At 41.7% G+C, this 144,179-nt stretch overlaps 3 protein-coding genes across 9 annotated transcripts; 2 read left to right on the forward strand and 1 right to left on the reverse strand.

Annotated features, from left to right (window-relative positions):
- Positions 1 to 2,083: 2,083 nt before the first annotated feature.
- On the reverse strand, positions 2,084 to 24,269 carry C6H18orf54 (chromosome 6 C18orf54 homolog). Of its 4 annotated transcripts, XR_012904980.1 has the most exons (9): positions 24,001 to 24,269; positions 21,813 to 22,139; positions 20,033 to 20,806; positions 14,955 to 15,105; positions 13,318 to 13,426; positions 9,384 to 9,515; positions 8,249 to 8,335; positions 5,559 to 5,732; positions 2,345 to 2,478 (listed from the first exon to the last, which is right to left on the reverse strand). XR_012904980.1 is itself a non-coding variant. In XM_006136916.4 (8 exons), the coding sequence occupies exons 2-8, from the start codon at positions 22,087 to 22,089 to the stop codon at positions 2,340 to 2,342; spliced, it is 1,656 nt and encodes a 551-aa protein (XP_006136978.2). In that variant the 5' UTR covers positions 22,090 to 22,139; positions 24,001 to 24,268; the 3' UTR covers positions 2,084 to 2,339. The 4 variants fall into 4 exon arrangements, 2 of the variants coding, with proteins under 2 accessions (XP_006136978.2, XP_014435986.2); XM_006136916.4 differs by lacking the exons at positions 5,559 to 5,732; positions 8,249 to 8,335 and adding an exon at positions 8,394 to 8,467 and having other exon boundaries at positions 2,084 to 2,478; positions 24,001 to 24,268; XM_014580500.3 differs by lacking the exons at positions 5,559 to 5,732; positions 8,249 to 8,335 and adding an exon at positions 8,394 to 8,481 and having other exon boundaries at positions 2,340 to 2,478.
- A 1,216-nt stretch (positions 24,270 to 25,485) lies between these two features.
- On the forward strand, positions 25,486 to 45,134 carry POLI (DNA polymerase iota). Of its 4 annotated transcripts, XM_014580499.3 has the most exons (11): positions 25,487 to 25,754; positions 27,167 to 27,289; positions 28,637 to 28,801; positions 30,776 to 30,928; positions 32,740 to 32,976; positions 33,594 to 33,772; positions 35,658 to 35,749; positions 36,905 to 37,038; positions 40,464 to 40,657; positions 44,088 to 44,438; positions 44,526 to 45,134. In XM_014580499.3, exons 1-11 carry the CDS (start codon positions 25,649 to 25,651, stop codon positions 44,952 to 44,954), a joined length of 2,163 nt encoding a protein of 720 aa, XP_014435985.2. In that variant the 5' UTR covers positions 25,487 to 25,648; the 3' UTR covers positions 44,955 to 45,134. The 4 variants fall into 4 exon arrangements, with proteins under 4 accessions (XP_075788762.1, XP_075788764.1, XP_014435985.2 ...); XM_075932647.1 differs by having other exon boundaries at positions 25,486 to 25,754; positions 44,088 to 45,134; XM_075932649.1 differs by lacking the exon at positions 30,776 to 30,928 and having other exon boundaries at positions 25,486 to 25,754.
- Positions 45,135 to 53,592: 8,458 nt separating this feature from the next.
- MBD2 (methyl-CpG binding domain protein 2) lies at positions 53,593 to 107,581 on the forward strand. Its single transcript, XM_075932650.1, has 7 exons — positions 53,593 to 53,830; positions 61,263 to 61,422; positions 68,604 to 68,741; positions 86,543 to 86,633; positions 88,106 to 88,283; positions 102,168 to 102,309; positions 107,117 to 107,581. Exons 1-6 carry the CDS (start codon positions 53,718 to 53,720, stop codon positions 102,295 to 102,297), a joined length of 810 nt encoding a protein of 269 aa, XP_075788765.1. The 5' UTR covers positions 53,593 to 53,717; the 3' UTR covers positions 102,298 to 102,309; positions 107,117 to 107,581.
- Positions 107,582 to 144,179: the final 36,598 nt, after the last annotated feature.

Below are 144,179 nucleotides of genomic sequence, written 5' to 3' on the forward strand. Positions count from 1 at the left end.
GACTTGTAATCATTTAAAAAAAAAAGAAGTTTCTACATTTAGCATATTCAATAATCTGTAGGCATGGCTTCCCTGACTACTTTGACATATTATAGTAACACCCTCGCCTTCTACAGTCTGGCACCTGAGGCGTCCGCCTCACTGTAAGGCCAGACCTGATAGTAGATGTAATTTGTCCCAAACATATGTACCTCAATACAGATAAAAATCAATCAAGAATATCCCTTTGTCATGTAGCCTATAGTCTAAAGGGCCTAGTCCTGCAAACTTTTAATCATGCTTAAAAGGGTTTTTAGGATTTGGCCCTAAAGTTGTATAAAAGGAAAGTAAACTAACAGCAAATACACAGGGTGCAGAGAGAGCAGCAGCAAACCAAAAAAAGGGTTTATTTTGGCAAATTATAAAGTTTATCAGAAAGTGATGATTTCAGAACTTTTAGGTAATACTGACAGATTTACCTGGTATTGCTTAGGTTCTTGACACAGTTAATTTTTTTATATTTTGTAAAAAATTCTTTCTTTAAATGATTGTAGTTTTCAAATAGTTAATTTTTATCTTGGATTTCTTAAAGAGATAGGAAAAATTTAACAGTTTAATAATTTTGTAGTACATTTTAAAATGGGAATTCCATCAATTGTATTTTTTCTTCAGTCCCATAAACTCTTATTTTCTGTGTTTTAACAAAAACAGACTGTAGTCAATTTGATTTCTAACACCATTTTCTTCTAGTTTTCAAACGTTAAGCATTGATTTAGCTGTGCAGAAAAAAAGAGCACTACTCCAAATTTCTCAGGGTATGTCTATACTACCCTCCTAGTTCGAACTAGGAGGATAATGTAGGCATACCGCACTTGCAAATGAAGCCCGGGATTTGAATTTCCCGGGCTTCATTTGCATAAGCGGGGAGCCGCCATTTTTAAAACCCCGCTGGTTCGAACCCCGTGCAGCGCGGCTACACGGGGCTCAAACTAGGTCGTTCGAACTAGGATTCCTATTCCGAACTACCGGTACACCTCGTGGAACGAGGAACGTGGAACGAGGTGTACCAGTAGTTCGGAATAGGAATCCTAGTTCGAACTACCTAGTTCGAGCCCTGTGTAGCCGCGCTGCACGGGGTTCGAACCAGAGGGGTTTTAAAAATGGCGGCTCCCCGCTTATGCAAATGAAGCCCGGGAAATTCAAATCCCGGGCTTCATTTGCAAGTGCGGTATGCCTACATTACCCTCCTAGTTCGAACTAGCGGGGTAGTGTAGACATACCCTCAGTTTTATCTCTTTTCTGTAAGATTTATTGAGAAGCAAGCCTATTCCAAGTTCATCCAATTTTTCTGATTCATCTTGGTTCAGTCTCTTTCAACATTCATTTAGTTATGTAAATATTGAGGACTGTATTTGATTTGGTGATCCTGTCTGTTTTCTGTTTGGTTTTATGAGAAGCAATACCATTCTTAGCACATCCTGTTTTCCTGTCACAATCACACCCTTCTACTGCTTAAATTTTTGGTTAAGAGGAAGCTGTATGCCAAGTTTGGTGATCCTAGCTCTTAGCATTTACAAGTAGAGCTTGAACCTCTAATCCGGGACTCCCTGGTCTGGCAACATCCAACAGGACCAGAGTCCCGGTGGAGGGCTGGTGCCTATGTTCCCCGCAGTTGGGCTGCCCGGCGTGCCACAACTAGGCAGCCAGGCGCAACCCAACAGGGCTGCCCAGCATAGTGGGGAAGGAGGTGGGGATACTGGCAGGGAAGTGAGGCTGGAAACAAGGGGGAGCTTGCCAGGGGGCTGGTCCAAGGCTGGGGGGAGCCAGAAGCAGGTAGCCAGATATGACCTTCCATGGTCTGGCAAAATCCCTCATCCCAAGGGTGCCAGAGCAGGGAGGTCCAACCTGTAGTTCTTGATCAAACAAACAGCCAAACTCTAATACATAGTAGATTGTTACACAGCCTTCCTGTTTGGGTAACTTTTCTTATTTCTATCAATTTTGTAGCAGAATCTGGGGGATGTAATAGAGTCACTGAATGCAGAATAGCATTTTGAGTTCCTGAATTATGTTATTTATAGAACGCAGAACTTCTTCTTTGAAGGCTGCTCAAGTTTTTTTTAATAAAATAAATATTTTTATACTATGAATCTTGACAGATTATATTTTACATTTATTATTCATACACTTTGGAGTTTTCACCTGAATATTAAAAGAAATGTAGAAACGATGTATGGTACTTTTAAAATAATACATACTTCTCTCAAATTAAATACAAATTAAAAAATGACCTATGAAACAGCTCTTAAAAACGAAAGTTAACGGTTACTATACAGGTACTAATATTTTCATTACATAGACTACTCTGTTTCCAACAAAATATTTCTGATTTGTATACTGTTTTTTTCCTTTCTATCTTCTGGATGTTGAGATTTCTGATCTTGTTTGCTAGTGGTATCTTCAACTAGACCTTTGAGCCGGGACAAATGGTGTAAAGCCCTAAATTAAAAAACACAGAAAAGAGACTTATCAACCAAATATATATTATGATTTAAGTTATGTAAATTTAACAGATATGGAAGTATTTCCTTAATACAACTTACTAAGCTTTGAGGAATCTTTTCAAATTAATACATAAAACTGAAAAATTAAGTATCTTTTAAAGGCTGATATAAAGGAAATTTGAACTATAGACAACATTATACTGCATTTCTTCATTCTTTCTATAGATATCTATTTTTACTATTGAGAACTATTAAAAGTATGTGAGGATGATATTTTGGGTTGATTTATATAAAAAAACCTCAATCTCCTCTTGGCCAAGGATTTTGCCTGGCAAAACAATTAGTGCTTCAAATTGTATAACTCGGAATTGATATATTATGTCTTGATTTTATTTTCATTTTAATCAAGGAGTTTTAAAGGAGAAGACTGGTCCTTTGCTTTCATTACTTACTTGAGTGAGATAGTTTATTAAAAAAAGAATTGCAGGGTTTCACGTGACTCAAAACTAGTAAGTTTTGGTCTAAATTTGAGTCCTTCCACAACTTATACTTAGAGATTCTGGTTTGGACTTCAGGGCCAATGTTTCTATTTCTTCTCTTAGAATTAAAACAGTTTAGTCTTTTTGGTAACATATATGGAGCTTGCCAGCTCACCACTACACAGTAATTTCCCAGGAACTCTACTGGAAAACTCATTACATGAACATACCAGGAAATCCTTAAGGTACAGGTAAATGTCCATGTGCACATGACAAAATTAAGTCATTTCTTCACAATCTACTATACTGAACTAGAGATGCTCTCCTTCTCTATGCCCTCAAATTTTTATGCTTAAAATAAGAATACATTAATTTTATCAAATTTTACAATTGGGGCATGTCTGACTACAACCTTTCGCTGCAGCAAATTATTTTGGCATAAAGCTTTTGAAGTTAGATTTGCTTGTGCATACTGGGATCCTTAGGATGGCATTGCACATACTCACCAGGAGTACCTATTGCAACACACCATAGGTAAAAAGTCTCAGGAGTAGCCATGTTAATCTATAGCTGCAAAAACGAGGAGTCCTGTGGTATCTTAGAGACTAACAGATTTTGTTAGTCTCTAAGGTACCACACAGGACTCCTCATTTTTGCATCATGGATAGATATCCCAGAGGACAACTTGTCACCATGCAGTACACTGCCTTTGGAAAGTTTTATAATGCCTGGTGGGGCAGAAATGAGTTGTGCTGGGACAACTGGGATTGCAAGGTCAAGTTTCCATCATACATCCAAATCTAGTCCATCATTTTTGTGCCTATTTTGAAGACCCACAAACTTTTGACGACTTATTGTTGTCCATCTCTGACAGAAGCAGGGAGGGAGTCTACATAGCTTTGCACTGTCCTCGCAAGTGTTCCAAGCACAGGATGCATGATCCTCCAGTATCTGCAGAGCCACAAGAGCCCTGGGGAACGTGACAATTTTCTGGAAGTCAAATTGCTTTGGGAAACAGTGAGAACCAATTCAAAATTGTTAGTGGTGTTGACAGAACATGTGTCTGAGCCAGAGAAATAACCACTGAAAGATGGGCAGATTTGGGATAATGAGCAGCGCTGCAGAACTTTCAGATTTGAAAGGCCACATCTGCGGATCTCTATGCTGAACCCACCCCAATCCTCTTATATAGGCACTCCAGAATGAGAGCTGCATTGGCAGAGAAGAAGCATGTGGTAATTTCATCTATGACTAATACTGACATTGCACCTATAGGATGATGATTATTACAGTGTCATGGATACTATGAGTTCTGTCACCATGTACAACAAGAATGAAGTGGGCACTCTGAATACTGCCAGACATTCTGGAGCATATATATATACACACACACACACACACACACACACACAGGCAGTCCCCGACTTACGTGGATCCGACTTACGTCGGATCCCTAGATACGAACAGGGTGAGGCAACTCCCGCACATGCGCAGCAGCATTCCTGGGGCTCGCTCACCTGGGTCCTAGGATCCTCCTTCTCCTCGGGCTGGCTCTGACTGGGGTCCCGCAGAGCTGCCGGGCAGAGGAAAAGTTCCTCCCCACGCCCGCTGCCTCCCCCCACCCCCGTGCCAGCAACAGGCTGCCCCCTCCCCTGAGCAACAGGCTGCGGAACAGACAAAAGCAGCCTCTCTGCCCCTCCTCCCCTCTATACATGCCGGGCTCCCGGAGCGCAGCAGCGCCCCGGGGCTCGCTCACCTGGGTCCTAGAATCCACCTCCTCCTCCTCTTCGGCTGGCTCCAACTGGTCTCTGCCTGCAGCAGCTGGCCACAGGGACAGGGATCCTGCAGAGCTGCCGGGCAGAGGAAAAGTGCCTCCCCACGCCCGCTGCCCCCCCCCCCCCGCGGCCTCGCATCCTGCACGCCTCCCCCCTCCCGTCCTGCCAGCAACAGGCTGCCCCCTCCCCTGAGCAAGAGGCTGCCGAACAGCAGACAAAAGCAGCCTCTCCGCCCCTCCTCCCCCTATACATGCTGGGCTCCCTGGGCAAACAAAGACTCCACCAAAACAAACAAAGTGCTGGCCTCATTGTGTTAGCAAAAAAAGGACCCTCCTCCTAGAACCCTGGGTGGTGCGTGGAAATAAAGCTATTAGCTCAAAGCATGGTGCAGAGCTGTTTGGTATTTGATGAGTTACTCCTTTAGTCCTGAGTTTGTCACAGGGACAGAAATAGATGTGAAATCTTCTGAACAGGGGAACAGACAGCAAAACAAACATTAGAGGGGAGTTAACCTTTCCCTATGCTATCCAAAACTAAAAAAATGTTTGGCTAGAGTTTCCCCTACAATATGTACCAGTTCCGACTTACATACAAATTCAACTTAAGAACAAACCTACAGTCCCTATCTTGTACGTAACCCGGGGACTGCCTGTATGTGTGTATGTGTATATATATATATATATATATATATATATATATATTTTCTAAACAAATTTTATCAAGTAACAAAACAACATCAAAATTCTGCTCGATATAAATACATACATTAAAACCTTAATACGTTTATGGAACAGAGCTTAAGAAAGGGAAGGAATAGTAACCTTAATGTCTGTTTTAGCAACACATGTCTCATGGATCACTGCATGTGAAGCTATAGTTGTCCCGAATGTCTCCTGATGTGGAGTGAAAAGGGTAGAGATGGAGCAAGACTCCACAATTGCACATCCTCCATTCTCTTCTTCCTCCAATTTCACACCAAGGACCTGTGACTTGATCTACAACACATGGTGATGGGGGGAGGAGGGGTCGTCTCCATCAGATATGGCATGCAGCTCTTTATAAAAGTGGCAAATCTCTGTTTTGACACCGTATTGATTGTTGGTCTCCCTGGCCTTGTGACACATCTGCTGCCATTTCTTTGCTTTCTCATGGCACTGCTACTGATCTCTATTATGCTCCTTCTCTTACATTCCCTGTGCTATGTTACATTCCCTGTGCTGTCCAAACATGTATATGGCTGTGCCTGCACAGTTTCTTCTCACAAGCCCAGAAGATCTATCATCTCTGGTCTAATCCAAGTTGGAACATGGTCAGCTGGGCAGTTGCACAGCCAAGCCAAGCTGGATAATTAGGAAAAGGCATTTAAAAATATTGAGCTTAAAAGGTAGGGGACGGGGGTACTCTCCAGCTCTGTGACCCCTTGCATCTGATTCAGTTCATAACTGTGACCAACGTGGTCAGTGTCAGGCATTGAGAGAGAGTTGTTGGACTGTTAGGCTATGTCTAGACTGCAGGCTTCTTTCGAAAGAGGCTCTTTCGAAAGCATCTTTCGAAAGAGCCTCTTTCGAAAGCATCTTTCGAAAGAGCCTCTTTCGAAAGATCACGTCTAGACTGCAGGCGGATCTTTCGAAAGAGAAATCCGCTTTTTCGAAAGAGAGCACCCAGTGAGTCTGGATGCTCTCTTTCGAAGACAGCCTATTTACATTGAAGAACGCCTTCTTTCGAAAGAGGAACTTTCGAAAGAAGGCGTTCTTCCTCGTAAATTGAGGTTTACCGCCATCGAAAGAAAAGCCACGTTCTTTCGAATTAATTTCGAAAGAACGCGACTTGAGTCTGGACGCAGGGGAAGTTTTTCCGGGAAAAGGCTACTTTTCCCGAAAAAAACCCTGAGTCTGGACACGGCCTTAGTGTAATGCTGTGTCTATATCCGTACTGCATCAACCTCACTTATATAGCTCAGTGGCCAGTTAGAGAGACATCCTTACTATGTCAGCATAAAGGCGATCTTTCATCAGTGGGAGACAAATTTAAGTGTACACAAATGCACAAGGTCCATGGCAAGGAGGTTTACATTAGTCTAATTTTGTAGTATAGACTAAGCCTTGGTCTAGAAGTCAAATTAGTATGCTAAAATAGTGCATCACAGTGTTAGAAATGTGTCAGTACCTAAGAGTTGTATTATTTTAATTTTTTACATTTTACTTTAGTAGGGGGCTATACCCCCTGCTTGTTATACTCGCCAAACCCCCCTCCTCCGGTTGGGGAGGGCCCAGGACCAAGGCCACTCCAGCCCTGGCTCTTCCCCCTGCCCTGCTGCCGGCCACTAAGGAGGGAGACTAAGGCGAGGTCTGCCTGGCTCTCCCCTTCCCGGCTACTGGGGTATATGGGGTGGGCCGAGGCCATGGCCACCTCTCCCCACCTGGCTGCCAGGAGGAGCTGGGCCAAGGCTCTCCCTGCTTTGCCAGGGAGGGTCTGAGGCCACCCCATCCTTCTTCCCTGGTCTCAGTTGCTGGGGAGTGCCTGGCCCAAGGCTGCCCTGGCTTTTGCCCTCCCCCAGCTGCTGAGAGTGGGAGGGCTGGGTTGAAACCATGCTGGGCCACCTTCCCGTCCCCCGAATGCTGGGAAGGGCCGGGGAAAAGCCGCGGCTGCTATAGCTCTCCCCCTAGCTGCTGGGAAGAGGAGGGGAGTGCCAGGTTGCAGGCATCCCCAGCTTTCCAATGTGGACCCTGGCTGGGAGTGGGTGGGGCTTGACTCCTGTATACACAGAGTGATGTGATGTCATCTGTCCCACGTGAAATTTATTTACACACACACACACACACACACACACACAGATTTAACATAATACAATAAATAGTGAAGACTGGCAGTTTGTTGAAACAGAATTATATTCGAGTTATTCACTTAAAGTGATTCTATTATGAAATCTGGGGTTTTTTCCATTCTGTATTTTAGTTTTCAAGAGGTTTCCTACAAATTTATTTAAATGAGATTAATATTTATTTCATGTATGGAAAAAAGTTTCGCTCAAGTAAAAACTGTTCATTATGAAGTTAAAAAAACTAAAGGACATCAGCAATGAAGAATTCCCAAGCAGTAAATTCTTTTCTGGGGAAGGACCAACCCTCTGGTTACTCTTGAAGCAACAGTTATGCGTCTACACACACATACTCTCTATTAAATTACATGGGCTATTTTTGTTACCACATTGCATTACAAGTTCACATCTATTTTTTCTGCCCACTATTCTCTCCAAATTCCTTTCTTCCACCTATTGAAAATTATAATGTAACATGGTTATTACACTTTAAAAAAAAAATCTCTAGGTGGAATAATCTTTTTAAAATTTCTTGTCCCTTATTTCTAACCTCTCCAAGTCTTTATTATTTCAGTCATCACCTGCAAATTTTATAAGATTTCCAGAAGATATCATGTAAATGTTATGATAAATCCCTACAGCTTCTCACTAGATACTCCTTAGAAAGCTACGATATGTATTTTTATTATTCACCTTTAATACTGTTTTATTCTTCAGCTAGTTTCCAATCGATGTGGTAATTCTCATATCCACGATAACTTAATTTTTTTCCAAGTGAGACTGTGAGACAGAAGGAATGTTTAATTACATAGAGTAAGAGAATTAGCAGTGCACTTACCTCCGAAGGGACTTGGTAATAGGGATCATGTCATTGTCACATAGCTTTAATTCAGCAACTGCTTCTTCTGAAACCTTAAAAAAGAAATCTGTCAAATATAAACAAATGACTGACAGTGTCTGTCCCAACAGTGTGTGGGTGACCATATTTGAAATATTAATTTCAAAACATCTCTTTAAAAAAAAGATATATTGCTAAACCAAAGTTCACTAAAGAGGTAAGATGAAAAAGAAGAGACGGGGAAGAGCGACTGACTTCCATCCTAATATAGGAACATTCTTAAGATTATGCTTAAGTACATCCTAATTCAATAAAGCACTTAATAAGCATGTATTTAGTAGTAAGCAGATGCTTAAGTCCCTTTGGTTTCAATAGGTTTAAATGCTTTCCTGAATTGTGGTCTTTGTGGGTAAAAGTTAAAAGGAGACCACTAAATTATTTCAATTGTACGTGTGGCGCTCTTTGGAAATCTTATAGTCTGTGGACTCCAAAAGGTTTGCAAAACACAGGTTGAAAAGCATTGAAATAATATATAACAAGCCTAATTTATAACGTAAGAAGGACACGTTTATACTCTTCGGATATTTGTACCCTGTTAAAACCAAAGAGAATGATTTGGGATGGCCCAAAGTACTATGAGCAGTGGTTTGGTTTGAAATTAAGGGGGAACTGTAGGCTGAATCCTATTAGGAAAAAGCTTCCTAACATGGAGCTCCATTAGGCAGTGGAACTGCTTCCTCAACAGAACAGGTGCAAGTTCCACTACTTGTGACAGAGTTACAGTAAACTGGATAAAGCAGTAGAAAAGCTGCTTTAGGAAACAGTAGTGCATTGCTAAGAATATAGAGAAGATGACAAAATAGGTAATTAACTTTGACTGGAATGAATCAGAGTAACAATTTTTGTAATTTGGCTGGAATTCTAGCCCTTATAAGTACAGTCCTACAGAAAAATTATATAAAATATTAATATCAATAAGAAACTACTTACTTTTTTTAACTCATCATTTTGTTCAGCAGTTTTATTCTGGTTAAAGCTTTCATGAACTGCTTGCAGGTTGAACAACATTAGCTTTAAAGCTTCAACTGGACCATGATGGTTACCTCCAGAAAAAGTATTTTCCTAAAACAAAAAGCAGAAAGATTTTGATCCTGCAATGAGACAAGAGCTATAACATTTTTTCAATTAGAACTGCTACTTTTTTGGGTGACAATTTGCTAGTTGTGATCTATGTGAATTTTCTCTTTTTTCAATTTATATAGAAATAGCATATAGAGCCTCAAATCCCCACTATATTAATTTTATGACACTGTAACCCATGAAACCAATGTCAGTAGAGTGCAGTAGATCTTGAGTAATAGAGGACATGTATATACTGCAGTTAAACACCTGCAGATAGTGTGGGCTTGCAGGGGTTGGCCAAGGGTCTATTTATGGTGTAGATATTTGGATTTAGGCCCAGGCTCTGAGACCCAGCTCCCTTGTGGGGTCCCACAGTTAGAGTACCAGCCCAAGTCTGAATATTTACACTGTAATTCAACAGTCCCATAGCATGAACCCACTGACTTGGGCCAGGTGTGTAACTGAATTGTAGATATTCCTAAGGCACAATCAGGGCTAGAAATGGTAAAGGAAGTAGAAACTGCTCTGATAGCAAGCTGGTAAGAGCTCATACTTTTAGTATTCCTTAACTCCATTCGACAGATGTAAGTTACAGTAATGATGAACATAATCATGTACATGTAAAAATTTTTAATTGACAATTCCAAATACCAATTTTAAATAAATTGGTAAATCCAGAATCAAACTTAACCCCCCACATTCACCTATAACATACACCATATCCTCTCCAATACCTGAAAGGTAAACACCTTGGGAAAGAGTTGTTTAAAGAATGTGAACTGTGAATTTCCACATTTTCCAATTGTTTAACGTGTAATTTTAGAAGGCACATCAGTAGCTTAAGAACAAATATCACTTGTTTCCAAATCTGCCTACTTTTGTTAATAAATAACACTTCACATTGCTAATGTTAAAGATGAGAGGACTTTTTATAAACTGCTATTTATAGGGGAAAGTTATGAAACTAGACAGTTATTTCTTTGCAAGGATCTCTCACCTCCCCACCCCTCCACAACAGAGGTGATAAAACACAATATATAGAAATGACAAAGTAGGTTGCAAATGGCAAGGGAGTCAAACATAATAAAAAAGTCTTAAATGAATCAAATTGTACCATAGAATTTCTATGGGAAGAGTAATGGAAATACAGCAGTATTTCTAAAATATATCTAAAGGAAGCCTGCTAAAAAACCTGTGGGACCACTAGATAATCAAGATATAAAAGGAGCAATCAAGGACAATAAAGCCTTGAAAAACCTAAATGATTTCTTTGCTTCAGTCTTAACGGCTGAGGACGTTAGGGAGATTCCCAAATCTGCACAGTCTTTTGTGGGTGATGAATCTGAGGAACTGTCCCGGATTGAAGTATCATTAGAGGAGGTTTTGGAACAAATAGAAAAACTTAATGTTAACAAATCTCCGGGACCGGATGGCATTCATCCAAGGGTTCTAAAAGAACTCAAATGGGAAATTGCTGAACTATTATCTGTGGTTTGTAACCTATCCTTTAAATCGGCTTCCGTATCTATTGACTGGAAGGTAGCCAACGTGACACCAATATTTATAAAGGGCTCTCGAGGAGATCCTAGCAATTACAGACCGGTAAGTCTAACTTCAGTACCAGGCAAATTAGTCAAAACAATAGTAAAGAATAAAACTGTGAGGCATGTAGAAGAACATAATTTGTTGGACAAAAGTCAACATGGTTTCTGTAAAGGGAAATCATGTCTTACTAATCTATTAGAGTTCTTTGAAGGGGTTAACAAACATGCTGACAAGGGGGATCCAGTAGATATAGTATACTTAGATTTTCAGAAAGCCTTTGACAAGGTTTCCTCACCAAAGGCTCTTGTGTAAATTACATTGCCATGGGATAAGAGGAAAGGTCCTTTCTTGGATTGAGAACTGGTTAAAAGACAGGACACAAAGGGTAGGAATAAATGGTAAATTTTCAGAATGCAGAGGGGTAACTAGTGGTATCCCCCAACGGTCAGTCTTGGGACCAATCCTTTTCAACTTATTCATAAATGATCTGGAGGAAGGGGTAAGCAGTGAGGTGGTAAAGTTTGCGGATGATACTTAACTGTTTAGGATACTAAACTGTTCAAGACAGAAGCAGACTGTGAGGGACTCCAAAAAGATCTCACCAAACTGTGTGATTGGGCAACAAAATGGCAAATGAAATTTAATGTGGATAAGTGTAAAGTAATGCACATCAGGAAAAATAACCCCAACTAGACGTACAGTATGATGGGGGCTAATTTGGCTATAACAAATCAGGAAAGAGATCTTAAAGTTATTGTGGATAGTTCTCTGAAAACTTCCACACAGTGTGCAGCGGCGGTCAAAAAGGCAACTAGGATACTAGGAATTAAGAAAATAAGATACAGAATATCTTACTGTCCCTGTAGAAAACTATGGTACGCCCACATCTTGAGTGCTATGTACAGATGTGGTTTCCTCACCTCAAAAAGATATTTTGGCCTTGGAAAGGGTTCAGAAAAGGGCAACTAAAATGATTAGGGGTTTGGAACGGGTCCCAGATGGAGAAAGGTTAAAGGGACTGGGACTTTTCAGTTTAGAAAAGAGGAGACTGAAGGGGGATATGATGGAGATATATAAAATCATGAGTGGTGTGGAGAGGGCGAATAAAGAAAAGTTATTTATTAGTTCCCATAATAGAAGAACTAGAGGACACCCAATGAAATTAATGGGTAGCAGGTTTAAAACTAATAAAAGAAAGTTCTTCTTCACACAGTGTGTAGTCAACCTGTGGAACTCCTTGCCAGAGGAGGCTGTGAAGGCTAGAACTATAACAGAGTTTAAAGAGAAGCTAGATAATTTCAGAGAGGTTCGGTCCATAAAAGGCTATTAGCCAGGGGATAGAAGTGGTGTCCCTGGCCTCTGTTTGTCAGAGGCTGGAGAAGGATGGCAGGAGACAAATCGCTGATCATTGTCTTCGGTCCACCCTCTCTGGGGCACCTGGTGCTGGCCATTGTCGGCAGACAGGCTACTGGGCTAGATGGACCTTTGGTCTGACACAGTACAGCCATTCTTATGTACCATTTGAGAAGATTGCTGACAGTGACTAAAATATTCAGGGAGACTGGAGAGGCTACAAAAAAACCCAGAAAACCTATTAATAATGAGAGATTTCAACTATCCCCTTATTGACTGAGTAAGTCTCCACAGATCGGGACAGAGATAATATTTGTAGGCACCATAAATGCCTTTGAGACTATATTTTCCTGGAGCCTACAAAGAAACAGGCAATTCTTGATTTTGTTCTAAATGGTGCACAGGATCTGGTCTATCTGGTGGACTAAGCTATTCCGTTTAATTAAAAGACAAGAGTAAAACGAATACAAGAAGAAATGCAATACATAATTAACCTATGGATCTCAACTGACTGACAAAATTATCACTGAGATCAGATATTACATAAGGACAATGACATCATGTAATCCAAGTAATTACTGCCTCTTAGTAAAATATAATACACAAAATTCAAGCAAGCAATGAAACAATTAGTGTTAACTATGGATTTTAAATTGAGGTTTTTTGGGGTAAACATGGAACCTCTGAAACTTGTAGTGGTTACAAGTTTACATACAGGAGAGCAGGGGGAAGGCAACTTTGCATGGGGGGAGGGTGGGGCAGGATGGCAGGATCTAGTGCTCATGGGGGAGTTGGCTTAAAAGCTGGCTTCCCACAAGCACAGGCTCATGCCTGCTCCCCCACCACACTGCTGCCTCTGATACAGAAAGAAATATTACATGACAGACAATTTTACTTCACCTACCTGACTGTCATGATTTAAACAGTCTTCAAGGAATTCATTAACAATGTGAGCCTTGGGAGATTGTAGAGTGTTTTCCACTTCGTCACACTGTACAGGCACCGGGGGTTTGCTAAACAAAAAGACAGACATGTAATGGAAAGAATGAAACAGCTTTACAAACTCAAATTGCTATAAGGTACTTTATTATATCATTGGGAACTACTGTTTTATATGTTTATAAAATATGCAAACAACAGTAGTTGGCAGAGGGTGTAAAGAACAGGATTAGAATGATACTGATAAATTGGAGAAGTGTTCTGACACCAATAATATACAATTAAAGACAGACAAATATAACGAGGGAGACAAAAAATATCAATTTTAAAATATGAAGTAGGAAACAAATGCCTTCAGAAAAGAACTGCTGGGTTATAGCGGGTCACAATTTGAAATGTAGTCAACCGCATGATTCTATGGTGAAAAGGTAAATATTCTGTGGCATACTAACAAAGATATCATACGTAAGACGTGAAACTGTTCTGCTCTACCTGGATCTGGTGAGGCCTTCAGCTGCAATACTATGTCCAATTTTGGACACCGCAGTAAGAAAAACATGAACAGACTAAAGATAGTAGTACAAGAGAGTGTAACAAAAGTGATAAAATGTTTTGAAGACAATCTAAGAAAGGTTGGAAGAACTAGGCATGTTTAGTCTAGAGGAAAAGAGACTGGGGAGGTGAACATAAGATTTCTAATATATAAAATTATAGAAATGGCCACAATCAATTGTCTTGCCCTCAATATGCAAAAGGAATAGCAAATATGGCAGGCGACCTGACTGTTGAGCTCAAACACAAAAAGGAAGTTTACAAGAGGAAAAGCTCTAATGCATCTAAGTGTGCTGAGTGAGTTGGCTGATGTAATTACAGAGCCACTGGCCATTATCTTTAAAAACTCCTGGGCTATGTCTACACTGGCCCCTTTTCCGGAAGGGGCATGTAAATTTCACCAGTCGTCGTAGGGAAATCCGCGGGGGATTTAAATATCCCCCGCGGCATTTAAATAAAAATGTCCGCCGCTTTTTTCCGGCTTTTAAAAAAGCCGGAAAAGAGCGTCTACACTGGCCCCGATCCTCCGGAAAAAGTGCCCTTTTCCGGAGGGTCTTATTCCTACTTCAAAGTGCTACTTCAAAGTAGGAATAAGACCCTCCGGAAAAGGGCACTTTTTCCGGAGGATCGGGGCCAGTGTAAACGCTCTTTTCCGGCTTTTTTAAAAGCCGGAAAAAAGTGGCGGACATTATTATTTAAGTGCCGCGGGGGATATTTAAATCCCCCGCGGATTTCCCTACGACGACTGGTGAAATTTACATGCCCCTTCCGGAAAAGGGGCCAGTGTAGACGTAGCCCTGGTGATCGGGTAAGGTCCTGGATGATTGAGAAAAAAGGCAAGTGTAATGCCCATCTTTAAACAAGGGAAGAAAGGAGGATCTAGGGAACAGGCCAGTCAGCTTCACCTGTTCCTAGAAAAATCTTGGAGCAAGTCCCCAGGGAATCTATTTTGAAACACTTGGGCTATGTCTACACTGGCAGCTTCTTGTGCAAAAACTCTTCCAGAAGAGCAGGACTGCATTATGACTTTTAAAATGTTTATTTACTCACAAAGCAACTGGAACATTTTCCCACGATCTTTCTCCTTCCAATATATCTACGGTACAAGGGCTGTCATCATTTTTCAGAGCACTTGATAAATTCTCAACAGAAGACTCTAGAGTTCTCTTTGCCTTCAAAATAAGCAACTCAATCTGGTCATCTAAAAAAAAAAATATCACACCACCACCCATTACTATACACTAAGATTCTTCAAATGAACGATTTCACTTTCATTATTCAATTATTCCATTCAGACTTATTCTAAATGACTTGTAAGACACTGGAAATAGTCTGTCCTCTTTCAGATGTTACTGTCAAAATTATAAAATGTAGTGTTTAAAATTTTGCTTAAATATGGAATTAAGCATCTTCATATGGAACTATGGGTGTGTCTAGACTGCATGGCTCCCTCAAGGGAGCCATGCAAAGTAGTTTACCTGACATAGTCAGTGAAGCGGGGATTTAAATAATCCCTGCTACATTCAAATAAAAATGGCCGCTATGCTGTGCCAACAATCAGCTGATCCGGCACCGCGCGGCAGTCTAGATGCGGCGCAGTCAACAAGGGAAGCCTTACAGGAGTGGTTGACAAAAGCTTCCCTTGTCGACTGCGCCACATCTAGACTGCTGCGCTGTGCTGAATCAGCTGATTGTCGGTCGGCACAACGCGGTGACCATTTTTATTTGAATGAAGCGGGGATTATTTAAATCCCCGCTTCACTGACTATGTTGAGTAAGCTACTTGACATGGCTCCAACAACGGAGCCATGTAGTCTAGACACACCCTATGAGACTAATTCTAGGCACTATTTTTTAAAATCTTGGCAGATGATTTTATAAAACAAATAGGCCTCTATTCTAAGCTCTAAATTCTCAGAAAAATCTCAAATACAGAAAAATCTCTTCCCAACATAAAATACATCCCAAAAGATAAGATAAACCTTCAACACACCCTAACAATTGGGAGAAAAGATTTTTCTTGTACCACATCCTGAAGGTTAGTCTGGTAGAGTTAGGATAGGAGAATTCCAAAATGTGAGCATCCCTCCCAAAGAATGCCCTATTGAAAGCTGGTTCCTGCTTATAGTGGGGAGACCTCCAGCTTCAGTGCCTTTGCAGATCTTTATTTTGGCTGTAAGGCAATGGTCTCCAACCTTTTTACACCTAAGATCGCTTTTTAAATGGCAGAACAAGCCAAGATCTACCACCCTGCCCCTTCCTTGAAGCCCCGCCCTCTCTATTCTCCCCCTCTCCATCACTTGCTATCCCCAACCCTTATACTGCTGCTTTTCCCCCCAATTCTTCTGTAGGAAGAAGTTTTTCCAACATTTGGCCTGTCTAGACTGGACCAAATGTCAGAAAAACCCTTCTTTTGGAAGCCCGTTATTTCTCATGGAAAGAGGAATATAGGGGCGACCAAAAGATCATGTTTGCTCTTCCACGAAAAGAAGTGGAAGAACAAACGCATCCCTGGATGCAGAAACGTTTTTTCTGGGATATCTCTGGAATCCTGAAAAACTCCTGCTGTCTAGCCATACCCTCGCTGGGTTGAGACAGGATATGTAGGCTCCGGGGTGGGAATGAGGGGTTTGGGTGTGGGAAGAGGAGAGAGGTACAAGCTCTGGGAGGAAATCTGGATGCAGGAGGAGGTGGATAAGGGAACGCTGGCTAGGGAAGGGGACTCCAGGCTGTGCAGCGTTGGGGTCAGATGTAAGGTTAGGGTACTAAGCAAGCCACAGACTTCTGAATGTGAGGGTTCAGGAATTTGGGTTGGAGTATGTGAGGGGCTTAGGGCAGGGGGTTCCAGTGTATGATAGGCTCAGATGTCAGTTCTGGGGGAAAGGGGAATGCAGGAGTGTTATGATGCTGTGGCCAGTTGGGGGCTTGGCCCCAATTGGGGGTTTGTTGGCTAAGCTTCATTTAAAAAAAACTACTTTGTCAAACACAAAAAGTTTCTGCATTGTCTTTATTTTTGAGAAGGGCAGGGAACCTGCTTTGAGTCAGGGGTCACTGACTCACAGAAAAGTCAGTTGGTGCCACACAAGTGAGATGAAAAAAAAACCCTCCTCCAGCCCCCCTCCCTCCCAAGCTTCACTAATGTGGCCCCAACTGTGTTGGTGGGAGCAGGAGACATAGTACTGGGGAAGGGTGCTAGACAGCAGAGGACAGGGTGCCAGTGGGGACAGGTTTCTGAGGCTGGGGAGAGGGAACAGGGGACTGGGTAATGAGGAGAGGGGGCTGGGGAGAGGGAACAGGGTGCCGGGAGAGCTGGGGACAGAGTGCCAGTGGAGACAGGTTTCTGAGGCTGGGGAGAGGGGAGTGGGTGTCGGGAGGGCAGGGGATAGGGTGCCACTGGAGACAGGTTTCTGAGGCTGGGGACAGGATGCCACTGGGGACAGGTTTCTGAGGCTAGGGAGAGGGGGCAGAGAGTCCCTTGCACCCGCCTCCTCCCAGGACCTTCCCACCCCCCCCCTCCCCCCCGGGAAGCTGGCGCATGCCTCCTGCGGCGCAGCCAAACCCCTCTCCCGCAGCGCAGCCAAACCCCCATGCGTGCCTGCCCTGGGGCCAAACCCAACTCCCATGGCGCAGCCAAACCCCTGCGCATGCCTGCCCCTGGGCCAAACTCCGGGGCCGATCCCTGGCCCCCGACTCACCCCTCCTGTGGCGCAGGGAAGCCACCACACTCCTCCTCCAGGGCCGATACCCCCTCCCGCAATGTGCCCAGCATGCCACTACGCTGGAGGTAGGTAGTGGGGCTTCTCGGGGATGGGGGGAAAATGGGGGGTGGGGGGACCCGAATGCCTCGTGATTGACCAGTCGATCGTGATTGACTGGTTGGTGACCATGGCTGTAAGGCATATAACTGTTCAATTGTACATGCGAACTGAAAGGAAAATGAACAGATGCTCACAGCTACAATCTTTCCAGGCAGTCAGAGTTTTCCTTTCATAGCTCATGTATAGAATACAGCACTCAAGATTCCTTAACTTTTAAAGTATTTTGATATTCAAATCATTCAATCAAATCTACATTAATATTGAGGAATCTTAAATGGCTGGCAACAGGTGAATTTTCCCTGTTATTGTTATTTAATAGATGCTTCAAGCCCTCCAAATATGCTAGTACACACACCATACATAAAGTCCTGTGGCAACTATAGACTAACAGATTTATTGGAGCATAAGCTTTCGTGGGCAAAGACCTACTTCATCAGATGCATCTGATGAAGTAAGTCTTTGCCCACGAAAGCTTATGCTCCAATAAAACTGTTAATCTATAGCTGCCACAGGACTTTTTGTCACTTTTGCAGATTCAGACTAACATGGCTACCCCTCTGATACTTGACACCATATGTAATTACATATAACTGCGTTAGTTAGGTTGCAAAGTCAAGCACTCAAAAATGAATAAGTAGTGGATTTATGATTTCACATACAATCCTAAATCAGCAAACCTATCCAACCGTCCTCTGAACTGAGTGAGGTACATATATTTTTGGGAGAAAAAAGTCATGATCATAATTAAAAACAGCATTATAAAACAGACACATAAATGGGGGTAAACAAAAATTGTGGCAACATCCATAAATCTAACATTTCCTAAATTCAGAGGACTTGACTTTGCCATCTAAAATATTTTAAATTAGATTTTATATGAATTTCCTGTTTATTAAATAATTCCCATCCCAACTACACATTACCATCTATGTGAATGCTGAAGCCTGACCACTGCAGCACAGACTTCTACCCTTTAACGACTAACCACTTTAGTGAGCATTATCAAATACTCAATGGGATGCTTCCCATGAACAATTTACAGCTACATTTCGAGCAGCAGGAAAAAGCTGAAGTGGATGGGCCACTGGCACCACATGCTGGGGGATATATGAAAGGAGTCCAGCTCAACAAGCTGTTCCCTATCCTAAGAATTGAAAGAGCTCCTGCTCCACATCGTGCCCCCAGAGAGGACTGGAAACTGAGCACAAAGTAGTTGTGGGTCAAGCTTAGCTAAAGAGTTGGGGGAGCTACTGCCCCATGTTATGCCCTTGTAGGTATAAGGTATGACTCCTGTTCCCATTTAGAGGGTATGGGGATAAGCAATGTCCAGCTCACCTCTATTTTTTCCAGTTACAACTGATCACAGATATGCTCAATGCAGGGCCTGCTGCTGCTGTTCTGAGAGAAACTGGCAGAAGCTGGCCACAAAGGCAAACTGCTAGAAATGCGAAGTCAAGGTGCATAAGTTAAAATGTGTTAATTCTAGATGGGTACTCTCATTTAGAAGTAAAGTGCCCTTTGTTTATTCTAACTTAGGAGAGGTCAATATTATTGACGCTACAATGGCACAACTATAGTGTTGTAGCTGTGCTGCTGTAGCTGCAGAGTGTACACATATGCTAAACTTCCAGTTTTTTAAATCCACCTTCCAAGAGGCAGGAGCTAGATTGACTGAGCAATTCTTGTGTTGACCTAGTTGTGTCTATACCAGGACTCAAGTCAACTTATTTATGTCTTCCAGGGATATGAATTTTTCACACCACTGAATGGCAGTTAGGTTAACCTAAATTTTGGACGTAGAACAGCTGTAAATTGATGTGGTACCAAGGTCATTTTACTCCTGAACAACAGAATCCAGTAAGTGGGTGAGTAAGGTTAAATACGCTTTAATTTATGCATACTGACTTCAGACCCTTAGTTGGTTTACCTTAAATGTACTAAGGGTTTGTCTTCATGAACAACAATGCAGTGCTGCTGTAACAGTTTAGTGAAGATATTACAATGCTGACAGGAGAGCTTCACCATTCACCTCCCCGAGAAGCAGTAGCTATGCTGAGGCCAGAAGCTCTCTTACTGACACAGAGCTGTCTAAACTGGAGGTTAGATCAGAAGAACTATGTTACTCATGAATTTTTTACTATTAGATACATTTTTTACTATTCACCAATGGTGAATGATATGAACAGCCTTACTGTGCAGTGGTTCACTTTGCACAATATAGCAGGACCATGTTTTGTCACGTGTGACTAAAAGTTACATTTTTGCATTCTCAAAAAACATTCACGAACAAACCATGAATAATGTAGTTACCTCTGAATGGCTGTTTAGACTGTCTTGAGAGAACATTGCTAGGTTGGAAGTGTGCACTTGGTCTGTCATAGCTGCAATTTCCTGTTACTTCATGGTCATCTGTTGGATCCACATAACTATTTTGTTCAAAAGAATTACAGTTCAATTTATCCACAATGTGAGTTTTTTTCAGATTCTCACAATTTTTTGAAGAGGAAAATTCTTCTTGTATGTTAAGTGTTTGAATAAAGCTTTGATTAGCTGAATCAGATAAAAGGTTATTACTCTTTAGCCAGATTGGGTAATTGAAATCAGGAATGCTACTTATTCCAGAGACATTCAAGTCAGACTTATGGCTAGTAAGCCACCTTGGATAATTCTTGTCAGAAACAGGTATAGAGTGTTGTTGGAAACAGTGATCTCCTGAATTTTCTTTAGAAAATAAAGAATTATATTTGTGAGATTTATATACATTGTATTTCTCTTTGCCAATGTCTCTATTCTGATTTTGAGTATCCACAGCATTGTCTTGGAAACCAAAGTCTTTTTCAACATCAAATGAGGAATTCTGATATGGATAGAAGGCCGATTTTTTCAGTGACTTCCTAATCCACTTGCCACTTTGAAGCCCTAACCCAGAAGGAGTCCTGTAGATAAAAGGCAGTGATCCATCTGCTGGAAATGCTAATAGATCATCTGTGGTGAGACTAATTAAGTCCGGGTCACAAAGAGTTTGTCTTATAAAAGGTGAGGCAATTGAGTTTAGTTTCACTTGCTGGTTAAAGTCTTCCAAAGCTGAAAAAACAAAGAAACTGTTTTTTTACACATTTTTCTAAATTTTAAAAATGCATCAAAATTATGTATTCAAAAAACCTACGATGTATTTTGCACATTACATTTTTTTTTACAAAATTACAGTGTGAATATTTTGTACTGATGTTTCAAAGCATCAGTGTCAATTTTAACTCCACTTCTCTCTAAAATGAAAAAAATAAAATCATTTAAAACTTTTGTCTTACTCCCAATGATTCAAAACACTCATATTACCTCTGTAGAAATGTAGAGGGGATTGGTTATTAGGGAACTGAATGTGTAACTGTTTACAAGGTTCATCAGTTAGCATGCCTTGCTGTCAACGGCAGCAGCGCTGTGGAGGTGGGGGGGCAAGAGCTGGGGCATGTGAGGAGTTGGCTTTTAAGCTAGCTCCCTGTGCACACTGGGTCCCAGGGAGCCAACTGCCCCCTTCCTGCTTGTAACAACTGAATTTTCAGCAGTTACACATTTACTTTGATAAACACATTTTAACATCCCTAGTGGTTATGGAGGAGATCACAGATTCATAGAGTACTAGAACTGGAAAGAACATCTAGAGGTCACCAAGTGCAGTCCCCTACCCTCACGGCAGGACCAAGCACCATCCAAATCATCCCTGATAGATAGCTATCCAACCTGCTCTTAAATATCTCCAGTGATGGTGATTCTACAACCTCTGTATGCAAATTATTCTGGTATTTCACCATGCTGACAATTAGGAAGCTTTTCCTAATGTCCAACCTAAACCTCCCTTGCTGCAGTTTAAGCCTATTGCTTAATCTAGCATCTTCTGTTGTTCATCTAACCAAAACAGGGCACCATTCAGATAAGTGTTTTGATGTCAGTATAGGACTGTAAATGAAAGCATATTTCAAATTAGGGAAGTTAAATTTAGTTTAGTCAACTAGTCAATGGAATTTCCATTGACTAGTCGATAAGCAGGTGAGTGGGGGAACCATAATTTAAGCTTAATTTATAGGAAACGTACCATATTTTTGTACAGAACCACACTTTGCTGACTTATCTTTAGGAGTACTCTGACCTATGCAGATTTTTCCAGTGCTAACTTCTGAAGACATAAGACTTTGATTAAAATCTTCAATATAGGCCTCCAAAGCCCGAGATGCAGAGTCATACACCTTGTCTTTGTACTGAATTGAGCTGTTTGAGTGGGAATTACTATTGTTAAGGCTGCAGCTTGCTAGGAGAGAAGACACAGTCGATTCAGGTGAGAAAATGCTGTCTTTTTCAAATGAACATGCCATAGCTTTTATCCAAATGATTAGTAGAATCCCCTCTCATCTTTCTGAAGAGTCTGAATAAAGAAACAAAAATATAACCAATCGCTATAGCGATACAGATATTTGGAAATACAGAAGTATAATGTATGAGAGGATGTATTTAATTGTCATGCATCAACATGTTTATTAATTTCCAGTAAGACTTTTACCAATTTTGATAGCTTTTAAATCGGGGTGAAGAACCTCTGGCCTACAAACCGCATATGGTTGTTATGGCGCCAGATGGTTTGTTTACTTGAACGTCCACAGGCACAGATGATCGTAGATACCAGTGACTGTGGTTTGCCATTCCTGAGCAATGGGAGCTGCGGGAAGTGGCCAGGGCCAGAATGGGAAAGGCAAAACAGTCACTGATAGCTGCAGGGCTCTTGTGTCTATTGACACAAGAGCCCTGCTGAACTGTGTACAGCCCGCAGGCCTGACGTTCTCCACTCCTGTTTTAAATAGTGCAGCTAACAGATTCCATTCAGCATTTGAAAATTTGTATTTAAACTGTAATCCAGATAGTCAATCTAGCTACCGACTGCAGAGCTTTACAAATAAATAAATATATAAATGCATGCATACACCTATGAGTAGGCATTATCAGAAAAACAAAGGCAACAAAACAAAGACCACAGAACAAAAATAAGTCTGCATCTGGACAAAGAAAAGGGGAAAGAATCTGAATGTTCATATGCAAAAGGCACCCCATATTCTGTACTGGCCACATTGTTTTTCCAAACATTAAATACTGAAAGATCCTGGTTTAGCAAGAGGGGCATTTAGCAGATGAACAGATGAAAGTCTGCCAGACCACTGGATTCAGCTGGAACATCCTAGAAAGAAATCCTTCTATAACATCACTACTAGCACAGAAGACCCAAAAATTAATGAAGCAAACTTGAACAGACTAGTAAAAATGGCTTTAACATATAAGCAAGTCAGTCAATTGACAATACCAAGGTAGTAAATCGCTATCACTGCAGAAATGATTGGGAATGGAGTATTAAAGAACGTTGCCAACTACAGTTGTGGGGGGCATTTTACAGGCTGTAAGAGCTTCTTAAATCCTCTTATCTATGCAATTAAAGTTAATTTAAATTGGCTTGGCTATAATAATCTAATGGATTGAAAACTGACTGAAAATTCATAATTGTAGAATAGTGCTAAATTCTGAAGCTAGGATTTTCAAAAAGGCTTAAAAGTGTTAAATCCAATGGAAAATAGACACCTAGCTCCCTTAAAGCACCTTTGAAAATCAAAGCCTCATAAAATGAATCAACTAATTGAGGGCATCTCGAGGAGTACAGGACAAACTATCTAACTGGGACCCATATGGGAAAGATTTAGTATTTTTATTAAGAGGATACCACAAATTGTATTGATGTGTAAACTGTGACAGCACGAGGGAGGGAAGGAACTGGTTTGCCAAGGAAGAGCTGCCGTCTGGTGGAACTCCATGGTGTCAATACCAAAGGAGAAATGTTGATCCGCACGGTCCAGCAAATAATTGGAAGTTACACAATTTCTCTTAAAACGTTTTTACTGAAACGGCTACTCAAGGATTCAGGTGGGCGCCTCGGCACAGGACAAGGAAGCAGAGAGGATGACCATTAGCCAAACAGAGCAAGAGAAGGAGGTAATGTATTTTACTGGACCAACTCCTGTTAGCAAGTGAAGCTTTGGAGTCACAGTTAAAAAATTGTCTCTCACCCCCGAAGTGGGTCCAGTAAAAGATAATCTCACCCCCACTGTGTGTCTCTAATGCCCTGGAACCAACACAGCAACTACCCTGCAAACAGCCAGACGCAGTGGCAGGCGCAGCCACGCCTCCGACGTAGTGATGTCCCCGAGATGTACCGTGCCCGCTTTCTCCAGCTCCCCCAAACTTACCTCCCTCCCCGGCGCAAGCTGGTCACGTCACGATGCAGGGCTGTGCCAAGCCCTCCATCCCCAACGCCGCCCCTTTCTCCCCAGAGATCTTCCGGGCGTGGAGGCTGCAATTCTAAGTCGACGCCCCCGCAGCAGCGCTAAGGCGCACACGGAACACGCAGCGGCAACGACAGCTCTCCTCACCACACCGACTGTTACCGCCCGCTAGTTCAAAGCACGACACCCCCTCTTCCAAAATGGCGCTTGACTCACTGCGCAGGAGCACGCGGTCGCATGCCTTTCTGGGAGTTGTAGTTCGACTCCCTCGTCTGCGCACGCTGTGGACTACAACTCCCAGAATGCCCAGCAAGCCATTCCCACACGTCTCTGAAGACTGCTGGGATTCAAAGGGTACGGCTAGACTGCGGGTACGTCTAGTATCCCGGGAAAAAGCTGCAGTCTAGCCGTAGCCTAAGAGTGCAGGGGTGCTGCAGTTAGGGATGTGAAGACTAGTCGACCAGTAGCTTCACCCCCTTGCTGCCTCTATAAGAAGGGGGAGGGAAGATGGGGTGCTTGGAAGTGGCAGCTTAGTGTCGACTCCGGAGCCAGATGCTGGACTCCCATGTTGAAACGCTGCCTGGGGTCAACTGGGGACTCAGCTGCCCCCAGGCTCCATGCCACCCTGCTGCTTTTAAACTCTGTGGGGAGCATGGAATCAGCAGGGGACTGCTTGAGTCTGGCACTGGTACCATGCTACCTGCAACACTTTCCCCTCTGAAGTGTACAAAGAGCCCTGGGACTGTTGCTACACTTCAAAGGTGGAGGTGTCCTTATGGACTAATTGAATAGTTGATGCAAATTGCACTGATTATTCGATTAATCTAAATTTAACATCCCTAACTGCAGTACCCCCTGACTTGAAGTAGTTTCCATAATATACCAGTTTGCCTATCTGGTTCCACAGGTTCAGCACCCCTGCTTGTCTGCCAGCTTCCCCTCACTTCGATCTCGCCTAAAAACGTACATCTTCAGCGGTGCCTCCATGAGGACCTAATAACATTTGTGTGCCCATCCTTAAAACTGAGGCACAATAATGCCCGTATGCTTAAATCTCCAACTAGCTGCCCTGCGATAACCCGCCTCTCTTCATGCCGACTCCACGTCCCTGTTGCTGTCTATACAGGCTAGCCATGCATCTCTCCAGGTCCTTATGTGGCCTCCTCATATTAATAGTCGCAATAACATCGAGGCACCAGAGGACGCCTGCCAGGGGAGTGAAGGTGGCTTTCCTATGTCCGCCTGTACTAGGACCGCGCCAGCCAGACTTGGCTGAGTAAGCGGTGGTGCCGCAGGGCAGGGCGAGGCGTGTCACCCAGCCTGGCTGCTGTGGCTGAGAGCCCTAGTCTCCTGCCCCGCCCTTATGTGCCTGACGAGCGTTGTACCGCCCTGGTTTGCCCCCATCCCTGCACGGCTGGCGGGGAGGGGAGGGGGGCTGACGTCACTACGCACACCACGCAGTAGCCCATCCCAGCGGGTGTCGCTGGGCGGGTGGATTCATGGGGAAGGGAGCAGTGGCTCAGCTACGTCTACCGCCCTGCGGCGCCGGCCAGCCCCCCACTGCCGCGCGGGCACGTTCTCCCGCCAATGCCAGTGACCGCCCGGCGGCGGCATGGAGCCCCCTGAGGAGGAGGAGGAGGCAGAACCGGATTGGCTTTGCCCGCAGCCTGGCGGCCCCGGGATCCATGCGGGGCCCGGGAGAGGCTCCCGAGCACAATGTAAACACGGGCCGCGCGGCCTGCGACCCACCGGGAAGGGGTTGGCGGGCTGGAGCAGTTGTCGGCGGGGAGAGCCGGGAAGCCTCCGGGCCACAAAGTCAGACACATGCCGAGAGCTGGGTCTCTGGGATACGCGTGTTTGTCCCGCCCGGAACTGGGACATTCCCGCAGGGATCCGGCCCCCGGAGTCCTGTCCCGTCACCGCCCACCTTTCTCCCTCCTTCCCCCCCGCCGAGCGTTTCCCCATTTCCCCCAGTGCTCCCCCATTTCCCGCTCCCCCATTTCCCCCCATGACCCCACTCTTCCCAGCGTCTTCTGTTCCCTCCTCTCTCCCTTGTTTCCCCCCTCAAGGCCCATTGCCCCCCGCCTCACAATGCCTCTCCCAGTGTCCCCCGCTAAGACCCCCCCAAGAGAGGTTTGGGGATTAATTCAGTTATAGGTCTTGTTAGAACTCGACCCTTTTTATAATTTCATTGCTATTAGCTATGTTTATAAGCGTTTTTCCAGGTTTTAGCAATTTTTAATTTTTCACTTTTGTAGAAATTAGAGTGTGGGTTCAGACGGTGAGGGTGGTGACAGACAATTTGGAGAGAGTAGGGTGAGATGTGAACAGTTAAACCTTTATGATGGCTAAAACAAATGATCATAATCATAAACAGAATTTTTGTTACTTTGTACGTTTTAAGTTATCAATGGAAATATTTTTTGTTGGTGTGTGTGTGTGTGTATGGTGAAATCAATATTTTCCTATACAAATTTAATCCTTCCAAATCTATTTGTTTGGAAAGCATCACATCTGTGTGAAGTGCCATATAAATAGTATCTAGATAGAAAATGGTGCTGCTCAGTCCTATGTCACCCACCTGTTTTACAATAGGAACATGCAAAAAAAATCAATGGAATGAGAAACCTTGGATTGATGCAGATGTTGCACATTTCTACACATTTTCATATAAGTTACAGTGAATTTCGTTTAATCAAAAAACAAAACAGAAGGGGGGAAATCTGAAAAGCTTGAAATTGTAGTGATACTAGGTGGGTATGTTCTCAGAAAGGTGGTTTGATGTTACCACTTTTGTGATGCTTCTCAACAGCAGAAAAATCATTATACAGTTTCTATCAGTAATTCTATAACCTTATAAAATTATTCAATAAAAAAGAAGTGAGGTGGCAGTGGTAATCTAAAATAGATCTTCAAGATGTAGCCAGCAGTTCCTTTTACTGATACCAAACCACTGTGCTAAGTGGCTTCCAAATTCCAATGGAATTAATGTACAATTTATAAACTGTACTTCGCCCCACAGTGCTCGGTTTCCAAGCAGAGATTTCCTGTATGAGATCCTTTCCTGTATTATTGACAATAGTAAGAATGTTATTTTCTTTAAACTTAGTTGTATATTTCATTGCTGCAGGTCATGACAAGATTGTACCAGCAGGAAGTAAAGCACATAGGGTAATTGTGCACACTGACCTGGACTGCTTTTATGCTCAAGTAGAAATGATCCATAATCCAGAATTAAGAGACAAACCTTTAGGTACATTTATATTTTGCTATTTATTGCTGTTTGAGAAAGATAAAAGTACTTTTTTACTTTTGTACTCTGGCCTTTCATGGTTTACTCTCACTGCTTGAAAGGAACAGTTTTGAGTTCAAATGATGATATTGTTGCATGTGAATTTACTAATCAGTGGAAGAAAACAGTGAAGTAAATGTTTTTAATTAATTTATATGAAGCTACTACTAATGCAGATGTGCCTATGTGTAGATCAGGGTGCATAAGGGCCCAAAGTAGTGAGAATACCTTTTAATAAGTGAAAAAATCAACATGGCATTTCAGGAAAAATATTGCCATAAGATATTCTAAGAAGATGTACACTGGCCCTGACTTAAACCCCGACCCCTGGCTCCACTGCTGTCTCCACTCCCACTCTCAAGCACCTATCATCTTAGTTTTATGCAATAAAATCTATATACATATATTAGAGACTTGTATGTCTGTCTTGAGTCCATTTGCTCTAGAACTCCCCCTAAATGGTTAGAGCTAGGACCACTGATTTTGTATGCAGCTTAGTCTTATCCTAACTTAAAGCTAGGCCAGGGTTTGGTTGTGTCAGTAAAACGGGCTAGGAGTAGAATTTGATTGTTTTTCATCACATGGAAAGAGGAGGGGGGGAAGAGAAAAGGGACGCTATCCTCACAGTTACCACTGGGGACGCCAAGCACAGGGGAGAGCCACTGGGAGTAGCCATACCAGTCATCAGTGGGAGTAGTCATATCACTAATGCAGGGGCCATCTGGGGATGGGACTCTCCTTTCTTTCCTGACACTGATAAGTGGCTTCCCTGACTCAAACCCCGACCCCTGGCTCCACTGCTGTCTCCACTCCCACTCTCAAGCACCCACAGGAGCCAGCCCAGCCTTGGCCTCCCCCTCCCCCATCTGTACTCCTGGGCCACACAGCATGGCCGCTGTGGGCCAGCCTGCACAGCACCTCCCATCCCCAGAGCCATGAAGCGCCAGTCTGGCTTGTGCAGATCACTCTTCCCCCCCCCTCCCCTCCTTCTTCCCAACCAGGCTAGCTCCCAAATCCAAAGCCTTTCCCCGTCATATCCCTGGGCCAGCCCCCGCACCTCTGACTCTCAGCCAGCTTGGAGTGCATCAGTGTGAGTCCTGCATGGTTCTCCCCTTGCCCTCTGGACTGGACTTGCACCTCGCCAGATAAGTCTGCTAGTTAGGGTATGTTTTTAAATTTTTATTGATTGGGGAATGTGCATTATAGGCTCTCATGAAAAGTGCAAACAGCATGAAAGTATTGAAATATGCTTTGTAATGTCTAATAAGTGATTCCTTAAAATATGTTATTTTTTACCTTTGTTTCTAGGTGTTCAGCAGAAAAACTTGGTTGTTACCTGTAACTATGAAGCCAGGAAACTTGGAATTAAGAAACTTATGTCTATTAGAGATGCTAAAGAAAAATGCCCCCAGATGGTGCTAGTTAATGGAGAGGACTTAACACAATACAGAGAAATGTCATACAAAGTTACAGGTACAGGTTAACTGTTTTTAATAGTGGGAAATAAGTACTGTATATATTATAAGAATATTTTCCTACATAAATATTTCTGATTTTAAATGAGCTTTAGAAAGTTGCCATAAGGCTTATAAAGATGCCATCTAAATCTGTGATTGGATCAGTTTTCACAAACTAAGCAGTTGGGCTCAGCCATTATCTAAATTAAAGATGCATGCTGGATTAAAATTGTGCAGAATCTTTAGAATATTTTCAAATGTAAGGTAAGTTTCAAGCTGTCATGACTGCAGGAAGGACATTCTAAAAATGAACTGCCTGGAAACTCATGCCATGGCATCTGGCTGATTCTGGATGAGTAAGCGACTCAGAAGTATGAACTCCCCTGTCCCTTGTTATTCTTTTTCAAGGGGTTGATGATGAAGTCCACAGGATTGGGATTTATAGTTGCTGCAGGAAAATAACTACAGAAATTACAAACTTGAAGACTCACAAAGAAAAGAAGGAAAGAAGCAGAGAAAGGAAGTAAATCAGGGTAAAATAACAGTGGCCTAAAGGGAAGCACTAATTGCTGAAGAGACTATAAGATATTGACTAAATATATTTTAGTATTACCTTGAGGCTATGTTCTCCCTTTGAGTTCTGTGCAAATTTCTCACTTGGATCAGTGGGAAATCCACTGTAGAGTGTAGAGAATCCCAAGTTTACATTATTATACTATATGAAATAAGGGTGTTAAGGACTAGTTGAACCCTCCCCCTTTGGTGCCTCTATCAGATAGAAGCAGAAAAAGGGGGGGGGAAGGGGTACTTCAAAGTGGCAGCACTGCACGGAGCCCATACCCTCGGCTCCAAGCGACGCAGCCACTTTGAAACACTGCTGCAGCCCCAATGGGCTTCATGCTGCCTGCGCACTGCTGGTTGCCCACCACTGAGACACACTCTAGCTTTCGGCAGCCTTGGTTACTGCTTGCAGAGTGACCCTATGCACTCCTGGATTTTCCTCAGAAACTTGTGTTTTTTCAGTGCCGAGAACCTGGACAGTCCAGATGTTAGAGATCTGTTGCCACTGTAAGGGATCAGTGTATGGTACTTTAAGTGGAGTTACTAAGAAATTCAGTTTAAAGGCAACAGTGGATTAGTTTTGATTAAATAATAAACCAAGTATCAGAGGGTTAGCCGTGTTAGTCTGAATCTGCAAGAACATTGAGAAGTCCTGTGGCACCTTCAGCTTATGTTTATAATGTTATATATAATGTTGCTTCACATTTTTTCACTATAATATTATTGTCCAACAAGCTATTAGTTTTTAAGTGATACCTCACAAAGTGTATTTTATACAAAGATTAGTACAGTGCTGTATAGGATGTCAGTACAAGGATGCATTTGGTCATAAACACTTAGTCGGTTCCAGTCTTTAAAGTGCTTAAAAGAGGGTCTCCATCTTCAGAGCCCTGCATAGATACAAAATTGGTATACACATCTGTAAAAACGATCTGCAAACACAGTTACCTGCAGGTATAAAGCAGATTTGCAGGGCTCTGTTCATCTTGATTAAAGAGTCGTATCAGTTTGTTGGGTCTCAAGAATGGCTTGGTTTGAACTAGTATAATATGCAATTCATCATGGGATTGATACCTTTCTGAGTAAGAGTTTTTGTCCCAAGGTTTGCAGTAATTCTCGCACCCCACCCTGACTTTAGGTCCTGGGATGAAGCTCAGTAACATTCCACCCCTGCCAGCATACCCTCACTTACAGAAATATTGTTGAGACAAGATAGGTGAGGTAGTATCTCTTACTTGACCAGCTTCTGAGAAAGTTTTGCTTTTAAACAGAGCTTTTTTCCTCAGGTCACCTTTTCTCCTTAATGGGACAATCACAGCTACAGCAACACTGCATATAACAGAGCGACAGTTAACATGTATAAAGTAGTTACAGTAATCTAAAGATATGCCATATCTGTTCCAATTATGTACTTTGCGTTTTTCCATAGAGCTATTGGAAGAATTTAGTCCACTGGTAGAAAGACTTGGATTTGATGAAAATTTTGTGGATATCACAGAGCTGGTAGAGAAGAGACTAGTACAACTGCACAGAGATGGCTGTTCCAAAGTATCTGTATCTGGGCATGTGTATAATAATCAACGTAAGTGGATATTCCCTATTTTTCTAGAAGATTTTATTAAATTTTAGTAAAATTTAGTACAGAAAATATCTTGATAACTAAATTTATTTAACTTTCAAAACTGCATTATAACACATTTCCTATTCAATACAGTATTGCCTCAAAGTTTGATTTTTCCAGGTGGTTACACTGCCAGGAACTGACTTGTAACATACCATAATTTCACATCTGAGAGTCTCATTATTTTGAGAGTCATCTGTACTTTTCTATACTAATGTCAGTGGAATTTCAGTATACTCAGTGAGTTGAGAGGGTTTTTTTTGTTGTCTTCAATTTGAGCTTGAAGTAATACCTTCATGTTAGTTCTTGCAAAATATCATATCAGCTGTTGCTATAATTTTTAATACAGTTCTAAGAAATAACTGTCTTAATAAGATCTCATTCAGTTAATGTTCACGCTTGAGTAGCAGAGATGGATACCTTCCATTTATCTTAATTAAACCAATACCATATTGCTAAATCTTTAATTTGTTTACTTTTCCCTTTGGATATACTGAGGCAGGAGCCTGTTACATGATGGCATTTAAACATTATCTTTAATATGTATTAAACATTTGTAGAGTGCATTTATCCTTAAAGTACTTTCCAAACATTAAGTAATTCTTCCAATACTTCTATGATGCTAGAGTAGTGGTAACCAGTTCTTTGATCGGTATTAACTGGTAGATTCTAGAGCCTCTGCCAGTTAATTTTGATCTTCTGGTAGGCTGTCTCTGACTCCCTGACCCCATGTTGCTCCTGGAAGCAGCCAGCTGGCTGAGTGCAGGCACATCTCCTGAGATGCGAGAATGAGGTAACTGCATGCTGCTTTTGTCTCAGCACTGTCTAAAAACAGCTTCCATTGGCCAGGAATCATCCAATAGGGGTGGCACTTGTGGGCACAGGGAGCAGTGCAGCACATGGAGATACTCCCTCTACCCCCACCCCCGCCCACCCACCTGCAAGGGCTGCACTTAGCCAGCCAGTAGTTTCCAGGAGCGGTGTGGGGCCAGGCAGAGACAACTTTCCTGAGCCCCACTGTTCTGCTACCAGCCACAGCCTGCATCCCTACCCCCGTGCCAGAGCACAGTCTGCACCCATACTCCCTTCCAAAACTCACATCCCTCACCCTGTCTTGCACACAACACTCTTCTCCCTCCTACATCCCGAGTGTTGGGGTGCAGAGTGAGAGGTGCAAGTTCTGGGATGGAGTTTGGATTCAGGAGGGGGCTCCAGCCTGGGGCAAACTCTCTCCCGGAGTTTTCACATTTTGCTCCTACACCCCAGCTCTCTGTCCCATCCTGGAGCCACTTTCTGCATTAAACTTACTCCCAGAACCTTCACCCCCTCACTACCTCCTACATCCCTGTCCTTTGCCCCCACCTGATAAAAGTGAGGGAGGGAGAGGGAACGAGAATGGGGGGTGGAGTGGGTGGGGTTTTAGGGGAAAGGATGGAGACTCAGGTAAAGGGTAGAGTAAATCCTGCTCTTAAATTAAAAAAGTGATCTTGGGCATAAAAAGATTGGAGACCGCTGTGCTAGAGTATTATCCTTTTAATTTTGAGGTAAGCGATTAAATTACTTGTTTGAGGTTAAACACCGAGTCCATGGAAGCACCAGAAAGAGAACCCAAGAGTCCTTACATTCAGTCCCTTGATCTACCCAGTAGGCCACACTCTTTCCCGTAAAGCTTTTAATAGGCTATAAGCATATGTATCTTTTTATTCGTTAATGAACCTGTAGTGATTTGAGCAGTCATTGTTAGCTGAGAAGTTTGCTTTTTGTCTCCACAGCTGTCAATTTAAATGATGTGATGCATATAAGACTTCTCATTGGATCTCAGATTGCAGCAGAGATGAGGGAAGTCATGTACAATAGATTGGGTCTTACCGGCTGTGCAGGAGTGGCTTCTAACAAATTACTATCTAAACTAGTATCTGGAACCTTCAAACCAAATCAGCAAACAGTTCTTCTACCTGAAAGCTGTCAGGACCTATTAGGCAGCCTCGATCACATCAGAAAAGTGCCTGGTAAGAGACTTGTGCCACAATCTTTCATAGAAACACTATATATAATTTTATAATATATACACTATATTTTAAAAACTAAAGAAATTTTTAAATGTTTTTTTTATATTTATATTTACTTTTTGCATTTTGTGCCAACTATCCAATGAAACTATACTCATTGGTTCTAATTGTGTGTTTTAGTCACTTTTTGGTTCTGTACTAACATAAGTACTGTAATATTTGGCTTGCAAATACTTAAAATAAATGTATAAATCTCGTACTGTTTTCGTTGGAGCCCAAAAATTGTTATCAGTACTTATGTAACTTTTGGGGGGAAAAATAGCTCAATCCTAAAATGTAATTCTCAATTACTTGAAAATGTTGCTTCAAGGAACTTCCAGTTCTATAATTTAAAAAATGATTTATAATGTCTAGTTTTACCTGGAAAGATGCTAATATTTACAGAGAAAATTATGTTGATTTATTGACCAAATAAATGTTTAATATTTTGTATACATTATACATTGCAAATACAATTTGCTAAGCATATCTCAAATCTTTTAAATAAACTTCCTGTATGCTATGTTATTCTGTAAAGAAATATTAACTCAAGGTCCCACACATCCTTTTTCATCTAGGGATTGGCTATAAAACTACCAAGCGTCTTGAGTTGTTGGGTCTCAGCAGTGTGCGTGATCTACAGACCTTTTCACCTGTAATACTAGAAGAGACACTAGGAGTTTCAGTTGCTCAGCACATTCAAAAGCTCAGCTATGGAGAGGATGACTCCCCTGTGGCTCCCTCAGGACCTCCTCAGGTACAAATGATGTATGAAAACACAATTTTTCAGAATGAGAAAGATGGCACTATTTGAGCACCATTTTGCTGAGCTAGCTGACATCCAGTCATAAGGAAATCAGCAAATGTCATACTGGAACAGACCAGTACTCCATGTGTTCTGGGACCCTGGCTCTGACAATGGTTAGCACAAGCTGCTTCAGGGTAAGGTATAAGAAATCCTGCAGTTATGGGATAACTTTCCCTACCCTCCATAATTAGAGGTTGGCTTATGGCTTAAACCAGTGGTCTCCAACCTTTTTACACCCAAGATCACTTTTAAAATGGCAGAACAAGCCAAGATCTACCGCCCCGCCCCTTCCTTGAAGCCAAGCCCCGGACTTGAAGCGCCACCCTCTCTATTCTCCTCCTTTCCATTACTTGCTATCCCCAACCCTTATACTGCTGCTTTTTCCCCCAATTCTTCTGTAGGGAGAAGTTTTTCCAACATTTGGCCTGTCTAGACTGGACCAAATGTCAGAAAAAACCCTTCTTTTGGAAGCCCCTTATTCTTCGTGGAAAGAGGAATATAGGGGTGTCCGAAAGATCATGTTTGCTCTTCCACTAAAAGAAGTGGAAGAACAAACGCATCCCTGGATGCAGAAGAGTTTTTCTGGGATATCTCTGGAATCCTGAAAAACACCTGCAGTCTAGCCATACCTTCGCTGAGTTGAGACAAGATGTGTAGGCTCTGGGGTGGGAATGAGGGATTTGGGTGTGTAAGGGGTGAGAGGTGCAAGCTCTGGGAGGAAATCTGGATGCGGGAGGAGGTGGATAAGGGAATGTGGGCTTGGGGAGGGGGCTCCAGGCCGGGCAGTGTTGGGGGCAGATGTAGGGTTAGGGTACTAAGCAAGCCACAGACTTCTGAATGTGAGGTTTCAGGAATTTGGGTTGGAGTATGTGAGGGGCTCAGGGCAGGGGGTTCCAGTGAATGATAGGCTCAATGTCGGTTCTGTGGGAAAAGGGGAGTGCAGGAGTGTTATGATGCTGTGGCCAGATCGGGGCTTGGCCCCAATTGGGGGTTTGTTGTCCAGGCTTCATTTTTAAATAAAATAGTATGTCAAACACAAAAAGTTTCTGCATTGACTTTATTTCTGAGAAGGGCAGGGAACCTCTTTTGAGGCAGGGGTCATTGACCCACAGAAAAGTCAGTTGGGGCCATGCAAGTGAGATGCGCAAAAAACCCCCCCCCTCCTCCAACCCTCCCCCTCTCCCAGCTTCACTAATGTGGCCCCAGCTGTGTTGGTGGGAGCAGGGGACATAGTACTGGGGAAGGGTGCTAGTGGGTGCTTCGGCAGGGGACAGGGTGCCAGTGGGGACAGGTTTCTGAGGCTGGGGACAGGGGACAGGGTGCCGGGAGGGCAGGGGATAGGGTGCCAGTGGGGACAGGTTTCTGAGCAAGCCCAGCACGCCATAGAGCTGTGGGAGGGGAGCAGCCAGCGCACTTCTGGAACCCCTGGAAGTATCATGAAGCTGCAGTCAGGACTTCCGTCCACCCCGCAGGAAGCCAGCACTACACTGGAGGTAGGTAGTGGGCCTTCTTGGGGGTGGGGGGAAAATGGGGAGTTGGTGGGAGCCTGAATGCCTCGCAATCGACCAGTTGGTGACCACGGGCTTAAACCATGGCAGTTCATACCCCTTCCAAAATTATTTTAATTTTACTTATATTTACTATAACTTGGGATATTCTTGTTACTTCTATTAATGTATGATCCTTTTTTGAACTCTGCTGAACTCTTGGCCTATTGATACTTTGTGGAAATAAGTTCATATGTGAATTATGTGGAAAAAGCTATTGCCTTTCATATATTTTGATTTGCTTGAATACTTGGTAGTACACAAAAGAACTATTGCATTTATTTCAGTCCCTCAGTGATGAAGATTCTTTTAAAAAATGTTCATCAGAAGTGGAAGTTGAAAAGAAAATTGAAGAACTACTTGTTAACCTTTTAGACAGGTGATTCTCTTCATTTGTTCTTATTGCTGACCAAGTTTGTGACCTGATATATGTAAAATTCTTGTCTCCTATTTTACAGAGAATATATTGGTCTTGCTGCTTCTCTACCACACCTGTCTCACTAACTACTTCCTCATTACTTTTTGTCCATTATCTCTGAACTTGTGAAATGTCCCCTTTCCAACTTTTGCCTCAAATTCCCCTTCTGCAACTCCATCTTGGTTCTATCTCCCAATCTGCCTTTCACCTTCCCCACTCCATTGCAACTGTTCTCACTAATGTCTATAAGCTCTTCCATTCTTTCCTTCTCAGCACTTCTTTCTAAAGATCTTATCTTCCTTTTAGCTTTCATGATTCTGTCCACTCCTCTTTATCCTATATCTCTGATCATCTTGCGTTGTATCTTTATCCCCTCCAGTCTCTTCTATTTTCTTGGGCTATGTCTACACTGTGGCCTCTTGCGGAAAAGCTTATGCAAATGAAGCTCGGCGTGGAATATTGCCACGCTTCATTTGCATAATTAATGAGCAGCCATTTTTGTGCAACAGGCTTTTGTGCAAAAAAGAGCCGTGTAGGAAGAACGGCTCTTGCACAAGAGGGGGGGTTTTGCACAAAAAGGAGCCGTCACCCCCCTTTGTTTAAAAAAAAAAAAAAAAAAAGAATAGTAAAGTTAATTTATTCTCTTTCTTTCTTAATTACTGAGTGCACCACAAGTATGTCAATACTATTGTATGCTCAGGGTTCGGATTCTCTTTTCCAGACTTAAGAAACTCAGTTCGTTCAGTCTTCTCTCATAGTCATGTTTTCTAGACCTTTAGGCCCCCTTCCATCTAAACACAATGGCTACCTCCAGACTGCATCCCTCTGTTGGCAGAGGGATGCAAATCAAGCACTTCGAAAGTGCAAATGAGCCCGGGATTTAAATATCCCGGGCTTCATTTGCATCCCGAGGTTTGGGCGCTGTGCCGAACACGCGCCCTTTTGAAAGTGAAAGTAAAGTCTAGCCGTGGCTCTGCTGACATATCCTGTACTCCTCATTTTTTTCACTTTCTTGATGGATTTTAAAAAGAAATACAGTACGTGATTCAATTGCTTTGAAATAAATGGTAAAACAGTGGTAATGTTAATTGCTTTGCACGCTTTTATTTTTTTCAGAATATCCAAAGATGGAAGAAAGCCACATACAATAAGATTAACCATCCGTAAATTTTCATCAGCCTATAAATGGTTTAATCGGGAGAGTCGTCAGTGTCCTATTCCATCTCAAATTATTCAGAAATTTGGGACAGGTAAAAAGCTCTTCTGTAGTTTTGTTTTCAGGAAGTGTATGGTTTTTTTTGTTTTTTGTTTTAATTTTTAGTTGAATTAAGGATTCCTTTAATGAACAATATAATGTTTGAAATTGTAACAGAGGTCCCTCTTTTAATTTAAGAGGTGTCCAAGTATTTGGTACAATCATAGGAACAGTGAAATAACTTCTCTCTTGGGAAGGAAGGTTTATCTGTCTACTAATTTCAGTATCAATAAAGTTTCAAGTATTAAGGTTACCTTTATTTTGTTTTAAATTACTTTAAAAAAAAAAGCATACGAAACATTGTTCAGAAAAATAGATTTAATGTGGTTTTATATGACTGCCGAGGACTCATCACCGCAGAGAAATGTGGAAGAATAACTTCTCTTGTCTTCCTTCCAATTCTCCTGTTAATACATCCCGAGATATTTACTTTTTTTTGCAACAGTTTCATACTGTTGATTCATATTTAGCTTGTGTTCACTATGATCCCTAGATCACTTTCTGCAGTACTCCTTCCTAGGCAGTCATTTCCCATCTTGTATGTGTGCAACTAATTATTCCTTACCATGTGGAGTGTTTTGCATTTGTCCTTATTAAACTTCATCCTATTTACCTCAGACCATTTTTTTAGTTTGTCCAGATAGGGTCAAAATTATCTTCTACAGCATTCGTAACCTCTTCCAGTTAGGTATCACCCACAAATTCTATGGTGTTGTCTAAATCATGAATAAATTTAATAAATATTAATGAATAAATATTGAACAGAACCAGACACAGAACTGATCGTTGTGGAACCCCATTCATTGTGCCCTTCCACCATGACTCTGAAAGATTGATAACTACTCTTTGGGAACAGTTATCCAACCAGTTATGCAGCCACCTTATAATAGCTTGAATTCGGTTGTATTTCTCTAGTTTATTAATGAGAAGGTCATTCAAGACTCTATCAAATGCCTTTCTAAAATCCAGATGGACCACATCTTCCACTTCCTCCTTATCCAGAAGGTCTGTTATCAGGTTAGTTTGACATGATTTGTTCTTTACAAATCCATGCTGCTTATTATCATCTTATTATCATTTAGACTTTTGCAAATTGATTGCTCCATTATCTTTCCTAGTACAGAAGTTAAGCTGGCTGGTCTGTTATTTCTTGGGTTGTCTTTAGATCACTTTTTATAGATAGACACTGTATTTGCCCCTTCTCCAGTCTTCTGGAATCTCTCAGGTATTCCATGACTTCTCAAAGATAATTGCTAATAGCTCAAATTTCTTGTCAGTCAGGTCTTTGAGTATTCTGTGGTGCATTTTATCTGGTCCTGGTGACTTGAAGACATTTCACTTGTCTACGTAATTTTAACTTCTTCATTCCCTATTTTCATGGGGATTCACTGTTAGGTGTCCAGTCACCACCAATCTTGTGTGTTTCAGTTTTCACCAAGTCATTAAGCACCTCTGTCACACATACAGGCTTCCTTCGTTGAAGCCAGCCTTTGTCCATCCTAAATAGTGATCACAATCTTTGAGTTGCCACTTTGTAGGAGTGTATCTTTTCCCCATATCTGACCACTTTGCTATTCAGCATCATCATATCTTCTGTCCTAGTATAAACATAGGGTTTAATAAAATATTGTAATTATAGACAGGAATTAGTAAAGGGTTCCCCTCTGAACCAGTCTAGACTGGATGAGACCAAATTTATTATAATCTGATACGTTCACCTAGTCTTACATAAAGTGAATAGGTGGTCTCAGTTTAATCTTTGTCAAATATCCATATTGCACAAATTGGAATTAGCTTTCATTAACTGAATTTGTTTGAGGACGATTAAATAGAAGTGGAGAGTGAGCTACTGTCAGTTGTAAAGTAATTCCTCATTTAACACTATAGATATGTTTCAGAAAATGATTGTGTTAAGTGAAAACGTATTATGCAAGGTCAGTTTTCCCACTGAAAATAATGGAAAAGATGGGGGTTGCGTTTCAAGCAGTGGTGTCTGTTGGGACCAGGACATAAGGTTGGGGGAGAAAGGGGAATGGGTTACAGTGGGGAGGGGAGGTGTTTGGCTCTGGGGAAGGGAAGGGAAAGGGAAGGAGAGGGGAGAGGGATTGGGTTGGGAGTATGCCTCTGTGACGGGTCTGCCAGGACCCGCACTGCATCCGGGGGGGGGGGGGGGGGGGGGGGCAGAAGGGGCGAGTGGCGAGCCCTCCGCCGCTTTGCAGGGAAGTGGGGAAAGGCCCACGCAGATGCCGGCAACGGGCTGGCTGGGGAAACTCAGCCGCCGGCCTGCAAGTGGGGGCACAGGAGAGAGGGCAAGGTGTTTGGCGAGGGGGGAGTCAGTGGGAAACGGTGCAGCGAGCAGTGAACCCTCCGTCGCTTTGGAGGGAGGCGGGGGAAGCCCTGCGCAGCCACCGGCAACAGGCCGGCTGGGGAAATTGTGTTATTCCGGGGACGGTCATGTAATTCAAAAAATGTTCCCTAAAAAAAAAAATCGTGCTATCGTGAAAATGTGTTAAGTGGGCATGTGTTAAATGAGGAATTACTGTATAGAAAGGCTTTTTTCACTTTCAGTTTAATTGTGTTGATTTAAATTGACCACTTTTCCAATTATCACATTACTTTTCAACAGAGATAGCAAGGCAATACAAGGGAACTTGTATCATTTATGTCTATTAATATAGATATCCTGTGGGCATATCTCTAGTGTTGTCAATCTGGCACTCCTGGCAAGCATATAATTCAATTAAAAAAAGTTTAATTACAAGAGGCTGCTGAGTTTAGGTTTTTATTTTCAGATGATCAAATAAATGCTGCCTTGTCAGAGCTGTGGATGGGCAAAATACGGTTTGTATGCTGGATTTGGCTTGCCAAGCTGCTGGATCCAACATGTGAACTGCCCCACCAAAACCCTCGGGCACAGAGCAGCCAGTTGCTTTAGTACAACCCCACACTGCTTTAAGCAGCTGGCTGCTCCTGGTGGTGCTCTGTTCCGGGGAGAGGGGGAGGCTTTGCATGCTGTTCCCATCCCTCAGCAAAATCTGTCAGCTATTGTCTTGGAAACAGCCCAACGGCAAGTGAGAGTTTTTGCTGGGAGGCAAGGGCAGTGTACAAAGCCTACACATCCCTCGGCACCCAGAGCAGAGACCCACAAGGAATATCCTGACCACTCACTAAAATCTTGGAGTTGTCCCCATCAAAAATTATTGCCCACCTCTGGCAAAGCTGTGATTATAACCTCATGTTTTCTATGAGCTGAGATTTTTGTTCAATTCATTGAACAATTAGGATAAGTGCCAATTTATTCTGCATTAGTGCAAGTGTTGAAAGTCCAGACTGTGTGTGATGTACAAACCTTAATTCCATTCATCCCCTTGTACTGTGGAAAGGTTAAATTAATTCTGTTTGTTTCCATTTCATATTTAGGAAATGATAATGTTCTGACCCCATTAGTTGGTATCCTTATGAAACTGTTTAGGAAGATGATAAAAGTGGACGAACCGTTTCATCTTACCCTTCTGAGTGTCTGCTTCTTAAATCTTAAATCTTTGCCTAGTCTCACCAAAGGATCTATTGGTTTTTATTTAACTCAGTCGTCACCCCCTTCAAGTTCTGGCAAAGTAAGTTGAAGATTATCAACAACTGTCATTCAGATCACGTGCATTAATTTTACACTGGGGCAATATATATACTGCAGTTTCTTTAATGACTTTTAAATACTTTAGTCCTGGATATCAAGTTGTAAAAATGATGAACTCTGTGAGCTCTCCTGAGTACAAGCTATTTACAAGATGTGTTTATGCTGTCCTCCTTTGGTAGTTTTTTAATCTGTTTTCAATTATTGTGTCTTCAGTGGGCTAATAGTAGGCAATATAAACTTCATTACTTTGGCAATGAGAGAAGAGCTTGTTGAGAGAGGTGCTGAAGCCAAGTTTTTCAGAAGTGGATGCCTAAAATTAGGTTTCTCATTGACTTTTATGGGAGATCTGTTGCCTGCTCAGCATTTCTGAAAAAATCAGACCACTTAATTAGGTGCCTAAATGTGAAGTTAAGAGCCTACTTTTTCAGCATCCATTTTTAAACCTCAGTGCTTCTATAATATGTGGTCTGTAGATCATGGTGGAACTGAACTGACCTAAGTATTTATTCCCTCACAAAATATATTTAAGAGTTTAGCTTGAATTAAGTCTTATTAAAGTGCCCTTTACCTTTTGTGTACTTAGCTATATAGGTTTCTTCAAATACTGGATTGCTTTACTTCTGTGGGCCTTATGCAAAAATTAAAATTCTGTACACAAGATTTTAAAACTGCAAAATTTGTCAAAAAACCCACTACGTAATCATGCCGCTTTCAATTTTTTTGAAATCAAAATACGTGTTGGCAAGTTTATCTGTAACAATACAGACATACACAAAATTTCCCCAGCAGTAGATAAAGAAACTCATATATTTATTTTTCCAGAGCCCAGTTGCAGCCCCCTCACCTCCCTCCGCCCTCTGCAACCAATACACCTACACGCTTTGTCCGTCAAAGCCCACACACGTGGCCTCCTCATATGCTGTCTCCTTCCCCTGAGCCCAGCCTCAAGCCCCTTCCCAGAGCCCAGCTACAAAGGAAGAAACAGCCTGATCCTCAATTTTAGGCTTGCAGAGTTTCCTGTGTGGCACCCTTTCCTTCCCTCAGGACATGCTGAGAACTGAAACTTCCATAAACCCTCTAGCTCAGTGAGAGGCAACCTAAGCTAGTGAGTGGGCTGCATCAATGACCCTCTTTCAGTTCAGTGGACTGCAAGATTGTTGTAACCAAGATGGTCTCCCAGGATAGGATAGTTTTGCTAACTGTGTTTGCACACACTGCAAATTTTAGGTACGCAATCAGCATGTACCCTCACTTCAAGTACCCTTGCTTTACACGTGTGTCACTTTTACAATACCGGTAGACAAATAACTCTGTGGATGAAAACCAGCAGAATCTGGCAAATTTGTGTGAGAGTAATGGTAAACAAAATGTCTCATGGGCCTCGCATAGAACCCAAAGAGCCGCATGTGGCCCTCAGACTACAGATTGCCCACCAATCCTCTAGCTCTCTTCCCTTCGAGCAGTATCTTCTGTGGCAATGTTGGGCTCTGCAGGGTTTAGCAGCCCCTAGGGACAGCAGCCATTTCTCTGGGTGGGAAAGTAGAAATTCTACACTCACAACATTTAATTTCTGCATGCACAAAAGTGGTGCAGAATTTCCCCAGAAGCACCATATGCTATTAATTCATAGTCTGAACAGGGTAGGATTTCATTTTCAGGTCTCACTTTTATAATTTAAATCCAACTATGATGTGTTGCTTTAATATGAATTTTTAATAGAAACTTAGGGAAGTGATAAAAGACCATGGTTGAAATCTTGGCTTCATTGAAGACACTAGTGAGACTCCCATTGGTGTCATTGGGGCTAGCACATTCTCAGATATCTATAGTTTTTTGTGTTTGTGAGCCACTGTACTGTTTATTATTTAAAATCGATTTTATATTTTACATTTTTATTTTAAATTATCAAAATTCTCCCTATGTGAGCTGGTATGTGCAGGGTGCTGGCTTAAAAGTTGGCTTCCCCTGTGTACCAGCTCCTGCCTGCCCCTTTCCCCTCCTCATGGGGGCAATCTAATAGAGGCAGCAGCACGGGGAGGTAGGAAGCAGTCAGCTTGGTGGGAGCCAGTATGCATGGAAGCTTGCTTGAGAACCACCTCACACGTTTCTCCCCCTCCTCCCCATGCTGCTGATGCAGAGGCAGCAGCATGGATGGGGGGCAGTCGGCTTGGCGGGAGCTGGTACACATGAGAAGCCAGCTTAAAAGCTGTCTTTCCCATGTGTACCGACTTCTGTCTGCCTCCTGCACCCTCCCCCCTCACAGGGGCACTTGTCTATGCCTTGCTGCCTCACATGGGCAGTAGGCTCAGTGGGAGCTGGTGCATGTGGGGAACTGGCTCCCATCTGCCCTCTCCACGCTGCTGCCTCTGATAGAGGTGGCAGTCGGCTTGGCAGGAGCCAGTACAGGCTGGGAGCCAGCTTGAAAGCTGGCTCCCCACATGTACCAGCTCCTGCCTGCCTCCTCCCACCCTGCTGCCTCTATGGGAGGCAGCGGATGGGAAGGGGCAGGCTGCTCAGAGGGAACTGGAGTGTGCAGGGAGCCAGCTTATGGGCACTGACTCCCACAGTCCCCTCCCCCCTGTTGAGTCTGATACAGAGGCATCAAGGGGAGGGGTGCATGTAACCATTAGGATTAACCAGTGACTCAAGCTTATCCGTTAATCATGTAACCGACACAAGCTAACATCCCTAATACATGTAATTATGGCTACAAGTCACATTTATACGTGCAAACAGAAAATTACATCTATAATTACCAATATTTTATGTGTAATTACTCCCTTAGGTGAGATGTGCAAAGTGCATATCTTTTATTCTTGCTGCTTCTCCTTTTTTCATGGCACATTTGTCTACAGCTGACCCCTTCAATTCTACAATATGTCCTACAACCTATTTGCAGACACTCAACTCATACCTCCCTACTTTCCCTCAGGAGTCCTTGCTCACACACGTGTCTTCTCTTTTCTCTGATAATTACAGGTACACACAGGCTCATTCTTATTTTTGGGATGCAACATGATTTCGTTTGAAAGTCTGGCCATTTTTAATTTTCTTTGGATGCTAACTTTAATGATACATACTCTGTAAGTAAGTAGGCATATTGAGGGACTTTGCTGTAGCTGGGCTGTGAGACAATATTGTGAGAGACCCAGTTCAATGTTGCTTTTTAAATTACTTGTTTTACAACCCCAGAAACATTCTTTAAATATCTGGTCAATCATCAGTCTCTGTCTGTATTAAATAGAAAAATCTCTGTAGCAGAATGATTTAGTGGTAATTTTTTTCTGTGAGGAAGCAGGGTTTTTAAAGAATCACTGTCCATAAAATTGTATTCATGGCATGGTATATTTTTAATTATTCAAAATTTTTCATAAGTAGTATATAGCTAAATAATATATTTTATGTTGCAGAAAATGGAAGGTGACCAGGTGAACTCCTGCAATTTTGTACCAGATGGAAGAATTAGAAGTATAAGAACTAGAGAATCTTCACTAGAAACTAACAAATGCAGAGAAGAAACTGGAATAAATGTTTGCTTACTTCATTTGCTTCCTGCTGGCATTGACCAAGAGGTCTTCAGTCAGCTTCCAGAAGACATTAAAGGGGAAATTGTTTCTGGCAAAACTGGGGAAAGAATCCATATAAAGAATGTTTTGAGTCAGCCATTACCTTTTTCTCAAGAAGCACAACCATTCTTAGCTCAAGAAAAAATGTACTATTCCCCAAATTCCAGAGGAGCAGATTGTACTGTCAGCAGTTCGGTAAGCAGTGAATACTTCACATCTACCAGTGAGCTGGTGAAAGCCATTATACATAGGCCTAATGCTTGTTGTATTTTCAATTTACAGGATCTTCCTGAGTATTCCGAAAGTGCACAAATGGATAACTGTATGGAGAAAATTCGGAAGGAAGCACTGAATTTCAAGAGTACTGATTCAATTGTATTGAACTTACAAAGGCAACAACATTTTCTTCAGTCCCACAGTTCAGACAGCAAAGAACAGCCCATTGGAACAGCCTCTCAGGATAAAGATCATAGAGAGCAAGCATCAGAAGAAGGAAGAATTGTATTTCCTCCTAACGTTGACCCAAGTATTTTTTCTGAACTACCCACAGAAATGCAAAAGGAACTAATGGCTGAATGGAAGAATCTCAAGCCTCTATCCAAACTGCATATGAATAAACCTGAAAAGCTAAAGACAAACAAAGCAAAAAAGAATGTGGTGTTGTGTTCACCACAGTCTAACAGTTTATTAAGGTATTTTAAACCAAAGTGATTATTATATACATAATACAGAGATGACTGGTGTAAAATACTTGTGATAAAATGAGGACACCATAAGCCTTGGAGGCAATACAATCATATTCATGCATTAAAGAAAGTTATTTTAAAGTGTATTGCAAAAAAAGCATACAAAAACAGATTTAAAACTATAACAATAAAACTATTGATAATTTCTTTTTGAAAGTGATTAATATTATGTACAGGAGACCCTGGCAATTCATGTTTCTATATATTTGTGGGGGGCTCCTGTCCCGGGGAACTTGCTGCAACTGTCAGGAGCTGCATTGAGTTCCTAGCAGCTGTGGTGAGTTTCCCGTGGCTCCCAGCCTTTCAGTGAATTCCGTAGCCGCAGGGAGCTCACCTTTGGGACCGGGATCCACATCTCCCAGTATTCACGGATTTTTCCATTTGCAGTGGATGCAGGAATGCATCGACTGTGAATGGCAAGGGTTTCCTGTGTTCGTGGATTAACTATCAGATTAATATTTTATTTAGTCCAAAGAATGCAGCAAGGGAGACTTACTTCCCCTAAAAGACACATTAGGTAAGATGAACCTCTAATTGTACAGTACATACAAAGACTTTTGGCCACCGTGGGCCAGATCCGACCTGGGGAGGCCCTGCTGCTCCCCTGTCCCAAGGCCAATCAGCCTAGGGACGGGCAAGCTCACAGCGCTTAAGAGTCAACCGCCAGGATTGACTAAGTGCTGTGCACTGGAAGGCAGGGAGCAAGAGACATCACATGCTCCCCCTGCTCCCAGGCCAATCAGGGCCCTGGGGGTGGGGGAGTTTGCACAGTTAGTGAGCAGTGCTTCTAAGCAGTGTGCGCTTCTGGAAGGGCAGGAGGAGACTTCACATGCCTGATTGGCCTGGGGGTGGGAGGGAAGTATGCGAGGTCTCCTCCCACCCTGTGGGGGAGAGAGAGGGGGCACTTCTAAGCGTTGCACGCTTCTTGCAGAATGGGGGCAGGGTGGGAGGAGACTGTGCACGCTTGTCCCCCCGCCCCCATGCCAATCAAGACTTGGAGCATGCAAAGTCTCCTCCTGCCCTGCAAGGGGCTTGGCACTTAGTCAACTGCCAGCTTCTGCTTAGCTGGTATTTGACTCTAAGTGCAGCTTTCCCTTTCATGGCAGGGACAGGGAGCAAGTGACTTCATGTGTTCCCCCTCTCCCAGGCCCTGATTGATCTCGGGGTGGTGGTGGGGGGGAGTGCACAAAGTCTCCTCCCACTGCCAGGGACATAGGTGCCTAGAGGGAACCTCCAGCTGTACAGAACAGCTGGCAGTTCTCTCCAGGCCAGGGGAGGCAAAAAGTTCATGTGCTCCCCATCCCCAGACTGATCAGTGTTTGTGCTTGGGGGAGCATGGAAGTGTTCTGGCTCAGCCCCTTCTGCGTGAGGCTCCGCACCTTCTGGGGTAGCCCTGGGCCACGGTCAAAAATTATTGCCCACTCCTGTACTAAGACATTCCAATCTAATTTGAAATGCGTACAGTTGTTCTTGTATCGTCCATATGGCATCCGTTAGGGCTTCAGTGTTCTTCTGTTAAAACATATTTTTAATCTCTTAAAATACAGAAAATATTTACTTGGACAGTGGGTCCTGTGAAACTAGTGGAATAAAGAGAGAATACTACTGTTTTCTCAGTAGTTATAGTCACTAACAGAAATAAAACAAATCAGTAATGTAAACCATGCATCATGTACAGATTGCTCTAATTCTCAAAAAAGGCTTCTAGTATTGGTAGTTGGAACAGCTACCAAGACATTTGTCAGCATTTTCAGCCATTGATTAGGCACCTGTTTGATAAGATGCTTAAGAATGTGCTTACCTACTGTGCTGATTTACTACAATATGGATTTAGAAATACATATTTTTTAATCTTGGCCAATGAAGACTGATTACAAAATTGATGTTTAAATGTTAGCTAATTATTGTTGCAAAGTAACTTATAATATACACTTTTGCAGTTGTTAATACCTTGCCTTTTTTTTTCAAGATGAAATAACTTTGTACTAATTTAAATGCACTAATCTAATGAGGTATTTGGCATTTTAATAGTAAATGCTTTTAATTATAGGGCAAAATCAAATTATGCTGGAATCTGACTAGTTCCTCAGAGGACATACTAATTAGCAATTGCTTCATAGCAAAACTATCTCACAATAACTGTACACAAAAAGGCTACATCTAGACTTCCCCCTCTTTGCAAGAAAATATGCAAATGAGGCAAAGTGGTGAATATTGCTGTGCCTCATTTGCATACTTAATGAGCCTTCATTTTTTCACAAGGGGCTTTTGTGCAAAAAGGAGCCATCTACATAGCTCCTTTTTGTGTAAAAAAAACCCTGTTGCGCAAGAGCCGTTCTGCTGCTTTTTTCCAAGCAAAAGTCCCTTGCGCAAATATGGCGGCTCGTAAGTGTGCAAATGAGGCGTGACGATATTCACTGCTTTGTCTCATTTGCATATTTTCTTGCTCAAGAGAGCGCTGTATAGAGGTAACCCCCATGAACTGATCGCTGTTTCTTTGGTTCAGTGAAGTCTCACTCTATTTTATGTATTTTGATGGCAACTCAGTTCTGATTTAAAGAAAAAAGTCTGTTCCTAGAAAGTAGCAAAACATATACTGTTATGCTTAGTCATTATTTCTACTATTAACAGAAGTACATTAAATTAAATTAAACATTTATATTTTCCATATATACACTTACAATATTAAAAATCTCAAATCTTTTAATTTTAAAAAGAACTTGGATAAAAGCTATATATGATTTATTTGTATACAACTTTCCTCTTATGTCTTGGCTGGGGTGTATAATTCCCTCATAGGCCACGTTTGCTAGACATTTGAATCGTTTTTGTTGCTCTTCTCTGGACCTTCTCCAATTTCTCCACATTTTTCTTGAAATGTGGTGCCCAGAACTAGACACATTACTCCAATTGAGGCCTAATCAGTGCAGAGTAGAGTGGAAGAAAGAGTTCTCATGTCTTGTTCACAACACTCCTATTAATGCATCCCAGAATCATGTTTGCTTTTTTTGCAACAGTGTTGCACTGTTGTCACACAGTTGATTCATATTTAGCTTGTGGTCCACTATGCCCCCTAAAGCCCTTTCAGCAGAACTCCTTCCTAGACAGTTGCTTTCCATTCTGTATGGCTATGTCTAGACTGGCCCCTTCTTCGGAAGAGGCATGCTAATTTCGAACTTTGGAATAGGGAAATCCGCGGGGGATTTAAATATCCCCCGCGGGATTTAAATAAACATGGCTGCCGCTTTTTTCCCGGCTTGGGGAAAAGCCGGAAAAGAGCGTCCAGACTGTCCTATTCAAAGTAAGAATAAGAGATCCTCCGGAATAGGGCTTTATTCCGGAGGATCGCGCCAGTCTGGATGTTCTTTTCCGGCTTTTCCCCAAGCCGGAAAAAAAGCGGCGGCCATGTTTATTTAAATCCCGCGGGGGATATTTAAATACCCCGCGGATTTCCCTATTCCAAAGTTCGAAATTAGCATGCCTCTTCCGAAGAAGGGGCCAGTCTAGACGTAGCCTGTGTGAAACTGATTGTTCCTTCCTAAATGAAGTACTTTGCATTTGTCGTTATTAAATGTCATCCTATTTATCTCAAACCATTTCTCTAGTTTGTCCAGATCATTTTGAATTTTGATCCTATCCTCCAAAGCACTTGCAGCCCCTCCCAGCTTGGTATCACTGAAAACTAATAATCATACTCTGCCATCATCTAAATTGATGAAGATATTGAACTGAACTGGTCTCAAAACAGAGCCCTGTTGAACCCCACGTTATGCCCTTCCAGCATGATTGCAAACTATTAATAACTACCCTCTGAGAACGATTATTCAGCCAGTTATGCACGCACTGTATAGTAGCCCTATCTAGGTTGTATTTCCCTAATTTATTGATAAGAAGGTAATGTGAGACTGTATCTAATGGCTTACTAAAATCTAGGTATACCATGTCCACCACTTCTCCCTTATCCACAAGGCTTGATATCCTACCAAAGAAATATATCAGATTGGTTTGACAGGATTTGTTCTTTACAAATCCATTCTGGCTGTTACCTATCACCTTATTGTCTTCCAGGTGTTTGCGGATGAATTCCTTAATTACTTCCTCCATTATCTTCCTTGGCACCGAAGATTAACTGACTGGTCTAGTTTCCTGGGTTGTTCTTGTTTCCCTTTTATAGATGGGCACTGTATTTACCCTTTCCCAGTCTACTGGAATATCTCTCAACTTCCATGATTTTTCAAAGATGATAGCTAAAGGTTCACATACATACTTTTAACAGCTCTTGAGTATTTTAGGATGCATTTCATCAGGCCTTGGCAACTTGAAGACATCTAACTTTTCTAAATAATTTTATCTTGTTAGAATAAAAAAAGAACTTCTAAACCTATCCCATTTCCACTAACATTCACTGTGTTGGTGGCATCCAGTAACCATCAAACTTCTTGGTGAAAACCGAAATAAGTCATTAAGCACCTCTGCCATTTCCAAGTTTCCTGTTACTGTTTCTCCCTCTTCACTGAGCAATGGGCCTACCCTGTCCTTGGTCTTCCTCTTCCTTCTAATATATTTATATATCTGAATATATTTTAATATATTTATTGATCTTACCCTTTGTCTTTAGCTAGATTTAGCTTGTTTTGTGTCTTTGTCTTTCTAACTTGCCCTTGCATATCTGTGTTGTTTGCTTATATTCATCCTTAGTTAAATGGTGATTACAGTATCTGGCAATTTGTATCGACTACAGGATTAGTTAATAAGGACCACTTCGCAGAGCCATAGTGGGGACAGCTCCAGGCGCTGGCTCAGTCCCGGCTCTTGCCCGTTCTGGGAGCCACCTACACTGCGACTCTGCAAAGACTCTCCATATGGCTCTTACTACATTTAAAATGCAGAGGTGCAGCATCCCGGAACCAGCATGCGCTGGGACTGCTTGGTCCTGGCTTGTGCTGAGTCCACCAGCCCCTGTTCGTGGCGGCCAGCCCTGTCTACCATAAACGGAATGCTGCCAGAGCAGCCTCTGTTCACCAGTCTGGCCCGCTATGAACAGACTGCTTCTCTTCAGCAGCCCCTGTCCGGGGTGCGGCCAAGCTTCCAGCTGGGACCTCCATGGACAGGGGCTGCTTCATAGTAGCCTCCCCTATATCTTCCCTCCACCTCCGAACCGGCTCCTGTTCTCTCCCCGCTGGCCTCTCGTAAAGGCAGCAAGGGACGAGGTGAAGCGAATAGTCAATATACCAGTTGACTTCCCAATAAGCTCAGGCTCAAAAACTAACTGATCACCACATCTGGGGGTGGATGGGAATTTCGTGCCAGATCAGATTGGCAGTGGTATTGGGAGTTTTTGCCTTTCTCTTCAGCATAAAGGGTGAGGGTCATATGCCATGTTTATCTCTTCTCCACAGTATCTAAATTTTGTACAAAAAGAAACATCCAAAAGTTATTAAATCATACCTTGAACTGGAAAAAGCAATTTTATAATATTGTCATTGCTTGGATGAGACATGCTACAACTAGCAACAGCATGGAGATGTTACTGCATTTGCTGGACTCTGTTTAAAAAGCAAGTGCGTTATTCTATAACTGATTTATTCTTTTCTCAAATAGCATTATGTTCTGAACACCATAAGCAATTTAAAGAAATTGTCTTATAAAACTTTGAGGTTGGATCTTGTTTCTTTACCTTATTCATCCATTAACATACTTTTCTGTATCTTAACTTTTTAAATGGGTAATTTTAGCCAAATTAAGATTTTCATTCCACTTTGACATTTATTTAACCATAAATCTCCTCCAGAAGATATGGACAGTTCATACTGGTATCATTGGGAACATATCTAGGACCAGTACTCTACTAATAAGACAACTGCTAAAACTACTGGCAACTATTTTTTACAAATATTTTCCATGAATATTTGCTATTAAAACGTAAATAGCACAGTGATACATATCTGCACAAGAACAAAGTTAAATCATGAAGTGCTGAATCACAAGAGTAATAAAATAGCATTTTTAAAAGTGAGCAAAACCATATTTAAAATGTATTACATAGGAAAGAGTGCAATGCGGGGGATTACCTCAGCAGACAAAACCAATTTGTGAATTGCTATGAGATTTTTCTGCAGACATGGAAACTTATAAGGGATTCTATTAAATACTCAAAATGTGAGACACATTGTTTTGGGGGGTATATGTAAAATATTTCACTAAATCAAGGCTGTTGTAGCCTTTCAGTATATCAGCAGAGGTGCTGACCTGTCTAGGCTTTAGGGTTCCTATGCCTTGAACAACAGCCCTTAGAACTCTATACTGTGATTTACTGTCCTGTGAAAGAGGAAATTAAAAAGTCCCTCTGCTATCAACCCTGTTTTTTTGCAAACATGGCAGGTACCTTATCCCATCAGGAATGGATAACCGTTTCCCCCTACCACTGCTCCTTGTACTGGCGTTTTGCCACCTTCTGGCAGACCCTCACCTCTGGATGTAACTGCCGCCTTCTCCTCTTCAGATTTTGCTTCTCTTGCTGATGCCCCAATTGTAGCATACCCTCTCCCCCAGTTAATTTCGTCCCCCCTGCTTAGATCCTTCCTACTCTGATTTGCCCTCTTTTTTTATCTCTGTCAAGAGCAAGTAGCAGAATCTGATTCTGAGAATGGGCGGCGTGAGGGCAGATTCTTCAGTAGATGCTACAGAACTTGCTCAGTTTTTGTGATCCTGCTCACTTCAAAGTAAATCATACATTCTGTTAGATAGCAGTTTCTGACACTACAACCCTGACAGCAAGGCAGGGCATTTCAGCAGAGAAGGGAGCATGGCAGATCACGAGGCTCCCTGCAAATTCATAAGCAGCAGGGTCTGTGGCAATAGGGCAGCAAACTAGGCCATAATACCACAACCTGCAACTACTTAAAAATCATTGCAACTGTCAGTCAGAAATAGCCCATTTAAGCTGGAAAACTGCAGTCAATACAAAAGGTCTACACTTTACAAAATCACAAGAGAACATTCTCAGGAAGCCAGAAGATTAATTTGCTATGTCATGTTTTGTTTGGGCAGCATGTGACCTTAGTACAGGGGTTTTCAACCGTTTTCTCACTGAGGCCCTCCTCAACAAGCTATGAAAACTCTAGGGCCCAGCAGCCATACTGGGTGGGGGGACTCAAGGCTCCAGACTGGGGGGAGCACCTTGGGCTGCTATAGTTTGACTCCTGTTTGTGTGTGTGTGTGGGGGGGGGGGCAAATTCAGTTCTGCGCTGTGGAGTCCAGGGAGGGAGCACCACCTCCATCCCCAGCCTCACTTCAGCAGACCACCCATCTGGGTGGTGTGGGGACACAACTGAAAAAGGAGGGGGGGTTCAGCTCAAAAGTTTGAAAACTGCTCTGTGTACAGGCAGGGGATAACTAGAAGCTGTGTGCAGTGAGGGGTATAGCTCAGGGTGCAGGGAGAATGGCTAAGGTTTGCTCGTGGGCAGTGAGATAGCTTAGTGTGCAGGTAGGAGCTGTGTGAACTGAGGGGTGTAGCTCGAGTCAAGTTGCAGAGACAAGGATAACTAGGGGCTGTGTGGCAGGTGGACTCCCCTTGCAGTGGCTGCTCCCCAAGGGCTCTACTGGCTCCAGACCCAGGTACTCCATCCCAGGTAGCTATTACCAACAGAGGGAACAGTCAAAGGGGACTGGGAGCTGAGGAGCAGCTGAAACCCTGGGTACCTGCTGCAGATGGGGGCATAGGTAACTAGTGCCAGCAGAGGGATGGGGTGCAGGGAAGACCCAGTGAGACAAGGGAGGGACATGTGGGGGATGCAAATTGCTGAACACTCTCTCCCTCCACAACCGCTGGCTTTGTCAAAATCCTGGGCATGAACTGCATAACTGGTTGCTCTAGGACAGTGGTCCCCAACCTTTTGGGGCTGCCGGGCACCCGGAGGCAAGGCCGCGCATAAGCTGCGCACCCATGGGTGGCACCGCACATGCTCTGCATTCCCAGGGCGGGGGCTGCACATTCGCCGGGCTCAGGCTGGCCCTGGCCCCTATGTGGGCACACATAAATGCCCCGGCGCCGTGTTGGGGACCACTGCTCTAGGATGCATTCTTTGATCTGGATTGACTTGGTAATGTCACAGCACTCTCCGGCCGTTCGAGGAAGTATTTTACAGTGCCGGTTTTCCTTACGATCCTACAACTAAGAAAATGCTACCGGTAGCACATTCCTATAAGGTAGCAGTTTTCTACATTACACGGGCACTGTTGGCTCCTGTAATCACTCCTGTAGCTTCCTAGAGCCAGAGGGTACCGGGACAATTTTACAGGGTGTGTGTGCTGCTGATGGAAATGATGTATTCCGTGCTTGCTATTACTACTTTAAGCCAGAGGAGTGGTGGCACCCCTACTTCCAGCACTGCCCCAGGCAATGCTTTCCTGGCTCCTCTCTCGGGTCCTTTTGCGGGTGGACTCTGTCTAGGGTTTCTCAAGGGTTGCTCCTCTGGCCTTTCTTCTGCGGCCTCCATGGTCTACGGCGCGGCCGCTCTGGCCCCTCTAGAACGCGCTCTATGACCCGGCTCGGAAGCCGGTGACACGGGGTTCCAAGGCTCAGTTACGGAAGCGGCTGCCCGGCGAGGAGGCGGCTGCGCGCGCAGCTCGGCCGGGCTCCAGCCTGCGAGGAGAGCGCGGCGGTCGCCATCGCCAGGGGGGTCCCGGCCCCGGCCGCGTCCGGGAAGCAGCGCGCCGGGCCCGGTGCATGGAGAAGCGGGGAAGGATGGACTGCCCCGCGCTGCCCCCCGGCTGGAAGAAGGAGGAGGTGATCCGCAAGTCGGGCCTCAGCGCCGGCAAGAGCGATGTCTACTACTTCAGGTACCCCCCCCCCCCCCCCGCCGCCGCCGCCGCCGCCGCCTGGCCTCCCTCTCCCGCCGGGGGCACCTCCTCCTCTCGCCCCAGCGCCCATTCCCCGGACACTCCGCCCCGCCCATCCTCCTTCCCCGGGCCCCCCGCCAGCCTCTCCCTGCGGGGCACCCCACCCCCAGCCTCTGCGCCCCGTAGAGCGGCGCCCCGCCACATCCCTCAGCGAGGAGAGTCGGCTCCCGGGTTGGGCTGCGGCGCTAATCCTACCCGGCAGTGCTCCCGCTGGGGCCAGGACCTGTCAGGCACAGACTCCTCCGCTCCTCTCGCGCCCCCCTCCCCGGCCTAGGACACCCTGTGCCCCTCACTCCAAACAGGGCAGGGCATCATCCCTTGCCCCCACCCCCTTGCCCCATGGCTGGCGGCTTCTCATCTCCCCCCAGGCATTCAGACCCCATCTCCTGTTCCCCTCCCCCACGTGTCTCGTTCCTGTAGATGTGTACACTTTCACGTTCTTACACGTCACTGGGAAGAACGGAAAGCAAGTGACTTGTCAGAAAACAGACGTTTTAAGAAGTCACTGTCAGGCGGCCATGTCTTTGATCTGCAGATAATTGGTTTAGGGATTAAGGAAAGTTGACAAGCTGTTCATCCAGCCTCTTTTGGCGTTTAGAAAACACTTCCTGCTTAAGTCACAGCACCTGCCTTCCCCTGCAGAATGACTTCTTCCTTTTGGTCATATAAAAAGCTTGGCTTGATCAAGCTTGAATTAGTGCCAACTTGGGACATATTGTTTTATACTCCACCCTTTACGTATATATTCTTATCTGAAGTCTCCTAAGTTCATTTGCAAATATGGACTTTATTTGTGCACCTAAAGACAGGTATGGCAGGCAGGCCACAGGCTATTAACAGTATAGATATTTCACTAGAGGAATCATAGAGCCTGATTCTGAAGCAGGAGTAGTGGGGGTTTGAATTCTGAAGCAAGGACTAGTAGAGCCTGTACTGCAAGTGCAGCTATCAGTCTTTAATGTGGCAGTTCTGCAGTGCACTTCTTGTGGATGGACTAGTGCAGTATACTCATTAAATTGCATATGGAAAAGTTCCATGGCCTCATGCAACATCCCATTAAAGTCAGTGATTGTTTCCAACAGCTTATTGCAGAATCAGGTTCTAAAATACTTAGAACATTTTGGAAGGTAAATGATCCTCTGAGCAATATGTGCTGCTTTTAAACTGCAAATTGAATAGCTCTATGTCCCCTCACTGCCTTTTGGGAAAAGAAAACTAAACAGAATGCTCACAGTTGTGCCAAGAGAAATACATTACAAACTTGAATCTACCTCTCTTATTTTAAAGTCAGTATTTTAAAATTTGGAGTAAATACTGTTCACAAGTGAGTTTTTTAGTCATTGCAAAATGAGTTTACTCGTTTTTATTCTCAATGCTAAAGTTGTTGAAATCTTTGAAGAGTTCGCTTTTAGACAAATTGAAACACTGTTGGAATGTTAAGAGTATATGTTGTAGCTATAACTATGTTAGATGTTACTACTGTTACAATCACAATAATACTGCAAAATCTGTAGTCTTTCATTTTACTCTCATTCTTTGTAAGTGCCTCATTAGAGGCAGTGAAAGAACTTAGTCCTTTTCTTAAAAGAGAAAGGAAACAAATTGTAAGTCTTGGTGCTTTGGCTGTAGAACATAGTCAACACCACACTGCCGTTTGTTGAAGGCAACACCCTTCTGCCATGGCCAACCTCTGGCCTAGTGTGCTTCTATTTATGGCTGTCTCTATGAGTCATACCTAAAGGTCTCTCCCTAACTTTAAAGTAGTGTTTTGGGGCAGGACTGACTTTTTTTTTTCTCTTGGGTCAGTGAAGGGCTAAGTATTTTAATGGGAACATTTGATTGAGGACAACTAAGCAATTACAGATATACCCTTAAATAGCTATTTAGACAAGTACAGTTTACATGGTTTAGTCCTATGTAACTCTGTCTATCCTTGCCAGAGCTCTGGGGATCTTAATATGCTAAATTTTGTGTATTTTAGGTTCCTGGTTAAAATAGGGGAGGGACAAAACAGTTAATTGAAATAAACAGTAGGGCCACCTTCTGCAAAGTCATCCCTTTATTTCACTAGAAGTTAGAAGCTTAAATACCTATGTGTTTTGGGGCTTACACTACCAATTTTTACCCCGATTCTGTTGCAAACCCTATGTAACCTTATTAACTTCACTGAGGCTCTGTGCTGAGGTCACTGCGGTATTGTGACTTGCTTGTTTTTTGTTTTTTTTTTAAAAGGAAGAAAAAATGAAAAAGTTTTAAAAGCAATTTCAGTTAGCATGACCAACTAAGTAAATGATGATTGCTAAGCAGAACTCTTGGGGCATGTCTACAGAGGCAGGGCTAAAGCCAAAACAAGCTATACAACCTGAGCTATGTCAATTGCATAGCTTGTCGAAAATAGCTTATTTTAGCTTTTGGCCCTGTGTACACAGCTGGAAGTCCAAGAAAGAGCAATCTTCCTCCGACTTCCCTTACTTCAACTCTTGTAATCCCCATTTTACAAGGAGTTAAGAAGTCCTCCAACTCAACATTTTGACATTATGTTGAAATAACTGCTTGTAGTGTAGATACAGAGATAACACTGCTGTTATTTCAAAATAACTCTGCTGTGTAGACATATCCTTACAGAATGGCAATTAGTTGTGATCAATATAATTTACATCTTAAAATTTACTTTGTGTCAGCATTGCATTACAGAATTTTAATGTCAAAATCACATAACGTGGTTTAGTAATTTGTCATGTATTGCCAGCTTGTCCACACGGTCTGGAACCCGGTTTTGTGTGGGATGGTGTTTGCCCTCTCTGTAGATAGATGCCAGATAGTCTAACTGACTTAATTTACAACTTTTATAATTAGTGTTGCCAGGCATCAGTTTTTTTTTCAAGAAGACCTGGTTGAAAAGGGTGGCTCCAGTGCACACTAGTCACCAGGCTATTAAAATCTGGTTGTTGGTATAGCAGGGCTAAGGCAGACTCCCTGGATCTGTGGCTTCCAGAAGCAGCCAGCATATCCCTGTGATCTCTGAGCACAGGGTTGATCAGTGAAGCTCCATATACTGCCTTTGTCCTAAGTGCTGGCTCTGCAGCTCCAATTGGCTGGGAACTGTGGGGATGGGTACCTGGAGGTGTGGGTTGCATGTGTTATGCAGTCGCCGGGCGTCCCCTGTGTTTAGGAGCTGTACATGTGCGCTTATGCAGAGCCAGGGTGGACTGGGAGCTGCCTGAGGTAAACACTGCATGGCTGGAGTCTGCAGCCCAAATCACCTCCTGCATTCCAACTCCCTTGTCCCCATTTGAACCGCCTCCTGAACCCCACATCTGAAGTCCAGCTCTGAGCCCCCCCTCCCACACCCAAACTCCCTCTTAGTGCCTCACACTCTCTCCCACACCCCAGCCATCCATCTGCATTTGTTTCCTTAATGGGCATTTTTAGTAAAATGAAGCATCAGAATATAGAATAAGGGTTTTTGTTGTTGTTGTTGTTGTTTTGTGTGTATGTGTGTGCACCGTGCGTGCGTGTATGCATGGTAGTTGAATAGTTTGCTATTTCTGTCACCGGTGTAAACTTGAATTTGGTATTTTGCATACAGTGGGGCTTCACTTTTCCATAGAATTTAATTTAATCTTAGAAATCCAAATTCTCTGGTTTTGGGATGCACTGTTTTTAGTCAAATATTAATGCTTCCTCTATGCTCTAGTACCCTGATATTAGTCATTCATTGTGACTTCTGGTTGCCTGAATTAAGTTACTGTAAAATCATAGATTGTTTGCATGCACAAAGGCAAATTGTATTCGTTCTCTTCCTAGCTGTGTAAATTCTCCTTTAACTAAACTGGTTGTCTTTCCCACATGTAGAGATCTATTTAACCATTGTGAACATAAGATTTCTCAGTTTGAATCTTTGTCTTGAGCATATTAAAAGTTCTAAGGAATCTTCTGAAAACTCAGTGTTCCATTAATTATGATGCTGTTTACATATGCCTCATACCACATCCACTCTTCAGAGCAGAGTAGAATGCAATGTGTTCTAATTACCTCACTTGTGTTCAAAAAGTGTACACATTTTGAAATGTGGATTCCAGGTATCTCAAACTACTGTTGAATAGCCACTAAAATAATCATTTTCCATACTTAGAGGTACAGTATAAGGCTTTTCATAATACGAGTTAGCAAAGGCATGTGGAATTGGGAAGCCTTGGAAAGCCATCTTTTCTATAAGTTTTCACATAATTTTTCAACTACATACAGTATTACTAGCAGATGTTCCAAATAAGGAACTTTTCAGTAACCTTTGAGCAAGCCTTCTGAGCAACCATGGGATCCCCATATAACTTTTACTGTATTGTTGTACTTTCCCTCATATGCTGCTGTAATTTAGGAGCAACTCCAATGATGTCAGCATATTTTCACTGATGTGAAAGAGGTGCAAGTGAGAGGCAGGCTTGTCCAGTGGTGAGAGTGATAACCTGAAATGAAGGAAATATGGATTCAATTCACTGCTTTGCTGCAGACACCCTGTCACTTACAGGTTTTTAAATGTATATCGTTAGGGATGTGAAAGGTTAACCAGTAAGCATCATCCATAACGGGTGATGCTTACCATTTCTGGTTAACTGGTGGGGACTGGAACAGTTCTCACATCCTTGATGCATGCCCAGACCTCCTCTGAGCCAGGCCCTCACCAAGTGCTGGGCTGCCTTCCTCCCCCATCCCCAGCCAGGCTGCACCAGGTAAGTTTGCTAGTAATCTATAAAGCTTTTATACTTATTAAAAGTGTGGTTTTGGAACAGAGAAATAGACTTTGATTCCAGGGTTGTTGCTAGTTTTTTTTCTTCTGAGTGACACTTTCATGTCCATGAATAAAGCTGGAAGAACAATTCCCCACAAAATGACTTATCCAACTAATTCAGCTCTCTTCCTTTAGTCTGAAAACAGGAAATTTGGCAAACCTTTGCTCACAGAACTATGCTCATGTGAGTGTTGAGGGTGCACAAGTGATCAAAGTGTCATATATTTTACATCTTTAATATTGAAGTTTGTTGCCATATAAGCAAGTTACTTTTGTGTCTGTTCTTTGATGAAGTATTATTCTCACTGATTTCAATTTGAGCAATGACAGCTGGGCCTTGACCTAAAAATGTAGGAAGTTATTTTGTTTTCTGTTGGCATGTTAGCTTAGATATTTTTTCTATGTTGCTGGTAGTTTACTAAAGGTAGAAGATGTCTGAAGTTTTTCACTACACTACACACTCATAATTGGCTTCACATTGTAATGTCTCTTTTCCCTATTGATCAGAGCTTGTGCTTGGCCTTTCTGTTTCTTCTGTTCTCCACCCATAAGGCTGTATTATTTCAAATAATACCTATTTTTCTATATTTGTCTTATTTAGCTATTCCTTTGCAGAGGTCATTACATATTCTACAGTGCTGAATATCTTGTAAAAAATTATTTTGAAAGAATACACAGCTTTAAATAACTTCTGTAGTGCTTTGCTTTTGTTAGCTTCCAGTGAAAAACAACCTGAACATATCACCATGTTTTCAGGTTTCAAAGACGTAGCTGTCTTAGTCTGTTTCAGCAAAAACAACAAGGAATCTGGTGACACTTTTAAAGACTGACACATTTATTAGGGTATACTCACTCTGATGCTGAAGAGAAAAAGACAGAAAGAAACAAAAGGAATAGGATGGAACTGTGACATCAGTTTTAAGTTATTTTAATTTGTGCATTTTAGTATCTTGGAGGCTCCCATTTTTCACACTGTGTCATTGTTCAAATATAAGAATGCTCTATTGGCACCTCAAATGACACTTGATTATTGCTTTGATGTAATAATAATATTTTATCTATGTTTCACAATTATACTGCAAGGAAGTCTCAAGTTACTGTGTTTATTTACCATCTTTTAATACCTTGTTTCTGCCAAACTTAAGATAGCACTTACTTTTTGAAGTTGATTTTAGTTCAGTGAATAATGGCTTAGCCCATAGTCTTGTAAAGAGGTGCATTAGGCAAAACATTGTGCCCACCGGAGCTCCATTTAAGATGATGGAGGCCTGTACGGGTGCAAGAGTTCATCTATGTGCACCTTATTGAAAGTTAAGGGCTGTAGATATGGAAGAAATAAAGTTCTGAAGCATGCAGAAATAACATTGTTTTAGGGTAATGGTAAACCAAATGTTTGAAGATGTTGCTCAAAAATGGATCTCCATATATTGGAGCAGATACCTATGCAGGGGTCCTCTCTCCCCTGCCAGGGACAGTGAAGGATGCCATTGTAGGCCTTTTCATTGCCATCAGGAAAAGGATACAAAAAGCTGTGTCTCAATTTCCCTCCAAGAGGGAAGAACTGCTCCGTCTGCCTGGCTGCCCTCTTTCTACACCCTTTCTCCTACCTGGTGAGCACTAATCTGTGGAGCCTAGGTCCCTGCTGCCCCTTAACTTCAGTCCCTGCTTTCATGTAACTTGTCTCTTCCCTGCAGGACCCTGTCCCCTGCTTGCTCATCTGTGCCCTCTCCCCCATCCCCTCCAGATTTATTGTGCAGATGCAAATAAAATCCCGATTGTGGATTGGATGAGGAGTTGAGCCTGGCAGATGTGAATTGGATGTGTATCCACATTTTTATATCTGTGCAGGGCTCTGCTCAAAAGAGCAGGTGGGAATAGAATAGTGTTCATAATTCATTAGTTAAATGGAGCAATTCTAAATAAAGCCTCAGAGACAAAATATTACAATAGCGTCATTTCATTTAACGCTGTAGGATCTGAATATTGATATGGTACATGCTGATCCAAAGCTGAGACTACTAGCTTGATATCATGCATTATTTATCTTGTTTCTTGGTTGCTTACTGCTCAGTTATTTCTCCACCCTCTGATGCCAACATTAGTGAGTGAATTATATATATGGTGCCATCCTGTGTCATACCCTATTGATATTAGAGATTTGGGATGGTCGTTGCATTAATAATGGTATTAATGAAGCCTAGTCTACTGACCTATATTGTGTACAGAGCAAGTCACTTCCTGCAGTTGGACAGAATCTCTCACTGTGGACTTTTTAGAGTATCTGGCACAGTCATTCAGTTTAATTTTCCATTTAAAGCTGCCTTCTAGAATACAGTGCATATGTGTGTGCATCAGCCTGAAACATAAGTTAGAACTCAAGGATGGGACTGGATTTTAGGTGAGTGATGCTACCTCAGCACAGTTGCCTAATAAATGCATAAATACACCATCATGAACATGCTACATAGAATAAAAATATGGAAGCTTCTTAAAGTATAGATTAGGTAGGCATGAAACTTGTTCTAAGTCAAGGTTGTATCATTTCATACAACAAAACATACTAAAACGTTTTCTTCTTTTTAGTCCAAGTGGTAAGAAGTTCAGAAGCAAGCCTCAGTTGGCAAGATACCTGGGAAACACTGTTGATCTCAGCAGTTTTGACTTCAGAACGGGAAAGATGATGCCTAGTAAATTACAGAAGAACAAACAGAGACTAAGGAATGATTCTCTCAATCAAAATAAGGTTTGTTAATAAATAAACTGTGTTTAAGTGTATCTATGCCACTTGAGATCCTACATTTTTTTCTTTCCTCTAGAGCATTTATCAGTTTTCCTGCTTAAAGCAGCTTGCTGCTCAGGGATATGTTTCTGTGTATGCTGATCTTTTTAGTTGTAATGGAGTTGTATATTTTTATGAGTAGAAGAAATATTCTGCTACTACAATGAAAAATTAAAGGGAGGCTAAACCTGGTACATCAATTTAAACAATAATTCAAGAGTTGGCACTTATGTGTGATTGAGAACAAATTTCAGTAGTGTTCATCTGATGAACAATAAGGCTGAAAGCACATTTCTAAATTAAACCAGTTAAGTTAGTCAATATCAAGAGATTATCCTGTTTACTTGTCCATCTTTAGCCCTTGTTTAGCCCATCTTCCTGTTCTGAGCTAAAATGTTTCATATTATTTCGTATGTGCCAGGAATCTTGTCTTTCGAGGCATTACACAATATGTATACAGACCTTGGTGGCTTTTAAAATTATGCATCCAAAAGAAGCAATTTTTTTAAAGAGGGGATCTGTGAAAAGAGACCTCATCAGGCTTTTTAATTAATAAGAAGATGCACTTCTCTTTGGCGTAAAAAGGAAGGAGAGAGCTAAAGCACACAGAGGCAAAGATAATAGATGCAGCAATATTTTCATTTATATTGGCATCTATATTTTAGACATAATAAGCTGCATCTGGCTTCCAGGACATGCATTCACAAGATTAAATTAATGGCAGATGATAGAAGTCATGGACCACATAGTTCTTGCTGATCGCTTACATATAATGAATGCTTTAAAAACCCAGAAACCCACAGATATGCCCTTTTTTCAAAATGATTCAATGAGTTTTGCAGAATTGTATATATTAGTCTGGACCACATTCTGATATTAACACTGAACAAATTGAGAGCAATGCTCTTGAAATCACAGAAACTATCCTGGGTTGAGTTCAGTGTAAGCGAGATCAAAATCTACCCTACTATTTTTACTAAGTTTCTTAATCAAATATAACTTGTTAATATCCTGTACTGTTTAAAATCAGTACTTTGAGGGCTGCTAGATTTTTCTTCAGTGGTTATTTCAATAAAAAGGACTTTAAATTTAATTTTGAATTTTTCTATTTGTGAGTTCTCTTGCATAGTTGTTAAAGCAGAGAGATATGTGGAGTTCATCTTGCAACTGAATTCCTATACTATACCTCTAACAGATTTACCTTGCCATGTTTGTGTATAAATTTATTCATACATACTGTACTACTTGTAAGCCTTGTACAGTTTACCATAAGTGGTTTCTAAATTATTTGCCTATTTTATATCTTTTGCAAGGGAAGATGTATAAATCTGCAGCTAATCTGTTGTTCTCAACCAGACTGACACAATTAAATACGTATATGACGGCAATGAACTAGTCCTGTCTGTTTTTGCCATTTTTTTTCTCTTCCATCTTAAACTTAATATGTTAGTTGAGTTTTATGGTATCTTTAGCCTGAAACCAGCATGTAGATATTACAAATAAGTTCTTTTCTCCTTTGTACTGTTAGCATTTATTGGTCACTTACAATCTGTCATGTTGTCTTCTATACAAATTGCAAGGCATCCCTGATTAGGTATCAGTGCACTTAATGAACATACAGAGTTAGCATTAAAAACTGCTTGATTGGTGGACTTTGTGAAGGGAGGGGAGACGAGAATTTTTTCTTCAAACTTACAGTAATCTTTTCAAATTTTATGCCTTTAATTTGGAAATTTTAAGTATTTAAAACTATTCTGTTGATTTGAAAATTCCTGAGGAGAGAACTGAATAGAAGAATCAGAGTAGTTTTGAACAAGAACCAATAAATGCAGTTGTTGGTTACTACTGTTATGATGTAAAAATGTATTACGCAACCCTTTTGGATTTGTGGTTGGCTTTATTTTGAAAAAAAAAAGCACATTTATATTATAAGTGACCTAAGGATCACCTGGCTGGAAAGATTTGGAACTTTCTAAATCCAATTGAGTAAGAAGTTTCTTTTCCAGAAGGACCTCCTAGAAAACAATTCTACTAGCATAGAAACATTATGTAAGGAAGAATACAGCTGGATGAAGTATATTTGTGGCACAATGAGGCATTGACATGCTTGGCAGATGATGTAATATCTTAGTTCCTAGAAGGGGAAAAGGATTTTATTTGGAGAGAGCTGCTTTTAAAGGATGTCAATCAAACAGTAGCAGAGTTTGGCAAAAGAAGTCTTTGGCATTTAAACCCATTCTGATTAAGAATATTGAGATTTTTATAATAGGTATATTGGTAACCGAATACCTTAACTTAATTTGTCTTAAATAAATAAATGTTGTTTATTAGACCACTTATAGACACGGTTACATTTTACTTTGTTCTTTATCATGAAGGATTCCAAAGCACTATATGAATTTCAATCAATCTGTAAAATACACCAGGATGCAATTATTTAAGTGTGATCCCACATCATGAAATGAACAATGGATGAATTCTAGTTTATAGTTTCATTAAAAATTCTCAGTTTGCACGCTGAAAATCAGCTAAACACTGTACTGCCTAATCGTAATGAATTAGGATTTTTTGAACATCCGGAAGTATGCTGAGAGTTGTACTGAAACAAGTAAAGCTGCCCCACTGAAGTCAGTGAGAGACTTCGAGGGGACTTCCTCCATAGCCTGATGAAGTTGGTAGAATTACAGTTATGACATTAGAAGTAAAGATATTAAGGCCTCCAAAAGCAGGGTAGGAAGAGGATGAGAGCATGGTTACAGACTACTTTTCAAGTGATTCACACTTCACTTGAACAGTTTGACAGACACCTGCTAGGTATCAGGCTAAATCTAGGAAATGGAGCCTGGGAGCTTACCAAGGATGGGGCACCATAGGACACCACAGGAATTTGAAACTCAGACCAATCCTTGCCGACTTCAGGCGAGCTAGGTAACTGGTAAATCTTACGCTTTCCTATAGTTTAAACTTGTTTCACTTTTCTCTGAAACTGTCGGTCTAAAACATTTATTTTTTAAATGTAATGTTAACAACTCTAGTTCTTATAGCTCTTATCTAATTAAGTTCCTCAGAAAAAACTTTCTATTCACTGCTTTTGAGTGTATGCATGGATTCTGTATGAATTTTATCACATACAAAAACACACAATAGCTTGTTATTTGCCTCTTACTGGTGTGCTAGAGTATCACAGTTTGATTTGTTTATCCCTGTTTGACAATTGAAAGATATCTAAAGAAAAAGATCTTTAAAATAAAATTTAGAACTAGAATGAAATGAAATATTACACAGTAATTACTCAGTCCATTTCATTTCACTGAATAATTTTGTGAGGAATACTTTCCTTTTTTTAAAAAAAATAAGGAACTCACGTTGTATGTGTGATTTGTTGGGTCACACAGATCTCCTGGAGACCGTCACCTGATGGGCTCATCAAACCATTGAGCTTGCCTACCTGTCCTATGGGATACTCCAGCACCCTGCCCTACTGAGCCAGAAGCTCTGGTCTCTTCCAGCAAAGGCACAGACTTGGGGTAACAGTCCTCTGGCAGAGTAACACAGATGCTGAAACAGCTCAGCTCTGGTGGGATCAGACCCCCACATAAATCCATCTCACTCTGTATAAAAGTTTTACATAGAGAAAGATTCTAAAGTTTGCTCCCCTTTATCAGTGAAAAAGAGAGATTCACAACCATAGTTCCGCTCCCCCAGGTAACAGTTATTTACAGTGGATTTGAAAATAAACAAGTGATTCTATTAAGTATAAAAAGTAGGATTTAAGTGGTTACAAGTGATAACAGACAGATCAAAGTAAGTTACTAACCTAAAATAAAGCAAAATATGCTGGCTAAGCTTAATACTCTAAGCAGCTTGTTGTATTCAATTTCTTTCCCTAATGGTAGTTTTAATTTTCTTTTCTCACAAGTCAGGGAACCTCCTAGCTTAGTCTTGATCCTACCCCCTGTTCAGTATGTTGTTTCCAGCAGTCATCTTGGTGGTAAGCAAAGAGAAGTCTTCCCACTGCCCAACTCCCACTTTGGTTCCCTGCCTATAAATAGATTTTGCCCAAGGCGGGAATCCTTTCTATTCAGCTTTAACCCTTTCACATCCCCATGAAAAAGTACTGTATTCAAAATGGTTCCAGCATCAGGAGACCTGGACATATGTATTGACAGGACCAACAATAGTATAGGCTTACAGGAAAAACAAGACTATTTACAGATCATTGTCTTGAATACTGGGCCATAAAATTCCTTAAGTTGCACAAATAGCTTTCAACGGAAGACTTAGAGTAATAAAAAGGTTTATATTTCTAACTTCAGATATAAAAATAATACATGCACACAAATAAAATATACACATTCAGTGGATTACAAGTTTTTTTAATGAGAGGTTATATGCTGCATTTTGTATAAAGCATGCTTGAGTTATGCATATTTATATTCAAACCCACATTTTCTTAAAAAGTACAGGGGTGCAGTGTGACAGCATGCCCACAATGTCTTGAACATACAACTCAAAATACCATTTTTATTTGTTTTAAGTGTCCCCGGTTATTCATAATGTAAGAGGTCTGAAATTCCAAAGTTTGTTTGGGTTTAAAGTCCCTGCCTATAATACCAAAATACTTGACATTCTCTCAGAAAAACTGTGGAAGACTGGTGTTCATATCTGTTAAAAGCACTTGTGGAATATAATACACTTAGAAATGATGGGGTCAAATTCATCTTGATTCCAGTGACTTCAGTGCAAGCTTTAGATCGGTCTTATTTGTGAAAAAAATTGGTTACAAGACAGTATTTTAAAAATAAAAAAAATCCCCTATTTTTAATGGAAACATTTGTGTCAGGCTAATGAGTATAAGTTACGCATGTTGGATGCAGGGCAATCTCAACATTTTGAATTTCTTTGCCTGCTAGAAAATTAGAGGCGTATAATGTAAGAACATGATTGCAGTTCGGTGACCCTCAGGGTATTTCTAGACTACATGCTTTTGTCAACAGACTTTGTCGACAGATACTGTTGACAAAGAGCATCTAGACTACATCCAGTTCTGTCAACAAAGCAAGCCGTTTTGTCGACATGGGAGTGTAGATGCAAAGGACAGAACTCTGTCGACAAAAGGCATTTCTCGTAGAATGAGGTTTACCACCATCGACAAAACTGCCGAGTTCTGTTGACATTATGTCGACGGAACTCGGCGGTAGTGTAGACGTAAGTATAGTTTTGTCAACAAAAGTCCACTTTTGTCGACAAAACCTATAGTCTAGACACACCCTCATTGTCCACAGCTGCTTCACTATATTAAACCATTCACAACCATGCTTCACACTTCAGCGAAAACAAGGCATATAAACTAAAGGAGTGAAGTCATTGCATATACATTTTAAAAAGTTAGTTTCTGTGTGGGTGTGGTCATTTATGAGTAAAGTGGTCTTAATTTGCTGTTAATTAATCCTCTTCTTAGAAGAGACCACTTTTTTTCCCTAAGTGAGAGCTTGAGAGGTAGAAGAGGGGAGGATGGTAATGACATTTGAGGCTGTCTACACAGCAGCGTTATTTCGGAATAGCTCATGTTATTCCAAAATAACAAAGTCCGTGTTTACATACATGTAGTTATTTTTACATAATGTTGAAATAAAGTTGAGCTGGAAGACTTCTTACTCCAACTCCTGTAACCCTCATTGTATGAGGAGTCAGCGAAGTCAGGGAATATTTGTATGCTATTTTGGGTGATAAACATATTTGCAATAAAATGTTAGTTTAAGCGGACTTGAATTATTCCAAATTTCCCCTTGCCATTATATTGCATAAAACAATCCAACTTTCATTTTAGTTACCGTATATAATTTTGCATGGCTAGAACTTTGTTTTGGTTTATAGTGTTGATCACTTCGTACATTTTTTTTTAATATTCTAAAACCAATACAATAGGCTACTGAATTTGTGTTCTGTAAAGGATTACATATTGTTCATGCTTGTTAATACATTTTTTGTATTAATATACTGTATGTCTCAAATATTAAGCTTTGAAAATCCAAAATTACTCTTTTCATTGATGTTAGTAATTCTTAAGCATATGTAGTTTTTTAGCCAGAAATTCTTAAAATATTTGGTATTTTCTGTATGTCAGAGGTTTTTTTCAACTTGAAGCGTACCACTGCCAAAATATCAAGTAAGAGATCGCTTCTGAAGAAATGGGAATGCTCTTATCTGGGTCATATATCTTAAAAACATTGTCACCAGTGTATAATAAATAAAATATAATCCCCTTATAAAACTGCCTATCAAAAATACCCAAGCACAACATAGCCAGTCATGCAAACATTCATTTATCAGTAAAATAAAAATAAATTCAGACTTATAATGCACTTTTATCTCTATTTTCTCCTGAGCTAATCTAAAAATGATAATTTTCTCATTCTTTTGGAAACATATACGGTAATGATCCTAATTTGAAAATAGATAGCTCAAACAGCTTATTTTCTAGAATATCCATATTGAAAGAAAAGTAACTTAAAAACATACCAAGATGAAACCCGTCCATAATATAAAATTTAAAAAATTATGTAAGGTATTTATTTACAGACAAGGTATTTTCACAGTAGTAAAGGTAAACAATTCATTAGGTTTGTGGAGTTTTCTGTCACTTAATGTCAATTAGTTTAAGATTTAAAATGTTTCTGAAAGAGGTGTTTTAACTCAAAGTTATAATGATCCTTGATGTAGCAAGTACTGTGAGATCCGTGTGTTATATAAGCAGTTTAATTAGATCATATTGGTCCATTATGATCTTATGATCAATGCATTTCTGAATAATACTTCTAGCTATTATAATCATACATTACTTTGAACATGTTTTCATAAGAGATTTGGTGGGCTAAATTTGTCATTAGCTTTCTGATAATTGCTCACTTTAACAACAAGTCATTTAAATAAATAAGATATGTTTTACAGTAAAGAAAGCTGCATTTTCAAGCTGCTTTATTTTCTTTAAAATAAGTGAGTTTGTTGCAAGGTTAGCTGTCTAAGAACTTCAGTCAAATCATTAATGCAGTACCAACAGATTCTTTCACGAGTCAGTAAAAATGGGTTAATCCAACAGCAATCTGTTATATGTTACTTGCTAATCCATTTTTTTTAAAAAACAGGGTAAACCAGATTTAAATACGACATTGCCAATTAGACAAACAGCATCCATTTTCAAACAGCCAGTAACCAAAGTTACCAACCATCCTAGCAATAAAGTGAGATCAGATCCACAACGAGTGACTGAACAGCCACGACAGGTAAGAAGCTCACCAGTTTCATGTTATTATCATTCAGAAAATGGTATTGCAACCAGAGATCTAATTGGCTTTGGTTTAAGTTTAAGACAGAATAATTTTCATTCCAGGGGAGGTTTATGCTTTCTATTAAGTATCTCTTTTTTCCTGTTAATTAGTGTGTAGTAAAGAAGTAACTAAAAAGGTTTGATTCTGTACATGCTAGAATAAGTATGTAGGAGACTAATTTTTTAATCCATATCTAGATTTAGAGACTTTCTTTTCTTTATAATTCTTTTTTTTTAAACACATCTCTGTACTTTGAAATGAAGCTTCATTATGTTGCCCTATTTACAGCATTTGTTTCTAAAAAGTATGTTGTTTATAAAGGGGGAGAGGATAGAACATACCTTTGTAAAAGGCATTTTACTGGAAGAAAGCTTTACATAAAACATTATAAAATGCTGTTTTGTGGCTCTTAAGTTCATTAAATTGCCTTTAAGGAGGCTTATGATTAGTGCTCACTTTAGAAAATAGTATAGTATATTATTATAAACTTTGTTTTGTACAGGATTTCTTTTAAATCCCTTTCTATATACTGATGTTTGATCATCTCTTCACACCTAAGGGCTCTTCATTTGAAAAAAATGAACAAATGCAAGAGCTATCGCAAGGAACTCCCTGTTAGCTAATTATTAACACTGTATATAGGAGTTAGATTTAAAACAGTACCTGAAAGACCCATGTAATCTTATTTATTAAGCCCCAATAAGGTTGCTAACATCAGGTTAAGATGCCTTATACATTGGCTGTTTAAGGAAAAAAGTACCGCAACACTTATTTATGTGTTCTGTACACTATCATGGCCCCTTTCTTATTACAGAGCAGAGTTAAGTTTTGGGGACAAACATGCTTTTAACATTCATTCTCTATGAAATCCAGACTGCTTCTATCAGCATTGCTCCCTCAAGGGTCCTGTGTGCACAGATCTTGTAAGAATTAATTTTGACCTATCACACATGATTTGGCTTTGTTTTCTTAAAGAATCTATCTAAAGAATTTGGATCCTACATCCTGTGTAGTGTTTCTTCCTCTTCAGGTGAGCCAGAAAAGAAGAGATTTGGAGCCATATTGGATCATCTTGTTATAGAGGTCTTTCAGCAAGATTTGAAGGTTTCGACTTGCCTCACTGTTGGTCCCACGAAGTTCAGCAGGGGCCATGTAAGTGTATCACATCCAGATCTAAAAGATACATAACTGCATGGGTCTACAGCCTCTTATCACCATATTCTCTGGGTTTACCTTGAGCTAATACATTTCCAGTACCAGGCTTTTCCTTTCAATGTGACTACTGCATCAGTAATACTCACCAAACAAGGTGGCAGTTATAGGACCTTTATTCGAGAGAAATGGATCTCTGCTAGTTCATACCTTGATGACTGACTCAAAACCCTTCCCTGGTTTTCTGCTGTCCTACCTCCCACAAATTTAGTAACTGAGGTCTTTTACAACTAGTCCCTTGATCTTTGTGAAAGAATAATCACTCCTCCTAAAGATTCCCATTATAGTTGACTTTCAGTACTCAATTGGGCAAGGTCTTTGCTTCCTAAGAGAGGGTTTAATAAATTAAGAAGTTGGAATGGGATCTAACCCTAAGCGACACCTGCTGTGTTGGGCATCCTGGTTACTTTTGAACATATTCCATTCTCATCTTTTGCAGCATCACTTCTTGGTAAGAGGACACACTGAATAAAATCACTAAACAAAAATGTCAGTGATCTGAGCAGAATAGGTTTCTACGAAGATCGGTGAAATTATTATTTATGGAGAGTTGAGTTTTAAATGGTTAAAAAACTTCTCCCTCCTTCCCTATTTAGCACTGATTTCATGCAAGAATTCTAGTACTGATATTAACTTTAAAGTGTGTTCTTATCTCCAACATACTTCATCTCTCTGGAATGGTCCCATATCTCTCAAGAATCTGGAGACTACATTCTTTTTGTGTAAATCTGATTTCTAAAACACAAAATGCTGTGGTTTCAGCTTGTCTGAAATTTCCCTGGGTCTTTAAAGACACTGAATCTAGCTTTTTCTTCTATTCATTAAGGCTTGTATGGTTCTTGGTAATGCAGAGTTAACAGTATGCAGAAAATCCAAAAAGCTTAAAATTTGTACTGCTGCAATTTCCTAACTAACCCTGTGACTATGTAAACTCTGTAATCTGGATTGGTGGGATACAGAAACAAAAAATTACACTATTCACAGTAGCTAGCATAATTGATTGGAGGAAATCAACCATGGGAATGAAGTTCAGCTCAAAGGTGTTCCCACTGTAGTATTCTTTCCCAGCCAGCCTGTTAAATTTTCAAACCATAAATTTGGATGGTTGTAAAACTCACTGCTGGAAAATTTCTAAACTGTGCATTTTTTATTATGACACAGTAAACAATAAGTTAATTATATATTAAATATTTTTAAAACTTTCTTCCAAACTTAGAGACTTTTTTGGTACAACAACTTACAAAAAAAAAAGGAAGAAAATAATATGGAATCCTAAAACCCTCTTTAAAACTTGGGATGGGTTTTCTCTGTAAAAAATACTATGCAGATAGAAGCACACTCTCCAAGGACTTCCCAATTAACTTCCAGGTAAACTGTGTTACACACTGAGTTATAAAGCCTTTCCCATCCTTTGTATTTCAGGAAAGTTACAGTTCAAAACATACAGTAGATTTACTTTGTAACAAATAAGCAATTGTCAAATAGTTTCACTAATATATGCTTTTCATATAGGACATATAAACGTCTTAGAAATTAGTCTCCCTCCCATGGAAAAATGTCACACCATGAAGATAGAAGTCTTTTTTGTACATAAATTCTCAAGTGGTCCAGAGAGATCTCGGCACACTACCTCAGTGTGCAACTGCATATTTGCAAGCACTTTCATATGTGTGTATTCATATGATAGGTTTTATCCTAATTGTGTATTTGAATAGATGTGCACATTTAGATTTTGTAATTCTGTTCATTTTATTGAGTGTAGAAGTCTAATAGAGTGTATAAACACTGCTTGCTTTCCACAAAACAAGGATTTGGTTCCCTATTAAGATCTTTTACAGATAAAAGTAGTCATGAAGGACTGGATACTGACTCTGAGAGAGAACACCCGGGTTTCCCAACATTTCATATAGAGTTTCTCTTAGTAGTCAGGAAGTCTCATGACTCTTCTTTCCAGATCAAAGTGACTTCTTCCTGCATACAGTTTCCTGTCCAGACAAAATCCATTCCACACTTTCTTCCACATACAAGTTCAAAATAAATTCACACTGCTGTTGATATTGTCACTCCCGCATGCTCCACAAATGTGTACAGATCCTCCCCATGCTAATACTCAAATGCAATCAACCTATTGCATTCAGTCATCCAGGTTTCTTTGTGCCTACTTCTTTACTCACTATTCCCCCACCCCTCTAGGTTCCTGCCTTCCTTTTTCTTGGCATCTTGGTCTGGCCTCCTTTCTCTTCTCTGTTTTTCTCCCCCCTCATTTCCCCCTCCCTCCTCACCACAGAAGTTGAAAACACACTTTGCCAAAATTCCTTCTTAACCTGACTTTTCAGGTGGTGGTCTGAATGGCTCCTTTCTACGTTAGCCATTGTGGTAGATATCCCCTTGGCAATCTTCCTTTGCCATGTGTTAGCTTTTGGAGTGAGATTTTGAACACTAGCTCCTTCAGTTAGAATTTATCTCTGATGGTAGCTCCTCTGTGACCTTGTAGCAGCAGCTTTCTTCTGGGCTGGGTGTTGGTAGAGTTGGGATCTCCTTTTATGGAGTAACAGACTCTAGTGGTATCCGTGGTTCCATGCTTTTAAGTGTTCTGGCATCAGCTGCACATAGGGGATGATGCCTCTATTATCCTGAGGCTGTCCAGATCTTCACATGCCACTGGGGAACGTTTTGTAGAAAATCCAGTCCAGGAACGTCTGAAATATATAAAACTCTTACATTCTTGGTTCTCTATCTTGCTCCTCATCAAGGAGGAGGAATCCACACTGGAGGTGTGAGAAGGCAGAGTTGCACACTTAGGGTTCCCCGAACTGGACTGTATCCTTAAGTGGTAACCGAGTCAGTTTACTGAAGACAGAACTTTGCTTACAAACTTTTTTTTTTACCACTGCTAAAACACTGAATGCACTTCCAACTTCTTTCCATTGTTTTAAAATCCTTTTTTCATACACTGACACCAACCATCCAGAGGTCCTTTGCTAAAAGTTCCACTATATTTATCATTGGAGGACAGTGTTGTGTTTATACGCATACTGCCAAACTTAGTCTGTCTCATTCACACATTTCTCTTGTAGCTACATTCTTATCTTCCTAAATTATTCTAATACCCCAAATCTGTTTTGGGGTCTCACTGAGGTGGCTCAAAAAGTTACTCCTTTAATTTTTATTTTGAACTATTTGTATTTGTTTCCCTTCTTGCAGGCTTCATTTTCTTGCTTGTGTCATTACATGGACAAGAAACCCTCAGTCTTCTAGTCATTGCTGCTTCTCTTATTGCTTTAGAGTTGCACTGCACTCAGCTTTAGCCACGGTAATCAGTCAGTGTTGGACTGCTACCCAGAGTAGCTCTGTAGATGAAAAATGTCAGAATAGTGTTAGCTTCAAGAGCAGTTTTGTCAGTAAAAAAAGGAGAGAGCCTGTTTCCTCGTCATTGCTGAAATCTAGTATGACTTTGCTTAAGGTCAGGAAAATGCACCTTCTATCCACTACTACTCTCCCTTCTCCTCCAAAATGATACCAGATGTGGCAGTAGTCTCTACCCCTGCCATATATTTCCTTTTGAACCTGGAGTGGGGATTCCCGGAAGAAAGAAAAAAAATATAGACCTGTGGAGACCTAAAAGCTAGACTCAAGTCTACAATGCAATAAGTTAACCAATCAGTTGCTTAAGTTAATACTGATTCCAATTCATTATTTCACATTTGACTGAAGAATTTTCAAAGACATGGCAAACCCAAACTTTTTTCTTCCTCGTGGATTTCAGTATCCCTGCCCTGTAGTGTATCTGCTGTGTTTGACCCTCCAGAGGTTATTGCTTCACAATGTAATATTTGTAAAGCACATGTTCTTTTCTTGAAAACCAGGACTCCTTGTTGCTAACTAGCTTAAACTTTTTGATCTCCAGGACATGCTACAAAGTCCACCTGTTTCTTCCCCAAAAGCTTAAACGCAGGGGTCACTTAGGGAATAGGATTTTTAATGTTATACCTATTTTGAGACTTGACCAGTTATCTACTGAAGTTACAAGACTGTAGTGCTTTTAAAAAATAAACGTGCCTAGAGCCTAGGAAAACTGTTTTGTCTGTATAACTCAGAATGGATTGATTTAAATCAAGATAATTTGAATCACTGGTTTCAATCATGATTTAGCTCAATAAGCGGAAAACCTTGATTTAAAAAATAGATTTTAGTCATATTGTGCATTGTACTGTTTAGATGTTTTCTTAAACAAAGGTTGAGACTCAGTAACCATTAAACATGTTGATTTTGCAAATAAATATAGGATTTATACTAAATTTGATGTTCCCTTTTACTAATACCATATACATACACACAATTAAGGGATTATATAACATATTTGCCCCAATTATTATTTTTTACATTTTAATTATATTAGAAAATGGTGAATGATGCATTTCTTACTAATTACAAGTTGAACCTTTCTTATCCGGCATGCTGGGGACCTGACTGGTGCTGAACCAGAAAATTTGCCAAATCACAGGAGGTCAATATTGTCTAGCAGCATTACCAATGCATCCACTTCTTAGTGGGCTCTTAGAAGATATTTAGGGGTAAATTACAGCTAAATAACAGCACAGAATACTGAGGGCCAGGGCTGCTGTCTGTAAATGAACTTTATGGGACTGTGGGAAACTTGGCCATAGTAAGTGGACATCCAGCAAACTAAAATCATGATGAACCATGGGTGTTGCTGGATCAGAGAGTGCTGAATTATGAGAAAGGTTCATCCTGTAGTTGATTAATATTTACTTATGGTTATTGTGCCAACCTTGACTTTGATAGAAATTCAAATTCCAATAAAATGCACAAAAACAGCATTTTAGTTTTATGTAATAAAAATATTAACTTAAGCTTTTTTCTTATTATCAAACACTTATCAAACCTTGCTTTGCTGCTAAAACTGATTAAAGGAAATATCTGTAATTAGTATGATGAACTGATTTATGGTAACCATGCCGTTAAGATTTTAGAATTAGTTGATATACCCTCACACCTAGTTTTTATTCATAGATTGGGAAAAGAAAAGCAAGCTTTCCTGCTTTTTTTGAATACTCCGTTAGTTTCTTAACTTTGAATGAAATAGTCATTGAGTGGAACTAGATGTATAAACTGAAATGACAAAAAGACTGCTGCTTGTCAAAGCTGGTTTAGCACTTCAGCAAACTTTGGTTCCAAGTGCTTATCTAGTGACTTCCAGTAGTTCAGTGGTTTGACTTTCTTTGAAACTTCAGTGGTATGTTGTGAGCAAGACGTGAGAAGTCATTCTTCCTCTCTACTCTGCGCTGGTTAGGCCTCAGTTGGAGTATTGTGTCCAGTTTTGGGCACCGCATTTCAAAAAAGATGTGGAGAAATTGAGGAGGGTCCAGAGAAGAGCAACAAGAATGATTAAAGGTCTGGAGAACATGACCTATGAAAGAAGGCTGAAAGAACTGGGTTTGTTTAGTTTAGAAAAGAGACGATTGAATGGGAACATGATAGCAGTTTTCAGGTATCTAAAAGGGTGTCATAAGGAGGAGGGAGAAAACTTGTTCATCTTGGCCTCTGAGGATAGAACAAGAAGCAATGGGCTTAAACTGCAGCAAGGGAGGTTTAGGTTGGATGTTAGGAAAAAGTTCCTAACTGTCAGGGTAGTTCAAACACTGGAATAAATTGCCCAGGGAGGTTGTGGAATCTCCATCTGTGGAGATATTTAAGAGTAGGTTAGATAAATATCTATCAGGAATCGCCTAGACAGTATTTGGTCCTGCCATAAGGGCAGGGGGCTGAACTCAAGGTCCCTTCAAGTCCTAGTATTCTATGAAACTTGACACACAAATGTATTGCTTAATACTTTTTTATTTAATTTAAATTACTTAAATAAATAAGTTGTCAATCTCTAATTTATTGTAAATAGCTTTTAAAATACTGATTTTATTTATAACAGATTTTTATTTAAATTACAATCAGATTTTACATTTAAAAAAATAAACTTTTTAAGCTATGTTCGTATAATTTTACATAAGTTCTAATCGCATTTGTCTTGCCAGTGTTTTAGCTCAGTGCCTTCACATTTCATTTGGCTTAAATCATCCATGAGAACCCCTGGCCTTTCGTACATACACAAGTTGAACAGTACAACCAGAAAAAGATCTCCTACCATAGAAATTAAGGAATTGGATTATATATTATATAAGGAAGGACAGACAGGGAAAAAAGGGAGGAGGGGTTGCCTTGTATATTAAAAATGTACACACTTGGACTGAAGTGGAGATGAATGTAGGAGATAGCTGTGTAGAGAGTCTCTGGGTTAAGCTAAAAGGGGTAAAAAACGAGGGTGATATCATGCTAGGAGTCTACTACAGGCCACCTAGCCAGGTGGAAGAGGTGGATGAGGCCTTTTTTAAACAATTAACAAAACTATCCAAAGCCCAAGATTTGGTGGTGATGGGGGACTTCAACTATCCAGACATATGTTGGGAAACTAACACAGCGAGGCACAGGCTATCCAATAAGTTTCTGGACTGCATTGGAGACAACTTTCTGTTTCAGAAGGTTGAAAAAGCTACCAGAGGAGAAGCTGTTCTGGATTTGGTTTTAACAAATAGGGAGGAACTAGTTGAGAACTTGAAAGTGGAAGACAGTATAGGGGACAGTGATCACGAAATAATAGAGTTCATGATCTTAAGGAAAGGTAGAAGGGAGACCAGCACAATTGAGGTAATGGATTTCAGGAAGGCAGATTTTGATAAGCTCAGAGAACTTGTAGGTAAGGTCCCATGGGAAGCAAGACTGAAGGGAAAAACAACTGAGGAGAGTTGGAAGTATTTCAAAGGGACGTTGTTAAGGGCCCAAAAGCAAACAATTCCGCTGTGTAGGAAAGATAGAAAATATGGCAAAAGACCAGCTTGGCTTAACAAGGAGATCTTGCACGATCTCAAAATAAAAAAGGAGTCTCATAAAAAATGGAAATTAGGACAAATAACAAAGGATGAATATAGGCAAGCAACACGGGAATGCAGGGGCAAGATTAGAAAGGCAAAGGCACAAAATGAGATCAAATTAGCTACAGGCATAAAGGGAAACAAGAAGACCTTTTATAAATACATTAAAAGCAAGAGGAAGACCAAGGACAGGGTAGGCCCACTGCTTAGTGAGGAGGGAGAAGCAGTAACAGGAAACTTGGAAATGGCGGAGATGCTCAATGACTTCTTTGTTTCGGTCTTCACCGAGAAGTCTGGAGGTGTGCCTAACGTAGTGAATACAAGCAGAGAGAGGGTAAGTTTAGAAGATAGGATACACAAAGAACAAGTTAAAAATCACTTAGGAAAGTTAGATGTCAGCAAGTCACCAGGTCCTGATGAAATGCATCCCAGGATACTCAAGGAGCTGATAGAGGAGGTATCTGAGCCTTTAGCTATGATCTTTGAAAAATCATGGCAGACAGGGGAGATTCCAGAAGACTGGAAAAGGGCAAATATTGTGCCCATCTATAAAAAGGGGAATAAGAACAACCCAGGAAACTATAGACCGGTCAGTTTAACGTCTGTCCCAGGGAAGATAATGGAGCAGGTAATTAAGGAAATCATATGCAAACACTTGGAAGGTAATAAAGTGATAGGGAATAGCCAGCATGGGTTTGTGAAGAACAAGTCATGCCAAACTAATCTGATAGCTTTCTTTGATAAGATAACGAGCCTTGTGGATAAGGGAGAAGCGGTGGATGTCATATACCTAGACTTTAGTAAGGCATTTGATACGGTCTCGCATGATATTCTTATTGATAAACTAGGCAAATATAACTTAGATAGGGCCACGATAAGGTGGGTGCATAATTGGCTGGATAACCGTAGTCAGAGAGTGGTTGTTAACGGTTCTAAATCCTGCTGGAAAGGGATAACAAGTGGAGTTCCTCAAGGGTCTGTTTTGGGACCCATACTGTTCAATATCTTCATCAATGATGTAGATATTGGGATAGAGAGTACGCTTATTAAGTTTGCAGATGATACCAAACTGGGTGGGGTTGCGACTTCTTTGGAGGATAGGGACATAATTCAGAATGACCTTAGCAAGTTAGAGAAATGGTCGGAGGTAAACAGGATGAGGTTTAATAGAGAGAAATGCAAAGTGCTCCACTTAGGAAGGAACAATCAGTTCCATACATACAAGATGGGAAGCGACTGTCTAGGAAGGAGCATGGCAGAAAGGGATCTAGGGGTCATAGTGGACCACAAGTTGAATATGAGTCAACAGTGTGATGTTGTTGCAAAAAAAGCAAATATGATTCTAGGTTGTATTAACAGGTGTGTTGTAAGCAAAACTCGTGAAGTCATTCTGCCGCTCTACTCTGCACTAGTTAGGCCTCAGCTGGAGTACTGTGTCCAGTTCTGGGCGCCACATTTCAAGAAAGATGTGGAGAAATTGGAAAGGGTACAGAGAAGAGCGACAAGAATGATTAAAGGTTTAGAGAACATGACCTATGAAGCCAGGCTTCATGAACTGGGCTTGTTTAGTTTGGAAAAAAGAAGATTAAGGGGGGACATGATAGCGGCTTTCAAATATCTAAAAGGGTGTCACAAGGAGGAAGGAGAAAATTTATTCCTCTTGGTTTCTGAGGACAGGACAAGGAGTAATGGGCTTAAAGTGCAGCAGGGGAGGTTTAGATTGGACATTAGGAAAAAATTCCTAACTGTCAGGGTGGTCAAATATTGGAATAAATTGCCAAGGGAGGTGGTGGAATCTCCCTCTCTGGAGATATTTAAGAACAGGTTAGATAGACATCTGTCAGGGATGGTGTAGACGGAGCTTGATCCTGCCTTGAGGGCAGGGGGCTGGACTCGATGACCTCTCGAGGTCCCTTCCAGTCCTATGATTCTATGATTCTATGATTCTATGATTCTATATACCAGCACCCTCTGTGTATCACCCACTTACTTCAGGATAATAATGACAATAGATGGCTCTTGTAAGATTCCCTAAGAGTCATATGTGCTCTCTGAAATGAGATTAGGGTTGTGTCTGGACTACAAAATCCTATCAGAAAAAGATATGCAAATTGCAAACTGCAATTTGTGTATCTTTTTCCGCTTTTCTTCCAAAAGATGCTTTTCCGACAGTTGTCCTATCTACACTGGGCCAGTTGTCGAGGGGGAAAAAAAGCCTCCTTTGGAACATCCCTTCTTCCTTGTAGAATTAGATTTACAGGGATGCCAAAAAAAGTGTCTACTTTTCTGAAACTTTTCCAGTATCCTGGAAAAACTCTGCAGTCTTAGATATATCCTAGAACTCTGAGAATCTGCAACTAATCAGGAAAAGTAGTGCAGAATAGTAAGTACAGGCAGTCCCCGGGTTACATGGATCCGACTTACATCGGATCCCTACTTACAAACGGGGTGAGGCAACCCCGCACTAGCTGCTTCCCCCCAGCAGACCAGGGAGACGCGGAGCGGCTTTTCTCAGCAGACACCTCAGCTTGAGAATAAAGGACTGAGGGAAGTGAGGTGTGGGAGAATAAAACCGAGCTCTGGAGAAATGTTTTGCTAGAGTTTCCCCTACAATATGTACCAGTTCCGACTTACATACAAATTCAACTTAAGAACAAACCTACAGTCCCTATATTGTATGTAACCTGGGGACTGCCTGTAGTGGCTGATCCTAAGTTGAATAATGTCTCATAATTCAGCTTGATCTTTAATTTAAGTTACTTGGAAGATAGAGTTTCAGGGGCCTTGCCAAAATAAGGCCTAACGGGGTCTTCCCAGAAACTATTACAGTGTTGTCTCACTGGGAAGGGGAGAGAAATAACACAAACTGAGAATAATCAAGGAGAGAGAGAGAACAGTGAGAGAGAGGGAGAAGTAAGAAAGCAAAAGAAAGAAAGACAGAACAGTATAACTCTGAGAGAAGCGAGAAAGAAAGATTTTGCATCTCTTAGCTAAAGATGTTAGGGCTGCAAACTAGTAAACTGCTTCTTTTGTTACTAGTTTCTCCTGCAATTGGGGAAGCAGGACTTTTTACTTTCCTTGTAAATACATAGAATACTAAACGTCCATCTTCCAACTGGAAATTCTCCAGTGTATAAGTTCTGACTGTGAGTGCTCTGATGCTGGAGCACCCACAGAAAAAATGAAGGGTGCTGAGCCAGTGGCAGAACCCCAGTCATCTCCTTTCCGTCGCCCCAGTGTCTCCTCCCTCCTAGCAGCCCCACCGATCAGTGTTTCTCCCTCCCACCTGCCATAGATTAGCTGTTCTGCAGCATGCAAGAGGAGCCGGGGGTCTGAGAGAGGCAAGCAAGAGTGGGGTATGTTTAGGGGAGAGTGGCAATGGAGATGGGGCAGGTCAGGAAAAGGCAGGGCAGATTGGGCTTTTGGGAGAAGAGGTGGAAAGCCTGGGGAAGAGTTGGGGGTTGTGCACCCCTTCCCCAGCACACTAGAAAGTTAGCACCTCTGCCCCAGGGCTCTGAAATTTGACTAGCTGCTCAGATCAAAAAGGGGTGTCAGTATTATGCCCCAAACCACTACTAAAAATTTGAATACATAGGACATTAACAGGGATGCCAGCCAGTATCTTTTGTATCAGCTGCTACTCGTAGATGTAAAAGGGAAAAAAACCCTACAGAAATGTCAGGCAAGTTATGAAATAACAACTTGAGCCTCCAGTCCTGCAAATTGCTTCAACCAGGCAGAATCCTACTGATAACACTAAGACAGTAAATAGATGCAGGGGTTTAAAGTAAATTGCACAATTAGCATCTGAAGGGTTAAATCAATTTGACTTTAACTAATAGGAAGGAACTGGTTAAGAATTTGGAAGTGGAAGGCCGCTTGAGTGGAAGTGATCATAAAATGATAGAGTTTATGATTTTAGCAATGGTAGGAAGGAGAACAGCAAAATAAAACAATGGATTTCAAGAAGGCAGACTTTAGCAAACTCAGGGAGCTGGTAGGTAAGATCCCATGGAAAGTAAGACTAAAAGGAAAAACAATTGAAGACTGTTGACAGTTTTTCAAAGGGACATTAATGAGGACTCAACATCAAACTATTCCGTTGTGTAGAAAAGATAGGTAGTATGATGAGAGATCACCCTGGCTTAACTGGAAGATTTTGATGATCTAAAAATCAAAGAAGTCCTACAGAAAGGACATGGTAGGACATTACTCAAAGAGGGAAAAACAATAACAGAAAATGTGGAAATGGCAGATGTGCTTAACTTTCTTGTTTTACATCAAGAAAGCTGGTGATGATTGGATGCCTAGCATAGTGAATGCTGGAGAAAATAAAGTAGGTTCAGAAGTTAAAATAGGAAAAAAACAAGTTAAAAATTACTTAGAAAAGCTAGATGTCTTCAAGTCACCAGAGCCTGATGAAATGCATCTTTGCATACTAAGGAGCTGATTGAAAAGGTATCTGAACCACTATCAATCATCTCTGAAAAGTCTTAGAAGTTGGGAGAGATTTGAAGACCGGAAAAGAGTAAATATAGCACCCATCTATAAAAAGGAAAATAAGGACAATCCAGGAAACTACAGACCAGTCAGCTTTTCTGTGCCAGGAAAGATAATGGAGCAAATAATTAAGGAATCCATTTGCAAACATCTGGAAAATAAGGTTAAAAGTAACAGTTTGCATTAGTTATCAAGAGCAAATCACGTCAAAGCAGCCTAATGGTTTACTTTGATTTGCCAAACAAAAAACTTCATTTAAAAAATCCAAATAAACTAATTGTACAAGTTCAAAGGATATGCAAAGTATGACCAGCAGAAACCTAGCAAAGAAATAAAGTTCTACCCATCTTTGCACCTAAGGCTTTTCATTCCCTCGTTACTTCCCCCATCAGAGAAAAAAGATACTTTTATAGCTCACGAGTCAGGAAATCTGGGCTGAATTTCTTGCTCTGTCACAGATTACTGTGTTACTTTGGGTAAATGTCATAATTTCTTTTTTTCAATTCCCTCACTGTAAAAGAATATTTCTTTATTTCACTCGAGTGCTGGGAAAATGGCCAAAGCATACACCATACCAATAGGATGGGGGACTCTTTGGAGAAACAGCGACTGAAAAAATCTTGGCTCATGATGGATAGTCAGCTGAGCATGAGCTCCTGGTATGACACTGTGACTAATGTGGTTAGTGTAGAAATAGGGGTCTATTATGTAGCATAGGGAGGTTATTTTACCTTTGCATTTGGCATTGGTACAATTGCTACTAGAATCCTGTGTCTGATGCTAGTGTGTACAATATGAGAAGGTTCAGAGAACCACAAAAATATTAGAGTTTTGATAAAAATGCCTTTTATCAAAAGTTTCCTGGAGCTCAATCTGTTTACTTTATTTAGTAGACGGTTATGTGGTGACTTAAACAATCTATAGTGACCTACATAAGGAACACAAATTTCATAATAGGGGTCTTTTTTTTATTATCAGAAAGAGCTATAGCAAGATCCCATGACTGGAAGTTGAAGGTAGATAAATTCACATTAGAAATAAGAGGCACAATTATAATGTTGAGGGTTACTCACCATTGGAAAAACTCACTAAGGACACATCTATACTTAGCAGACAATCAATGCGCCAGGGGTCGATCGTCTAGCATTCGATTTAGCGGTTCTAATATAGACCCACTATTGAACACTGAGGGCAGCTCCTGCCTGCATCCAGTTCTCCTCCTTCTGTGAGGAGTAAAGGAAGCTGACAGGAGCATTTGGTCCCACTGGCCTCTCGATGTGTGGACACCTCACAGCTCAGCTTAAGGTAAGCCAACTTCAGCTTTGCATAGCTGGAGTTGTATACCCTTAAGCCGACCTTCCAGGGGTTAGTGTAGATCTGGGATAAGGGTTGTGGTAGATTCTATCACTGGCAATTTTTCCACTGGATATCTTTGAAAAAATATGCTTTTAGTTCAGTCCACAGCTATTGAACTGAACGAAGAAATTCAGGGAAGTGTGTGTGTGTGTGTGTGTGTGTGTGTGTGTGTGTGTGTGTGTGTGTGTGTGTGTGTGTGTGTGTGAGAGAGAGAGAGAGAGAGATTGAGGAGATCAGACTAGATGATTATCTATTTTAGGTATTTATACAGTCCTTATCACCATTGTATGTGAGCATCTCACAATTCTTAAAGGCTATGTCTACACTGCCTCCTCTTGTGCAAAAAAAGGCAAATGAGGTGAAGCATAGAATATCACTGCCTCATTTGCATAATTAATGAGGCTCTGTTTTTGCGCAAGAGGGGGGTTTTGTGCAAAAAGGAGCCATTTACAGAGCTCCTTTTTGCGCAAAACCCCCCTCTTGTGCAAGAGCCATTCTTCCTTTTTCCAGGAAAAACGGCTCTTATGCAAGAGGAGTGTGTTGTGCAAAAACGGAGCCTCGTTAATTATCAAATGCGTGGTGCTATTCCACGCTTCACCTCATTTGCATTTATTTATTTTTTTTGCATAAGAGGGGGCAGTGTAGACATAGCCAAAGTGTTTATCCTCATAATATCTCTGTGAGGTAGGAAAGTACTGCTAATCTCCTTTAGATAATGGGCTTCCTACTCCAAGATCTTTCCATATCCCTGTTCTCCAGATACCAGTCTTGGAGCACATGTTTTGCCTGGTGCTTCCACTCACCCACATATCCCTTATTAACTAGTCTTCCTCTCTGGAACCTCATAGTCTTTGTAAGGTGTTGAGATAGTGATCTGGGGAAGCAAGAAGGAGGCCTCAGAGAACAATATTATCTGAGGGCACATCTTCCCTGCAGAGAGAAACTTATGACACCAAGTCTCACAGAGGCGGTCAGTTGACTCAGTCTGACAGGGCTGCAAGGCTAAAAATAGAAGTGTGGAGGTTCCTACTCTGACCCTCACTAGGTTTCAAAGCCAAGGCTTCAGCCCAAGCCTGAGCGTCAACACTGATATTTTGATCTCAGCAGCCTGAGCCCTTCAAGCCCATGTAAGTTGACCCATGCTCTGAGACTCATCACTGCAGGTTTTTCTTTGCCGTATAACAAATCCTGTGATGTAATTTCTGTGTGTGAAGATGAAATCCTTGGGCCTTGGTTAGAGTAATGGGGCACAATTTTAGAAACGGACAATTTAAAAAAAAATCCTTTGCAGAAACTAGTAATTATTTTATTAAAATAACTTGGTTGTCCTTAGAATTTATTGCACCAAATAGATTAAAATCAACGATTAAACTGAATTAGAAGTTTTTAAATTCCCTTTCATTGCTTATGCATTTCTCGATGTACTCTTAGGGTGTGTCTAGACTACATCTCTCTTTTAAAAGAGGGATGTAAATGAGGCACTTCGAAATTGCAAATGAAATCAGGATTTGAATTTCCCGTGCTTCATTTGCATAATCACGTCATGACGCTCTTTCAAAAAAGCACTATTTCAAAATTGAAACTGCAGGTTTCAATATAAAGGTTTACAGGATCTTTCAAAAAAGGCTTCAATTTTCGAAAGAACTGCATCTAGACTGCAGTTTCAATTTCAAAATAGCGCTTTTACAAAAGAGCGCCATGACGTGATTATGCAAATGAAGCACGGGAAATTCAAATCCCGGCTCCATTTACAATTTTGAAGTGCCTAATTTACATCCCTCTGTCAAAAGAGGGATGTAGTCTAGACACACCTTTAGTTATAGAGTAGCTACTTACACTTTCATAGTAACTAAAACATGGATTTCTTTAATGTTCTAGAATTTTAAAACCATTGTCACTTTATCTAAAGAGTGGTATTGGTTCTTATAGAAAATCTATTACACTTCTTTGGGGTACAATGTTTTAGCTATACAGAGAGTGGCAAATAATGCATATACCAGATGTAGGGTACTAAATATATAAAGTTGAAAGTGGAAGATGTAAGGGAAATAATCTGTCTTCAGCTACCATAAAGGTAACAATATAACTTAAGCGAAGTAGTCTACTTTAGAAAAGGTTAGGTGAGGAAGCCCCTATCTTGAAAGCTTCAGCTAGAAATAAGAGTTCAGAAACTGGACAAGACTTCATGGGAATAATTTTAAGATTCAGATGAAGTGTTCCTAGTTGTCTGAGCAAATGAGGAGTGATAGCAGTAAAAGGAAATTGTTACCACAGAGATGGCCAAGAACAAGTTGTGTCAGTGGAACAATTGTAGTCACGTAGTCCTACAGTCAGCACAAGGGCTGAGTCAGACTGGATGATACAAAGGTCTTAATGAGATGAGAGTTGACTTGTAAAATAATTATGAATATTTTGTTGCTTAGTTAAGAGAGTCATCCAACACTACTGCTATCTGCAGAAAAGTTAATCTCCTTTTAATTTATCTACCCTGAATGTTTTATGGATCATTCACCCACTGGTCCAGATGTCATGATGGAACAAGGACAAGAATCCCCATAGCAATTGCCTGTCACATTTTGCTGTCAATGCTTAAAGACAGTTGACTTTCTTATTAACCTTTTCCTCCCCATAGATAGTGCCCTCTATCCCTGAGAAAATGGCTTCTCTTTAATGATTCTTGTTCAGAAGTTTATTGCATTTCACTATGAACTTGATTGTTTTTTAATGAAGGAAGCCTTAGTAGATTAAGTACACTCATTAATTCCAAAGATAAGTGGTGGGTAAAGGAAGAGGGAAAATCAATTAATACATTACTAACTTGCCAAGAATGAAGACTGCACCTGATTTTATTTAAAATGAACTTATTGCTGCTTGCTTTCTGTGGTCTGTAGTGATAGCTGTGGAGACTACATGTCCATTGGTGTAATACTCTGCCATACCCTGAATGCAGGTTACTCATAAGTGCATGATGAAAGAGATCACAGTGAGTGGACAGGTTGCCTCTAGCCAATTTATGGAGCAATTTTAGTTTTTTGAATGAATTTTATTCATATTGGTAATATAAGAACCAATAGTACTAGCAGGACAAGCCTGAGAGTGTGTGAATGTTATGTTTGAAAAATGCACACCAGCAAAACTCAAAACCTGGGTATACAGTCTTGGGCTCGTGCCACGGGGCTAACAACAAAAGTGTAGACTTTGTAGCTCAGGCTGGAGTGTGGGCTCTGAAGCTAAAGGAGAGGGAGTGTCTGTCAGAGCCCAAGCTCCAGCCTAAGCTTCACTATCCGTCCTGCTGCTTTCTAGTGTAAGCTCTGTAAGCCTGAGTCTGTAGATCTGGGCTCTGAGACTTGCTGCTGCAGATTTTAAAACACAAGGGAGATGTATCCTAAAAAGCGGAACACTGGATGACAGAAGTAGAAAGAAGGAATCTGTACCCTCTGTAGGAGTATCTCAGGCTAAAAGTCAGAAGTTTTTAAATTAGAAAATACTGATAGAAAATATTTACTCCCATGAAAGTGAGTGTCAAAGCTTTTATCAAGGGATGAGATAATTAGTGGAATAACAACCACACCTCAGTCTTTGTGTAATAAGTTGTATGGGCATTAAAATGCTGATATTACTGACTTTTATTTTATAGGGTGCAGTTGTAGGCCATCAGTTATCACTTCACTTGTTTAAGTGTTCTACATGTTTTTATCATGAATAAATTGTATGGTGATAAAGCAACCTCTTTCCATCTTTCAGCTTTTCTGGGAGAAGAGGCTACAAGGCCTAAGTGCATCTGATGTCAGTGAACAAATTATAAAATCCATGGAGCTACCTAAAGGTCTTCAAGGTACTGCATGCCCTTAGCAGCTATGGTATGCCTAGTAAGCAGAATGTATACAAAAGATCATGTTATCTTTTCAAATATTCTTAAGCAGTTATGGTGTCTGTCTCTGACTTTGATTTACTTTAGCAACTCTCAGATCTTGACATATGCTTGTTGGCAGAAACACCTGTCTCCTCAAAAGGGTTTTCTGTTTTATCAAGTTACTTACTTAACTAATACAGGCAGTCCCTGGGTTACGTACAAGATAGGGACTGTAGGTTTGTTCTTAAGTTGAATTTGTATGTAAGTCGGAACTGGTACATATTGTAGGGGAAACTCTAGCCAAACATTTCTCCAAAGCTCAGTTTTATTCTCCCACACCTCACTTCCCTCAGTCCTTTATTCTCAAGCTGAGGTGTCTGCTGAGAAAAGCCGCTCCGCATCTGCCTGGTCTGCTGGGGGGAAGCAGCTAGTGCTTGGTTGCCTCACCCCGTTTGTAAGTAGGGATCCGATGCAAGTCGGATCCATGTAACCCGGGGACTGACTGTTTAAAAAACATTTTAAGAGTTGCACTCTTTACTTGGCACAAGTACAACTGATGAAGTGAAATTCAATAAGTTGTAGGTCACAGTCAGTAACTATTTATTCTACCACATTGGAGACTTCTATAGAAATTTGAAAGAGTTGTGAAAGATTCACTACTGCTTGCCAGCATTGGCTTTGTTTCCTGTAACACTAAAGTAAAGAGAATTGAGATATTAGTGTAGATTAATTTTAAAAGCTGTAAAGAGAAATTGTATTTCAAGACCAAATGTTATGTTAATAAGTGTACTTGGAGACAAGATAATTGTTGGAGAAGGAACTCAGATCATTAAATCCATTGACCTTGTTTGAGGAAACTGTAGCCAATTTGTAAGTTATCGCTTCAGTAGATATTTATGGGTTTTTTTTTTTTTAATCTAAATGTTAAAATTGTATTAACAGGGATTCAAAGTAATTTGCTAAAATATCATTTGCATTTCATAGTCCTTATTACCATTAGATTTGTGGTCTTAAAATATATGCTCATACATATGAATATCATTTTATGTGTACAAAAGCTTCAGTGGGGTAGCCAAGTTAGTCTGTAACGGGAAGAACTTAAAACAATGAATAGTCTAGCAGCATTTTAAAGACTAACAAAATATGTAGATGGTGTCATGAGCTTTCATTGTCACAACCCACTTCTTCAAATGAATGGAGTATTAAAATCCAAATCCAAGAACTTTTAATACTCCATTCATTTGAAGAAGTGGGTTGTGCCCATGAAAGCTCATGATACTATCTATATGTTTTGTTAGTCTTTAAAGTGCTGCTATTCAACTATTTATAGTTTTTTATTTTACATGTAGTTGTCCTGCAAACAGGAGAATATTTGCCATTTCAAGTCATATGTACCATAGGGACAGTAAGCTATCTGGTTAAATAAATTAATTATTCAGTAATTTACATTGCAGGAGTTGGCCCAGGCAACAATGATGAGACTCTCTTATCTGCTGTCGCCAGTGCTTTGCACACCAGTTCTGCACCTATCACAGGACAACTCTCTGCTGCAGTGGAAAAGAACCCAGCAGTGTGGCTCAATACATCTCAGCCCCTATGCAAAGCATTCATTGTTACCGATGAAGACATTAGGTAAGGGAGATGAGACACGAAATTTTCAGTAAAATGTGCATTTTCATCTACTGAGCTTCTTCTTCATACCTATGGCAAAAAGAGAATAATCCAAAACATTAAATAGAGTAATGTGCTTCCCCAGGTGTACCTGTAATGTGTATCTGTTAAAATGCAGAATATACTGTTTGCTTACTAAATACATTTGCATTTAACAAAATCAAGGAAAACGCTGCTATGAGTATAGTACTAATCTGAGCCTTGGCTTACAGGGTTCAAATACCTGCTTTCCCACAGACTTCCTCTGTGAACTTAGGTCATTTTTGTTACAGTATGCTTCAGTTCCCTATTAAATGGGGATAAATAGCACTTCCCTACCCGCCAAGGGTGTTGTGAGGATTAATACAGTACAAATTATGATGCCTTCAGTTACCATGGAAATGGGGACCTAAAATAAGTTCCTTTACTAATAAATGTATTTCTTCTTCGAGTGATTGCTCATGTGCATTCCAGTTAGGTGTGTATGTGCAGCTTGCACGTGCTGTTGGAAGTTTTTCCCTCAGCAGCACCCTTATGGCCAGCAGGGGAGCCCCTGGAGTGTCATTGGTATACCGTCCCATATATACCCCTCCTGGCCCCTTCACTCACTCAGTTCCCTGTTACCACCATGACGGTCATTGGAACAACCCTCAGCTCGTTAGTGATAGTTGTCTTCAGCATTGTTCTTTCGTATTCTCTTCAGTTAGCCTTCAGCTAAGTATCTGTAATTAAGTTAAAGTCTCTTTTGTTGTTTTTGTTGTTGTTCCCTGCCTTGGCACGCCGTGCGCCCGTGGCAGGGCATGCCTGGACCACAAGGCTCCAAGCCCTGCAAAAAGTGTCACAAGCCTATGCCTGTGGCAAAATCTGTAAGGTGTTCAAACCGCGCACCAAATGCGGGAGAGAATTGTGCCTCAAGATCCTCTTCATGGAGATAGCTCTCAGGCTGGTACCGGTGTCAGACCCAGCACCGGAGTCTCAAAGTGCACTGGCATCTGTGCTGCATACCATGGTGCACCGTGCCTCACCGGCACCACAGTGACCCCAGCACCGGTCTGTCTCTGGCACCTCAGAAAAAGAAGAGGCCCAACAGGGGATGGTCCCCTTCTAGACACGCACCCTCCAGTGGGACACATGGCACTGATGAGTCCAGAGCCCAGGCCTTCCAGGTTGGGTGGACCTTCCTCCCAGCATAGGGAGCCTAGCCCCTTGGAAGACTTCCCTGAACCCTCCATGCCAGAGGCGTTAGAAGCAGCAAGAATGCTGATCTTCTCTTCTCCCTCGCCTCCCCCTACTCCAACTCCCTCCAGGGGGCACGGGGCGGCGCGGCACTGGCCTCCTTCCAGGCCCCAGCAACGGAGGTCAGAGACCACCACCCACTCCTTCTGGCACCGCAGGTACCGCATGCAGCACTGGCCAGCGATGCGCCTCCACCCACGGTGCTGCCCCAGGACACGGCACCGGATGCAACTTGGCATCATAGACTGCTACCGCCACCGGGACGGACTGCCTCGGCACTTACCTCCGCGCCAGACGTCCTTACCGCTATGCTGCCGCCTCTGCCTCGGCACAGTGGAAAGTCAGAATCTATGGCCAAGCACACAATTGCTCTTTCGGCACCCACGTCAGCTCCTCCTTGGTCCATCTCAGAGTACTCATCCAACTCCAAGGCAGAGTACACCTGGTCTTCTAGGGGTTCCCGGTCCCGCTCATGGTACCACTCCCATTCACGGCACTATTCCTGGCACTGTAGTCCACCTCGTCCATACCAGCAGCAGTGAGTGCAGCCAATCCCAGTGCGGGTGCTCCAACAGTCATGGCCTCCACAGCCTCCGGGCCAGTGGCCTTTCTGGACACCCTGTATGTACCACCAGGCCCAGGGAGACGTTCCATCCAGGTCAGCCTCTGTCTCCTCCGCTCCATGGGCTCCTCCTTCGGCGACCCCCTTGGTCAGATCTCCAACCTCAGCCTAGGCAGGACTGGACAAACTGGTTCCTTTTGCTGGCAAGTTCTTCACTTTGTAGCCTTACACTTCAGTTTTTTTAATTGACAGAGCTGGGAATCAAATATAGGAGTTTTGACTCCGAGGTTTATGCTCTCACTACTGTTAAGATGCATCAACTTCTGAAATTCTGAACATTTCTGCCATCAGTTAAGATGTGAATAGTGTTGAATAGGGTAGTATAAAACCGATTTTTTTAAAAGGTATTATTAATGATTAAATATTCTATTCACTATCTGTTCACTATCATGCTTTTAATATTCAAAAAAGGAACAGATATCACTTTTACATAATCTGAATTAGATTGCCTTTGTTCTATAGATAAAAAACTGAGGTAGAGACACTAACTGACTTAAGTCCTGCCAGAGAGCTGGCTTCAGAGTCAGCATGGGATATTGGAGTTCGTGACTTTCAGTCCTGTGCCCAGAACTCCAGGTGATGGTGGTGGTTTGATTTTTTTTTCCCCCCTTAAAGGGACATTGACTTAACAAATAAGATTTCTGTCTGGAAATATTTGACCTTTTATTATAACAACATATAAAATCATACTATAACAGTGATAGAAATGTAGCCGTGTTAGTCTGCGGTAGTTGAAGCAAAATGCAGGACAATGTAGCACTTTAAAGACTAACAAGATGGTTTATTAGATGATGAGCTTTCGTGGGCCAGACCCACTTCCTCAGATCAAATAGTGGAAGAAAGTAGTCACAACCATATATACCAAAGGATACAATTAAAAAAATGAACAAATATGAAAAGGACAAATCACATTGCAGAACAGGAGGGGGATGCGGGGGAGGGGAAGGAGGAAGGAAGATAAGTGTCTGTGAATTGATGATATTAGAGGTAGGGAGAGTGGGATGTTTGTGAGTTAATGGTATTAGAGGTGATAATTGGGGAAACTGTCTTGGTAATGGGTGAGATAGTTCAAATGTTTAAGTCCTTGTTGGCAAGTGTCGAATTTTAACATGAATGACAGTTCAGAGGATTCCCTTTCAAGTGCAGATGTAAAAGGTCTTTGTAGCAGAATGCAGGTGGTCAAGTCATTGAGAGAGTGTCCTTTCTGGTTAAAATGGCAAGAAACTGTTTTCTCTTTGTGATCTTGTCTGATATCTGTTTTGTGGGCATTAATCCTTTGGCGAAGTGTCTGAGATGTTTGTCCAATGTACATAGCAGACGGACACTTTCGGCACATGATAGCAGAGATTATATTTCTGGATGCGCAGGAATATGTGTTCTTGATCTTATAACTCACTTGGTTAGGTCCAATAATGGTATCAGCAGAATGAATATGTGGACAAAGCTGGCAACGGGGTTTGTTGCAAGGGAAGGTACCAGGGTTGGTATTAGTGTGGTATGTCCTGTGGTGGTTGGTAAGAATCATCTTGAGGTTAGGTGGTTGTCTATAGGAGACTATGGGTCTGTCTCCCAGAGCCTCTTTGAGTATGGTATCCTGTTCCAATATAGGCTGTAGTTTATTGATAATGTGTTGGACAGGTTTAAGTTGGGGGTTGTAGGTGATGACAAGTGGTGTTCTATTGTTGGTTTTCTTGGGTCTGTCTTGAAGTAGATGGTTTCTAGGTATTCGTCTGGCTCTTTCAATTTGCTTTTTTATTTCTCTGGGTGGGTAGTTGAGATTTATAAATGCTTGGTAGAGATCCTGAAGCTTCTGGTCTCTGTCAGTGGGGTTAGAGCAGATGCGGTTGTATCGAAGGGCTTGGCTATAGACGATGGATCGTGTGGTGTGTTCTGGATGGGAGCTGGATGCATGTAGGTAACTGTATGAGTCGGTGGGTTTTCTGTAGAGAGTGGTGTCTAATTTTCCATTGTTGATTTGTACGGTGGTGTCCAGGAAGTGGATCTCTCGTGTAGAATGGTCCAGGCTGAGGTTGATGGTGGGGTGTAGGTTGTTGAAATCTCTGTGGAATATCTCCAGTGTTTCTTGGCCATGCGTCCAGATCATAAAGATGTCATCGATGTACCGTAGGTAGAGGAGGGGTGAAAGGGGACGGGAGTTGAGGAAACGTTGTTCTAGGTCAGCCATAAAGATGTTAGCATACTGTGGGGCCATGCGTGTACCCATGGCTGTGCCGCTGATCTGGAGATATAAGTTGTTCTCAAACTGGAAATAATTGTGGGTGAGAACAAAGTTACATAGGTCTGCTATCAGGTTGGCAGTAGTGTCCTCTGGGATAGTGTTTCTAATTGCTTGTAATCCGTCTTCATGTGGGATGTTGGTATATAGAGCTTCTACATCCATGGTGGCAAGGATGGTATTATTGGGGAGGTTATCGATGTTTTGTAGTTTCCTTAGGAAGTCAGTAGTGTCTCGGAGATAGCTGGGGGTATTGGTTACGAAGGGTTTGAGAAGAGTGTCTACATAGCTGGATAGACCAGTAGTGAGCGTGCCAATACCAGAGATGATGGGACGTCCGGGGTGCCCAGGTTTATGGATCTTGGGAAGTAGATAGAACAATCCTGGTCGGGGGTCAGAAGGTGATTCTGTGAGGATTTGTTCCCGAGTAGCTGTGGGGAGGCTTTTAAGGAGACAGTGTAGTTTCTTTTGGTAGTCCAAGGTGGGATCAGAGGAGAGAGGTTTGTAAAATGTGGTGTTCGAGAGTTGTCTGGTTGCCTCCTGGTTATAGTCGGCCTTATTCATAATGACCACAGCACCCCCTTTGTCAGCTGGTTTGATTACAATGTCCAGGTTGTTTTTGAGACTCTGGATGGCATGGTGTTCAGCGCGGCTAAGATTGTGAGTCGCTTGTTGTCGTTTGCGAATAATGTCAGTCTGTGTGTTGTTGCGGAAGCTGTGTATATAGAAATCCAGATTGTAATTCCGACCGTCAGGGGGAGTCCATATAGAATTATTTTTCCTTTGGTGTTGATAGGGGGGATCTGGTAGGTCAGACTGATGTTCAGTGGTGGTTTGGAAATATTCTCGGAGACGGAGGCGGCGAAAAAAAGCCTCAAGGTCACCACAAAATTGTATCCAGTTTGTGGGGGACGTGGGGCAGAAAGAGAGACCCCGGGACAAGACAGACTCTTCTGCTGGATTGAGTTTGTAGCTGGAGAGGTTAACAATATTATCCGGTGGGTTGAGGCAGTTGCTGTTGTAGCCAGTGGTACGGAGCAGGTTAGAAAATTTATTGTCTTTTCTACTGAAGGACCAGGATAAGATTTTTCTGTTTACTTCTCATATTTAACAGCATTTTATTCATAATAGCTAGTCTTTTTTGTATTTTCAGTCTGTGAGAGGTGTGTATATTTTCCACTTAACACGGAGAAGATACGTACCCTAGAACAGGGCTACTCAACTTTGGAAGTCCCGGGGGCCACAATGAAACTCATAGCACATGCTGAGGGCTTCTACTTAAGAGTGGTTGTATATACATGCAAATATATATGCAAATATATGCAAATAGCTTCTTTTACACTGACAGGCATGAATACAAAGATTAAGACAAGACTACACATCACACAGGCCCCATTTAAGTTAGTTCTGCTGATATTAGTAAAATGCAATATTTACCCGATTTCCACCCATATGACAGCACTTTTAATGAGCAGTGGCGGTCCAGGAATTTAACTACTAAAATGTGTATCAATGGAAGATCATTATATTGAGTACTTTTTTGTTTTGGCTCCCACCCACGGGCCACGCCCACAAACCGCGCCACGGGCTGCAAACAAACAAGCTGCAGGCCGCAAACAAACAGGCCACAGGTCACATGTGGCCTGCAGGCCATGTGTTGAGTAGCCATGCCTTAGAACAAAATTATAAAATCACAGTAATTGGTCATGAGGACTCAGTGGCAGTGGCAAGTGTAGTAATTAAAATTATTTCTAACTCAACAGTGGCCTTTTTGACTGTTTGCCATCAAGCACAGAATAATTTCCTGCCCATTTATGTAATATTTGTAACCTTTTTTGTGCCAGAAATGAAAAACAAACTTAATATACAAACCATGTAAAAAACTAAAACAGTACAAAAGGTATCTTCATAACAGTCTTTGTTATAACACTACAAAAAAAAGTAATTCTAAAAAACACTAACTGCATTGAAAATTTAAGGGATGGAGAGGACAAACTGTGGTCACATCTGCTCAGAGGCAAATAATGGCTATGAATTTTGTAGGCAGAGCATAACTATAACCTGCACAAAGTAAAATTATTGAACTTTTAAATCTTTGGTAACGTTTTATTATAATTACTGCATAGAAATGTATTGGAGGCTACTTAACAGTTATTAGATCCTATAGAAATTGTAAACACTTGTGTAGAGGTGAAATATTCATCTCTATTGAATGTTGGGATTAATAATATATTGTGTGATGTGTTTGGGATTGTGTGGGTGAGGATTATAAATAAAAAAACTAGTCTCAAATGAAAAGGCACTACTTTTGGGAGACATCTTTTGTGCTTCTGCCAATAACAACAGCTAAACACTGTTCCTAGAGCTGTGCACATTTTTTGCTTGCAAAACAGATACAGCAGTGCTGATACGTAAACAAAATAAATCAAATTGACCCATATTGGCTTTTGTTGTATGGAAAAAGTGTGGAGGGAAATCTTAGTGGAAGTTCAAACAACATGGTAATGTACGGTTTGAAGCAACATTTTCCTAAAAGAATGCTTTATTTTGTGTTCTGCTATGTGTCTATGGAATAAAGTGTATACTAAGTCCAATGATACTATTTAGTATAAAAAGCTAGAAAGTTCTTTTGTACAAGAAGACAAAACAATTTATTTAAAGTATGTTCAGAATCTGAAACTGTTGATTTTAAATTACTCCTATAGGCATGTTCTGGTTTCTTTCTGCAACATTTTTGCTTTTATCAAAGTTAAATCTAGTATAGCTTAATTATAATTTCATTTTTTGAAAAGTTTGTTTGCCTCACATTTGCCAGCTATTCATATTATTACAATTTATGTTCTGCAGTGTAATACACACATACACACAGAGCAGTATTGTGGTTCTAATTAAGAAAAGTAGCCACCAGAATAAATGGTCAATGACCTATGTGTTCTGCCTTGCTCCAGAAAAGCTCATAGGGTGAAATTCTGATTCAGTTGAAGTCAATGGCAAACACTCCCTTTGACTTCAGTAGAGCCAGTATATTGCCTCTGACCTGTATTCTGATTTCTCATTTTTAGTGAATTAATTGTTTAAAAAAAAAAGTCTTTATTTAATAGCAGGCAACTTAACATTTATTTGACCCAAATAGAGAAATACAGCCATATTCAAATCTCAATCCATAGAATCATATAATCGTAGAATTCTGGAACTGGAAAAGACCTTAAGAGGTCATCAAGTCCAGTCCCCTGCCCTCACAGCAGTACTGTCTAGATCAGTGGTCCCCAACCTTTTTGTGGCCAATAGCACATTCGTGTTTTCAGAAGTGTGGCGGGCGCCAACAATTTTTCAAGGCTTATTTTGTATTTGTACATTAAAGAATACGAAAAACATAATATTTAATATATGAATCCGAAGAGAAAAAAGGTAATTTTACATGTAAAAGGTATTAATTAAATTATTCAGCAATTACTCTTTCACCTTACCATGTGAATTTGCTATTTTCATATTAAATGTGAATTGGGTAAATTTGATAGAAACTTAATTTAGTTGGATAATTTTTATGTTAATTATCCTGTAATTTTTAAACAAAATTCTGCATTAATAAAAAGGGGGGATGTCCAAATGCTGTTGAGCAAAAAAAAACACCCTCCCCCCAAAAAAAATCATGGTACCTTTATATCTCACACGCCCCATCCCCACCATGTCTCCTCCCCTTGCTCCATCAGCTCCCCGGTGCCTGCTGCCCCCCAACCTCTCACTGCCTCCTCCTCTGCTGTCCTGACTCCTGCCCTTCTCACTGCCCTCAGCCTTCCTGAGACCTGCCCCCCTCCCCCAGCCCTTCTCTCCCCTGTGTCCACTCCTCCAGTAGCCCCACTCTGATCATGTGAGCTACCCCTCCTTATCCCCTCTCCTAACACCTCCCTCTACACACCTGCCCTGCCTCTCTCCTCTGGTGCTGGTCTCTCCCCTGTAGGTGTCTGCCCTTCTGTTTCACCCCCAGAATCCCCTGGCACCTGCAAGTTCCCTTACCCCTGCACCCTCCTGGTGCCTCCCCCTTCCCTTACTGCCTCTGCCCCCTTTGCCCTCTTTTTCCCTGATGCCCACCCCCTCACCACCCTCTGCCCCTCACACATGACTAGCTTCATCCTTGCCTTCCTCATGCCCATCCCTTCTTTCAAGCCTTCTCCCAGCACCTCCCCACTCTAGCCCCAATGCCCTTATCCTCGCATCTCCCAGCATCACTCTGTGCCCCCTCCCACTGACACCTCCCCTCCTGCCCTTTTTCTCATTGTCTCTACTTGCCTCCCTCCCCAGGCATTTGTATCTCCTCCACCCTGTCCCTTGGTGCCTTCCCCTTTCTTCTCCTGACCTGACACCCCCTCCCATCAGCACAAGCTCCTTCCTCTCCCACCCTTTCCCCCTATTCTTCCCCTCTCCTCCCTTCTGCCTTCCAGTTTGCAGGGCTGGAGTCTGCTGCAGTTGGGCCCCAGAAGTCCCTGCAGCCTGGGCTCCAGACCAGGTGCTAGAGCTGGGCCTCTCAGCATTCACAGCCCCGGCCCATCACAGCACCACCGCCCTGCCAGGTGTGCTCACTGCCATCCCGCCTCTAGCCAGGCTCTGCTCCCCCACGCCCCACTCTGCACATCTCCTTCCTCCTCCTTCCCCGAGCCACAGCTGGCCGTTTTTAAAAACGGTGCCGCAATGCCACACCAACGTGGCACCACCCCCTACGGTGCGCCACAAGTGACTTTGCCCCTGGTGCAGCCCTGGCTCCACCCGGGTTGACAGTGCATGCTCGCGCCTCTCTCAGCCATTCCCGTTTTCCCTTCCCCCAGCCCCGTACCTTCCCCGGCTGGGGTCAGCTTGCCAGCCTCCTTGTCGGAGTCCCTCGGCCTGGTGGGGTCTTCTGGTGGGGCTGTAAGTGCCAGCAGCGCCCCTACTGGCTCCGGTGCAGGAATGCGGAGCCCGGTGGCTCTGTCGCGCCGGGCCAGTCCACCCCTGCATTAGAGTGTGCCTAATGCAGACTTGGCGGGCGCACATAAATGCCCCGGCGGGCGCCATGGCGGGGACCACAGGTCTAGATCATCCTTGAGAGATGTCTATCTCACCTGCTCTTAAACATCTCCAGTGATGGAGATTCTACAACCTCCCTAGGCAATTTATTCCAGTGTTTAACCATGCTCACACATGGGAATCTTTTCCTAATGTCCAACCTAAACCTTCCTTGCTGCAGTTTAAGACCATTGCTTCTTATTCTATCATCAGCAGCCAAGGAGAACAATTTTTCTTCCTTCTGCTTGTAATATCCTTTAAGATACTTGAAAAATAATTTTTGTTGCTCTTCTCTGGCCCTTCTCTAGTTTCTCCATATCTTTCTTGAAATGTGGTGCCCAGAACTGGACACGCTACTGCAACCGAAGCTTAATCAGCGCTAGGGATGTGAACAACTAGTCAACTATCCGATAAGCAAATGCTTATTGGAGAGTTGACACGCTAGTCGACTAGTTGCTTTCCCCGCCCCTTGCTACCTCTATCAGAAAGAGGCAGTGGGAAGGGGGAATAGGAGGAGATGCTTCAAAGCAGTAGTGCTGTATGGAGCCCAGGGCCAGATCCCAAGCTGCACACGGCATGGCCCTGGCTGCACATGGCATTTCAAAGCAGCAGCGCTGCATGTAGCCCGCAGTCTGCCTCTTTGAAACGCCATAGATGCATACAGGCAGCGGGGGACTGCTTGAGTTCCTGGCTGGCCCTGTGCTCCCCTCAGTGCTTTTGCCTTTGAAGTAGCAATAGCCCTAGGGCTGTTGTTACTCTTCAAAGGCAGAAGTGCCCTTACTTTACATTCCTAATCAGTGCATAACAGAGTAGAACTTCTCAGTGTCTTGCTAACAGCACTCCTGTTAATGTATCCCAGAATCATGTTTCCATTTTTTTCCAACATTGTCACCCTTAAATTAAAAACAAAAAGCATCGCTTTACAAAAGCACTTCTAAGTAATCATCTAACATCTTTAGTATTACGAATTAAACATTTTTCAGCTTGACTAGGAAGCTTTCAGCAAGAATGGCTAATAACCTTGAGTCAGAGTTTTTACTTTTTCTTCCTATTGGAAGAGAAGCTTAATTATGCATAATTACAAGCTGCTTAGGTGTAATTAATATTTTGTATAATCACCAGCAGAGGGCACTTATGCATTGCTGTTGTTCTTTTCAATCTGTACAAAGTACTGATTTTGAAAAAAAATCTAAAGAACCTTACTTTGGTAAATTAAATCCTAAAGAAAAAGGACCCATTCTCATTTTCTCACTGAAAGAGCACATTTAATGGAAATTTCATTAACTTTCAGCCTGTAAATGTTGTTTAATTATATTAGAAAACTCATTCTTAATGTAATAAACCAAACCATGCTTGTTTTAAAATATATTTTCTCTTGGCATAAAATTCACCTAGTTCTAAAGGAGGTATATAGACAAAGCTGAATCCCACGTGCTGTGTTTTCAAAGACTTTGACTTTAAGGTATTGTACTATGGTCAGCTGTCTGAACTTTTTGAAAAAGTACTGTTTTGCAGGGAACCCATATTGCAATTGAGCAGGTAGTAGCTTAGAAGCTTATCTGCAGTTTCCATTAAAGTTTTAATACATTTGTTTTCAATCCCTATGTTGCTGCTGCATTATTCACCTGTAAGTTCTCAATATGTGCTAAGACAGCATCTTTTATTGCATGTTTGTATACAAATCTTAAGGCTTTCAAACAATTTGATTAAATCAACAAGCTCTTTGCTATTAAATCATGTTGAATCTGTAACATTTTTAAATAGTTTAACAGACGTTTCAGCTCCTTTTAACATGTTTGTGTTTGGTATAATTTTCATTTGTTCTGCCACAAAACAGAAGCAAAAAGTAATGTTCTGTGCATGGTTTTTAGTAGCAATATACTAACTTTCCCATCTTGGCTTACCTGGAATGGGGGACAGATTTATAGAAAGGTTTGAACCCATAGCCTAGACCAAGGGTTTCCAAACTTTTTGACACTGGGACCAGTAAATCCACTCACAGTCTTTTGGAGGACTGGTAACATTCATTTGCATATTCATTAAACAAATTATGAATATTCAAATAAGTTGTTTCTGGTGCTCCCAAAGCCCCCAGTGCCAGCGTTAGCAAAGCTTTTGATACAGTGACCCACAATATTCTTGCCAGCAAGTTAAGGGAATATGGATTGGATAAATAGACTGTAAGATGGATAGAAAAGCTGGCTAGATCAGGTTTTCCCAAACTTTTTACTTTAGTTGGAACCCGTGTTTTTTCAGTACTGTTTTTTGCAGCCCAAAAATATAAACACATATAAAAAAAGAATTAAAATGAATACATTTTCAGTGTTTCACCAGGCTGCATCCTCCTCCCAGCCTCGGCCAGGGCTTGGGGGACCCAGCGCCACATGGGCACTCCAGGAAGCGGGAACAGGAGCAGATTGGGGGTAGGGTATCTGGCTAGGAGGGAGGGTGCAAGGAGGGATAGGGTTGCCAGGTGTCCAGTTTTGTATCGGACAGTCCAGTATTTGAGGGTTTTGTCTGGGAAACAAATTAGAAAATACCGGACATTTTATATGTCCGGTATTTTCTCAATTAGGTAAGTTTTATTATAATTAGGCGTATCAGTCCTTAGCTGTGAACTGCCTGGCTGGTAGATGTGCTCACGCTGCCTGAGTGTGTCTACCAGCCAGGCAGTTCGCAACTACTTGAGGGAGGGTGTGGAGGAGGGGGGGGCAAAATGGAATCCCCGGGGCCCGACTCACTAGTGTGCCCCAGTTTGCATGTACCCAAGTCAGTCCCGCTCTCCCCCTTCTCCTCCTGATCTACCCAGTCCAGCCCCACTTCCCCTGTCCAGCCCTGCTTCCGGGTGCCGGTTCTCCCCCCCCCCCCCCGCCCCACGATCTCCCCTTGTCAACTCTGCTCCCCCAATAACCCCCCTGTCCAGCCCTGCTTCTGGCAGCTGGTTCTCCCATCCTCCTCCTCCTGATCTCCCCGTCCAGTGCCCCCCTCTCCCCCACTCTGGTGACCCATCCATCCAGCCTGCTGCCCCAGTCCAGCTCTGATTCCGGAGGGTGGTTCTCCAGTCCTCCTCCTCCCAACCTCCCCTAGCCACCCCCCACACCTCGTCCAGCCCTGGTTCTGCTGCCCGCCAGCCCAGATCTCCGCAGGACAGCCCCACTGCCCCCAATCCTGCTTCCCGGTGGCCGGTTCCCCCCGCACCCCACACCTTCTCCCAGCCCACCCCACTCTGCTCCCCTCCCAGCAGCCACGCTGAGGCCTGGTATTTTTTTCCCATAGTTTGGGAAACGCTGGCCTAGACTACGATTTTGCGCATTGCTTTTGAAAACACAGTTTTCTGATAAATGTTTTTAAAACCTTTTTGTCTGTTGCTATTAGTTTGTGAGCATCTAGTAAATTGGGCCTCCAAATGTCACTAGCATAGGCTAATATTTGAGCATTACAGGCTAGGCATTAATCCCAAAAGCAGTTGATTGTAGGATGTGTTACTGGAGATAAATTCACTGATACCATCAAATCCACCCTGAAGTTATTCAAGCACTTGCAATAGTTTGTGCAATGATGCTGTAATACATATACTCTAGGTAAATTGGATCAGTGAGGACAGCTTTTAGTTCTAAGTCAGATCTGTCTTCACCAAATAGGCCTTGCAAAATAAACAAAATATATAGAGCAACTGATCTTGGGCACCAGTTGGTGGGTCAGTGTCCATAGACAAGCATCTAGCTTCACCAATTCCATGATTTCTGCTTGCAACACTTTAGGTACGTATTCACATCTCAGGTGAATTGATGAAGGAATTGCTCTGTCATTTGCTCCATTGTGCCTGAAGAATTCACATAAGTTTTGGTTGTCCAAAGAGAGATATTTGTGCAGATAAACACCTCTTGTCAAATTAGGGAGTTTGTTTCTGGGTTTTCAGTGCAATTTTGAAAAATGAAAGTCACCATTTTTTTTCTTCTCAAGTAAAGCATTCACCTCACTTTTAAGCCTTTCTCTTTTGATGAATGCCTGTGAAGGCATCTACAGTAGGTACAGAAGAGCTTATCTGTATCACTGTGTAAAACTCTGCAGATAATCTGTATGGACACCTTTTCAGAGATAATTATTTATGGGTTTTAGTAAACTAGTGCCAATTTAAAAAGGTTCTCAGGTGTAGAGTGACAGACACTAGAGGAATTTTCCCATAAAATTATATCTCTCCAAAGTAGAGTTCACATGTGTGGACTAAGTTTGAACTGTCATCTCAGAAAACATGACTTCTGAATTGCTTTTAAAATCTACTTTAGAAACAAGTACTTGAAAAGCAATCTTACACTTGCTGTGAAAGAATTTAAGAATACTGGTAAAACATCAGAAAAAATAATTTAGTCGGGCAGAACGTTTTTAGTTCTTTTTTCAGTTATTCTATATTGTGATACAGTTGGTCTTGCACTATTGGGCCACAACTGGTGAACCCTGAGAACTTATGCAATTATATCTTTGAATGATGGCTTTGTGAGAGCTAAATTGGTAACCAAATTTTTACAGTACACAAAAGAAAAAAATATCCAGAAAATCCTTTTCCTAATGCTGTGAAAGTCTGTTTTGTAGTAGGATTTAAAATGTTTCTGTTGAGACTTAAAACCAAGTCTTGCAAACCCTTTCTTATGCGTGAATGCTTAAATAAATGTTTTTGTCCTATGTTAATATACACAGAGGATTATTTCAAATGTTCGTTGCTCTGTTTTTGAAACAGAAAACAAGAAGAGCGGGTGCAACAGGTACGTAAAAAACTGGAGGAAGCACTTATGGCAGACATCTTGTCGCGGGCTGCTGATACAACAAAAGAAACGGATGTGGAAATGGACAATGGAGATGAAACATAAAAAAGGAATCAGGTAAAGCCAGAACTCCAGGTGGTCCTTCTGTGAGATAGCAAAACTTTGTAGTTATTAGCAGTAATGTTTTTAACTGCTGTTCATCTTAATACTGTCACTGAGTCACCCAGTGGGCACTTGCAAATCACTCAAAAGCTGAGCCCTATTTTGTTCCATACAGGTGTCAAGGAGCATACATTGTGGCTGACAAATCACTAAATTGCAATCTCTGCATAAGTATGGAAGCACAGAATATGAGACACATGCTGTCACACCAGTTGCACTCACTGGTGCAACAGCAGAGTAAAACATACTCCTTGGCCCAAAGGCTAAGGGCCCATTCCTGAAAACCCTTAGTTATATGCAAATACAAAGTGGGTACTGATGCAAAATAGTGATCAGATTCTGCAACATTAATTTCCAAGACTTCAACTTATTTATGAACATTCTACAAAAATTAATGATTTCTCTATTTTATTTGTGAAAAGTGCTTGAATTCATAACTTTCTCATCCTTGGATTTCATTTGTCCCTGGCTATTATCTGTTGTACAGAATTTGCAGAACTATTAAGGGCTTACATTTCATCTAGTTCTATTTTTATCTTTTTTATAAAAATATATTTGGTGTTTTTTCTAAAAGAACTTCCCGTGGCACAGGACAAGAACAATCTAAATTCTTTCATTCATCACTGGTATATAATTTAAAGAATAAGAGAAATTTGGGGCTAGAGGTGCCTTCCAAGTTTATCTAGTCCATCCTCCTGTGCTGACGCAGGACCAATTATATCTAGATCCTTTCTGGCAGATGTTTGTCCCTCAGATGACAGGTATTACATAACCTTTCTTGGTAACCGGTCCCAGATCTTAAATTCCTTATAGTTAGGTTAGATGTTAGCAAACACTTTCTAAGTCTCTCTTGTTGCAGATTGTCAGTTATCTTCTTATCCTGAATTCAGTAGACATGGAGAATAATTGATCACCATCCATTATCATAAGGATTACACATATTTGAAGATTGTAATCAAGCCTCCCTAAAAGAAATAGAAAGCCAAAAGGAAATAGTAAACCAGTAATTTGACCAAACGAGGCAGACATAGTTATGAAAAGGAACACAATTAAGATTGATATCATATAGGTCAATAGAAGTGGTACAGGGAAAGTGGATGTAAATATTAATGGAGGACAATTAACCCAGACAGACCAGTTAAAGTACCATGGTAGCTGGGTTATGGAAGACAGCAAGCTTGAATGTTGAGATACAGTGCTGCCTGGGGAGTGCTGGAGGAGTGGGGAATAACATCTCAGGTATTTTGTATGAGAAGCATATTCCACTGAAACTGAAAGTGTAACAGTACAAACAATAATGTGCCCCCACGATGCTCTGTGATGCAGAACCATGGTAGTAAAAAGACTGCAGGTTCAATACCAAAAGGCATTTTGAGATGAGATGTCTCCATGCTAAAAAAGATATAATCCCACAATGGGATAAAGGAAGAAGAAGCAATCAAGTCCCATCTCAGTCATCCCTTCTCAAGACTAAACATGTCCATTTTTTTAACGATTCCTCATAGGTCAGGTTTTCTTGACTTGTTTTCACTTTTGTTGCTCTCCTCAGAACTCTCCTATTTGTTCATTTTTCTTCAAGGGTAGCACCCAAAACTGGACACAATATTCTTTCTGGGTACATCTACACTACAGGGAAGATTGAAACTGCCGTTGTCGATCTTCCAGGGTTTGAATTTGTGTGTCTAGTTAAGATAGCTAATTGGAACTGAGAGGAGCACTCCGGTTGATGCTGGTAGTCAAGTGCGGAAAGCGCCAGAAGTCGAGTTAATGTACTTTGACTTCAGCTATGCAATTAAATGTAGCTGAAATTGCATATCTTAATTCAACCTGGTCCTGTAGTTTAGACATACCCTCTGAAACCTCCACATTGTGAAGCAGAATGAACATTTACTTCCCAAATTTTACATATGTCCCAGAGAGATTAGCCATGTTGGTGACTTCACTGCACTGCACTGTTGGCTGACATTCAATTTGTGATCAACTATAACCCTGGGATTCTTTTTTGCAGTATTACTGTATAACCAGTTATTCCCCTTTTGTATTTGTGCATTTTTTATTTAGTTACCATTTATCAATCACATTGTTCTCCTGAACATTCAGTACTTCCAGTGAAGCCAGTTAAAAATGGTTTCATATTAAAGGTTCTCAGACTTTCAGGGTTTTTTTTTTTTAATCTAAATAATAGAAACACATTAATGAAGTACTTAAGTAAAAGTCATCCTAGTTAGTGCAAAAAGGTTGTTCTAAGCCCAATGAACCATTCATTGTTGCACAAGAATGAATTCAATACTTTGCACTGAGTGAAGTTACTGACTTTTCTAAAATATATAAAGCTATAATTTTGATTTTGTGGAAGGGATAAGAGGAAAGATGGGCTAGGTGTCAAATTATTTTTGTTCAATCTAAATTAACTAGTATCATCATACTTTTCCTCCTTTGCTTAGTTCCTCTCAAATCACTTCTAACAATGTTTATAAATATTTGTGTAAGCACTAAGGGTATGTCTACACTTGCCCCCTACTTCGAAGTAGGGAGGCAAATGAAGGCAACCGAAGTTGCAAATCAAGTGTGGGATTTAAATATCCTGCGCTTGATTAGCATAGTCGCATCCGGTCACCATATTGGAAACTGACTAGCCCGAATTAACTTGCCGTGTGTAGACGCGGTACTCTGAGGGAAAACCCTATACTTCGAATTAACTGTACTCCTCATTGCCTAAGATACTATGCTGACTGTGGAGCCTTTTCATCTGCTTTCATTAGAGGCTGTACATTGCGGAAGGGAGGTCAGAGGCTGTGCTCCTCCCCTTTTCAAGAGCCTACAGGCAGGATTTATGTCCTCTCTTTTTATACCTATTTTGAGAACTAGCTTTTCCATTTCCAGTATAAGAGAAATTTTACTTTATCCCCACAAAGTATGTGGCCTAAAATAAATCTGTAGCTTTCACTATGTATGTCTATACTTCAGGTAAATACCTGTGGCTGGCCCATGTCTGCTGAGTTGGCCTGTTTAATTGCAGTGTAGATGTTTGGGTTTAGACTTGGACTGGAGCTCCAAGGGTCCCAGAACCTGGGCTGTAGCCCAGTCCTGAACATCACCACGTCAAATAAACAGCCCAAGCCCAAGTTAGCTGACACGGGGCAGCCAGAAGTGTTTAAATGAAGGCAGACAAAACCAGAGTGACTTTTCTTTCTTTAGTCTCTATATATTCCCCTCCATCCCTCTGCTTTCAGCTTGTCAACAAGTTCAGTTAGAGCAGTCCTACCAGACTGTGCGCTGTATCTATAATGTACACATGCAGCCCTCTATTGAAGGAAAGTTATACCTGGTCTACTTAACAGTAGAAACAAAGTTTCTGTTCTTAACTGCCTTCTATCTAAGGCTACATCTACACTGTAGCACTATTTCTGGATACTTCTGAAATTCTGCGTCTTTTGAGCATGCCCACTATTTTGAAATGTAACAGGCTCACTATTCCTACGTCCCTGTAAATCTCATTCCATGAGGAGTAAGGGACATTTCAGCATAGCACTTTATTTCAAAATAAGTGCTTTGTAGACAGCACCAAAATTTGAAATAATCTATTTTGAAATAACATCAAAATAAGATACGCGATTTGCATAGCTCAAATTGCATATCTTATTCTACCTACAGTGCAGAGTATATGTATCCTAAATATTGTTCTTCTAGGCGATATACCAAAATAGAGTTTGTTTTACTTTTCCAAAGAAGGACTCCCTCTTATCTCCAACAATAGTTTAATTTATTGCTTTACATGCTAGGTTTTAACAGTATTATGTACTCTTACATTGTTTACTTACAACATTTTAAACAGCTAGCACGTTATTGGTGCTACATATATTAATTTGATTTGGATTGTGTGAGGGGTCATATAACTTCTCATAGTAGTTGGTCTGCATAATGGACTAATGAGTCTCCTGATGGAGTAAAAAACAAGTATGTCAGTAGTATTAAGTGTTTATTGTCTAACAAATAATTATTTTGAAATGGATATTAATTAGATTATAATATAGACCTGTTGTGTGTTATAGTGATTATCCTTATTTTCTTTGGGTAGCTTTGCAGGAATTTGACTTAGGCTCCTTAATCTTAACAGACCTTTCTGTAGTTCCATTAAAATGGATTTGTTATATGTACATTGTCAACACAGTCATTCTGTTTTCATCTTCCAATGTCCATTTTAACTTCAGACTTAAGTAGGATTTTTGAATAAATGGTCAGTTTGTGTATATGGTTGTTTGCAAACTTTAAACTGAAAGAAAATCTGCTATTGAGATGAACTTCTATATATTTTGTTATATATAAATAAATAAATGGAAGCTATTTATCAAAAAATGAAAATTTAGGTAAAAGAACAATGTAAATACTGTAGAAACACAGGTCACCTATAAGGGTATATACATAAATAATTTATAAAGAGTTAGATGTGATAAACATGCTCAGTATGTGAGCACAGATATAGATGGTTATAAGCACATCAGTTTTAAGTGTTGATAGATAGCTATAAGTAACTTATTGACTCATTGCATTATAACATTGGTTGATTAACCATTTATTAAAACATCAATTATTTATTAGCCTTTTGTCAACTATTTATAACTGTGGCCTTAATGTGAAATGTGACTGAAACACAGCTATAGATTTCAAGAAATGTATTCTGATTCAAATTATGATCAACCTATCATTTCTCTAGAGAAATCATTTTGCTTTTGATTTATTTACTCTTCTCTCTAACTTACAGGTACTTTAACTGACTTGTCCCAGGAAGAATTTCCAAACAAAACAGAGGCACTTTCTCCTTCGGTCTTTCATTGTAAGAAGAAATGGACCCATGCACATTTATATAGCTTTCTAATAGCATTAAAACCAATGCCTTTTTAGACTCCTATTTTTGATGTATATATCTTATTTGATAAACAAACTTTATTTTGTGTCCTATGACTTAAAATAGTTGTTTTTTTTAATATCAAACAGTACCTTTAAACTAAAGCTGAGCTTTTGACCCCAGGTTGCAAACCTACTGGAATTATATTGCCTATACTTAATATTTGTTTTTCCTGTGGTTTATAATAATGATGGATCAGGAGAATTAAAGATTATTGTGACTCAATGTATATAAACAGATTTTTTTATACTTCTATTGAGTGAAAACACCTGTACATTCTTCCATCATCACTGTAAAGATAAATAAACGATTATATTCCAAGTGACTGAAAATTGTTCTGTTATAGGGTAGAGGAAGCAATGAACTAGTACTCCTGTTGCCAGTTTCTGACCTGTCTCTATTGTTTCCTTGTTCCCTTGGCTGAGATTGTGTAGATTAGGTAAGACATATATTTCTTTATGTACTTTTGATGCTATCAGGGCTGTTCCCCAGTCTGGCACTCTGAGTGCAATGGGAGAGGTATAAAAGACCTTAAATACCTTTCCTCTATAGTCTCCCCAGAGTCTCAGCTTCACTGCTACCATCACGTGAATTAAATAAAACCCTGAAAACCAGGAAGAAACACTTGAACTTCTTCCCAAGGGGTACCCCAAGCTCTTTTGCCACAAGAGAGCTTGAAAAATAAACAAACTCAAAAACCAAATTGATAGCTGGCCTTTCACACTAGTCAGGCATACACACAGACTTCCTGTTAGTTTTCAAGACACAAGAATCAAATCATTGCCTTAAAAAAGGTGGTTTTAGTAATAAAACAAAAGATATACTTGACAAAGCATACTTGGTTGCTAGGTATTACAGAGCAACTAAGAAAAGAACAGATTAAAACAGAGGAAAAAAATGGTATCTCTGGCACAGATTAGGTAGAGTGGGGTGGGAGAAGGGAGGTGCATGGATTTCACATGGAGAAGTTTAACCAAACAGCAAAATAAAGAAAAATGCCCTGGTCATGACTAAACATGAATTTCTCTATCTACTCATGATCCATACGGTCCGTACTTCAAGGCTCAGTCCATTCCCATGTCCAATTTTTCTTGTTGGCATGGTAATGCTGTTTGATTACATCTTACTTCCTCCAGCTGCTAATTTAGAACACACACAAAGGAACAGCGGTCAGGTATCTATATTCAATTTAAATGTCAAAAGTCTTTCCCATTGATTTTCCTGGCTTTCTGCCAATACCCTCTAGCTACCTAAATTTAACACTTTGGTCACCAGGTGCTGGCCAGCACTCCTTCCTTCCATCACAGCTGCCCAAATGAGTGCCTTGGGAAATTTGTCTAACTTAGCAGCAGCTGCTGGATTTTCATCTAAAAGAAAGTGCAGCTGAAGTATGACAGACTATATTTCCTCTGAGAGAGAATGGAAAAAATAAAAAAGGCAACATGGCTACACAATGTCCTGCTTTGAAAGGGCAGAGGTTAAATATAAATTGTAATGCAAAAAAGTGAACAGAATCATTATTGCAATACAAAATACGACATGTCACAGTGCCTGTCTTATGACATTTACAATCTATAGACAAATTGCAAATTCTAACGATGGATGTAACAGTGTTTCTTTCTTATGAGTTAACTTTGGGGACTGTCTTAGTTCTGATCAATCAATCCAAGGGATGGGGTTCCCGCTCCCCCCACATTCCTTCTTGACTAGGGGACTAAGCAGCCTGAAGAAAGCCAGAGCTGTCTCAAGGTCAAAATGAGTCCATTGCCTCCACACTTCCCTGCTTTCCTTATAGCTATCTAATAGCACACCCCCATTGTCCAAGCTGGCAAAATTCTTTTGCTTAGTTTGTCTTTACATTTAGATAATGCTCATGGGTTCATCAGTGTCTTACATGAGCAATCCCACTGAAATTCTAGGAGGATGATGGAGACTAGTGCTTAGTGGCCCTGTTCCTGGCTTTGTTGCCTCGTGCCTTGCAGTGCCTGTTCTGTATTCAACTTTAGAAGGAATTTCCAGGAGCAGAAGATATGGAGAACAGTATCATGGATACAGCAGCTTCCTTTAATCTCTTTCCTCTCTCCCCATATCCATCAAATGGTCCTATTGCTAAAAAGCCTGATTGGAGCAAGAGATTTGGGGCCTACTTCGAACTTATACTCCTGTAAGATCAGAACCAGGTCATCTTCAGATCCTTCTAAATCTGATAGCTATTAAATCCAATTACCAAGATTTCTTTGAAAGAGGTGAAATATGCCATTCTATACAGTAACTCTCATATATATATATATATATATATATATATATATATGAACAAATGATAATGTCACTTCACCTCTTTTATAGTTTCTTGCAGTTTGTTGGAAAGATCATTTGCTATGATATAGGTCAGGCAGTCTCCATTGTATATGTGCCCTCTCTGAGAAGTCTGCACTGTATATCACTTTTGGAAAGTGAATTATTTCCTTAAAGGGTGTTGATGAGCCTTAATGCTGTCTAGCTTCTCCATTGTTGTACCTAAAAGGCTGGCTGTTGGTCTAAGACACAACAAAACTCGATAAATTCACATACAATGATAGCACCTAGAATCCAGAGGGAGCTTTCTTTGGCTAGTTCTACACTAAAGGGGAAAGTGAACTTAAGATATGCAACATATCTTGAATCTCCTTTTCATACTGTCCACTCACTGGGAGGTCAACAGAAGCCAATGCTCTTATTGGCTTCTCTTACTAAGGAGCAGGACTATTGGTGCTTAGTTAGAATAACTAGACCTGCTGAATAGAACTCTGGAAGATTGGCAGTGTCAATCTTCCACATAGTGTACAGATGGCCTTTGTGTTCTGTCTTCCCTCTTCTGCTTGTGCTTATATGCAAATTAAGACAAGCATATACTTCTTTTTTCAAGCTAGATCTGCTTGACCAGTTTGGTGATACATGCATCTGAACATTTATTTTCAACGTTCAGGGGAAATGTATAACTTTGTGCATAAAGCTGCTAGACATTTTTTACCATGATATTACTGATCAGGAAGTTAGGAGTTTTCAGATGAGACCTCACAAGGCATACCTTTTACAAACATGATTTATAAGTATGTGTAAGGTGTGAACACAGGTTGAGTTCTGTTGCCGAATTGTAGGGGGATTTGGCATGGAGCATGTCAGGCCATCACTACAGACGTATCCTTGCAAGAGTATCTTGTAGTCTCCCAGCACTCATTGACAAAGTATGGCGTTAATGGTTTTTGCTTGATTTGGATGTTTATAACAGGAGAGTGGTTTGTGGCCCAGGAGAGCACAAACTGTATCTTCAGCATGCTACATCGGTTGCAAAAACCATCTTGCTTTATGAAGTACTTTACGGTGTTCTGGCTTTTTGCAGAAGCCAGGGTAGCTATTTGGTGAGAGAATAGCTCTTCCATGATTTGCTCACAGGCCACAAATTGTGTGATAATTGAGCAATAACTGCTTCCCTCCTCCCCCACAACTGCCAAGAGAGAAATAGCTCCAGGATAAACAACAAGACCCAGAAAGAGTTGCTGATTCACAGTTCAGTAAATAGCAAGGAAAAGCGAGGATTTGAAGAAACACTCTTTCAATGATGCTTCTATCTACAGCAGCTTGTGTAATTATAGAAATTAGAGCAGGGTTTTTTTGTAGCCTCTCCAGTCTCCCTGAATATTTTAGTCACTGTCAGCAATCTTCTCAAATGGTACATAAGAATGGCCGTACTGTGTCAGACCAAAGGTCCATCTAGCACAGTAGCCTGTCTCCACACCACTCATGATTTTATATATCTCCATCATATCCCCCTTCAGTCTCCTCTTTTCTAAACTGAAAAGTCCCAGTCCCTTTAACCTTTCTCCATCTGGGACCCGTTCCAAACCCCTAATCATTTTAGTTGCCCTTTTCTGAACCCTTTCCAAGGCCAAAATATCTTTTTTGAGGTGAGGAGACCACATCTGTACACAGTATTCAAGATGTGGACATACCATAGCTTTAACAGGGGCAGTAAGATATATTCTCTTATTCTCTATCCCTTTCTTAATAAGTCCTAGCATCCTATTTGCCTTTTTGACCGCCACTGTACACTGTGTGGAAGTTTTCAGAGAACTATCCATGTTAACTCCAAGATCTTTCCTGATTTGTCATAGCCAAATTAGCCCCCGTCATACTGTATGTATAGTTGGGGTTATTTTTTCCGATGTGCATTACTTTACATTTATACACATTAAATTTCATTTGCCATTTTGTTGCCCAATCACTCAGTTTGATGAGATCTTTTTGGAGTCCCTCACAGTCTGTTTCTGTCTTGATTATCCTAAACAGTTTGGTATCATCTGCAAACTTTACCACCTCACTGCTTACCCCTTCCTCCAGATCATTTATGAATAAGTTGAAAAGGATTGGTCCCAGGACTGACCCTTGGGGTACACCACTAGTCACACCCTCTCCAATCTGAAAATTTACCATTTATTCCTACCCTTTGTTTCCTGTCTTAACCAGTTCTCAATCCATGAAAGGACCTTCCCTCTTATCCCATGGCCATGTAATTTACACAAGAGCCTTTGGTGAGGTGCCTTGTCAAAGGCTTTCTGAAAATCTAAGTATACTATATCTACTGGATCCCCCTTGTCCGCATGTTTGTTAACCCCTTCAAAGAACTCTAATAGATTAGTAAGACATGATTTCCCTTTACAGAAACCATGTTGACTTTTGTCCAACAAATTATGTTCTTCTACATGCCTCACAATTTTATTCTTTACTATCGTTTCGACTAATTTGCTCGGTACTGAAGTTAGACTTACCGGTCTGTAATTGCTAGGATCGCCTCTAAAGCCCTTTTTAAATATTGGTGTCACGTTGGCTACCTTCCAGTCATTAGGTACGGAAGCCGATTTAAAGAATAGGTTACAAACCACAGATAATAGTTCAGCATTTTCCCATTTGAGTTCTTTTAGAACCCTTGGATGAATGCCATCGGGTCCCAGAGATTTGTTAATATTAAGTTTTTCTATTTATTCCAAAACCTCCTCTAATGACACTTTAATCCAGGACAGTACCTCAGATTCATCACCCACAAAGGACGGTGCAGATTTGGGAATCTCCCTAACGTCCTCAGCTGTGAAGACTGAAACAAAGAAATCATTTAGTTTCTCCGCAATGGCTTTATCGTCCTTGATAACTCCTTTTATATCTCGATCATCTAGGGGACCCACAGGTTTTTTAGCAGTCTTCCTGCTTCTAATGTACTTAAAAAACATTTTGTTATTTCTTTGAGAGTTTTTAGCTTGCTATTCCTCAAAATCTTTTTTTGCTTTTCTTATTACATTTTTACACTTGATTTGGCAGTGCTTATGTTCCTTTCTATTTATCTCTCTAGGACTGGACTTCCACTTCTTAAAAGATACCTTTTTGTCCCTCACTGCTTCTTTTACATGGTGGTTAAGCCACGGTGACTCTTTTTTAGATCTCTTGCTATGTTTTTTAATTTGGGGTATACATTTAAGTTGGGCCTCTATTATGCTGTCTTTAAAAAGTTTCCATGCAGCTTGCAGAGATTTGGCTCTAGTCAATGTGCCTTTTAATTTCTGTTTAGCTAACCTCCTCATTTTTGCGTAATTCCCCCTTTTGAAATTAAATGCCAGAGTGCTGGACTGCTGAGGTGTTCTTCCCAGGAATGTTAAATGTTATTATATTATGGTCACTATTCCCAAGCGGTCCTGCAACAGTTATCTCCTGGACCTGATCCTGCGCTCCACTCAGGACTAAATAGAGAATTGCCTCTCCCCTTGTGGGTTCCTGTAACAGCTGCTCCAAGAAGCAGTCATTTAAGCTATTGAGAAATTTTATCTCTGCTTCTCTTCCTGAGGTAACATGTATCCGGTCAATATGGGGATAATTAAAATCCCCCATTATTATAGAGTTCTTTATTTTGGTAGCTCTCTAATCTTCCTCAGCATTTCAATGTCAGTATCGCTGTCCTGGTCAGGTGGTCGGTAATATATCCCTACTGCTAATTTCTTATTATTGGAGCATGGAATTACTATCCATAGCGATTCTATTGAACGTGTTGATTCATTTAATATTTTTATTTCATTTGATTCTACATTATCTTTCACATACAGTGCCACTCCGCCACCTAGCTGACCTGTTCTATCTTTTCGATATATTTTATATCCCGGTATGATTGTATCCCACAGATTTTCCTTATTCCACCAGGTTTCAGTGAGGCCTATTATGTCAATCTCCTCCTTTAATACAAGGTACTCTGGTTCACCCATCTTATTAGTCAGACTCCTAGCATTTGTGTAGAAGCACTTTAGAAATTTGCCACTGCTTATTTGTCTGCCCTTCCCTGATGCATTGGATTCCTTTGTATGCGGTTGTTTGTCTACTCTGGTCCATGGTTTGTCCTCTCTCTTCCTCTCTTTCTGACTACAGCTTAGAGAATCTCTATCAATGGATTCTCCTGTAAGAGAAGTCTCCATCCGATTTACGTGCATCTCCACACCAATCGGCTTTCCCCCATCTCTTAATTTAAAAACTGCTCTACGTCCTTTTTAATGTTTAGTGCCAGCAGTCTGGTTCCACCTTAGTTTAGTTGGAGCCCATCCTTCCTGTATAGGCTCCCCCTTTCCCAAAAGTCAGATGACGTGGGGAAAGCTGAAGTACTCAATGCTTTCTTTGCCTCTGTATTCACGGACAAGGTGGGCTCCCGGACTAATGCGCTAAGTGACCCAAGATGGGATGGGATGACAGCCCTTGGTGGATAAAGAACAGGTTAGGAACTATTTAGAAAAGCTAAACGTACACAAATCCATGGGTCTGGACCTAATGCATCTGAGGGTACTGAGGGAGTTGGCAAATGTCATTGAGAAGCCTTTGGCCATTATCTTTGAAAAGTCATGGAGATTGGAAGAAATCCCGGATGATTGGAAAAAGGCAAATGTAGTGCCCATCTTCAAAAAAGGGAAGAAGACCGATCCAGGGAACTATAGGCCGTCAGTCTTACCTCGGTTCCTGGAAAAATCATGGAAGGGATCCTTAAGGAATCCATTTTGAGGCACTTGGAAGAGAGGAAAGTGATTAGGAATAGTCAGCATGGATTCACAAAGGGAAAGCCATGCCTGACCTATCTGATTAGCTTCTATGATGAGGTAACTGGCTTTGTGGATGTAGGAAAGTCAGTGGATTTGATATACCTTGACTTTAGCAAGGCTTTTGATGTGGTCTCCCACAATATTCTTGCCAGCAAGTTAAGGGAAAGTGGATTGGATAAATGGACAGTAAGATGGATAGAAAGATGGCAAGAAGGCTGGGCCCAGCGGGTAGTGATCAACGGCTCGATGTCAGGATGGCAATCGATTTCTAACAGAGTGCCCCAAGGTTCGGTTCTAGGACCGGTTTTGTTCAATATCTTTATTAATGACCTGGATGAGGGGCTGGATTGCACCCTCAGCAAGTTTGCGGATGACACTAAGCTAGGGGGAGAGGTAGATACACTTGAGGGCAGAGATAGGGTCCAGAGTGACTTAGAAAAATTGGAGGATTGGGCCACAAGAAATCTGATGAGGTTCAACAAGGACAAGTGTAGAGTCCTGCACTTGGGACGGAAGAATCCCAAGCATTGTTACAAGCTGGGGACCAACCACTCAAGTAGTAGTTCTGCAGAAAAGGACTTGGGGGTTACAGTGGATGAGAAGCTGGATATGAGTCAACAGTGTGCCCTTGTAGCCAAGAAGGCTAATGGCATATTAGGTTGCATTAAGAGGAGCATTGCCAGCAGATCCAGAGATATCATTATTCCCCTTTATTTGGCTCTGGTAAGGCCACTTCTGGAGTATTGTGTCCAGTTCTGGGCCCCCCACTACAAAAAGGATGTGGGGACGCATTGGAGAGGGTCCAGTGGAGGGCAACCAAAATGATTAGGGAGCTGGAGCATATGATTTATGAGGAGAGGCTGAGGGAGTTGGGTCTGTTTAGTCTGCAGAAGCGAAGAGTGAGGGGGTATTTGATAGCAGCCTTCATCTTCCTGAAGGGAGGTTCCAAAGAGGATGGAGAGAGGCTGTTCTCAGTAGTGACAGATGGTAGAACAAGGAGCAATCGTCTCAAGTTGTGGTGGGAGAGGTCCAGGTTGGATATTAGGAAAAACTATTTCATTAGGAAGGTAGTGAAGCACTAGAATGGGTTACCTAGGGAAGTAGTGGAGTCTCCATCCCTAGAGGTGTTTAAGTCTCGGCTTGACAAAGCCTTGGCCGGGTTGATTTACAGTAGTTGGGATTGGTCCTGCCTAGAGCAGGAGGCTGGACTTGATGATCTTCTGAGGTCTCTTCCAGCTCTATGGTTCCATGATTCTATTAAAGTGTCCCCAGTTCCTAATAAATCCAAACCCCTCTTCCCTACACCATCGTCTCATCCACGCATTGAGACTCTGAAGCTCTGCCTGCCTACCTGGCCCTTTGCGTGGAACTGGAAGGATTTCCCAGAATGCCACCATAGAGGTCCTGGATTTCAGTCTCTTTCCTAGCAACCTAAATTTGGCCTCCAGGACATCTCTCCTACCCTTCTCTACGTCATTGGTACCTACATGTACCACGACCACCGGCTCCTCCCCAGCACTATACATAAGTCTATCTAGATGCCTCAAGAGATCCACAACCTTCGTACCATGCAGGCAAGTGACCATACGGTTCTCCCGGTCATCACAAACCCAACTATCTATGTTTCTAATGATCGAATCACCCACTATTAACACCTGCCTCTTCCTAACAACTGGCATTCCCTCCCCCTCAGAGGTATCCTCAGTGTGAGAGGATACTGCAACATTCTCTGGAAGGAGGGTCCCAACTACGGTGTGGTTTCCCTCTGTTCCCATTGAATGCTCTGTTCCCTTGAGACTTTCATCCTCTTTAAGAGCACCGGGGCTCTCAGACTGGAGGTGGGACAGTACTGCACTGTCCCGGAAAGTCTCATCAACATATCTGTCTACCTCCCTTAGCTCCTCCAGTTCAGCCACCCTGGCCTCCAAAGCCCGAACTCGGTCTCTGAGGGCCAGGAGCTCCTTGCAACGGGTGCACACATACGCCACCCGCACACAGGGCAGGTAATCATACATGTTACACTCGATGCAATAAACAGGATAGCCCCCACTCTGCTGCTGGGCTTCTGTCTCCATTTTTTTATGAAGTTTAAATATAAACTGGGCTTATTAAATGTCTGGAATATAGATTACTATAAAAGTTAGGTTTAAAGAAGGTCAGGAGCCCTGGCACCCTCTATCCTTCCTCTCCAAACTCCCTGTTAGCTGGTCCTGGTCGCAAGCTCCCTGGTCGCTGACTCACAAGCTTATCAAGCCCTGGTAGCCCTTCCCCTTGACTGAGGCTCAGCCAATTAACAGAGGCCTCTAGATTTCAAACCTTTTAGATGCTCCTTCCAACAAACAAACAAACCAAACAGACGAATACAAGCTCAGCACACAGCAAATATCCCCCGCCCCCACACACTAACACACACTACAGACAGCCACTTACCACAAGGGTCCTGTATTTACTCCTCTTTTACCTGGAGAACTCCCTCTCCAAACTCCCTGTTAGCTGCTCCTGTCCACTCTACTGCCAATATAAGTTTGTTTCTTGCTATTGAAGGGTATGCATGGAGAGGCATGCTGTGGCTCAACACCCTAGCAACAGCCTGGGGGAGGCCAAGGGGAGGGGGGTGAGCTCGGCATGTGGAGTGGAGAGGTGCGGGCATGTGACAAACAAAGCCATATATGGAAAGGTTGAATCTGATCGGTTTAGAAGTTTGTGTTATGTAACCTGTAACCATGTGCTATAAAACAGCAAGGGGAGGGGCTCCTTGCTCTAGGGGCTCTGGCTGATTTTAGTACCAGGGGCTCTTCCTTTGTGCACATTGAATAAAGTATTGAATTGAATTGAATTGAATTGAATTGAATTGAATTGAAGACCCTTGATTCTGCCCAGCACCTGACTCTCTGGGAACCGCAAAATCCCAACACTATATTCTTCTTATCATCTATCCAGATACTTGGCCTTCATAATGTTTTTTACAGTAGTTACAATTGAATAGGAATTTCCATGTAACTCCTCTCTCCACCCCTTTAAGTTTTATTGAATTGACCATCGCTTGATTAAATGCTTTTCGGCCCAGATGGTTCTATAGATGGTCTCACTCTAAAGGGGCAGAATTGACATAAGTCATTTCTGAGGCAGTTAATTAAAAAGCCATTAATTTGCTTTTCATTCAATCAATTGTGTAGCAAAATGAACCATCACAAATTGACTCAATGACTGTTAAAGGAGACAACCAATCCTAAATTAAAGAACTTCAAATCCACAGGCTGTAATGATCTCCACCCTCCATAACCCATTCTCTGACAGAAGGTTGTACAAATAAATAGTCAGCTATAGAGCTAAGGGAAAATGTTTTAAAAAGCAAACAAACCCCAAAACCATGCAGAGAGTTGTTCTGTTCTTTATTTTTAATTCCCCTCAAATATCTTTCCAGATTTTAAAAACTGCTTTGATTACAGTTTTCAATTTTATCAAAAACTTTTCCGTTTGCATTTCCCCCATGGAAAAATTAGCAAATTCAGACCCAAACGAAAAATATCAGACACTATTAGTAGCATTGAAAATCACAATTTTCAATTTTGGCTCAAAAGCCATTTTTCATTTAAAAAAAGTAGAAAAATGTTTCTATCAGTTCTGGTCACATTGTCAGCAGGGGAGTGAGCTTAATTCTTCAGGTGTTCCCTTGGATAGCTCATCTAGGACTGCTTGGATAAAACACAAAGAGGTAAACACCTTGAACTGAAACTACCCATGATAAAGGGACATCTGTCTGATTAAAATCATGCTGGATCACAGATGCTGCCAGATCAGAGACAGCCGGATTAGAGAGATTCAACCTGTAATATGATTTGTAAAATATAAGCAATGTTCACTCACCTCTAATTCCATCTAAAGGCAGAACTGGTGTTTCATCTTCATCCATCACTTTGCCACTTCCTCCCATTTCTTTTCCAATCCTGATGAAGGATTGCTACATAAAGTGGACCTTAAAAAGTCCCTTTATGAAATTCAGAGGATTAATGTCCTGCCAACGTTTTGTCAGGTTCTTCAACAAAGCCAGATCAGAATAGTTGTCTGCATCTTTTGCTCATAGCTCTTCCTTAGTTAAACAAGGAAGGTGAAATTGTAGTTTATTCAACAAGAGCTGTGGGGTGACAGTATTTAGCCAGACGTGACCCCCATATCTCAGGATTTGCAGAGCAATTGCTTGGAAATTGATTACATTATCTGCACCAAGCAGAACTGTTGTAACATTCAACCTAGCAGGAAACTGGCGTAGGGCTAAGTCAGGTGCTCAAGGCCATTTTGTATGTATCAAATAAAATATTTATAGTGTGCTTTGCAAATGGAGAGTTTGACAAGAAGGGAAATATACGTGCTATTTTTTATGAATACAGTGTGTGTGTGTTTTAAATGATGGGTTCCTTGCTATGGAGTTAGATCTGAAGGGATTGTTAAAACAACCAAGCATGAAAGATTAAAAAAAAAAAAAGGTCTAGTTAAGATGTATTCCCACAGACACTGAAACACAGCTGCCAGCTTTATATCTGCAAAGGTATGACACAGCCCAACCCAGTTGGTAGTGCTGGTTTGCCAAGCCTGAGAAGATAGATGGGAAAGGGGATCACTGACTAATCAGAGGACTCCTGAGTCTAGAAAAGAACAAGGCTTGAACCTAGTGTGCAGGGTAGGCCTGGGCCAAATACCCTCCGTGAGTCGAATGCGGCCCATGAAACCAGCATATCTGGCCTGTGGATGCAGCGAGGAGCCTCAGGCAGATTCCCTGCCTGCCCCTGCACACTACTGAGAAAAGCAGCTGTTGTGAACTTGTGGGGCTCTGTTTGAACAGCTGTGAGCCTGGGGGAGGGAGGACCAGCTTCAGGCAGCTTGCAAAGCACCCACGTCCCCCTCCTCTCAGGCCTGTAGCTGTTCAAAACCACATGGCCCTCGCAAGCAGTGCAGGGGTGGGGTAGGCAGGAAGTTTGCTTGAGAAGGCTGCTGGCTGGTAGGCAAGCAGGTAAGTCTCCCAGCCAGAGTCTGCCTCTGGCACTCCAACATGATGCAGATCTTCTGCCTCACTCCTGCACTCAGATCCCTTCCCAGATCTTACACTCCAATCCCTTTCCCCAGGTCACAGCCCAAAGCCCTGCACCACAACCCCCTCCTGCTCTAGGTCACAGCCCAAACCCTCCACCCCTTCTGCACTCTAGTCTCCTTCCTCAGATCATAACCCCCTCTTACCCAAAGTCACAATCCAAACCTCTGCACCCTAGTCCCCTAATCCAGGTTGCAAGTGCCTCATTCACCCAAACTCCCTTCCAGACCCCACACCCTCTCCTGCACTCCTTTACTGCAAGTTCCCTTTTGAATAAGGGATGTCAATGTATAGTTGACTATACAATTAACTGATAAGCCTAGGCTTATTGGTTAATCATGTTGACTACATGTATTCCACCCCCCCTTGCTGCCTCTGTCTCAGAGGCAGCAAGGTGAGGCGGGAAGCAGGAGCCAGTGCTGGGAGGAGCCATCTTAAAAGCCATTTCCTCCCAGCACCAGCTCTGCGGGGTCATCTTAGAGTGCTGCTGCTTCTATCAGCCCCTGTCCGCGGGGGATCCAAGCTCCACCACCCACGGATACCCCATGAACAGGGGCTGCTGCCATCCTGCTTTGCTGCTTCTGGTCTGTGTGAGGAGCTGGTTATTAAACTGGGTCCCCTCGCAGACCTGCTCCCACCTGGCATCCAGCACTGCTGCCTCTGATAAGCCTAGGGGCTGCCCAAAGAAGTGGAAGCTGACAAACTGTCAAGCAGTTACGCAGAGAGGCTACGTCTACACTACATGCTTCCTGTGCAAGAAGCCTTGTTTGGGAAATGGTTTGGCACTGGTCCTGGTTGAATGGCAGAATCTGCCTAGAGTGAGGTGCAGGAAGGCAGGTCTGTGAATCAAGATTGTCCAGAGGGCAACTGTCCTTTTACAATCACAAAGTGGTTTTGGTTTCCATGTACATACATGGATACGTAGAGTATGGATATGGGTGTATGAGTCTTTGTGTGTATCCTACTTACAGAAAATGAGACTCATGATTTCATTTGTCACATTCAAAACAAACAAACAAACAAGGATGAACTAGAAGGCTTGTCAGTAGCGGCCTCTGGACTGCAGCCAGAACAAAATCAGATACTGCATATAAATAGAATGATGGTGCTTCCTTTGTGATCTCATAGAAGTGGGATTACATTTCTCGGAGAGTAGAATCCTCCATAAACTCAACTCTCTTGTCTCTCACCCTGTGTGAGTGGGTTGGAGATTAGATTAAAAAGCTATTTTGAGAAAAGCTCAGATGCAGAGTGTATCACTACCATCCAGGGAAAAGGGCATTAAAAAGTTTGGGTAATGGGAAGGTCATCTGAAATAATCTTTTACTTTGAATGATTAACTATTGAGAATCCTGCAAACTATATTTTATTTTACCATTCATGTTCTACTTTTTCCGTATAAATACTTCAGAGCTGCAATTTAAGGAGAGATGCTCACATGTTTTTTTCAGATGAATAATAAGCACTGTTGTGGTACCATCTATTTCTTTGTAAAGTCAGGTGAAAAATTAGGTGAAATAATGTAGAAGGGTCTTACCCTGCCCTCTCACTAGAGGGTACGTCTACACTGTAACACTATTTTGAAATAACTAGCGCTATTCCGAAATAACTTAGTCTGTGTCTACACAGCAGGCAGTTATTTCGAAACAGTCTCAAAATACTGTCAAGCTGGAGGACTTCTTACTCTGACTCCTGTAACCCTCATTGTAGAAGGAATAAGGGAAGTCGGAGGAAGAGTGCTCTATTTCAAACTAAGTGCTCTGTAGACACTCTCTATTTCAAAATAAGATACACAATTGACATAGCTCATTTTGCATAGCTTATTTCAAGTTAAGTCCTGTAGTATAGACGCAGTCAAAAGCATTTACGGTGAATTCTTAGCTTCATTGTTGTCAATGGATTTTTATCATTGACCTTGGTGAGGGTCAGTATTTCATCTTTGATTTGTAGTTCTACATTTCCCCCTATAGTCTATGTAAAAAAATTGTAATGGTTTAGAAATTTCTTTTAAAACTTTTTTAACTTCAATAAGATGATACTGGTTGCATCTTTTATGCTTTTTCCCCCCCTAAGTGTTGCTGCATTCAGACTCTGGGCAATTTTTTACATTGAAATATAATTCCTGAAATCAAAGGAGTGGTATCCATTTTTGCCAGTGATATCCAGCCACTTTGACCCATGTTTTTCTAGATTGGGGGTGCACATGGAAGGAATATCTCTGTGTGGATCTCTTGATTTCTGCACACAAGGGGAAGAGAGAGGAAACCTAGTAATTTCCATGGCATTGGTCTCACATCTTCCTCTCAGCTCCATCACTCTCTGAAAGCACTCTGTAGCTTCATCTACACTGCAGGGCTTTTGTGGAAGAAGCCTTTTGCAGAAGAGTTTTTGCACAAAAACTTCTTGCACAAAAGCACATCCACACCTCAAAGCGCAGCGCAACAGTGATGTGCTTTTACACAAGAGAGCGTCCATACTGCATGGACACTCTTGCACAAGAAAGCTCTGATGGCCATTCTGTGCTTTTTCCGATAGGGGTTTCTTGTGCGAAAACCCCTCCGGAGCATCCACACCTGCCTTTTTGCACAAGAGCTGTAGCGCAAAAAGGAGTCATTCCTCATAGGGAGATGAATAATAATCAGGAAACTGAGGTTTTTGGGGGGTTGTTTTTGAGATTCATAATATATTCCCAAATTGCTTAGTACTTTGTCTGGAGCAGGATTATTTTACACAGCCACAGCCACTGAAAATAGCCTGGCATATTTGGCTCAGATGTTCTGTTAACATTTTTTGCTCTGATCTCAACTTTCTCTTTCTTGTGCCATTGGAAGCTTTACTGCAGAAGATTGTATAGAAAAAATAAAACAATTAAAGAGAAAGCCTCTAGAGGTCAGTATAGCTCAAACAATGGGCAGCCTCTGAAAATCAGCAATGAGACTTAACCTTTCAATAACAACTTTATTCCGGTTTCATCCTAACAAGAAAGTAGTCTCATTGTCTTACACTCATAGTGATAAGAACATTTCCCTTGATAGTGAATTCCCCCGGTGTACATTTTAAGCATCTGGAATCAAAGGAAAACCTAATTTGAGATTTAGGACCATTGTATGTATATCAAATATACTACTTGTTACCTTCTGTCTCTAGATTGTTTAGCTCTGCATTGGGTGGCTGTGATCTGGTAGCCCATCAAGTGCCTTCTAGTGTAAGCGTTTGGAACTCACTGCTCTGGTTTCACAATGCTACAGCCCTTCTACATTTTATTGGTACTAAGCTGTTCTATTAATTGGAACCAGGTATTTTAAAAAATATCAGGCACTGAGGCTTTGTTTACTTGTAAGGTGGCCACATAGTGCTCAGATGACAGGAAAATGAAATGCCTAGATGCTAATGGGCTTATAGCCATAGTACAGAGGTGGCCAACCTGTTACAGATGAAGAGCCAAAATAGTGGTGGATACAGCGCAAAGAGCTGTGGGAAAAAAAGAAAGAGAGAGCAAAAGCAGGCATTGCCCTTTTAAGGTGGCCATTTTGAAGTCTGTATGGGCTGCTGTGACTCAGGCTCTGTCTCTTTCAGACAGAAATATGTTGCGCCTTACGAGCCGTGAGCTGTGGGTGCGGGAGCCACACTTTTTTCTTTGCAAAGCTGCAGGCGGCTCGCGAGCCGCAGGTTGGCCACCCCTGCTATAGTATAATACAGTATATTCTGATAGATAACTGTCTAGCTAGAACCATTTTCAATTTTATTGGTGAGTCTGCTATGATGAAATGAGCATTATAACAGAGCAGATAACTTCAAGACAAATCATGTATTAAATAAATTGAACCTCTTTTTCTGTTTACAAGTTTCCACAAGCAGCTTATACTTTTCTTATTCATTATTTTGAACTATCTACCAAATATTGGTTTGTTTGAAGACTGTTCATAGAATCAGTCATAGAATGGGAAGGAACCTCAAGAGGTCATCAAGTCTAGTTCCCTGCACGCATGGCAGGACCAAGCACCATCTAGATAACCCCAACAGATGTTTCTCTAATCTGCTGTTAAAAATCTCCAATGATGGGGATTCTACAACCTTCCTAGGCAATTTATTCCATTGCTTAACCACCTTGATCAGTTAGGAAGTTTTTCCAAATGTCCATCCTAAATCTCCCTTACTGTAATTTAAGCCCATTGCTTCTTGTCCTATCATCAGAAGTTAAGGAGAATATTTTTTCTCCCTCCTCCTTGTACCACCTTTTCAGGTACTTGGAATTTGTTATCTTCACTCTCTGTTTTCTCTTTTCCAGACTAAACAAACCTAATTCTCTCATCCTAGGTCATGATTTCTAAACCTTTTGACCTTTTTGAATAATATATTGTGAATACTGGATATAAAATTGAGCAGAGTTATGTAACTTTGATTTGACACAATGGCACATGGTACCTTTATATTCCCTGATTGGATGAGTGTAAGTCTTTGAATAAAGGGTCATGTTTATAATTTTGTAATTTGTCTCTTGCACATATTTTCCAGTGTATGGAAGAACCACTGTCTTCATAATAATTTTTGCCTATATATGTATATGCCAGGGGTGGGCAATAATTTTCACAGGGGGGCTACTTCATGAATTTTGGTACATGGTCACAGGCCAGCTCCACTCCCTGGAAGGGGTGGGGCCTAAGGTGGAAGGGGTGGGGTTGGGGACTACCCTCCCTCTAGAGTTGTCTGGGGCTAGAGGCTTTGAATTAAAAACACAGCAAAGGGCTTACAGCTCCCTGCCCTACCACTAATGCACTGCCTGGCAGCTGCCAGGGGTTGCTGAGTCTATTTAAATGGCTCGCAGCTCCAGCCCCTGCCAGAGTAGTACTGTGACCAGGAGGCATCTGGCATTTAAATAGGATCCTGCTGCCTGAGCCATTGCCTGGAAATTCGATGGCACAGGCAGCAGGATATAAATAGAAAGCAGCCAGATGTAGTCCTCAGGCCAGATCAAAGTGTTTGCCGGGCTGGATCCAGTCTCTCTGCAGCATCTTGCCCAGCCTGGTATATACTAAAGTATGTGAGAGGGGCTGGGCTCACCAGGACCACCCAAGGTGGTGGGGGTGGTGGTGCTCTGGAGATGGCAATTTCCTGGGATACCTGGGGCCACGCTGCCCAGCTGGAGCTCTGCTCAGTGGGCCAGGGCTCCACTGCTCAGACCTAGCAGGTGGCTCCTTTGATGGAGAATGGGGCTATGTTGCCTGGCCCCGGCTGGCAGCTCCTTCTGGGGAGGCTGGGCAGTGGCCGGAATCTACTTCTGTGAGGGAGGGGTCAGGGGCTTTGCTGCCTGGCCCTGGCTCATGCAGCTCTTCTTCAGGGAAGAAAGGGGAAGGGGGAAAAGCCTGGCCTGCACAGCTCCTCCATGCCGGGGGGGAGGGACACAGGGCCATGCTGCCCAGCCCTGATGGAGATCCCGGGGGAGGGGCAGCAGCAGGGCTTCTGGTCACTGGGCTACTCTCTCCTCCTCTGGCACTGCAACTGAAGGCTGTGGGGGAAAGGGCTTGGGACAGTGGAAGCCACTTACCTGTGGCTGGTGTCTGGCAATATGGAAAGCCCTGGCCCCAGCTGGCCACTTTCTCCCTGGTGCAGCCATCGCCTTGTGGTCACTGTGCAGTCGTCATTCCAGAGCATAATTGTCTCTCTTCTCAGATCCCTCCCTTTCCATGTCAGGGAAAACAATTCCATTCCAGGTACTTCCCATGTTCCTGGCACAACCAAACCCTAATTTTGCTGCATACCAAATTTGGTGGCTCTAGCTCTTATTGCGTAGGAGGAGTTCTTGAACACATAAGGGTCACGAGGACTGAAAAATAAATTCATTTAGGTTTTTAACTAATAAACACAAAGGGTTTCTGCATAATTTGACCTGCCCTATTGGTTACTAGGGAACAGCACTCCTGTTGTACGGCAGGTACCTTTGTTTTGCTATTTATGTGTGCCTTGGAATCAACACCACACATTTATTATTTAGTCCTTAAACAACTGTGTATAGCTATTTAAGCTTGACTTCTGAATGATTGGTTGCAAGCAATAGCTATGATTGCATATTGCCCTTCTCGGCTGACCTGATGAGTTAGACAAATCTGGGTTTGATAACCTGTTGAATGGTGTGATAGTATCAACACAATGCAACTTCAGGGATAGGAGAACCTGTTAGATGTTCCTTAATTCCATTGAGTTCAGTGGAATGCTTAAATGCTGCATCACAGCAAGCCGTGTGAGAAGACTAATAAATTAAGGTACCTTTACTGTAATATCTGAGAACTTCACAATCTTTTAATGTATAGAGCCTTGCAACACTGTTGTGAGGTAGGACATTTTTATATCCCCATTTTACACATGGGAAACCAAGGAACGACCAGTAAAATTTTCAGAAGTGCCTGAATTTCTTAGGAGTCTAAATCCTCTGAACTTTCAATTAGATGTAGGCTCATTGGTGCATCTGTCACTTTTGAAAATTAGATTTATGCTCCTAAGTCACTTAGGGCTAGTCTGTAACTTTAAAAAATAACGGTGCCACAGGACTGCTCATTTTTTTCAAAAGTGTCTAAGTGACTTAGGGTCCTAAGTTCCACTGAAAGTCGATGGGACAAAGGCTTTTGACAGGCCTATTTTTTCAAGAGCATGTAGGTGTCCAAAGAAGCAGATAGGTGAAATTGTTAGAAATACTTAAGGCATCTAACCTGCTTACCTGGGTTTGAAAATCCTACTAGGGTGCATCTCTCCTTTTACAGATACTAAAATACTTCTGAAAAATCTAAGTGCCTATGATACTTCTGAAAATTTTACCCAGAGATTATTCAGGCCCAAAATCTCAAAGCACTTAATTCCTATTGAAAACAATGGGAGTTAGGCTCCTAATTATCTTTGACTTACCCAAATTCTCAAGGGAAGTCTGTGGCAGCTCCCCGTGGTCTGAGGATAGATATCTAACCACTGGGCCATGCTCCTCAGCCAGATAATGACACAGAGTGATCTTTTATGTTTAACCAAGATGGAAAATCTGTATTTAAGAGTAGCGTGTGTTCAATAGGATAAGTAGATAATATTAAAAGGGGCATGCTCACTAATATGTATTTCCAGCACACGTATTTTGTTGTAGTTTATGGGACAAATATAAACAAATGGAATAAAATTGTGGTGTGGAATTGAGATGGCCTTGTGGTAAAATCACAGGAGTATGAGTCAGTCCCAACTCTGCCCCAGACTCAGTAGGGACATTGGACATGTCACTTACAGCTGCATATTTAAAAACAGCCTCCAAAACTGCAGACTTATCTCAACCAATTACATTAGTTTAGAAGTATAAACACTTGCTTCCTAATGCTTTGGTCTTTCAAACACTTACGCACATGCTGAAATATACACAGGAGTTGTCTGATTCTCAGCACACGCACATGCTTAACTTTGTCTTGTGAGGAAGGTCTTAAATTGTTGAAGGATTGGGGCTTATCCGGGTGCCCATGCAGGAGCAACATGTTACATTTAAATGTTGGGAGGCCAGGATGAGGCCTCGCTAAATTCAAGGCCTTTATCTCTCCACATCTGTTTCTTTGTCTTAAAAGGGGGATAATGCTATCTTCTGGAATGGGCATTGAGGGCAAACTCATTAATGGTAGCAGAGTGCTCTGGGAAGGATAGTGGAAAGATTCAGTGAAGGGGAAAGCATTATTAACCTTATTACATTAAATGTGATCACGATCACACACATCGCCACCACAAGGCAGATTTGAACCTAGGACCTTTGTATAGGAACCTCTACCCTCTGGCTCCAAGCCCATGCTATAGAGGTCTTTTAGTCTTAACTATTGCTGTGGTCTAGGTGCCACTGTATGGGACAGTGAACTACACTAGGGCTATGTGTACACTCGTGGCTTCTTGCGTGAGTAATATGCAAATGAGGCTAAACGTGGAATATCGCTGAGCCTCATTTGCATACCTAATGAGCCACCATTTTTTTCAGAAGAGGCTCTTGTGCAAGAAGGAGCGTCTACACTGCCCCTTCTTGCACAAGAAAAACCCTCTTGCACAATGCCGTTCTTCCTGAAAAGTAATAGGTGTAATGGCATTGTGCAAGAGGTTTTCCTTGCACAAGAAGGGGCAGTGTAGACGCTCCTTCTTGCGCAAGAGCCTCTTTTGAAAAAATGGTAGCTCATTAGGTATGCAAATGAGGCTCGGTGATATTCCATGTTTAGCCTCATTTGCATAGTACTCACGCAAGAAGACGTGAGTGTAGACATAGCCTAGGTGTGTGGGTTACATGCACACATATAGTGGCTAGATTGTTGGGCTCAACGGGTAGTGATCAATGGTTTGATGTGTGGTTGGCAGTTGCTATCAAGCAATGTTTCCCAAGGGTCGGTTCTGAGGCTGGTTTTGTTCAACATCTTAATTAATTACCTGTATGAGGGGATAGATTGCACCCTCAGCAAATTTGCAGATGACACTAAGCTAGGAGAAGAGATAAATACATTGGAGGGTAGGGATATGGTCCAGAGTGACCTGGACAAATTGGAGGATTGGACCAAAATAAATCTGATGAGATACAACAAGGACAAGTGCAGAGTTCTGCACTTGGGATGGAAGAATCCCAAGCACCGCTAGAGGCTGGGGACCGACTGGCTAAGCAGCAGTTTGGCATGAAAAACCTGGTGATTACAGTGGATGAGAAGCTGGAGATGAGTCAACACTGTGCCTTTGCACCTAAGATGACTAATGGCCTATTGGGGTGCATTCCCAGCAGATCTAGGGCAGTGATTATTCCCATTTATTTGGCACTAATTCTAGAGTATTGTATCCAATTCTTGGAAATGAATGCATTGGAGAAAGTCCAGCGGGGGGCAACAGAAACGATTTGGTGGCTGGAGCAGATGATTTACAAGGCGAGGCTGAGGGATTTGTGTTTATTTAATCTACAGAAGAGAAGAGTGAGGGGGGATTTGATAGTAGCCTTCAACTTCCTGAAGGGAGGTTCCAAAGAAGCTGGAGAGAGGCAGTTCTCAGTTGTGACAAGTGGCAGAATGAGGTGCAACAGTTTCAAGTTAGAGAGGGGGAGGCCTAGGTGGGCTATTAGGTAAAGCTATTTCACTAGGAGGGTGGTGAAGCATAGAAATGGGTTACCTAGGGGGCTGGAATCTCCATCCTTAGAAGTCTTTAAATCCTGGCTTGACAAAGTGCTGGCTGGGATGATTTTGTTGAGATTGGTCCTGCTTTTAGCAAGAGGTTGGACTTCATGACCTCCTGAGGTCTCTTCTCACCCTACAAAAATTCTATGATTTTCAGACTCTGATTAACAAATGTTCCCTCAGTGCACAGGATTCCCATCTTAGATGGCTTTCTGGCTACTAGAAATAAGCCAACCTTGAGTAGAACTGACATGCAGTTTGCTGGGTCATAATGCCACTCATTTGTATTTGGCCAGGCTACCCCATTGTCATGATGAAGGGGCACCTCGGCAAGATCTGAGTGTTGCAGGGATCTGTGAGGCTATGTCTATACTGGCCAGTCATGCACAAGAACATATGCAAATGAGGTGCGGCTCCTTCTTACGCAAAACCCTCCTCTTGCACAAGAGCTATTCTGCCTGAAAATAAGTGGTAGAATGGCTCTTGTGCAAGAGGGGTTTTTTGCACAAGAAGGAACTGTGTAGACTGCTCCTTCTTGCACAAAAGCCCCTTGCACAAAAATGGCAGCTCATTAAGTATGCAAATGAGGTGCAGCAATATTCATCACTGAACCTCATTTGCATATGTTCTTGCACAAGACTGGCCAGCGTAGATGTAGCATGGGTGTACAATGGACAATGGGAGAAAACAGAGCTGAGTGGCCAGGACTGGGATGTGCAGCCCTATCTAAGGATGGGAGTGAAGTGCTAAGCTGAGGGAAGAGGGTTGTGGTGGTGAATTATTGGTAGACTGTGGGTAAATGGGACACGTTGGGTGGCTAAGCAGTGAGGGTTTGGGGCTGTAGTAGGTACAACTCAAAGTGTTGGGAGCTGTAGTGATGGGATGTATTTCAGTGCTACTGTGACATGTGAGGGGGCTGTCAAGATATGTGAGGCCTGTTGAGGTACATGTGGTAAAAGACATTTGGTGTTCTCTGTGTAGGGTGGGATATTTATGCACAGGGTCATGTAAGAAAGGTGCCCCAACCTGCTGCAATTTCCATACATACAAGACCTCAAAATTCTTTAATCTGAGCTTTGTCTGATTTAAAGCCCATTGAAATCAATGGGAAATCTGTTGATTTTAATCTGCTTTGGATCAGACCCTGATGCATCAAATTTGAGCCGAACCACTTCTACTTATTTTTTTCTTTAGCCAACTCAAAATCTTTTACAAAGAACCCTATGGCCTACGCTGTGTGCAATAAATGGAGTTCTCCCCCATCCTGGACCCCTGCCTTCTCATTACTTCTTTCACGGCTAGTTTTATATCTCTAATGGCTGAAGAAGTAAGCCACCAGGGGGCAATGATAATAGTAATAAACATAGAGTAATTATGTTCCCATTAAGTCAAAACTATAATAACACAATGTAACAATTAAAATTCTAAACCATAAACGGATCATATAAATGCCCAGTGCCTTGCCCGCTGAATTTCTAATGAGAATGATGAACAAGATATACGCAAATTGTCGGAGGTTCACTGGCATGTCTGACTGGAAGATGCTTTAGCCCCCATATCACATCCGTGCAACTACAAGAGTTATTTTCACACCAATTTCAATGGAAACTGCTGAGGGCTCAGCAATTTTGAAAGTCAGGACACTTATTTAGGCACCTACATAAAGACTTAGAAGCCTCAACTTTCACCTAAGCCAAGATTTTCAAAATGGACTAGCAATTCTGGGCACACAACTTGAGGTGCCTGATTTTTAGGAGATGGGGGCTTAATTCTTGCTGAAATCCAGGTCGCTTAAGCAGGGTCAGATTTTCACAGGTGTTTGGCTGCCTCAGGTTGTCTCTCATGCAACAGTTCAAATGGGGAGAAACTGACTGTAGTTCCTCCTACACTCACGGAGGAGGGGTAATGAGCAGCTGGTCCCAGTGAGCAATAAACTTCTTTAATGTGCTTTTTAGTGTTTGCTTTAAGTGGTCCGCCAATCCATCTGTTTGGGGATGGCTGTTCAGAGAGAAATGCATGATTCCTTTAGTACCTGGGCAGAAAGCAGGTTCCCTGATCTGTTGGAATCTCCTAGTGCATACTCACCCAAGCAAAGATCTTCCTTAGTTCTGTTAAATTGCCTTTTGCATTCATGGTTCAGCCATGTGATAGCTAATGGGTGACGTAATCTACAATCACTTGAATGGATCAATACCTGGCTGCAATCTTTTCTAGTGGCCAGACCAGGTCCATTCCCTTCCTCTCAAATGGAGTGCTGCTGAAAAAGGGGAGAAGGCCTAAGGAAATCTTCATCATTACTTGTGTGGAAACCATTTCATATTTAGCTAGAAGCCATTCTGTATAACAAAAGCCATTTGAATTTCTTGTGTCTGCATGTATACTAAAGGGAGTGAACTGACCTTCAGTGATGTAAGAAAAGGCCAGAAAGATGGGCTGTTGGAATGTGTCAATGAACTATTTTAAGCTGAAGCACTTACTCCCTAAAACCTGTTTCTTTCTTTGCTGATGATAATTCCTCTTTGAAGTTCGCTTTGATTTCTTGCCCTGACGTCAGACTTGTTTGGTTAAGGGTATAAAATACTAGGATTGATTGTGTTGAACAGCCTTCCTGGGCCCAGCTCTGCTGGGGTCACGTTTGGCTCACTCTTGCCTTATTGATCAATAAAGCTGTTTGTTAGCTGCCAAAACAGAGAGGAGCGTTTGCTTCAATGCAGTCGACAAGGGAAGCCTTTGTCTACCGCTCTGGTAAACCTCATTTCACAAAGCATACCGGAGCGGTTGACAAAGGCTTCCCTTGTTGACGGATCTTCATCTAGACTCCCACCCTGTGCCAGATCAGCTGATTGTCGGCACAGTGTGGCAGCCATTTTTATTTTAATGAAGCGGGGATTATTTAAATCCCCACTTCATTGACTATGTCAAGTAAGCTAGTTTACATGGCTCTGTCGACAGAGCCATGTAGTCTAGACATAACCATTGAGTCAGTAAACTAGCTCATTCTGTGAGCTATAACCCGAGTTCTTTCTAGTCAGAAGCACAATTCTGTTCTCCTTCCTGGTCAGCCCTGAATTGTGCCAAGTCTCCTGTCTCCTTATACCTTCCCTCTCTGTACCTGACATTTGCTGCAGTTGGGTCCATAGGCTGTCCTTAACACTTTTGTTGCCAGGATGGGCCTATATGCTCCATCACAGGTTTGTAATAAAATCCTTGCAGTTTTAGGGTGCGTCTACACAACAGGGCTAAAGTCGAATTAAGCTACGCAACTTCAGCTACGTCAATTGCTTAGCTGAAGTCAAAATAGCTTAATTCGGCTTTTGGCACTGTCTGCACAGTTGGAAATGGAAGGAAGTACACTCTTACTTCAACTTCCCTTACTCCTTGTGAAATGAGGGTTACCATGAGACAGAGTAAGAAGTCCTCCATCTCAACATTATTTTGAAATAAAGGCTTGTACTGTAGACGTGCACTAAGTTATTTTGGAATAACATCAGTTATTTTGAAATAACACTGATGTGTAGATGTAGCCTTCGAAAGCTAGAGGTGCTTTTGTTATTGACATAGCCCAGGACATTGGTTTCTTCATATTTTTAACACTTGCCCATTTTAATCTAAATGTATAAAGTAACAATAGGGGAATTGCACTGGTATAAACCTGGAGAAATGCAGTGACATAATCATTCCCTTGTTTCCTATTCTATGGCAAGGACATGTGTGCCATCACTTCCCAGATTGTGGTCCTCAGCAGAGTGCATTCGTAAGAGCTTCATACCACGCATTAATTCTACAGACATTTCACAAAATATATTAGAGTAACTGTTTTGGTTACCTTCCAAGAAAACAAGTGTAATTTGGGTAATATCTAGAATCATTGTCATGGATCACTATTTTTTTTCTAGCTCACAAAACATTCATTGCATCTGGCCAACTTCCCAAACTTTTCAGCCTCTACTATTATCCAAAGTTGCATACCTGGCCTGGGTTATATAAACTCTGCTCTAGTTCTTAGTGTAGTGCAATGGCTCTGATGTAGGAATGCTGAGACAAAATAGAATATGTTGTCTGCTTATTTATTTGCATGTCTATACCCTGAATGCTCTTTCAGCCCAAACCAATCTTAGGTACAGACAAGCCTCAGATGCTCCCCTCTTTTCAGAGCTCCTATCATCTAGAAGTCATAGAGTGGACTGATCTTGCATTCTGCTTGTGCAATTGAAGAAGAAGTAACTCACTGCCTCTCTTTTCAGGAGTGGGACTAGGACATTCATGACTTAGAGTATGTGTATGCTGCAATGTGAGGTGTGAGTATGTAACCCACATGCCTTCTCGGTGTGGTGTATGTCCTGTAGAGTTATGCTGAGACCCTTTACAGAGAAAAAGAATGAGTGTGCTCTACAAAACATGCTGAGAACCAGCTGGCTTTTAGGTCAAGCTATGGAGGCTCATGCACTAAGCTCCAGAGGTCCTAGGTATGGTTCTGCCTGTCAGTGTTACAACTGCAGCACCCACCCAAATGCACTGTAGATAAGGTATATGGATCCCACACTGGGTCTAATAAAAGGCAATACTGGATCAAGGTAACCCTTCCCCTCCAGGCCAGCCAAGCATTCGCTGACTGTGAGGAGTGGGCAAAAAGGTGCTCCAAAACCCAGGCAAGGGGTTCAGAAGAGAGGAATTCTCCCTCCAGGAAGCTAGACCAACAGTGAACCTGAGAGAAGACATAAAGCAGGTCAGGCCGCTACCAGAGCCTTTTGCAAGCACCGCCACCCTACTTGAGAACTTGCAAGGCCTTGTTCTTTTGAACTCTTTTGGTTGCAAGGTGATTGATAGTTTGGGCTATGAGACCATGCCCAATAGAGAAGGGGTCTATTGGTAAGAAGTACAAATGTCTTTTCCCACAGGGTCCTGGGCTGGGACACACTGAAAAGGGAGGGCCTGGATCCACTTACTATTGGTTTCTTCATAGAACCTTAAGGGTCTAGATCTAGATGTGAGTGGCAAGCCAAAGATCCCTGGCTCTAGACCAGGAACAGTGACTGAGAGGTGTGGCCAGAAGTTGGGTGCTGTAACTGTTTTATTGCCTGGTCCTCTGGGCTCAGTATTGCACCTAGTCTCAATCCTTTTCTGTAAACATACACACACAACTGCTGAAGACCCCACTATTGCTTGGCTGGCACCATGCTGCAGTGCACAGGCCAGTAGACTAGGAATCAGGATGAGTGGTTCTTTTCCCAGCTCCGCCATTGACCTGCTATATAATCTTGAGTTTGCCACTTCACCAATCTGTGTCTCCGTTAGGTAAATAAACCCGTTTTTTCTTTGGCAGAGCTTTCAGATTTATGGATGAAACCCACAGTTCTATTCTGTGTGTTTTACAAGTCGAGAAATAACCTCATCTCATATCTGAGTAATAATGAAACAACAATCTCATGTATGTCTTTGTCTGAGGTGCGAGAAAAATATTTATGAAATGTTTTGCTACTCAACCAGCTGCCAAACAATAACTGCTAATATCTAATCTTTTATGGACTGCTGTAGTAGCTGCCATAATGAGTGTGGCTTAGAACAAAAGCATTGATTCTTGCCTCAGATAGGACAGATTTTGGTCTAGGAGCAATTGTATTGACAGATGCTTGTTTCTGGGGACCTTCAGGAGAAAAGAATAAGTACTTGTCTCCTCTTGTCAACTGTGACCTCTCCCAAAAGAGTTTGAAGTAAGAGTGAATGCAGGGAGATTTCTCACATTCATGTCTTATCCAATAAACTGATGATCTTATACTTAATAAGTGGGATTTATATGTAATTCAGTGTCATCAACATAGGCCTGGGAAGTAAGGGTGTGGGGTGTGTGTGCGTGTGTGTCTGTCTGTCTGTGTGTACAGGATTCCACTGGGGGTATGTCTAGACTACATGCCTCTGCTGACAGAGATATGTAAATTAGACATACCGACATAGTCAATGAAGCAGGGATTTAAATATCCCCCACTTCATTAAAATAAAAATGGCCGCCGCATTGTGCCGGCTCAGCTGTTTGTTGGCACAATGCGTCAGTCAAGACGAGAATCGGTCGACAGGGAAAGCCATCGTCGACCGATCCTGTAAACTTCATTTCATGAGGCATAAAGGATCGGTCGACGTCTTTCCCTGTCAACTGATCTGTGTCTTGACTGTCATGTTGTGCTGACAATCAGCTGAGCTGGCAAAATGTGGCGGCCATTTTTATTTTAATGAAGGGGGGATATTTAAATCCCCGCTTCATTGACTATGTCGGTATGTCTAATTTACATGCCTCTGTCTGCAGAGGCATGTAGTCTAGACATACCTTGGGATCCCACCTGGCCTTGCTGGCTGTGCTGCCACTCTCTGGCCTTGTGGGCTCGGCCGGTCCCCAGGGTCCCACTGCCCTGTCTCTGCAATTCCAGAACCTCTGGCAGGATCTGCTAACGTGATAAGGCTGACCAGTTTAGAAGGTATCAAGCTAATGACAGTTTTTGCTCTCCAACATCTGCCAATCAACCACAAATTATTACCTAAATCCATAATTGTTTGACTTTGTCTTTAAGTAGCTTTTAAAGAGGAGCAGTTCTTGAGCCTGACGGCCTCCAGCCAAACCATCTCATGTCTGATCTCATAAAGCAAGCATGATAGGGCTGAGTAAGCAGCTGGACAAGTGATTATTAAGGAACACCTGGGTACTGCAGGAATTGGCCCAGTCAGTATTATTCTTTCCTATATCCCCTCAAAGCCAGTTCCTTTGGACCAACATCTCTGCCTGGTATTGGTGTTAAAAGGTTCTCAGTTGCTGGAGGCACTGTTTTCCAGATGATTCTGACCCCTTGTAGCCATTAAAGAGTCCAAAGTACTTTTTGTAAAAGCAGATGTGTACATTCTACTTTACTGGCCAAACTGTAATTCTAAATTACGCTCACAGCGAGAAAAGAATTCCATCTTCTTCTTCACTTACCTTCACTTCTGCTGTCTATGTTTCTGCACTATTAAACAGCTGCAGTAAGTATGTCATTCCAGCAATGGCTGCACTTCAGTGGTGGTGGAAAGTGAACCTTATACATCATTATCTACTTCAAAGGAGCATTATTATAGTAGCAATAATCATCATCCTAATAATGTTTAGCTTTAAGAAATAATATTTAGCTTTATCTTCAAAATGCCCCTGTAGTGATGAACATAAAACCTAGATAGAATAGAAAAATTAAATAGCATCTAAGTCAGAATTAGGACTCAATTCCTGTTCTCAAACCACATGCAGCTTAGGTGAAGTACCATTTATAAAAGACTTTGCCTTACATTTGCAAAACGCTAAGTAGTATGTGACTCTACATTTTCTATAGGAAGAAAGAGAGAGGCAGAAACATATTTGAATAGTGAGGCTCATGCAACAAAAATATATCATTGTACAGTATCATTATGTGGCTCAAAAAATTTCGGGCTGTGGCTAGTTTATGATTTGTGGTGTTATTGATTTCTGTGGTGCTGCACAGATAATAAGAAGACACTGACTGCAAGGGCTCATCGATACTTAGAAGTGTACCTAAACACTGATTTCAAAATAATTATTCCATACTACAAAAGCGATGAGGAGTCCTGTGGCACCTTATAGACTAACAGGTTTATTGGAGCATAAGCTTTCGTGGGCAAAGACCCACTTCAGATTCAGACTAACACGGCGACCCCTCTCAGGGCTGGCCCGAGCCCTTTTAGAGTCCCGGGCCTGGGCGCATGGCGCTGCCCCCAGGGTGCGGCCCCGCACCCCCCAGGGAGTGTGGGCCCACCCCATGGGCACACGGCGCATGCATGGCCCAGCCACGGCCGCTGGCACGCATCCCGGGGCCTGCCCCCAGGGCACACGGCACATGCGCTGCCCACCCCGGTGCAGCCACCACTGCTGGCGCACGCGCCGAGCCGTACAGGGCCCCGCAGCCATGGCGGGGGGGGGGGGAAGGACACTGCTGGCTGGTGTTGCAGGCGCTGCGCCGGGTGCGTGGCTCCTGATTGCAGCTGTAAGGGATGCCGCGCGCCCCTTACAGCTGCCATCAGGCGCCCCCCATCAGTTGGCGCCCCAGGCAGCTGCCCGGCTCGCTCATGCCTCAGTCCGGCCCTGACCCCTCTGATACTTATTCCATACTAGTTATTTCACTATAGTTTCTCCTTTGGACAATCTTATTCCATCAAGCTTTACTTCTGTTATAGCTTAATATAAGTAAAATCAGAAAAAGGAATTCTTATCCCTGATTAAGGGTTCTTAGGCATTTTGCTGGATCATGGTCCAGGTGAGTCAAAAGAAGAATTCTGCCACACTGCTTGACTAGTTGAAAGGTTCAACAGTATGTGCATGTCACTGTCTTTTAAACTCTGCAGGGTTTATTAAAGTTATTTCTATAGAGTCTTTTTAAATTCAATAGAACCCTATTAAATGCTGTAGAAGTTTTCCATAAAGTTTGTTTCTTATTCACATTTATTTAAAAATATCAAATGTACCAGTTGGAGTAGCTAATACAGGGAACTGGTTAGGAACCAAGGCAAAACCAGCTTCTTTTTAAAAAAAATTCTCTTGCATAAATTGATGTGAAAAATTGTCCTCGATTTAAATATTTTTCTTTGAAGGAACAGCTGTTCAATTTCAGGAATTATTTTCCTTCTTTCTCCTGCTTTTGGTTTTAGAACTCTTTTTTTGGAGAGGAGGGTAACTTGAAGACTTTTCCTCCAAACTCAGTTCAATGATTGTTAAAATAACCTTGTTTCTGTCTTCCATGCTTGGCACTCAATTAATAATGCTAAAATTGCTATCTTCTCTTTCTCAAAACACTTGAGAAAATCTGGGCAGTTCTAAGAGACATTATAGCCTTTTTGAAGCTCACATCTTATTTATAAGACTTCCCCACTGAATGGAAGAAAAGCCATCTTTGCTTCTGGGAAGGATTTTAGATTGCAGAGGAATGGAAAATGGAAGATAAATGGATATAGAAGATACATCAAAAAAATGTAAACCAGAAAATAACTGGCTATTCTGTATGGTATCCTATTTAACAGGCAAATAAGTAATACTCGATGGGACTATATAAATATCAGAAAGATTAGATGTAGATGGATGTTAATGACTCAAGACATAAAAGAGAGAGGGGATAAAACAATTTCAGTTTTGCCTTAGAATGCTAGGTTACTGGGGCAAATTTTAGAAGAAGTTTAAATTGCTTAATAAGAAAAGGAAGCAGTCATAAATCAGACCATTAGCATCCTAAATAGCTCCATCTTATTGCTCTTACACTTATGTAACCTCTATTGATGTCACTCAGGGTTTTGGATGCCCAAAGTCTGCAAGAAAGTGTCTGTGACTGTGTAACCCTCACATCACCTGGGTGTGGTGCTCTTCCCCTTGTAGCCTGCTACAGCCTTATCTAAGAGCTGTATGACTTTTAGCTCATGCGGTAGAAACTCATGCATTTAGCTCCAGAGGTCCTAGGTTTAATTCTGCCTGCTGACAACCAGCATCTGTCAGCATTACAAATGGGGCCTTGTCTGGGATATTAACTGGGAAGTCTCTGAAACTCAGAATGTACATTCTCAGCTGGGGGATGTATGAAGCTCCCATGCCTCTCAGGTGCAGTGCTCTGTCCCCTAGGGTACGTCTAGACTACAGGCTTTTGTCGACAGAAGTTTTGTCGACAGATACTGTCGACAAAACTTCTGTCGACAAAGAGCGTCTACACTACATTCAGTTCTGTCGACAAAGCAAGCTGCTTTGTCGACATGGTAGTGTAGACGCAAAGGACAGTTTACATGCAATAACACCATCTGTCGACAGAAGGCGTTATGCCTCATAAAATGAGGTTTACCAGCGTCGACAAAACTGCTGAGTTCTGTCGACGTTATGTCAACAGAACTCAGCGGTAGTGTAGACTCAGGTATAGTTTTGTCGACAAAACTCTGTAGTCTAGACACACCCCTACAGTGGCACAAAAACCTCTTAGAAATTAATGAGTCTGTCTTATTTCTGAGTCTCTTTGGAACACACCAAATCCATAACGTAGGGGACCATACCTACTCACCAGAACTGTGTCCTTGACAGTCTGCTGGCATGGTGGTCCACAGCTACCATTGCCCAAGAATGGCCAACTTTGGACACTCAGTGTAAATTCTTGTGGGCTGCACATAATTATAATCCTACTGGACTTAGCAGGTAGGTCAAAATGTACCAGTGGACCAGATGTGGTATGCGGGCTGTAGTTAGGGAACCCCTATATTAGAGGAGTCCTGTGGCACCTTATAGACTAACTGTAGTGTAGGAGCATAAGCTTTCGTGGGCAAAGACCCACTTCATCAGATGCAGTGGGTCTTTGCCCACGAAAGCTTATGCTCCTACACTTCAGTTAGTCTATAAGGTGCCACAGGACTCCTCGCCGCTTTTGCAGATTCAGACTAACACGGCTACCCCTCTGATACTATATTAGAGGCTCATTCATTTAGCTCCTGGAGGCCTACATCTGGATCCACCCACCAACAACCAGGGTCTGTCAGTATTACACAAGAATCACTGAAAAATCTGTGTTTGTTGCAGAGACATAAATAAAATTAATGACTTAAACAGAGAACCAAATCCCAAGTATAATGGGCTAAATTCAGAACTGGGCTAAGCTCCATTTTTTCCCCTTATGTACCTTACAGGAAGCTCAATATAAATTTCTCAAAGTTGGTCAAACTAATCGAGTTAATTATGGATCCTGGTAATCCAGCACCCACAAATTATACTTAATAATTGGATTTGTTTCAATCTTCCAGTTTCTTAAAACTATTATTTGGGGATATTAAAGATGAAAAAAATTCATACCCCTGAACTCCATCAGGTACACCTAATTTGGGGAAAATAGTGATCATATATCTAGCTACATCTACACTATCTCAGAAAGTCAACTTAAGATAAGCAACTCCAGCTACATGAATAACATAGCTAGAGTCTACGTACCTTAAGTAGAGTTACTATGGGGTCTACACCACAGGGGCTTGATAGGAGAAACTCTCCCATCAATTTCCCCTTCCTCTTCTTGTCTAGGGTAGAGTAACAGTGTCAAGTGGAGAGTGATCAGCGAACAGTTTGGCAGGTCTTCACTAGACCTGCTAAATCCACTGCTATAGGTTGAACCTCTCTAGTTCAGCATTCTCTGGTCCAGCAAAATTTAGCCAGATGTCCATTTATCATGGGTGTGGCCAAGTTTCCCACTCTCAGCATTCTGTGCTGTTATTTAGCTCTAATTTACCCCTAAGTATCTTCTAAGAGCCCAGGAACCAGTGAAAGTGTTGGTAATGCTGCTATATAATATTGACCTCCTGGGGTTTAGCAAATTCACTGGTTTGGCACCAGTCAAGTCCCAAGGGAGAGAGGTTCAATCTGTAGTGGATTTATCTCAGAATTGATCCCCTTGGTAACATAGATGTAGGCCATGTTTCTCTCTGCTTATCGTAGTTGCCTGAGAGATATAACAGACCTACGGCATGTCTACACAGCAGCATTACCCCCAACAATGGCCACACAAGAATGTTATTGAGGGGGCAGACCCAAGCACTCCAAAGTTGGGAAACAGCAGATTTACACGTGCCTGGGTAGTTGGCCTCCTTTGCATCTGTCCTGTGCACTGATTGAGGCAGAAGGCCGTTGGAAAATGTGCTTGTGATCATGCTGCAGCCTCGTGCCCAAGGGAGAGAGGTTCAACCTGGATTAATCTCAGAATTGATCCCCTTGGTAACATAGATGTAGGCCATGTTTCTCTCTGCTTATCACAGTTGCCTGAGAGATATAACAGACCTACGGAATGTCTACACAGCAGCATTATTTCAGACAAGTGGATGTTATTCCAAAATAACATATTGCGCGTCTACACAGCAAGCCCGTTATTTTGAAATGAATGTAAAATAATGGGCTTCTTACTCTACCTTCTGTAAACCTCATTGTATGAGGAGTAAGGGAAGTCGGAAGAAGAGTGCTCAATTTCGAAATAAGTGCAGTGTAGACGTGCCCAAATTCAAAATAAGCTATTTCGACTTAGGCTACACAATTAGTGTAGCTCAAGTTGTGTAGCTTATTTTGAATTTAGCCCTGCTGTGTAGACATGCCTCTAGTGTTGCCATGCCATTCATCTCCACTGCCCTCAGGGGTTCTCAGCCCTAAGCTGAGCTGGGTCACAGGGTGGCAAGAAACTAACATGTGTCAATAGATGATCATATTTTCTACTCACAGAAAAAAAATCCTCTCAGCATTCATCTCAGAGACACAGTCTACACTGCGAAAGTGAGAGAGTGCTGTCAATTCCCCACAGCACTTTGCACTGCTTTGTTTGCTAAACGTGCCCCTCTTTGAAATTCACAAGCTGGATGCTCTGAACCTCTCAGTATTTACATGTAGTTATAATGATCTTTTTTTCCCCAGAGAAGCTTGTGTCTAACCCCTTTTAGCATTCACACCTGGTTTCGCCCTTCATTAAATTCTTTCACAAAAGGGGCTTTGTGAATGGTAATCTGCACATCTGCAATTTTACATACTTCTTACTTATGTATAAGGTGGAGAGGAGAACATTGTTTCACAATACAAATCTCTTCAGCCTGCTCAGGCCAAATTCTGCTTCCAGGTACATGCCCAGAGCTGCCGTCAACGCTGACAGGAGCAGTGTGTGTGCATCCAAGAGATGAATCTGGCTCTAAATGAGAGAGTTGTATTGAGCCCATTGTATTAATGAGACCTTGTATTTCTTGGTTTTTTTCAGTTTTATACTTGAAGTTCATGACCAGGAAAATGATTGGGCAATAACTGCAAAATTATTAAAATGAAATCATCTTCTGCAACTGGCTTATTTTTCAGTGTAGCTGAGGGACTGGAGAAGCTTATTTTTAATAAGGCTATAAGCTTTAAAGTACTCTGCAACTTTTCTAAACGTTACATTGTTTTAGAAAACTAAAAGGAGACCAATGAGAAAAGTTTTTCTCCCCACAGATAACTACTTTGAATACAAGCGACAGCTGATTAGTTAACTAAGACACGGTATTGACCCCATTTGAGTTAAAAGGGAATTTTGCCATTCTCTTGAAGAGAAACAGGATTGGGCCCTTAATTTCCCATTTCATATAACTATAAACCCTAAGAAGTCCCCAGACCTACAGTTCTTGGTGTAGCAGAGAATCAGGCCTACTGCAGGTTATCCATGGTCTTCCTCTGCCATGAAGAATTTTAGCACTTTGTCCAATCTTTTTAAATGTCCTCTAATTGCTCCCCCAATTTCCTTAGGGGATTATTTCATAAGTAGGTAGACTCCACTGTTTGGAAGTTTTCCACTTACAGTTAATCTATTTTTTTAAAAGTTTTATCCCAGTATGTCTAGATATGTAGCATCTAAATACTTTACACTTGTCTTTCACTATCATGAGCAGCAGTAACTATGCCAGGGGGAGAAGATGATGCTTAAATCAGCATAAATTATGTTGCTCATGTCGACTTAAGTCTCACTCAATGGAGGGGAAAGAGCATTTCAGATCCTGTGAAATGTAAGAGGATGCGATTTGCAGTAAAATCTAAATGTCTTGGTGCTAGGTAAAGTAAAATTTGCAGTAAAATTTAAATATCTGCTCTCAGTTATAGCTGTACAACCGCTTGAGCTCGAATAGAGTTGTGCTGAATTAATGAGAGCAGAAGTTTGCTTGTTATCTTTAAGTAGCAGCTACACTGAATGGAAAGTGTTGAGCAGCCTTTTGAAAAGTTGACTGACTGGAGCAAATGGCCACCATCTTAGGCCATGAAAGTGCTTTACAAACATTAATTGTAAATTGTAATTGGTTTACATATGATTTCCATGAGATAGGTTGTTCCTCTCCATGTTTTTAGATGAAGAAAACAGAGGCCCAGAATTGTAACAGCTATCTTTTCAAAGGTAGCCTTTAATTTTGAATGACTATATTTAGAGAATAGCCTAGCAGCACCTTAAAGACTAACAAAACATGTAGATGGTATCATGAGCTTTTGTGGGCACAAAGAATGGACACAAATCAGATACCCAAAAAGGCAACACACAGAAATCTGTTGGAGAAGACTTTAACCTGCCCGGGCACTCATTAATGGCTCACCGTGTTGTTTCAGGCCAATTCCAGAAACCAAATACACAAGGAAGCCTTGGAACTTAACTTCATTTACAGGTTTGGGACTCATCACTAAGGTATGAATAAAGACATTACCTGGCTAGTACACTACCGTCCACATCCTAATGACTTAAAAAACTAAACAATGGGTACTTACGAGCAATTTGCATCTTCTCTATCAGCTTCATATAACATGAACATACTAATCTAATTCACTATTTTTTCCACTCCTCCCCCCCCAATACCCTATTTATTTTGGAAATGGACTTTTAATACTCCATTCATCTGAAGAAGTGGGTTGTACCCACGAAAGCTCATGATACCATCTACCGTAAAGTTGCGAGTATAGTGCGCACTTTTTTCCCATTTTTTTTTCCAAAGTCGGGGTGTGCATTATCCATAGGAGGATTTTTAAAAAGTTTTAAACTCACCCTTGGCAGGCATGAGCTGGGCGGGGAGTTGGGGAGGAGGGGAAGGGGCAGGAACGGGCTGGGCTGGGGTGGGGGGGCCTGCAGGCGCAAACTGAGTGCGCCGGCAGCTAAGTGGGGGACACTCCCCCAGCAGGCACGAGCTCAGCACGTGGAAAGCTGGGCAGAGGAGGCTCCCCCGGCAGGCGCGAGCTCGGTACGCCGGCAGCTGAGCGGGGGAGGCCCCCTGGCAGGCACGAGCTCGGCGCACCGGCAACTGGGTGGGGGAGATCCCCCCCTGGCAGGTGTGAGCTCAGTGTGCACAAGCTCAGCTGGGCTGAGGGACTGGCGACAGGCGTGAGCCCCTTCCTTCCTATGCATACTTTAAAATCTCGAGTATAATGGGTGTGCGCATTATAGATAAGAGTTTAGTTTATTCAAGAATTTTGACCTTTAAAAGGCAGATGAGCATTATACATAGGTGCGCATTATACTCGAGATTTTATGGTACATGTTTTGGAGCTTCAGGGCATAGCTGAGTTAGTCTGTTAGGGTATGTCTACACTTGTACCCTAGTTTGAACTAGGGATGCAAATGTAGGCATTCGAAATAGTCAACGAAGCGGGGATTTAAATATCCTGCACTTCATTAGCATGAGATCGCTGGCGCGTTACTCCGATCAGCAGCTGTTTTGAAAGTGAAAGTGTGCGCCGAGATGCGTTAGTTCTAACCAAGGGGTTTGGTTCGAACAAATGCATCCCAGCGTGCACTTTCACTTTCAAAACAGCTGTTGATCGGAGTAACACACCGGCGAGATCATGTTAATGAAGCGCGGGATATTTAAATCCCCGCTTTGTTGACTATTTCGAATGCCTACATTTGCATTTCTAGTTCAAACTAGGGTGCAAGTGTAGACATACCCTTACAGAAAAAAACAACAAATGGTCGGGTAGCACTTTATAAAACATGTAGATGGTATCATGAGCTTTCGTGGGCACAGCCCCCTTCTTCAGATGACCGGAGTTATGAGTTTGGGATATGAAAACTTGA

Source organism: Pelodiscus sinensis, chromosome 6, assembly GCF_049634645.1.
Source record: "Pelodiscus sinensis isolate JC-2024 chromosome 6, ASM4963464v1, whole genome shotgun sequence".
Taxonomy (NCBI): domain Eukaryota; kingdom Metazoa; phylum Chordata; order Testudines; family Trionychidae; genus Pelodiscus; species Pelodiscus sinensis.

Coding starts and splice junctions, on each gene's coding strand:
- C6H18orf54 (XM_006136916.4), bottom strand. CDS start 22,089: ATGGCATGTTCATTTGAAAAAGACAGCATTTTCTCACCTGAATCGACT. Junction 15,106..20,032: donor GTCTAAACAGCCATTCAGAG/GTAACTACATTA, acceptor TTTTTTTTTTAG/ATGACCAGATTGAGTTGCTT. Junction 13,427..14,954: donor GAAAATGTTCCAGTTGCTTT/GTGAGTAAATAA, acceptor CTTTTTGTTTAG/CAAACCCCCGGTGCCTGTAC.
- POLI (XM_075932647.1), top strand. CDS start 25,649: ATGGAGCCCCCTGAGGAGGAGGAGGAGGCAGAACCGGATTGGCTTTGC. Junction 25,755..27,166: donor GAGAGGCTCCCGAGCACAAT/GTAAACACGGGC, acceptor TCATTGCTGCAG/GTCATGACAAGATTGTACCA. Junction 27,290..28,636: donor ATTAAGAGACAAACCTTTAG/GTACATTTATAT, acceptor CTTTGTTTCTAG/GTGTTCAGCAGAAAAACTTG.
- MBD2 (XM_075932650.1), top strand. CDS start 53,718: ATGGAGAAGCGGGGAAGGATGGACTGCCCCGCGCTGCCCCCCGGCTGG. Junction 61,423..68,603: donor ATTCTCTCAATCAAAATAAG/GTTTGTTAATAA, acceptor TTTAAAAAACAG/GGTAAACCAGATTTAAATAC. Junction 68,742..86,542: donor TGACTGAACAGCCACGACAG/GTAAGAAGCTCA, acceptor TCCATCTTTCAG/CTTTTCTGGGAGAAGAGGCT.